Source organism: Miscanthus floridulus, chromosome 10 (assembly GCF_019320115.1).
Source record: "Miscanthus floridulus cultivar M001 chromosome 10, ASM1932011v1, whole genome shotgun sequence".
Taxonomy (NCBI): domain Eukaryota; kingdom Viridiplantae; phylum Streptophyta; class Magnoliopsida; order Poales; family Poaceae; genus Miscanthus; species Miscanthus floridulus.
Window position 1 is genome coordinate 28,617,426 of NC_089589.1, and position 112,844 is coordinate 28,730,269.

The 112,844-nt window shown below is 44.8% G+C and overlaps 2 protein-coding genes and 1 pseudogene across 4 annotated transcripts; all 3 read right to left on the reverse strand.

The window, feature by feature from the left end:
* Positions 1 to 41,953: 41,953 nt before the first annotated feature.
* LOC136486430 (transcription factor GTE12-like) lies at positions 41,954 to 50,255 on the reverse strand. The gene is made up of 10 exons (XM_066483316.1): positions 49,928 to 50,255; positions 45,669 to 46,467; positions 45,533 to 45,581; positions 45,327 to 45,430; positions 45,166 to 45,220; positions 45,038 to 45,097; positions 44,761 to 44,882; positions 44,572 to 44,638; positions 42,831 to 42,952; positions 41,954 to 42,751 (listed from the first exon to the last, which is right to left on the reverse strand). The coding sequence occupies exons 2-10, from the start codon at positions 46,350 to 46,352 to the stop codon at positions 42,278 to 42,280; spliced, it is 1,737 nt and encodes a 578-aa protein (XP_066339413.1). The 5' UTR covers positions 46,353 to 46,467; positions 49,928 to 50,255; the 3' UTR covers positions 41,954 to 42,277.
* A 2,623-nt stretch (positions 50,256 to 52,878) lies between these two features.
* On the reverse strand, positions 52,879 to 59,106 carry LOC136486431 (SWR1 complex bromodomain subunit bdf1-like). 3 transcript variants are annotated; one of them, XM_066483319.1, is made up of 4 exons: positions 58,852 to 59,104; positions 54,952 to 56,273; positions 54,809 to 54,857; positions 52,879 to 53,352 (listed from the first exon to the last, which is right to left on the reverse strand). In XM_066483319.1, the coding sequence occupies exons 2-4, from the start codon at positions 56,152 to 56,154 to the stop codon at positions 53,300 to 53,302; spliced, it is 1,305 nt and encodes a 434-aa protein (XP_066339416.1). In that variant the 5' UTR covers positions 56,155 to 56,273; positions 58,852 to 59,104; the 3' UTR covers positions 52,879 to 53,299. The 3 variants fall into 3 exon arrangements, with proteins under 3 accessions (XP_066339416.1, XP_066339415.1, XP_066339414.1); XM_066483318.1 differs by lacking the exon at positions 52,879 to 53,352 and adding an exon at positions 53,365 to 53,909 and having other exon boundaries at positions 54,952 to 56,228; positions 58,852 to 59,106; XM_066483317.1 differs by lacking the exon at positions 52,879 to 53,352 and adding an exon at positions 53,365 to 53,909 and having other exon boundaries at positions 58,852 to 59,105.
* Positions 59,107 to 68,215: 9,109 nt separating this feature from the next.
* LOC136488303 (methyl-CpG-binding domain-containing protein 2-like) lies at positions 68,216 to 94,028 on the reverse strand (annotated as a pseudogene).
* Between the last annotated feature and the right edge of the window lie 18,816 nt (positions 94,029 to 112,844).

The window sequence follows — 112,844 nt, forward strand, 5'->3', positions numbered from 1 at the left end:
AGACAAAACTGATATGAGGAGCATTGGTCTTCTTCTTCCATTCACGGGTACTAATCGGGAGCCGGTCCCGTACAAGGTAACCACAGTGGTGCACAAATTTCATTTTATTCGCCCCCCCCCCCCCCCCCGGTTCTCCTGTATCCACATTGAACTCCGAGATGATGAAGCGACCCTCCAATGGCTTTTTGGGACCTCGAACATTTTTACTCTTCGTTGTAGTTGTTGATGTCGATCTAGAGGGCTACAAAACATAAACATTATTTTTAATGTCATGAGCACACATAAGACATATGATAATATATATAGCTAATAATAAAAAATATATACTTGGCCAATATGTTGTTGCTCATTTTGTTCAAGAGCTAAGTACTGACTCCCGTCATCTGCATCCTCTTGCACGTTATTTTTAGCACCATCATCGCCGGCAACTTGAGTGCCAGTGTTGATCAAATTCATCATCAACTCCTCCTCATCTATATTTCTCGGGTCGGCCATCTAGCTTCAAAAAACAAAACCAATATATAGTACGTCAAATCTTTGCTTATTACATGCGTAAAATCTACGAACAATATGCATTATTAAATCTTGCCCCTCGGTCACGGACGCAATTCGCCACACTAGGACAAACTACGTCGGTACTAGGGCGAATTAGGGCTATACATAAACGGCCGAGGGCAAATTGCGTCGGTGACTAGGGCGAACCACGTCGGTGACATCAACAGCGCGGTTCGCCCTGGTGTGATTGTTTAGCATTAACGATAACGATAATACGAATGTTGATCAACTAGGCCACGAGAAAGGGCGGTGTGACAAGAGTGGCGGTGCTCCACTCCGCCGTATATATGTCTGTACACATGGGTGAACGAGGGCGGCGGTGCTCCGCCGTATACATAGAAACGCATGGACGAAATGCATATGAATACAAATGACGTATATATACGTGTCGGCGCGGTGGCCGGTGTGCTGACGACGATGACGTGAGGCGGGCCGGCGTGCTGACGACGACGACGACGTGAGGCGGGCTGGGGCGATGTCGGTGCATGATTGTCTGTAGCCATGCATGCAAGTCCAACCAAAACTACTAACATCATCACATGTGATATTTTTGATAAACTAAAAAATGCTTAGTTTACAAACTGGGTATCAAAATTGAGTTCCTATTTGACCATTATATATCCTACAACAAATCCTTCAAAAAAAAGACCCTACATGAATATATTTGGATAAAATTTCGTTAACAAACATTGATCTATGAAGATAGAAAAAATTCTTCTATTGAAACTGCATCTTGGAATAATGGCATATCATATAGTGATGAATATATGGCGGTTGATGGGCTGGATCATTTTCAGCTTTAGTGACAACGACAATGGTTGCCATCCTGAGGAGTTTGTAACGAAAGTTCATTAGCGAAAGTTCATTAGCGGATGGTTGCCATCCTGACATGCATGTATCTTCTCTATTTCTAGCCCCATAGGACAGACAACTTGTTTTGCTTCGTAGGTAGTGGCGGGCAATTCATTGTACTTCGGAAGCATCTTTTTTTGGATTTTTAGTAACTCTCCAAATCCCTTGTCAGATACACCATTCTTTGCCTTCCATTGCAGCAATTCTAGTGTGGTTCCCAACTTTTTCTGCCCTGCATCACAAGTTGGGTACAACAATTTCTTGTGATCTTCTAGCATCCGCTCGAACTTGATCTTCTCCTTTTCACTTTCACATTCTCTTTGTGCATCACGAATGACCTGACAAAGATCATCAGCCGGCTCATCTTCTGCGGCTACCTCTTCTTCAGCTTCTCCCATTGCAGTATCATTGAAGCACGCACCATCAGGAATAATATCATTGTCATCCCATTGTTCTTCTTCACCTTCTTCCATTACAACACCGGTTTCTCCGTGCTTTGTCCAACAAATATAGTTTGGCATGAAACCCGACTTGAACAAGTGTGAATGAAGAGTCCTTGAGCAAGGATATTCCACCGTATTCTTACATATGGCACATGGGCAGCACATGAAACCGTCGCGTTTGTTTGCCTCGGCCGCACGTAACAAAGAATGCACGCCGTCAATGAACTCTTGGGAGCGGCGATCAGCATTATACATCCAATGACGGCTCATCTGCATTACATGACATAAATATCATATTAAAACCTAGATCATAATTAATTATTTATACAACATGCGTGCCACCACAAAAGATACAAATTTATAAAAGCATCGCTACAATGTAGACAATCCCAACTACCACTAAAAGAACTAAAGCTAAAATACATTTCAGGAGCACAAGGATTTCGCGACCAATCTCAACTAAAACAGACAGATCCCCCGATTGTGCAACATCTTTGGGCTTCTTCGGCTGGATCACTGCCTCATTAGCCGCCGTATCTGCCTGTTGTGCAAGATATTTTTGCACGAGTTCAACATACTCTTCCTCCCAGTAGAAGCCTGAACATCGTCCACTGCCATCCCACTGAAATTAAAACAAAAAATTAGAACTTTAATCACAACCATCATGAAAATAGGTATAAACTAACCATAATCATTAAATACGATAAAATAACTCACATTGCGATCCGGACACTTGTAGAAGATACGATCCTTGTTGGGACCCTCCTTCTTCACTCGGTACTCCATCACAATCTTCGTCTCATCACGACACTTGCCGCATGGAATGAGAGGAAGGCCCGGCCTAAGTCGCTTTGGAAACCCATGAGAGGCCGAGGACCCGGAAGCAGTTGCCATCTACTCTCTATACTCATTTTTTAATACACTATAAATTTCTCCTTTTATAAACAAATAAAATTAACAAACTATAAAATTATCTAGCTTCTCCTTGACGTCCGTTACCGCTCGGCAGAGAACATGCTCGCCGAAATGAACACGGTCCACTAGTTCAACTAGTACGGATTTTCTATAATTTTCTAACTATTTTCTAAGTTTTTCATTTCATAAAAAGTTAAAATAAAAAGTATGGTGATTGACAGACTACTGCGACGATATCGGGACATGTGAATAAATAACCATCCGTACTAGTTGAACTTGCTTACGTGATCATCTCGACGAGCATTTCTCCACCGGACGGCACCGTACTTGGTCAAGGAAGAGCTCCGATTCTACGAGGAAGGGAACACGGTCTCCCACGACCGTTGTCACTCTCCCTCGTAGAATCAAAGCTCCTCCTTGATGTCCGTTACCGCTCGACAGAGAACATGCTTGCCGAGCTGAACACGGTCCGCAAGTTCAACTAGTACGGATTTTCTATAATTTTCTAACTATTTTCTAAGTTTTTATTTATATATACTACGTTTAGGTATGGTGATTGGCAGACTACTGCGACGATATCGGGACATGTGAATAAATAACCATCCGTACTAGTTGACCTTGCTTACGTGATCAGCTCGGCGAGCATTTCTCCACCGGACGGCACCGTACTTGGTCAAGGAAGAGCTCCGATTCTACGAGGAAGGGAACACGGTCTTCCACGACCGTTGTCGCTCTCCCTCGTAGAATCAAAGCTCCTTCTTGACGTCCGTTACCGCTCGGCAGAGAACATCCTCGCCGACCTGAACACGGTCCGCAAGTTCAACTAGTAAGGATTTGCTATAATTTTCTAACTATTTTCTAACTTTATATTTATATATACTTTAACCTTCTTTCATGTAAATATGCAAGCTTGAAGTGATTTTGAGCTCAAATTGCTTACAAATGAAAAAAAACCACAATAAAGAACCATAAATATATATAGTGAACAAAATGGCATAAGAAAATGGTAAAAAATGAGAGTATGAGATTGGTAACCTTTACAACTGAAGAATCGACGGAGGAATCGAAGAAATCGACGGAGGAATCGAAGAATGGATGGAGGAACAATGGAGGGAGGGAGGAAGCAAGAACACTACTGCAGTGAGCTTCAAAATGTGCTGAGCTCGGGCTCGGGGAGGAAGGAGGAGGCGGCCGATTTATAAAGGGAGAACATTTAGTCCCGGTTGATGGATCCAACCGGGACTAAAGGTAACTTTCCAACCCCGGGCGCAGCCACGGCCCGGGAGTAGACCTTTACTCCCGGTTGGAGCCACCAACCGGGAGTAAAAGTATACCTTTAGTCCCGGTTGGTGGCTCCAACCGGGACTAAAGGTCCCTGCCACCTCTGTCTGGCGCAGTAGCCGTTGGGCAGGGACCTTTAGTCCCGGTTGGATCCACCAACCAGGACTAAAGGTATCTCTAGTCCCGGGCGCAAAAAATCCCGGGACTAGAGCCCATTTTGGCCGAGGATCAAAGGTCTGTTCTCTACTAGTGCATCCTATTCGTTGGGCACACGGGTGGAGCGACGGGGGCCAAGAACAACTAGCCCATGTGACGGCCGCGACGGAATTGGTGAAGTTGGTGCAAGCGGAGGTAGGAGTTTGGCGAGCGAGGCCGCAAAGTTCTGATTTTCAAGCATGTGTGGGAGGGATGAGATAAAGTGCGGGGGTAAAATCGTATTTTGGCCAGAGGAATCAAAACTTTAGACCACTTTACGTCACATTTATGGTCTAAAGTTTAGGTCTAACTTTAGACCACTTGTTTGGGGACTTTAGATGAGTGGATCCAAACATGGCCTTAGCTACCAATTGCATAACTGGTTGTTATACTTAACCTGCTGGCTCCAAATAAACAACAGGGATAATGCTTAAAAGGTGGCACTAAGTGTCTATTTGGCACAGCTCATACGCTAGAGCCAAAGCTGGAGCATAAGCCTCAAAATGTAGGTCCTCTTCCGTACACAAAAAATTACTCTTGTTCCTCATAAATACGTCGAAAAACGGCTCCTCTTCTCCTCGGGCATTTGGTACAACTCCTCTGCTTTTTTGTTGTTGTTGAAGCTACCATTAGAGCTAGAGGCAAAATCGCACCAATACATGCCCTAAGTTTTTTTTTGGGGTGCTAGTGAAGTAAGAACTACTTATGACATAAGACAGCCATAATAAATATATAATGTACCATGTGCCTTGATTACACATACTGCCTTCCTCCTCAAATTGGAAGACGTTTTCTAGATGCAATTTTATAACTTAAAATGGAAGGAGTAGGTCGTTTATACTCACGTTGGTTTGTAACAATGAGGTGTATACATCATTCACAACATATGCTCAAACAATCCCAACATATATATAATAACAACAACAACAACAACAACGTGGACGGAATTAAAATTCCCTGCATGCAAGAAAAGTTGCTGAACCAGCGCAGCAGCGTCCACGGCCGGATCGCTTTTCATCTGTCAGATCAGGTCAGGTTTGCCAATCCTCCTCTATTGATCGAGAATTGCAATCAGCTCAGCTGTATGCATGCGCGTGGAGCGTAGCTAGGTCGTAGCTCGTTATAGCTAGCAAGCATAGCACTCATGCATGAAAATCTGAAAGCGATCGTCGCATGCATATATAGCACTGTAGTACTGTGTGTATGGACCAGCCAGGCCACATGCGTCGTCGACACTCGACAGCGCATGAAAAGCAGCTCCCTCGCTCTCATCAGCAAACATGCATGCATGCATGGCATGGTGTATATCTCGCTCGCTCGCTCGTCCATGCATGAGCAAAAGCTCATCAAGCTAGATTCCTCTGCTGCATTGTGTGCGGCGCTCTGAGAGACTGACTGCACTCCGATACCGAGTATCAGCTCGCACGTGTGCCTGCCTGAAGCCCTGAACACGAGTTGACGCGTGCCTATCCGTGCACCTAGCTATATATATATAATATGCACAACAAATAATGTGCATATAGGACCCTGGCCGGGGAAACAAGAAATAGTCCCTGCTGACCGGTAAGGTAAACCATTAGCAAGCAAGATTTTGAAATCTCGTGGAAATTTTAGTTTTCATTCAAACTAGAGTTTAAAGCGACGTGGGTCAGTTTTCAGCGTGTATTTTGGATAACTGAATGTTGATATATACACTACAGGAAACTGGCTCTTTGCCGACTACAATTTTCTTTGCCAACTGTTTTTTTTTTCGACACTCGGCAAAGTGGTCCCTTTGCCAACTGGAATTTCCTGCAGTCGGCAAAGCAGGATTTGCCGACTGCCTGGCTTTGCCGACTGCCAGGCAGTTGGCAAAGAATTGCAGCCGGCAAAGGCAGGCCATGGTTGACGCCATCCACACCGTCACCTTTGCCGACTGCCACTCCGTCAGCAGTCGGCAAAGGCGCAGGCTTTGCCAACTGCCATCCTCCCTGGCAGTCGGCAAAGAATTTTTATTTTTTTTGATTTTCGATCCCAGTTTTTTGTGTTGCCTTGATACAGTAAGTACATGATATATTCCAAGTTTGGGATCATTTTGATTTATTTTGCTATATTCCATTGATTTTTTCTGTTTCTTTGATTTTTTCCGGCAGCTCCAGATTTGAACTGTAGGTACATGAAATAATGGAATCCGGCGATTCAGAAAATGATATTCATGATGTTTGGAGCATGTTGAGGCCGTGTGCGGGGCCTCGCGTGAAATTTCGACCGTGTTGGTGTCGGAACACGCCGAGCCACGCGCGTGAAAAGTGTTTTTAAATTTTATAAAATCGAAACGGAGTCCGAAAATGACGAAACTTGACGACGTGTCTTGTCATCGCATGCGGAGGCTGTGGTAAAAATTTGAGAAAGTTTCGAGCAAGTGGCGACGTCGGGTGGCTAAAACCTTGTTATCACATGTGGAGATGTCCAGGTTTTAGCCACCCGACGTCGCCACTTGCTCGAAACTTTCTCAAATTTTTACCACAGCCTCCGCATGCGATGACAAGACACGTCGTCAAGTTTCGTCATTTTCGGACTCCGTTTCGATTTTATAAAATTTAAAAACACTTTTCACGCGCGTGGCTCGGCGTGTTCCGACACCAACACGGTCGAAATTTCACGCGAGGCCCCGCACACGGCCTCAACATGCTCCAAACATCATGAATATCATTTTCTGAATCGCCGGATTCCATTATTTCATGTACCTGCAGTTCAAATCTGGAGCTGCCGGAAAAAATCAAAGAAACAGAAAAAATCAATGGAATATAGCAAAATAAATCAAAATGACCCCAAACTTGGAATATATCATGTACTTACTGTAGCAAGGCAACACAAAAAAACTGGGATCGAAAATCGAAAAAAAAATTAATTCTTTGCCGACTGCCATCAGTGGCAGTTGGCAAAGAGCCTTTGCCGACTGCCAGGGAGGATGGCAGTCGGCAAAGAATTTCTGAGAAAAAAATCAAAAATAACCTTTGCCGACTGCCAGGGAGCAGAGCAGTCGGCAAAGTATTTTTAAAAAAAATTAAAAAAAAAATTTTTGAAAAAAAAAATAATAGACCTTTGCCGACTGCGTCACATGCTGGCAGTCAGCAAAGGGAAAAAAATAAAAAAAAAAAGAAAAACGTCGCCTTATCCGCTCAGCCCGCCCTCCCCCCTCCCCAAAATCCCGCCCGCTTGCCCCAAATAACCCGCTCGCCCGCCGCCGCCACCCCCAGGCCGCCCCCGCTGGTCGAAAACGCCGTCGCCCGGCCGGCCGCGTGTGCATCCCCCCCCCCCCCCCCCGCGCCCATCCCCCGCCCCCGCTCCCCTCCCCTCCCTTTCTCCCCGCGCCGGGGCGGGATCCCCTCCTCCTCTCCCGGCGGCCGCGCGCCCCTCCACGGCGGCGCGCGGGCCCCCCGGCGGCGCGGCGCCCTCCCCCGCGCGGCGCGGCCTCCCCGGCAGCGCCCCCACCCGCCTGGTCACTCCCCGGGGCGCGGCATTCCCCGGCGGACGCCCCCCCTCCCCCCACGCTCCCCCCCCCGAGCTGGGCCACCCACGCGCGCGTCCCCCCCCCACCCGCGATGCCCCCCCCGCGCTGGGCCCCTCCCGGCGCCGGCCGCCCTGCCTAGGCCCCTCACCGGTGCTGCCCCGCCCCGATCCGGCCCCGGCCAGGCGCGCCGCCGCGTGCAGCTCCGGCGTCGGCCCCGCAGCTGCCGCGGCCTCGCCCCGACCCGCCCCGGCGCCGTCGCTGCCCCGCCCCGATCGGGCGTGCCCCGCTCCGTCCGCCGTCCACCGTCCGCGCGCCGTCCGCCGTCCGCGCGCCGTTCGCCGTCCGCTGGCCCTGCGTCGCCGTCCTCGCTGCGCCGTCCTCGCCTCGCCTCGCCGTCCTCGCGCACGCCTCTGCTCCACGCGCCGGTGACGCCGTCCGTGACGACGAGGTAGTAGTACTACTAGTAGTAGTAGTTTACTTTGTTAATACCTGCTTATATTCTTCTGCATGGATTGGAAATACATTTGTGGTTGTCGGCCATCGTGCCTGACATGTATATGTGTTTGTCGGCCATCATGCCGTCTTTTCTTGCAGGTTTGGTAACCTTCCCATACAGGGGAGGTGCTGCCGAAATTTTTCGTTCTCACTAATTGTTTTTCTTTTTCAGGAGGGCTCCCATTGGAGGCTAGCCGGAGGAGCACGACTCGGCACTGCCCCGCTAGCCTTTCTTCACCGGCACCTGCGGTATGACCCCTCTTTCCGCCACATGTAGTCGTAGGTCGCGTTACCCAGTTAGGCGTCTCCCGTCCGAAACGGATACGGTTGGAAGTATGCGTTCTTCGGAAAAATTGTAGAAATAAAGCCAAGATTGAGGCTTCCGTGGGAGAGGCCTCCGTTCTAGAGGAGGTGTCGACCTTCACACAGGCATACTATACTGAGAAGCTTCCCAGCATGCACAATCCAACCCCTCGTTACAACGCTGACGAGAACTCATCGATACTCAGCCTTTTCCAAGGGGATCTCGGGAGTGGAAGCGCAGGTACCAACAAGCAGTTGAACCATCAGGAGTGGCAGACTATCATGTTCACATTGTTGATCAACCTTGATGAAGTGATTCCTTATCAGAAGTAAGTTCTCAATGAGCTTGTTACCTACGCCGTCACTATCCTCCATCTATCATGGTCTGACCCTCTAGTTTCTTCCTTCTTTCAGGGAATTTATTAGTCAATACTGGAGAGGCAATAGGGCTCCTATCGAGCAAGAAGAAGACAATCTTCTTAGACACAGTGTGCCCGATTTCATCTCCTGGTTCTGTACAAAGGTACCAACCAACTAACCTCTTTCCGACTTTGTGATTCCACTTTGCTCCCCGGAGCGAGTTATGTAACGATCTCCTACCCTTGCAGGCCCGAACGGATGCAGAAATGAGCGATGAATTGAAACAGGTGGGCCGTGGCTTCTCCCGTAGGGTGAAGTCATTCACCGTTTATGATGTGAATGGCTATCGCTTTCGCACGAGAAGCTACGAGGAGAGTCGACCCAACCTAAAAACCATGTGCTGCAGAGTTCGTACGCCCGGCACGGATGGGAGTGCAGGAGGCGGTCTGCAAAGATCGTCTCAAGGACCTGTACCATGAGGCACGCATACAGGCCATCCGCGACTTCCACGCCAACGTGCTTGGAGAGAACATCAAGAAGCCCCAAATCCGCCAGAGAATGAACTCGAGGGAGGCCGACCTCACCCAAGCGCAATACGAGCAGGTAATTAAGTATGACAACATTCGTTCAGATTCCTTCAGTGAAACATTACACTAATCTTCTCGCATGTCAAATACTTGATGTCATGCAGGTGTGTCCGTCGTGGTGCGACAACCACAGGGAATGCTGGACGGAGATTGTGCGCATGTGGCGCATGGATGAGGCGTACGCGAGGCGCGTCGACCGTCAGGGCCGCCGCGCGCAGATGCGAGGGGTGTCACACCACCAAGGGAATCAGCCCCTCCCCCAGTTCGCGACAAGATGGGTATGCGTCCATTCATGTCTTAATCCTTGCGCTCAATTGTCAATACTTGTAACCATGTTTGTGTTTTCAATGCAGACGCAGACGCACGGTGGGCAGGAAATCAACGAGTACACCACGTACCTCCTCTCTCACAAGGGCAAGGCGACAGATCCGAACAACGTCTACAACCCGGCACGACGAGCTAGGTACTTGTCGATGCTGTTATCATGTATCCACCGTATCGTCGAAGTTGTTGTCATGTATTTCTTTTCTTCGTTATGGACCTAGACTTGTTATGTTGAACTTCGTGTGATGGACGTCGACTTGTGGTGTTCGACATGTTGGACTTCATGTGATGGTTGTAATGCACTTGTGTGGTTGTTATTGTGACATATATGTGAGATATATGTGATGTTGTGCGTTATTGTGATATATGTGGTGATGTTAGCGACAAATGTGATGAAATTGTGATATAAATGGTGCTACCGATGCTTCTGGTGAAATTGGATTATAATTTGTGATTTTGTAGGGTTTTGATGCGAGAAAACAGAAAACAAAAGCAAAAAAAAATTCCAGCTTTGCCAACTGTTTACAGTCGGCAAAGCTAGGCAAAAAAAACCCAGGACAGAGTCTTTGCCGACTGCAATGGGAGGCAGTCGGCAAAGAGGTCAAATCTTTGCCGACTGCAACTCTGAAAGCAGTCGGCAAAGAACATTTCAAAAAAAATATTTTCTTTCTTTGCCGACTGCCGAGCTGGCGGCCAGTCGGCAAACAATTTTTGAAAAAAAAATTCTTTGCCGACTGCCGAGGAACCAGCAGTCGGCAAAGCCTGCCGTCAGGGCTGACGGCGCCACGTGGCTATGCCGACTGCTGGCGTGACAGTTGGCAAAGGATTTGCCGACTGTGTGCCACGTGGCAGTCGGCAAATCCGCCTTTGCCGACCCAGGCTTTGCCGACTACTCTTTGCCGACTGCCACGTGGCTTTGCGGTCGGCAAAGCCTTTGCCGACTGGGTTTATGCCTTTGCCGACCGGGGCAAGCAGTCGGCAAAGAGGCGTTTTCCTGTAGTGATAGTGTTATTATATCGATCGAGATTTAAGTAATTAAGGGGATAAGAGACAAAATTGATGTACAAGTTATTAGCTCTTGATCCATGGCCACATATTCCTTCAGGTCACAACAAAAGAATGACATCTACCTTCAAAATTTTCCCATCTCTGCTTACTCAAACCAAAGTTGCTACAAATATGAGTGGTCGTACCTCTTCAGGTACTTAGGAATCCGAATGAACCACCGTGAACTACACAATGCGGAGTGGAGTATGATTGAAGGAAGATTAATTTAAATGGAAACTAAGTACTCACTAGCTAGTACAAACACTTACCCTATGGTGCCAAACTAGGCTGCTAAACTTGGCTCTGAATAATTAACCTACCTACGTTCGTGATATCCTTTTCGGAAATCTAGAAGGGTGTCCTCAAAATACTGGTTCTTTTATCGATCAAGGTTCGTCTGTCAAGACAATAGTGATAAACAAAATATCACCTTGCCAAGTGGGACAACATGTATTGCCACAAATTAGATCAAGGAGGCCCAGGGATAATAGACCTTTGCAAAAAAAACATATGTTTTCTGAGCAAATGATTAAATACAGAACCTGACAGACCCTGCTTAGAAATAAATATCTGAGTTCAAAATGTCAGATACAAGTACAATTAAACTTGGGAACTCTCGGTTTTGGAAAGATCTTCTAAAGGTTGGGAACAATTTTCTAGGATGTGGATCACCTTCAAAATAAGAGATGGTTCATAAACCAGATTCGTAAGATACATGGGTAGGTTCCACAGTTCCACGCCCTTAAAAGACAAATTTCCTAGCATCTATAATAATATACTACTCACTCTGTCATGAAATATAAGGGATCAAAGTATGTACAGGTGAAACTATCACAAGTTTGGCCAAGCTTATAGAAAAAAAAACAATAATACTTATGACATCAACTTAACATTATATTAGATACATTACAAATTTTTGTCGAATAATTTGTGTCTTTCATGTGGTAGATATTGACACTCTTCTCTATAAAGTTGGCCAAATTTGGTCAAAGTATCATTTCACACAATATTAGTTGTGGAATAAATGATGGTTTGGCATAACCTAGTAACTAAAATAGCCAACATTCATCTTTCTAATGAGAGGGATATTTTCATTGTGACCTACACAATAATGGTTAATCCTCAATACAATCGATGTACTAGTATCTAATAAATAATACTCCTTTTATTAATAAATTTATCTGGAAGATGAAAATTCCTCTTAAGATGAAGATTTTTTCTTTGGTAACTTTAGTGAGGTATAATTTTAAAAAAAGAATAATTCAGCCCAAAGTAATTGGACTAGTAGCCAGAAGTGTTGTCTATGTGATTGTTATGAAACAATTAAACACCTCCTTTTTTAGTGCTAACATGTCAAGACTATTTGGAACATGTTCATATAGCTATTGAGTTAACCACACACCTAGATCCACGCCTCACATGTTTTGGGAGCTAGCTAATGGGCATCGAGATGGAGGATTGTGAACTGGGGCTGCAGCTCTACGTTAGGCAACTCCGTGTACACGTAACAATCTTATTTTTGAGAAAAAAACAATAATATGTTTCCTTTATACAAATATGGTTTGCTGGCTGCAATTTTATACGGTATTGCAGTGTGAGAATGCAAGGGAGATGATTTGCTTGGCGAACAAAGCATTGAAGGTTGTCGCTTTGGTCATATATATAATCTCCAAGAACGGATGACGAAGCAATATAATATGGTTTGCTTATGATTTTTCATTCATTTGTTTCTGCATTTTCCCTATTGTCCATTATTATTATTTGAGCTAATAAAACCTGTAAGACTTGGTTATGTACAGTGGCAGTGGTCGAAACTATTATATTTTTCTGAAAAAAAAAAGGAATGGCATTTTTGGATAATAACGAATGGGGTTCCCTAAGCATAAATTTGACTACCTATTTCCTCTATACTACCTTGACTGACCGCATCAAAGTTGTATGATTAATTGATTACGAAACTATATATACCTTTAATTTTGAAACAAGCTTGATTTCCGATTCCATTTTTATAATTGTTATGAAAAAAAATCTTCTAGTAGCACCCACAAAGTGATGATCGATGGATAAGCTGGTTGACTGCACGCAATCCAAAATGTCGCTCTTCATTGTGTTATTTTATATATATATATATATATATATATATATATATATATATATATATATATATATATATATATATATATATATAGAGAGAGAGAGAGAGAGAGAGAGAGAGAGAGAGAGAGAGAGACACACACACACACACACACACACACAGGGGGGCATATGCATGCATATGTAAATCTCCTACTGACATGCTTCCACTTTCTTTACACAAAGTCCATCCAAAGATTCCAAGCCATTGTTGGGCGCTTTAGATCTTCTTCCACTTAAAGCGTTGATGGTAGCTAGCGCTAGCTAGCTGGAAGAGAACGAACGAAGGCCTTGCATTTGCATGCTCGGTGAGCTTTGAAACCCAAAGGCATGCAGGCAGGGGGCACGAACGAATCTCTCCAGCCTGCCGTCTGCTGACCGCCGGCCGGCCGGTTGCGCCGCTAGCTGCGCAGTAGTCCTTTGGGGCCTGTTTGATATGGAGCCACTGGGTGGCTCGGCCAGCTGGCCTGGCTGTGGCCAGCCAAAGCCTGGCTCCCATGGTGCACCCCCTCTTGTCTGATTGCCATGTTCCTAGTGAGCCAGGTCAGGTTGGGATTGTGTTTGATTTGGTGTACACATAGATAGAATGACCTTAACTCCACCTATGTTGTCTCAACATAGCAGGTCCCAAACCCTGGTAAAGGAGGAGGGTTGTGATAGGCGTGGCGAGCCAACGTTAAACCTAGCCATTCTAATGGAGATGAAACCCGAAAGAAAACCGTTGGGGCGTAACCCTCTTAGCGACGCGCCATATCGGAACCCGGGTATGGTGTTAAATGAGCAAGGGCTGGGTCGTCACCCCCGTGACGCGTCGTGTCGCGATCTGGGTACGGTGTCAAGTGAGCAACGATCGGGTCGTCGCATCCTTAGTGGCGCGCTACATCGGCGCCCAGGTGTAGTAAAAAATGAGCAAGGGTCTTCACATCTAAGTCGATGGGTGCGAAGGGTAAGAAGCTAGTCGAACCAACTAGGATCCGTTTAGGTAGTTAGAATGTAGGGTCGCTTATAGGTAAGTTAAAAGAATTAGTTGACATCGCGACTAGGAGGCGTGTAAATATATTATGCGTTCAAGAGACTAAATAGAAGGGTCAGAAGGCGAAGGAGGTGGACAATACAGGTTTCAAGCTTTGGTACACAGGGACAGTCGCAAATAGAAATGGAGTAGGAGTTTTGATTGATAAGAGCCTCAAGAATAGTGTGGTGGGAGTGAGAAGGCAAGGAGATAGGATTATCTTAGTCAAGCTTGTCATTGATGAATGGTCTTGAACGTAATTAGTGCGTATGCCCCCCAAGTAGGCCTCGACGAGAGTGCTAAGGGACAGTTCTGGAAAGACTTAGATGGCCTGATTAGAGCTGTACCTAGTAGTGAGAAGCTTTTTATAGGAGGAGATCTTAATGGGCATGTAGGTACTACAAGCATAGGTTTCGAGGCAGTTCATGGAGATTTTGGGTATGGTAGTAGGAATCAAGAGGGGGAGAAAGTTCTAGACTTCGTGGTAGCTTTTGACCTAATGATAGCCAACACTTTCTTTAGAAAGAGAGAATCTCATCTAGTGACCTTCAGTAGCGGACAACACTCTAGCCAGATTGACTTTGTCGTCGCAAGAAGAAAGGACAAACGAGCATGCTTGGGTTGCAAGGTGATACCAGGAGAGTGTGTTGTTTCTCAACATAAGCTTTTGGTGGCAGACTTTCATTTTTAGGTGCGTGCCCGTAGGGATAAACAAGCTAAGATTAAAAGAACAAAGTGGTGGAAACTAAAAGGGGAGACGTCAGAGGTATTCAGAGAAAGGGTTGTCAAAGAGGGCTCTTGAAAGGAAGAAGAGGACATAAACAATATATGGGAGAAGATGGCAACCAACATTCGGAAGGTGGCCTCAGAGGTATGTGGAGTAACCAAAGGAAGTGGAGGCGAGGCTAAAGATACTTGGTGGTGGAACGAGGAAGTCCAAAGGGCTATTAAGGAGAAGAAAGAATGCTATAGACGCTTGTACCATGACAAGAGTGTGGACAACATAGAGAAGTACAAGGTGGCAAAGAAGACCGCAAAGCGAGCTGTAAGTGTGGCAAAGGGTATAGCGTACGAGGATCTTTACCAACATTTGAGTACAAAGGAAGGAGAGAACGACATTTATAGGATGGCTAGGGTTCGTGAGAGAAAGACAAGGGACTTCAACCAAGTTAAGTGTATTATGGATGAAAGGGAGCATCTCTTGGTGAAGGAGGATGAGATCCGACATCGATGGCAAGAGTATTTTGACAAATTATTCAATGGTGAGAATACGGACACAACCTTTCAGTTGGATGACTGTTTTGATGACATCAATAGGCGCTTTGTGCGGAGAATCTAAGAATATGAGGTCGGAGAGGCGTTGAAAAGGATAAAAGGAGGTAAGACAATGGGACCGGATGGTATCCCAATCGAGGTGTGGAGATGCCTTGTGGACATAGCTATAGTATGGCTAACCAAGCTGTTTAACCATATTTTTTTATCGAACAAGATGCCTGATGAGTGGAGTAGAAGTATATTGGTATCAATCTACAAGAATAAAGGGGATATTCAAAGTTGTACTAATTACCGGAGAATTAAGTTGATGAGCCATACTATGAAGCTATGGGAGAGAGTTATCGAGCATCGCTTGAGAGCAATAACGCAGGTCTCTATGAACCAATTTGGTTTCATGCCCGGAAGGTCAACCATGGAAGCCATTTTCTTAATAAGACAAGTTATGGAGCGGTATAGGGAGAAGAAGAAGGACCTACACATGGTTTTTATTGACTTGGAGAAGGCTTAAGATAAAATATCAAGGAATGTTATGTGGTGGGCTTTGGACAAACATAAAGTCCCAACGAAGTACGTCGGGCTCATGAAGGACATGTACAACAATGTTGTGACAAGTGTTCGAACAAGTGATGGAGACATGGATGACTTTCCGATTAGGATAGAACTACATCAAGGGTCAGCTTTGAGCCCTTATATGTTTGCCTTAGTGATGGATGAGGTAACAAGGGACATACAAGGGGACATCCCTTGGTGTATGCTTTTCGCGGACGATATAGTGCTAGTTGATGAAAGTCGGACAGGAGCGAATCAGAAACTGGAGTTATGGCAGGAGACTTTGGAGTCCAAAGATTTTAGACTCAGTAGAACTAAAACTGAGTATATGAGATGTGACTTTGGCACTACTACTCAGGAGGAGGAAGATATTAGTTTGGAAGGTCAAGTAGTGCCTAGGAATGATACCTTTCAATATTTAGGATCAATGCTACAGAGAGACGGTGATATTGATGAAGATGTTAGCCATAGAATAAAAGAAGGGTGGACTTTCGATATTTAGGATCAATGCTACAGAGAGACAGAGATATTGATGAAGATGTCAGCCATAGAATAAAAGCAGGGTGAATGAAGTGGCGTCAAGCATCTGGTGTCTTATGTGACAAAAGGGTACCACATAAGCTAAAAGGCAAGTTTTATAGGACGGCGATTAGACCTGCTATGTTGTATGGTGCAGAATGTTGGCCTACGAAAAGACGACATGTTCAACAGATAAGTGTCGTGAAATGAGTATGTTGCATTGGATTTGCGGTCATACAAGAAGGGATCGAGTTCGGAATGATGATATACGTGATAGATTAGGGGTAGCACCAATTGAAGAAAAGCTTGTCCAACACCGGTTGAGATGGTTTGGACATGTCCAACGGAGACCTCCAGAGGCACCAGTGCGTAGTGAAATCCTAAGCCAGGATAGTAATGTGAAGAGAGGCATAGGAAGACCGAAGTTGACTTGGGTAGAGACAATAAAAGGAGACTTGAAAGGATAGAATATACCCAAAGACTTAGCCTTAGATAGGAGTGCTTTGGAAAACAACTATTCACGTGCCTGAATCTTGATTGCTTCTGCTGGGTTTCAACTCTAGCCTATCCAAACTTGTTTGGGACTTGGGCCTGTTTGGTTCGCCTAGTAGCTACTAAATTTAGTAGCTTTTAGTCACTTTAGTAACTTTTTAACCAAACGCTATGACTAAAAGCTACTAAAAAGGACTTTAGTCCTCTCTAATAACTCTGGAGTTACTAAAAGTGATTAAACTGTTTAGTAGCTACTAAAGTTTAGTAGCTTGAACCAAACACCCCCCTTAAAGACTTTGTTATTGTTGTTGTTGTATGGATAGAATGACCTTCCATCTGGATATGGTGAAGTTACCCCTTTTGGTCATTCTATCGAACACTTGTAAGGCGGCGAAGCCACGACGTCGACGAAGCTGACCATCCACAACTCCGAATGGGCCGGGAGGTGACAGGATGCAGCGCGTGAAGGACGGAGCGAGACTGGCCCGGGAGTTTCCCGGGTGCAGGAGAGAGAGAGTGTGTGTTTTGTATCCGGGATGGCGGCGTGTGTGGGGAGATGACAGGATGCAGCGCGTGAAGGACGGAGGGAGACTTAGAAATGAACCCTTTGGGTGTTTCCCGGGTGCAGGAGAGGGAGTGTGTTTTGCATCCAGCGAGCCGGGCCGGCAGCTGCACCAAGTGAATGAAACATGGGCTGTTGCAGCTGGAGGGCGCAGGTCACCCCCTTGGCCCTGTATCAAACAGGCCCTTGGCCTCTCAGTACTGGTGCATGCTCGCAAAGTCTCGGGGCACATGTATTGCTTTTGTTGACCCTCGCCTCGCCATCGACCGACCAACCTTGTCATGCTTTTATTTGCACTGCTCTCGCTCCGACGTACAGCTACAGCAGCTCTTCCAGGAGGATCTTCTCCATGGGCTAATCTTGTGGACGGCCGTGTGACGATGACACCATCTGTCATTTTCACATATTTCGTGTTTTGTCGGTTATTAGTCTTCTTTTTCTAAAACACGCATCAATAGATGGCCAAGTGAACAACACATCACTAGCAATACTAGGCACAACACTAACAGGCACTATACGCTATTTATGTCGTCCCGACTTCTTGACCTAGGCACGGCTATACGGCCTCCTAGCACAAAGTTATAAATCGCATTGAGATCTATAACTTTGGTATAGATAGACCATTATCAATGCCCAATGTCATTAAAAAAAATACAAGAAAAATGAGCTTTAAAATGTGAGAAGTTAAAATGAATATTTGGGCCTCCAAACTATCTCATATTAAGAATATGTCAATTACAAAGTTGTAGATCACATTTAGAGCTATAACTTTGGTGTAGACCATGTCAATTAAACAAGGTTGTTAGAAAATTTTAAAAAAATCTTGAATTTTCAAAATCTGAGATCTTAAAAAATGAATTTGATCCTCTCAACGACCTCAGACAAAAAAAAACTTATCAACAATAAAGTTGTAGACCGATTGAGAACTACAACTTTACACTATGCCAACATTCTAGGTCGTTTGAAAAAATTAAAAAAATAAATTTCAAAATCTAATAATCTAAAACGACTATTTAAGCCTCTAAAATATCTCAAATAAAAAAGTTGTGCATCTCATCTAGCTCTATAGTTTTGATATAAAGTTTGCCCAACTTCATACAAAAAAAATTATGATTTTTTAGATAATAGAAAGAGAGATTGTATGACATGTGGGTCCACCATCACGTCAGCAAAACCACACAAGAAACCATTCTGAAATGGTCAGGGGGGGGGGTATTTTATTTGGTTTTTTTGGAAACTGAGGGAGGAAGTTGTCTAGTATTTAAGTTAGGGAGTGATTTTTAAATTCATCAGTGACAACTTCAGGGGTAAATAATCGGATATTATTACTCTATTGTTATATTATATGACGCTCGTGGAATGCATGCTTGTATAGGGTCCAGTTTAGTTCCCTCCCAAAATGCTAAATTTTTTAAGATTTTTCGTCACATCGAATTTTTAGACGCATGTATGAAGTATTAAATATAAATAAAAAATAAAACTAATTACACAGTTTAGACGAAATTCACGAGACGAATCTTTTAAGCCTAATTAGACTATGATTAGACACTAATTACCGAATAACAACGAAAACTGCTGCAGTGTCATTTTGCCAAAAATTTCAGTATCTAAACAGGCCCTAGTTATATGGATGGAGGAGCTGGATACACTGTTGTGTACAACAACTAGCTCGTGTGGGTGAGTCAGTAGACGCAGGAACTAGCTGAGGACAAAGACGTCACTGTTGGCGTCAGTAGACAGGAGCTTGGCAGCTGAGGACATACCAGCAGTGTGCGTTGGGGGAAGAGATCAGCTCATCAGGTATAGTGGTAGTCGTACCGGGGTTAAATTAAATACCTCGCTCGCACGGCAAGTAAACAGCACGTCGCTCTCGATACGTATGTATGTGATGTGCATGCAGGTGTGACGATGACTGGGATTAACGCCCTGTTTAGTTCCCTCCCAAAACGCCAAATTTTTCAAGATTTCCCGTCACATAGAATACGAAAACACATGCATGAAGCATTAAATATAAATAAAAAATAAAACTAATTACACAATTTAGACGAAATCCACGAGACGAATCTTTTAAGTCTAATTAGATTATGATTGAACACTAATTATCAAATAACAACGAAAACGCTACAGTGTCGTTTTGCCAAATTTTTCGCAATCTAAACTGGGCCTAAGATGTGCCACAGGTACGTAGTAGCTGTTGGATCTCCGTACGTAACCAAATACACTCTCTCCATCTAAAAAGGGTCGCATGCGTGTATAGTAAAATTCCCATCTCTCTCTCTCTCTCTCTCACACACGTACGTATATATACATAGGTAGGTAGGTGCAGGCAGTGATCCAGAGGGTCAGTAAATAAAGAGTGTAGTAAAATATTTCATGTGGATGCATGCCTGCATGGCTCTATTATTTCTTCCTTGCAGTTGCAGGCTTGCAGCAGTATCGTGCTTCTGCATGCTGTGATCGTCGCGTCGACGAGTCCACCACATGCATGCATGCAGATGCAGTTCACCAATAATGCTGGATCGATCGGATGCCACCAGTGACCAGCCCGGCCATGCGAGTAAATGCGGAGCACCTGGGCCTGGAGCGCCCGCAGGCCGCAGCGCAGCGCAGCGTGTGCACGGCCACTGTGATTCGCGCCGATGCGATGCAATGCATGCAACTGGCGACTGGCGAGATCTTCAAGTGGTCACGTGTGCTGTGCCCGCGCGCGGCTCTCAGTCAGTCGTAGCAGCAGCTTGCAACAAGCTAGCTACAGCTACCCAAACATACTCTATGATAATCAACAAGGTAGTAACCCGTAAACAGTAAACTATAAGATGCTTTTTCTCTACTACTGTACAAAAATATATTTTAAATGGACGATTTCTTTAAAATAGATTTTTGCATCATCTAATCACATATCTTATTATTTCTATCGATCGTTTACCTATCACATATCTAATCCCAAGAAAGTTGGGGTGACGTATAATTTGGAACGGATGTGTTAGATTTGGTGTTCTTAGGTATGTTCATCAGATCGGGATGTATTGCATAGGAATAGAGCATTCGGATTTCACAGAAAGATTGAGAGATGGGTGATAGGTGGCAAACCGTCAAATGCCGTAGTTGTTGAAGCTCCGGCCAGGGTTTCGTTGACGGACGCCATCTGCGCGCCGGCAGCGACGGTCGGTGGAGAGGGAGTCGGCGCTGTGGCGTCCTCGGCGGCGGCGTGAGTGTCGGGTGGCGTTGCCGGCGTCGGTGGCACTTCCCGTCGCTGGCAGCGCCCCTACTTTCGATCGGGTCTAGGGTTTAGGATGTCGGTGAGGTGACTGGCGGCGCGGTGAACCTCGTGTCGCGAGCCCCGGCCCCCACCTTCCTTTATAGCGCTGTGCGACGGGGGCCCACCAACCATGTAGGGTTGGGCGCCCCCGATCAGGGCGCGAGGACAAGGCCCAGTTAGGCCGTTGGGCCTAACTGGTGGGAGATCAATACTAACATTCTCCCCCTTGATCTCTCATCTATTCTTCGTTCTTTAATTTCATACTCAAAACTTTCAATTCATATTTTTCTTGCTTCCATCCTATTTCATCACAGATTAGTGCATAGAACTGTCCCATCGTCACAGCAATTAGTGCCGTTAGACTAACAGCCACAATACAATTCTCCGTTTTGAAATGTAAACTTTCTTTGGGCCCTTCGTATGTTCGGGTATCATAGGCTTTCTCTTAAACCCATGCCGGCTACGTGTTCTCTGAACACGTTGGGTGGTAAGCCCTTTGTGAGCGGATCCACGAGCATTTTCTCTGTACTTATATGCTCAAGATTTATTACATGATCCCGAACTTTATCTTTCACAACATAGTACTTTATGTCAATGTGTTTGGCAGCACCACTTGACCTATTGTTGTGAGCGTACTGTACTGCTGGATTGTTATCACAATACAATCGCAGTGGTTCATTTATATCATCAATCACTTTCAATCCGGGTATGAATTTCTTCAGCCAGTTCACCTGCCCCGTTGCCTCATAGCATGCTACAAACTCGGCATACATTGTCGAGGATGTAGTTACGGTTTGTTTGGAGCTTTTCCACGATATAGCCCCTCCTGCGAGAGTAAATACATATCCTGACGTGGATTTTCTTTCGTCTCCCGCATAATCAGAATCTGAATACCCCTCTATCTGCAGGGAATCAGATCTTCTATACGTAAGCATGAGGCCTTTCGTACCCTGCAAATAACGCAGGACTTTCTTCACTAATTTCCAATGTTCAATTCCTGGATTCTTTTGATATCTGCCAAGTAATCCGGTAACAAAAGCTAAGTCAAGGCGTGTACACACTTGAGCATATTGTAAACTTCCAACAGCTGAAGCATATGGTACCGCTTTCATTCGGTTAATTTCATATTGGTTCTTGGGACACTGATGTTCCCCAAATCTATTGCCCTTGACCATAGGAGCAGGTGAAGGACTGCACGCATGCATACTAAATTTCTTCAGGACCTTTTCTATGTATGCCTTTTGCGATAATCCTAGAACCCCTTTTCTCCTATCTCGGTGAATCTCTATTCCCAAAACGAACGAGGCCTCACCGAGATCTTTCATATCAAAGTTCGAGGATAAGAATTTCTTCGTTTCCATTAGTAGATTGATATCACTGCTAGCAAGCAAGATATCATCCACATACAAAATTAGGAATATGTACTTTCCATTCCTGAACTTTGCATAAACGCAATTGTCCTCAACATTTTCTTCAAAACCAAAACCTTTTATCGTTCTATCAAACTTCAAATACCACTGTCTTGAAGCTTGTTTCAATCCGTAGATTGATTTCTTCAGGCGGCATCCCATATTTTCCTTTCCTTTTACAACAAAACCTTTCGGTTGTGCCATATAAACATTTTCTTCCAAATCCCCATTTAGGAAAGCCATCTTTACATCCATTTGATGTAACTCCAAGTCATAGTAGGCTACAAGTGCCATTATAATTCTGAAGGAATCTTTACATGAGACTGGAGAAAACATCTCATTGTAATCAATCCCTTCTCTTTGCGTGAAGCCTTTCACCACGAGTCGCGCTTTAAATCTTTCTATATTCCCTTGGGAGTCATATTTCGTTTTATAGACCCATTTACAGCCTACTGTTTTGGCTCCTTTAGGAATATTTTCTAAGTCCCAAACTTTATTGGTACTCATTGATTTCAATTCATCTTCCATGGCCTTAAGCCACTTTGATGAGTGGTCGCTTCTCATGGCTTCTTCAAATGAGGTGGGATCGTCCCCCATCTGACATTCTTCAGTTTCATAAACTTCATAGTCATCAGTAATAGCTGATCTTTTTATTCTTTGAGACCTTCTAGGTGCCTCTGGCACTTGTTCCACATTGGGTTGTTGTTGTTCTTCCTCATGTGCAACATTTGGTTCTATAGTTTCCTCAAGGACAGGTTCCTCATGTTCATTCATTGTCGCCACGGGAGAACTTGCAACAGGTGTTGGCACTACAGTGTCCTGCACTGTCGGTGCAACAGCAGCAGGTAGCATGAAGAATGGTTCTTCAACCATCAGAGTGGGTACATGTACCCGCTTCTCTTGTAGGCTGATTTCTCATGCTACCACGCTCCCCCTGATCATGTTATCCTCCAAGAACACAGCGTGTCTTATTTCTACAATCTTCATATGTCTATCAGGACAATAGAAGCGATATCTTTTCGATCTTTCTGGATAGCCAATAAAATGGCAGCTGACTGTCTTGGAGTCTAACTTTCCTATGTTCGGGTTAAACACTTTTGCCTCAGCTGGACAGCCCCACACACGCAAATGGTTAAGTGAGGGTTCCCTTCCTGTCCATAATTCATACGGTGTTTTAGGCACCGATTTACTTGGTACTCGATTAAGTATGTGAATGGCGGTTTTCAGTGCCTCCATCCATAAACTAATCGGTAATGTGGAGTAACTCATCATGCTTCTTACCATATCCATTAAGGTACTGTTGATACCATTTTTTGCACGCGTCAAAATGATCGAAGTGGACTAATCGGCAGGAGGAAAGTTACTGTATACGCTGACAACCGATGAGAGTCAGCTTGTAAAGATGGTTGCCGATGACTGGTGGTGGTCGATGGAAAGGTTGATTTAGACTCGAGCGTTGCCGATAAGGTTGGAGGTGTTATTGTCGATGCCGATGAAGGAAAGCTTGAAGACTACTGCCGATGAAACAGGAAGTATGCCGATGGAAAGGAGGTCGGTGAGATCTCCATCGTAATTGAGGCAGACAGGGAAATTGATAGGAGTTGATTTCCTTTTCTGTATTTATTAGAGTATGATTCATGTAAGAGTCACGTATTTCCTTAGGTATGGATTTGGTGTCCTAGTTATGTTTGGTTATGTCTCTTTAGATCAGGGTATAAATATAGATTGAAGGGCAATGTAAAAGATATATCAATCAATATCAAAACCAATTTTTACTCCTATTTGCATCTAATTACTTTTCGGTGACTTCATCAATTTGCATATTTTCCTTTTTATGAGTTCTCATTGATTCGGCGAGTTGCATCACAGTGCAACCTTCGGCGATTCTCGAGTTCTGCGTGAGTACCTCTTGGCCGTGACTTCCGAGCGTATCGCTATTGTCAGGACCAAAGTGCTCGTATCTTCATCCTTGTCGATTAACAGGTCAAATCGACTAGCACGCTTTGGATATCGATTCGGGTATTAGCCCTTTGTGTTTGCAGATCCACTTTTGTATCAACACATCTTTTGGCACGCCTGGTGGGACCAATCAATCCGATCAATATGTTCAATTCCGAGATCAATTCAGAGAACATTATCACGGTATCAGAAGAAGATCTTAAGAAAGAGCAGAGGTAGGCTATGGAAAAAGCTGTAGAAGAATACAGGCAGCTTTGTCTGAAATCGTTTAGCCTGAACAAGAGTGGACAAGTCATCCAGAAGCAAGATTTACCGTTGCCTCGACAGGTTACCTTTGACTCCAATCCTGGTAAACTTCAAGAGATGGTTAATTCTGCAGTAAATCATGCTTTGATTAATCATTCCAATGTACTGTCCAATACTGTTCATAATGCTGTGGTTCGAACTCTCAAAGAAGGATAAGCGTCACCGCATTACGTTGGGCCTGCCTATCACCAACCAGAGCCGGCATCTGTTAATACTCCATCGGCTCCCTCGGCCGTTGTGGGTACAGAAGTTACTTCTCCTCCAGTATCGATAGGCTTACCTAATATTCAATCTACACCGATACGATCAGATCCGGTAGGACGAGTTCAGCTTAATACAGATCTAGCGGCATCAGCTATGTCAGGTCCTGTGTCTCAGAATAGCCAGATTCCTGCTAATTGGTGGGGATATGGTATGCCTCTGGAGTCATCTGCTTTCAATCTTGGGTTACCTCAAGTATTTGACGCAGTAGGAAAAGCTCCTATACCATCGACTGTTTCGCCGATGGCCCAAGTGCCTCAATATGCCACAGCAACTACTGTGCAACCAACTCCAGGAGGTTTCCAGATGCCTTTGGTTCAAACACCCAGTTCAAATCCATCGGCAAGCTTACTGCCGATGCAGCAGAAAGCCCCTGTTATGAGTTAAACTGGGGTTCAGTTCATGCCTCAAGCTGGTTATAATTATCCAACAATGTCAGCAAATTACCAGCCATCGGTAAGTTTTGTACCGATGAGTTCTAGTAATGGTTGGTCAGGACAGTTACCTGTTCAACATATAGTTCAGCAAAATCAACAGGTTGCAGGGATTCAACAAGGTCATATGCAAGCTGGTTTCCAGAATCAAGCATCGGCAGCACAGCCGATGAATCATTTCCAACAGGTTAATGGACCACAAGTAACGGCAAATATGCCAATTGCTGGAGATTGTGGGCCACAAAGATATGTGGAGGGATATCAGCAGGCACCTCCTGTAGAAATTCAGCCAGTTCGTCATCAGGAGGCTGATGCTTTTTGGGCCGATAGGATAGCAGAAATTATGAAGGATCAGTTTGGGATAAAGCCCAAGGTCAATACTTATTCTTATCGGACTCCATATCCCCCTGCATATGATTTAATTCCTCTCCCAAATCGGTACAAGATACCAGATTTCACTAAATTCTCCGGGCAAGATGACACATCAACAATGGAACACGTCAATCGCTTCATTATTCAATGTGGAGAGGCAGCTAGTAGAGATGAATTGAGAGTTCGATTATTTTCATCATCTTTGTCTAGATTGGCATTTACGTGGTTCATTTCATTACCACCAAATTCTATTATTACCTGGGCTGATCTAGAAAAATAATTTCATAAGTATTTCTTTGCTGGAATCCATGAAAAGAAGCTTACCGATTTAGTAAAATTGAGACAGCGCAATGATGAATCGGTAGAAAGCTTTGTGCAAAGGCTACGAGATGTAAAAAATAAGTGCTACAGTCTGGTGCTGGATGATCGGCAGCTTGCCGATCTGGCTTTCCAAGGGTTATTGCCACATCTTAAAGACAGATATGCTTCTTAGGAGTTTGAAAGCCTCAGTCATCTTGTGCAAAGGATCTCTGATCAAGATACTAGGGTTTTTGAACCTAAAAAGAATTGGAGTAAAAAGGTATCATTTGTTGAAGAAGTAGGAGATTTTGATTCTGATGAAGAACCAGTTATCGGCTTAGCTGAGTGGGTTAAGAATAAAAAGGCGATATCTTGTCCCTTTGGTCAAAAAGAGCCAGAAAAGTTTACCTTTGATATCACCAAGGCCGATAAAATATTTGATCTTCTACTTCAAGTGGGCCAAATTAAGCTGTCACCTAATCATGTGATCCCATCGGCAGAAGAGTTGAAGAAGATCTTGTACTGCAAATGGCACAATGCAACTTCACACAGTACAAATGAGTGCAAGGTGTTCAGGCAACAGTTACAATCAGCTATTGAATCTGGGAGAATTAAGTTTGGTACTTCCAAGGCCCAGAAGCCGATGAAAATTGATCAACACCCTTTTCCAGCAAATATGTTGGAGGCCAAAGGGAAGACTAAGGTATTGACATCAGAGGCTGCTGAGAAAAATGTATCAGTAGATCCCCAACATCGGATAACTACCGATGATGCAAAAAGTAAGGGCTTGCTGGGGGAAAGCAGTAGTTCCAAAAATCCTCATCGACCTGGCGTTGTGATTACTCATCGAAGGCAGCAGGAGAGTTGGCGTCAGCGAAATGACCGATATCAACAACAGCAAGAAGAGAGACGTCGGGAAGAATGGCATCGGCATAAAGATCATTGGAGGTGCCCGTTTTTCATCCATTGCTGGGAAGAAGGTATTAAATTGTCAACTGTTGAAAATTGTCCTGAGTGCAATGGTTATTACGGGGTTAATCGGTTAGAAAGGAGGTTTCAACCTGGTAATCAGGGTTTATCTATCAATGAGCCGATCAGAGGCAGAGCATCAGTGCATGATCGGCTGGGGGCAGACTAAGTGTACATGAGAGGCTTAGTAAACGCGCTGGATATTTTCCAAGGAATCAAGAGGAGCTTGAGGAGATGGCAAACGCAAGAGTTCCCGATGAGGAAATATTCTACAGGGACCCTAATATACGCCGTGTAGAATCAACTAGGACCTGTTATCAGCCGGTTTGGAAAACCAAGTTTCCTCGATGGTGCCCGGAGGGTCTGACAAAGACATAGAGAAGGAGGATGCAACGTGAGCATCAGGAGGATTTATACTGAGAGGAAAATTCCTCCAATGAGAGGTCTGGTCATCAGCAGTGGCAGGTAAAACACAAAAATAAGGGTCCATCGGTAGATGTTAATATGGTATTCATGTTGCCGATGGAGTTTTTGGCACTATCTGATAATGAGGAAGAAGTTGTTCTCTCTGATCAAATAGCTCAGTTGACACTAGATCCAATGATGGTTGTCTTTGAGAAACCTACCAATGACGAGAGACAACATCTTAAAGCTTTGTTTGTGAAAGGCAGAGTTGATGGGCAGCCTATATCTAAGATACTCATTGACGGAGGGGCTGCGATTAATATTATGCCTTATGTGATGTATCGAAAACTTGGCAAGGGAGATCAAGACTTGACCAAAACCGATATGATGCTAAAGGATTTTGAAGGCAATGTGTCACCGGCTAAAGGGGCAGTCTGCGTTGAATTGACCATTGGCAGCAAAACCTTGCCGACGACGTTCTTTGTTATTAATGGCAAGGGTGCATATAATCTGCTTCTTGGGAGGGATTGGATTCATGCTAATTGTTGTGTTCCTTCTACAATGCATTAATGCCTCGTACAGTGGATTGGGGATAAGATTGAGGTTGTTCCTGGTGATTCCTCTTATATCATCGCATCGGTAGAATCAGATACTTATGAGCGAACCAGATGCATATCAGGAGAAGTTTGGGAAAGAGAGTTCCTTAGAGTTGCTGACTATGAAATTCCACCGATCCAAGCAGTCGGTTCTGAAGAAGAATTTTAATGGATAAGTTTGCCGATGATGAAAAATTAGGTCAAGGGTTCACATCGGCGGATGATTTAGTAGAAGTAGATATTGGTGATGGCGATAGGCCAAGACCTACTTTTATTAGTGCTAAGTTAGATTTCAAGTGTAAGCAGCAAATGACTGATTTGTTAAAATAGTATAAAGATTATTTTGCTTGGGATTATACTGAGATGCCTGGATTAGACCGATCGATAGTTGAACATCGGTTACCTATCAAATTTGGATTTCGGCCACATCAGCAGCCAGCGCGCCGATGCAATCCTAATATACTTCCTGACATTAAGGCCAAAATAACTAAATTAATTGAGGCAAAGTTTATTCGACAGTGTCGATATGTAGAGTGGATCTCTAATGTGGTTCCTGTTTATAAGAAAAATGGAAAACTTCGTGTTTGTATTGATTTCAGGAATCTCAACAAAGCCACACTGATGGATGGCTATCCAATGCCGATTGCTGATTTGTTGATTGATGCTGCAGCCGGACATCAAATTATCAGCTTCATGGATGGTAATGCAGGTTACAATCAAATATTCATGGCTGAAGAAGATATTCCTAAGACTGCTTTTAGATGTCCAGGTCATGTAGGGCTGTTTGAGTGGATAGTCATGACGTTTGGTTTGAAAAATGCCGGTGCTACTTATCAAAGGGCTATGAACTTTATTTTTCATGAATACATCGGTACATTAGTGGAGATCTACATTGATGACGTAGTGATTAAGTTTGGAGATATCACAAAACATCTAGCCGATCTACGAAAGATATTGGAGTGCACAAGGAAGCATGGGTTGAAGATGAATCCTAATAAATGTGCATTTGGTGTATCGGCAGGACAATTCTTGAGTTTTATGGTGCATCAGTGGGGCATCGAAATCAGTAGGAGGTCTATTGATGCAATTAACAAGGTGGCTGCTTCTGCCAATAAAATTGAATTACAATCTTTAATTGGTAAGATTAATTTCATCAGAAGATTCATATCTAATCTATCAGGTAAGATCAAGGCTTTCAGTCCATTACTTAAATTGAAAGCCGATCAGGAATTTGTATGGGGAGCTGAGCAGCAGTTAGCCCTGGATGAAATTAAGAAATATTTAACAAATCCTCCGGTGCTAGTTCCACCTCAACACGGGAAACCTTTCAGGTTGTATTTGTCAACTGATGATACTGTTATCGGTTCAGCTCTTATTCAAGAATTTGAAGGAAAAGAACGTGTTATTTATTATTTGAGCAGAAGATTAGTGGATGCTGAAACAAGGTATTCGTCCATCGAAAAAATTATGTCTGTGCTTATACTTTTTTTGTGTCAAATTAAGACAGTATTTGTTATCTGCCGAATGTACGGTCATATGCAAAGACGACGTAGTCAAGTATATGCTATCGATGCCGATATTAAGTGGTAGAATCGGCAAGTGGATTTTAGCATTATCAGAATTTGAACTACGTTACGAATCGACTAAGGCAGTTAAAGGGCAGGTTATGGCTGATTTTGTCACTCAGCATTGTAATGCAGTGGACTCTCTGGAGGTTGCTCCTTGGACACTTTTCTTCGATGGGTCCACATGTGGTGAAGGAGCAGGTATCGGCATTGTGTTGATTTCACCTCAAGGAAGGAAGTATGAGTTTTCATCGCTGATTGTTGCTACATCGACGAACAATCAGGCTGAATACTAAGCCTTGATAAAAGGGTTAGAATTGCTGAAGGAAATACGTGCCGATGCTGTTGAAATCTTTGGTGATTCTATGCTAGTTATAAATCAATTGGCTGGGATTTATGAATGCCGAAGTGAAGTTTTAATTTTGTATTATGAAAGATGTTTGCAATTGTTGAAAGGGTTTAGAGATTTTCGTCTTGAACACATTCCTCGATTGCATAATGAGGAGGCTAATCGACTAGCTCAGCATGCCTTAGGGTATCAGCCTATTCAGGAAGTGCTAACATCGGCAGTCGATACCGATGATTGGAGAAAGGAGATTGTTGATTATTTAAAGGATCCATGTAAAAAGGTTGAAAGGCGTATAAGGTTCCAAGCTACCAAGAGTGTGTGGAGCGCATCAATCGGCTTTCAAGATGAAGTGGATGATCAGAAGGAATGGATACTATTGGCCGACTATTCTTGAAGATTGTTTTAAATATTTTAAAGGATGTTAGGGGTGTCAAAAGTTTGGTAATATTCAAAGAGCGCCTGCGTCGGCTATGAACCCTATAATTAAACCTTGGCCGTTTCGGGGATGGACTATTGATCTCATTGGTCAGATTTATCTACCATCAAGCAAAGGACATAAATTTATTCTGGTTGCTACCGATTATTTCACAAAATGGGTTGAGGCAATTCCTTTAAAAAAGGTGACATCGGCTAACATGATCGATTTTGTGAAAGAGCATATTGTTTACCGATTTGGTATTCCTCAAACTATCACTACCGATCAGGGTACTATGTTTACATCGGGAGAATTTGATGAGTTTGCTGTGGGTATGGGAATTAAAGTTTTAAATTCTTCTCCATATTATGCTCAAGGTAATGGTCAGGCTGAGGCTTCTAACAAAGGGATCATCAAACTCATTAAGCGGAAAATTAAAGAAAATCCTAGGAGGTGGCATACAGTATTAGATGAAGCTTTGTGGTCATATCGGATGTCATGTCATGGTGCAACCAAAGTAACGCCTTATCAGTTAGTATATGGATATGACGCAGTATTGCCTTGAGAAATTAAAATTGGCTCTAGACGAATACGTTCTCAAAATCAGCTGACAGCCGATGATTATGATACTTTTATGAAGGATGAGTTGGAAGATGTGACGGGTCATCAGTTAAGGGCTTTAGTTAGCATTGAAGAGAATAAGAAAAGAGTAGCCAGATGGTATGACAAGAAGGTAAAGGTAAAAGAGTTTGCCGATGGAGATCTGGTCTGGAAATTGATTTTACCGATTGGGACTAAAAGTTCAAAGTTTGGAAAGTGGTCTCCTAATTGGGAAGGTCTATATCGGATAAATCGGTCTGTTCCTGGTAACGCATATATTCTAGAAACCCTCGAAGGGGTCGTGTTTCCCAGAGCGTTAAATGGAAAATATTTAAAGAAATATTACCCTAGTATCTGGATGGATGCATAAAAGTATAAGTGCCGATAACAGTCCTATCGGCTAGAATTATATAAGGATGTCAATGTCTCGTAATGTGCCGATGCAATAGACAAGATTTACAAATTTAACAAGGATTGGATAGCTAATATCGCACACAGGCGAATTTGGTCGGCTTCCTTCATTTCTTTGATGTCTTCATCGGCAGCACCTTCCACAGGCTTGAGTTTTTTCTTCATGGCCAAGGCTTTGCGAGCCTGGGTGTCTCTTTCTTGCTGAAGGGCCTTGATGGCATTGGGTAGCTGGCTCTCTTCTTGTTGAGCATGAGTTAAGGCTGCCTTGACTTCTTTTAATTCAGCCAATAGAGCCATCTTCTTTGCCGATAAATCTAAGATTTTCTGCTTAAGTTCAGCGCCCGAAGTCTACAAGTTACCGATGCCCTTGTGCTTCTCATCGGCAATTTGTTTTAGTTGTAGCATCTCCTCTTTGAGTTGAGCCTGAGCTGCTCTATCGGCAATACGTTGAGCAGCCCGTTGATATTGCAGTTGGCGGCTTTCTAAATGGGCTGCTGGGAAGAGTACTTCTTCAACGTCAGCAGGGACCTGGCCACGGATTGTTTTGAAAATTGCCTTTGTAGGGTCCGAGTCATCTACCAGTTGGGTGGTATCCTGCTGTAACAAGCTCAGGAGAGCTTCCAACTTGGACTTAGTTTCTGCCGATATTGTTCCCAGTGCAAGGGAAGAACTTGTTTCCTCTCCATCATCGTCAGAGACGTCAATGGCAAAGGAGAATAGGCTGTTTGGGGAGTCTTGTTCCTGAGGAAAAGAAAAAGAGGTCAGTTAAGGATAAGTATGAGTATTGTAAATCAGCTAGGATAATCGGTTTACCTGTTTCAAGGCAATTTCCTGTGCTTGACTGGAGGAAGCAACCTGGAGTATGCCATGTGGGGGATCGGCTGAGCTTGCCGATGGGATATCCTCTGCAACCTCATCGGTGGTTGGCTCTTGGGGTATGATGACCGATGACATTGGGGTAGATGTGGGGGTCGGCATGGACTTCTATCGTTTTGGCTGTGCCTTGACATCTGTCAAGGCTTTGCGCTTTGCTTGGGTATCGGCAACGATTGGCTGGGGGGCATCGGCACTTGTTGGTTGTGAAGCTTGGACATCTAGTATGCTTGCCGATGTACCCATTTGTTGCTGCAAAACAGGTGTAAGGTATGATATTTAACAGATGAAATGTGAAATCAAGGGGATACCTCTGAAGGTTTGTCAGAAGAAGTGGTTCTTGATATCGGAGGAATTGCCGATGACGATCCAGCAGCGGCTCTTACCCCCTGATGATTAATGTTAATACAGTTTGTGATCGGCATAAGTAGAAATAAACAAGGTTGTTACCTTGAATGCCTTGACCAAGGTTGTAGCAGCAGCCGATGGAGTGGCCCTAGATGTAGCCAATTTGGACTTGGAGGTGATGGTCTTGGTACGGATCTTCTGGTGAGTCAAAGCGGCTAAGGTGGGGGTGTTGTAGCCGATCGATGATATCGGGGAAACAGGCCGAAGATCAAAGGGTTTCACACTTTTGCTCATAGTTGGTGCTGGGTTGTTAACCTATCACGAGAAAGTTAGTTACCGATATATGAAAGGAAAAAGCGGAAGGGAGCTAAAAGGAACTTACTGCGTCATCAGGAATGGCGTATTCAGGGTCGATCATGTGCCGATATGTGTGAGCCGATGTTGCAAACAGTTGTTCCCTCCACTCTCGCCACCATTGCTTATATGATTCGGTGATGAAAGATACTGGCGTCTAGACGGATATATCGACATTTGTAGTATCGGCATCGGGGGAGAGTTGCACTACCCTGTACCAATCTGTTCCGCAGGTGATTGTTTCTCTAGGTTTGATCACATCGGCAAAACAAAGTTTGATTGGCAGTTGCCCAAAAGCCAATTGACAGGATACTACCGATGGGTTGTAAAACTCATATGTGATATTGGTGTTTTTCCCGCTACCGAATGTGTTCACTGGAATTGCCCTGGGAGTAATGATAGCCATCATGAGCTCATTATCTTGATTCAGAGTGTCATCGGCAAAGTTGAAAAGAAGGGGGAATCTGTTTTCTTCGTCAATATAAGGCACCCAGGCCCTATGATCATGAGAGAGACCATTGTAGAAGCTTTGAAAGAATCTGCCGATCTGGTCTTCATTGGCTTCTGTTCCAGGGAGGACAATTATAGCTTCACCAAAATTGAGAGATGAGCGTGTTGCCGATTCCTCATCCCCAAGCACATGGTCTTTAGCAATTTTTCGTGGGAATTGTTGAGCAAAGAAGTCCCATTGCAACCGTTTGTGCATATGGGTATTCAGCCACATGTTGATGAACCACCATGGGCCTCCTAAGTTGCTGATGGGTTCGCCAAGCAGAAGTTTCTGAGACACTTGATGAAGAAGATGATAAGTGGAGCTCAGAAGGTATCGGCCGAGAGGGAATCTTACACCATTGGCCAGGAGTTCAGCAGCAGGGAGGAAAGCGTTGGTTGGTCCTACTAATCGACCACAGAAGATAATTTTTTCTAACCACATATTCAAGAATGTGGCATGTTTCCTCTGATTAACTGTTCTAGTCTTCTGGCATTCTTGGATGTATCCTGTCCAACCGCCGATGTTGCGGGTATTCACCCTATATTCAGATTTTCTGCCATAGATAGAGCCTTCATCGGCAGTTGAAATATCCAAACCAATGAGCATGTATACATCGGCAAGTGTGGGAGTAGCTGGGCCATGCCCAAACATAAAAGTATTTATTGTGTCTGACCAGAAGTAAGCAGCTGCAATCATCATTGATTCATTCTTCTGCATATCGGCAATAGATAGCCTAATGCATTGGTCTAGCTTCCGTTCTGCCCAGTATACTTGCATCGATTTATTAACCCTCAAGTACCAATCTTTCCACCCTTTGGTGGTTTTGGGCCAAGATCGGAATGTGTCTTTCCATAAATTCAGAGAGAAATTTTGGGCTCTAAAGGGGATTCTGTTAACCTCTGCATTAATCAGATCAATTGGATCTGGGTTGCCCATTGGTCCTAGGCATTGGACATGCGGCTGATCGGTTGGAATAACTAATTTGTTGCGCAGTTCCTAAGTTTAAAGGATCCGGAGAACAAAAGAAAAGAAAAATCACCAACTATATGAACTTGCAAAAACTAGGGGAATCGAGGTAAAAGGTAATGGAAGTGGAACAAACCGCAGGGACATCGAAGTTGATTGCCATTATCTTGAGGAAGATGGGAGCACGAGCCGAAGATTTGAGGTTAACGCTGGAGAAGAGTTCTTGTTGGCTGAGGTCACGCAGTTGTTCGTCGGAGTCGCCGCCGGAAAGAGAAGATGTCAAAGATTGGAGTCTGAGGGTAGAAGACGAGCGTTCTGGAGGAATCTATTTATAAGCCGCTTGGAGTAGGGGTATTCTGGACTTATCTCTATACCGCGCGCATGTAGGTCGAGGTGGTTCAGATGGATATGGTAACTGTTCGCACGATAATCAGGGGATTGTACAGGATCTTGCCGATGGATTATTGTTTCGGTATCTTAACCATAATCAAGGCAAGAGTGGTTAGCGATTGTGCGATATTTACTGAGGTGCGTGAATCAGGATTAGATTTGATAACAGACCAAGTTTTGGCTTGGAGGATGAGTTACGGTAATCGGGCGAAGGCAAACGTTATCTGGAGTAAATTTCGGAGCATTAATGGTTTTATACTCCGAAATTGGGGGGCATGTGTTGACACTGTTTTTTGCACGCGTCAAAATGACTAAAGTGGACTAATCGGCAGGAGGAAAGTTACTGTATACGCTGACAACCGATGCGAGTCAGCTTGTAAAGATGGTTGCCGATGACTGGTGGTGGTCGATGGAAAGGTTGATTTAGACTCGGGCGTTGCCGATGAGGTTGGAGGTGTTATTGTCGATGCCGATGAAGGAAAGCTTGAAGACTACTGCCGATGAAACAGGAAGTATGCCGATGGAAAGGAGGTCGGTGAGATCTCCATCGTAATTGAGGCAGACAGGGAAATAGATAGGAGTTGATTTCCTTTTCTGTATTTATTAGAGTATGATTCATGGAAGAGTCACGTATTTCCTTAGGTATGGATTTGGTGTCCTAGTTATGTTTGGTTATGTCTCTTTAGATCAGGGTATAAATATAGATTGAAGGGCAATGTAAAAGATATATCAATCAATATCAAAACCAATTTTTACTCCTATTTGCATCTAATTACTTTTCGGCGACTTCGTCAATTTGCACATTTTTCTTTTTACGAGTTCTCATTGATTCGGCGAGTTGCATCATAGTGCAACCTTCGGCGATTCTCGAGTTCCGCGTGAGTACCTCTTGGCCATAACTTCCAGGCGTATCGCTGTTGTCAGGACCAAAGTGCTCGTATCTTCATCCTTGTCGATTAACAGGTCAAATCGACTGGCACGCTTTGGATATCGATTCGGGTATTAGCCCTTTGTGTTTGCAGATCCACTTTTGCATCAACAGGTACGGTTACATCTTTCAGCCACTCCATTCTGCTGAGGCTCCCCCGGTGTAGAGTACTGAGCAACTATGCCATTTTCCTGTAGGAATCTTGCAAAAAGGTCCAGGAATTTGGCCATATGGGGTATGTCGCCCATAGTACTCTCCACCTCGGCCTGATCGTAATATCTTGATTTTCTTGTTGTGCTGATTTTCAACTTCAGCTTTAAATATTTTGAATTTATCCAATGCTTCCGATCTTTCTTTAATTGGATAAATATTGCCATAACGAGAGTGATCATCTGTGAATGTTATAAACGAGTCATAACCATCCACACTTTTCACAGGAAAAGGACCACATATGTCTGTGTGGATTATTTCTAAAATTCCTGTGCTTCGTTTGACATCATTCTTAATTTTCTTGACATACTTTCCTTTAATGCAATCAATACATTGTTCTAAATCTGAAAATTCTAAGTGCGGAAGAATTGATTCCTTAACCAATCGTTCCATTCTCCCCCTCGAAATATGGCCCAAGCGACAATGCCATAATTTCGAAGAGACAGTATCAATTCTCTTCCTCTTCTTAGTTACATCCGCAGATGGGGAATCATTCACATTCTCATCACATACATTGTTCGCATTCTCAGCAAGAGATAATAAATAAAGCTTGTCTTGTCGGAAGGCAAGACCAACACATTTATTATTAACCAGTATATTACACTTGCCATCACCAAAATGGCAATCAATTCTATCATCATCAAGTTTCGAAACACTTATCAAATTTCTACGCAAAGAGGGAACATAAAGTACTTCTTTAAGTCTAAGTACAAAACCATTATTCAATTCTAAAGAAAAATCTCCAATGGCTTCAACATTGGCTTGTAGTCCATTTGCAACTTTAATCGTTCTTTCTCCTCTTTGCAAGGTTCTCGTCCCACTTAACCCCTGTAAAGAATTTGCAATATGAGTAGTTGCTCCTGAATCAACCCACCAAGTGGATTTATCATAACATAAATACAGAGATTCATCTACAAATGTAATAAATTCATCACCTTTCTTTAGCAGAGATTTTAGGAAGTTTGGACAATCCCTCTTGTAGTGTCCCTTCTTGAAGCAGTGCTTGCACTGATCTTTTTCTGCTCCACCATACTGCTGATTCTCAGAATCCTGGGGTTTCTTTCCCTGTGAACTGGAGAAAGAGGACTTATCCCACTTAGGTTTCCCTTGTGGTTTAGAATTCTTGCCATTAAAGTTCTTTCTTTTGTTGTCCTTCACAAAATAAGCAGATTCACTTTGTGAGGACTTTATCCTCTCCTCTTCTTGAGCACACATTGAGATGAGTCTTTCTATGCCCCATCTTTCAGACTGCATATTGTAGTTCACAATGAATGTGTCATATTCTTTTGGCAAAGAAGCAAAAATCAAATGAATTAGGAAATTCTCCTCCTTCAAATTCATTTCTTTTAGCTTAGATGCCGTAGTGTTCATCTTCAAAATGTGCTCTCTTATGCTACCACCAGTGAATTTCTCATTCACAAGCTTCTTAATCAGTGAACTTGCTGTAGCCTTGGTAGACCCAGTAAACTGACTCTTGATTTTCTCAAGATATTCTTTGGCAGTAGCACATTCAGGGATTGAGCCCCTTATCTGATCTTCTATGGTGGCTTTGGCTACCAACAGGCACTTGCGGTTGGAGAGAGTCCATTGCCTATGTTCAAGGTCATATTTCATTCTTATTTTAGCATGATCACGCTTCCGAGAAGCGAAATCAGCGTCAGATTCATTGTCACCTCTCACCGGGTCCTCTGGCTCAGTAGGACACGGTGAGGTGATGGCAAAATCGACCTCTCCCAATGCAAGTTCCAATTCATACTTCTCCCGCCACACACGGTGATTGGTTCCGTTGAGTGTCGGGATGTTGGCAATGTTCACAATGCATTTGCCTCCTAAAATCATACCAGAGTAAGTAAGAAACATTTATACATAAAATTCCATGCTTTAACTCAACGTTGGTCAAATTAAAACTTATAATTCATCCATGCAAAACATTTTACATCACCGTTGGGCAGAAGTAAAATTAATACACGATTTCTCATGGATCAAAAGTTATAATATTGTTATTAACAACGTTGGTCAGAAAATAACAATATCATAATTGCATCAAAATTATCAGAAATTCATTTCTCTTAAATTAAATTATCATGCACAGCGGAAACATTAATGATCTTTTCATGTTATTATTTTCTAGAAGCACTAAAAAATTCATTGTTTTCTGGGCAAAATATCGTTGGATAAAATTTGCACAGAAAATTATGTCAAAATCATTCAAATTCATCAAAATATGCATTTAAAATTGTTTCTGGAAAATAATAAGAAAAAATTTTCTTGTTCTTCTTTTCATTTTTAGCCCAGCGCGGCCCAAGACACGCTGAACCGGCTTGGCCCGGCTTGCCTCGCGCGCACAGGCCGCACCTAGGCCGCAACCTGGGCCTGGGCCGGCAAAGCGCCGCGCGCGCTCGCTCCCGCCTGGGCCGGCTCGTTGGCCCAGCGAATCGCGGCCGTCCGTCTCGATCCGATGGCCGAGCGGCCGTTTCACGCGGATCAAAACATCACCGCGGCCGACGCCCTGGAAACCCTAGGCATTCGGCTCTTCCCCTCTCTCTCTCTCCTCGCTGTTTTTCTCTTCTCAGCCGCAGCGGAGACGGCCGCCGCCAAGCAGCCGCGAGCGAGGAAGAGCAGAGCGGGTTTGGCGCCATCGCTGGCCCCCTCGCCGGCGCGCATGCTCCCCAACGGGTGAGCACGCCGCCGTCGAGCGGCCTAGCCGCGGCGCTTTCTTGGCCGAGCCCGGCGAGCCGTTTCTTGGCCGAGCCCGCGCCCTCGGCTCAGTTTCTCCTCCAGCGCCGGCGAAAGAGCCGGTGCGCTTCTTCTTCTTCTTCTTCCGCGCCGGTGGAGGTTTATCCCCGACGAACCCTAACCCTAATTTTTTTCCCCTTTCTCCTTTTTTTTGAGTTTGTTCTTTTCGGTTTTATCCGAATGGGGAAAACTAGGGTTAGGTTTAGAGTTTTGTTCTTGCCGATTCGTTTTCCTTTTCGTTCATCCGAATGGAAAAATGGGATTAGGGTTAGGGTTTGACCCTTCTTCTTTCTTCTTCCCCTTTTCCCCTCTTTCGGATTAGAGTTCTAGGGTTCTTGAATCCAACCCTCCCTTTTCCCCTTCTTCAATCCCTTGTTCAGTTTTGATTTTGGGAATTAGGGTTAGGTCTTAGGGTTCGGTTTTCGACTTTCTTTCCTGATCCGCATCTGATTTCTTGACGAACCGTGGCTCCGGTACCATTGTTAGATTTGGTGTTCTTAGGTATGTTCATCAGATCAGGATGTATTGCATAGGAATAGAGCATTCGGATTTCACAGAGAGATTGAGAGATGGGTGATAGGTGGCAAACCGTCAAATGCCGTAGTTGTTGAAGCTCCGGCCGGGGTTTCGTTGACGGACGCCATCTGCGCGCCGGCAGCGACGGTCGATGGAGAGGGAGTCGGCGCTGTGGCGTCCTCGGCGGCGGCGTGAGTGTCGGGTGGCGTTGCCGGCGTCGGTGGCACTTTCCGTCGCTGGCAGCGCCCCTACTTTCGATCGGGTCTAGGGTTTAGGATGTCGGTGGGGTGACTGGCGGCGCGGTGAACCTCGTGTCGCGAGCCCCGGCCCCCACCTTCCTTTATAGCGCTGTGCGACGGGGGCCCACCAACCATGTAGGGTTGGGCGCCCCCGATCAGGGCGCGAGGACAAGGCCCAGTTAGGCCGTTGGGCCTAACTGGTGGGAGATCAATACTAACAGGATGGAGTAGATGACATACAAAGACCAGCTCGATGACCTCGAAATGAATTTTTAAAGTCTGGGGACCTGAATAACACCTTGAGAAAAGTTCTGCCCATACTCAGTCTGGAATATTATTCTTCGAAACTTAGAACATCTGTCCTATAAAAAATGAAACATTTTATCTCTGACCTACAACATCACTTTGCTTAATAAAAAAAATTTATCTTGATGAGAAAGTTGTTCTTTAATAAAATTTTGTCTAAATATATCTATGTGAAGTCTTGTTTTTAAGTATTTATGGTCAGAAATACAACAGTGAAATCGGAATCTACTTTGGGCTGTAACTTTTTTAAACTTGATATAAATGTTTACATAAGCAGATCTTACTTTTCCCCAACCAGCACTACCGAATGTGCGGTTTGGCCCATGGGCACGTATAAGGAATCAAATGTTGGGGAATTCTTTTCTAACAGATACTTGAAAGAAAAAATTCGATACCACGGCTCCTACTACTCCCCTTGTTGGATTCTTATGGAAAGCTCAGTTTTGTACTGGATCGGAGCATCTTAAGAGTAAACCCGTTTGGACTGATTTATCAGACTGGGATATTCTTGATTGTTTTAGTCAAATATGTAGAAATCTTTTTCATTATCATAGTGGATCATCGAAAACACAGACTTTGTATCGACTAAAATGTATACTTCGACTTTCATAACTTCCATATGCTAGAACTTTAGCTCGGAAGCATAAAAGTATGATACAACTTTTATGCACGATTGGGTTTGGTATTTTTAGAAGAAAATTTTACGAAAGAAGAGCAACTAACGTCGTGGAAGCAGGTACTAATCGCATCGTCCTCACTGCCAACCGATCGGTGCATATCATGCCCCCACATAGATTAAAAACGGGATAAAAATGTGAATTCGAATGAAAACGAGATCTGCAAAAACAGGTGAGAAACAACTCTCCCCCTTCTGTAAATACGAGGATAATACAAGCGGATAATAAAATTAAAAAGAAAAAGAAAAAATATGGACCGCACCGTCCTTATTGCCGACCGTGGAGGGATCGATGGCATGACGCACCACGGCCACAGATATGGCGAAGCAGTCAGCCCAATACAAACTTTTTAGGGTCGCGACTCGCGATGGTTCGTGGCGTCGCGCAATTTCAGCGCCTATCCGATCAGGCAATAGGTGTTTGATTTATGGAATGAGATAGTTCATCGTCACCTCACTTCTTACCTTTTTTTTTTTTTTGGTTATTACTTTTTTTGTTTAGTTTGTAAAATAAGATGAGTTGATAAATCGCCACCTCATTCTAGGCTTATAATTAGTGCTAATATCACAAATAAATTCATTCAACTGAATTCTAAGAACGGTAGTGCTAGCGTCTGTACGTCCAGAAAGACGCCCGCGTCTGCACCCCGTTCCCTACCGCGGCGCACGCAGCTCCCTCTGCCCCGCGCCCATCCCGCTCCGGAGGTGGCGTCCGTCCGCATGGAGCTCCTGTACTTGCGCCCGACGCACCCAACGCCTCGTGCCCATCCCGCTAAGGTCGAGCTCGAACTACCACGGCGAGATGGAGTAAAGGGAGGGGTGGTAGAGGAGAGGGCGAGGCGCGAGGCGTGAGGTAGGAGGCGAAGCCCTACGACAGGCCTCTCTTCGCTAGCCACCGTCGCCGTACAACATCTGATCTACTTTTGAAACATCCACATGAAACATATGCAACATACGTTTGAAGACAGGTGAAACACTGGAAACATGCGTGTATAGCCATTGCAACATGTGCAAAACCAGATCAACTTTTGAAACATCCAGATGAAAACATTCGAAACAAACGTCTGAAACACATGAAACAATTGAAACATAGGCTTGCAACATGCATATGTTGCCGTAGCAATATATGCAACATCCCAGATCGACTTTTGCAATATTCAGATGAAACACTTAAAACACGACGTCGCCGGCGACCATGACCTACCTGGTGGGGGACTGCAGTACCCGGCAAGCTTTGGAGAACGAGGATCGCAATTGCTACCACGTGTCCAAGGACCACCATCGTCGAGACGTGGAGCCGGTGGCGGTGCCCACTACCAGGGACCAGGAGGGGGTATGGGGACTGAGCAGCAGTGGCTCGATGACGAGATGGAGCGCCACCACATGCGCATAAAGGACTGACAGGAGAAGTTGCCGCGAGCAGCAAGGTGCCACTGGGCCCGAGCCTTAAGCGGGCGACGGTGCCAGGGCGGGAAAGAAATGAATCTGATGAGGAAGAGGGTGGCACGAATTTGGACGGACAGTGGATTTTTTTTTTTTTTTTTTTTTTTTGGTTGAGAGAGCTCTAGGGCGGATGAGTGGAAGGGACAAGCGCAGGGGATTTTTTATTTAAGAGAGAGAGAGCGCGGCAGAGCGGCCGAGTTGAGTCAGGACAGGACAGTCGACCATGGAAGTATTATCGTTCTATAAGAAATGATCTCTTGAAGCAATTTCATCTAGAATAGAGTAAACCAAACACTCAGTATTTCAGATATATCATAGCTATACCTACATTTACTTGTGCGACAGGCATCATTTTATTGAAGTTTTAGAATGAAGACAGTAACAAGGTACTACGGTGCGCTGACCACATCTGAGAACAATGCTATAGCTTGTGTGCTGCAACCGGCTCCACCATAAGCTCCTACAATATATACTAGCACTAACTTACCCCTTTTTTTCTCATCTTTTTATACAGGTCATCCAGCCGACGAGCTCACACTAAATAGGTACCTAACAAATCCAACATACAGCCGAGTTATCATACTCTTGCCCGACTGACAAGACCACGAAAATTAAAATCCGCTGCGGAGCCAAAACCACTACTCAGTTCGGTTGAGACATGTTCACATGGTTCTACGACGCAACCAGAGGAAACTAATGTTTCATCACTCTGCTTATGAGGTCGACATCCCAGCAAGGATGTTTGTCTCACGGCCTCAATAAATTATGTGGATGATGACAGAGACGTGTGGCTATCGTCAGCAGCTGATCTCTCCTTCCTCGGTGTCAACATCCATCAAAGGTGATACGCTGTCCACCATCTCATGTTCTGTCTCTTCTTCGGAATCTTTCTTTGTGTCAATGACTGTGGATGGTAGGCTGTCCTCCATTTCATGCCCTTCCGCTCCCTGGGAGTCATTCTTCGTGCCAATGACCGTCACGGGTGATATGCTGTCCTGCATTTCATGCCCTATGTCTTCCTGGGAATCTTTCCTCATGTCAACGTCCATCGAGGGTGATGCGCTGTCCTCCATTTCCAGTTCCACCTCATCCTCGAAATCGTTCTTCATGAACAGGCCAAGCCTCTCCAGCGGGCTCCCTAACCCCGGTGGCAAGTCCCCATCGATGAAATCCACGATTAATTTGCCAGGTGTATTGGACTGCCACGTTTCGCTGAAGTTCTCCAGATCCTTTAGGAAGTCACTGTTGTCAATATCAACAGTCTTCTTCATCTGCACAAGAGGAGATTTATCCCTTGCATACCATCAAGCATATAAACTTGCAGGTCAGAAAACCACAAGCAGGTAGTACCATGCGTAGTGCCAGCCGTGCTGCTTCCCTTTCCCGCTCTCTCTTCATCCTCATTTCTTCATCAAACTTCCGTTGTGCAGCTGCTTCAGCAGCCTTCACCTGGGCCTCAATCCTTGCTTTCTCTGTATTACAATGAAAAAAAAATGAAGCCGTAACTATGTTAGCATCCACAGGAATGGCATAGCTCATGTCAAGATGATACAAAAAGTACAGCTTCCAAATATGCCACAATATAGCTTCTTGACTGTACTGATTCTATTCTTAGTCCCCCAAAACAGAACTCTGTGTAGTTACTGTCTCACTATTCCTCGACCTCAAGATGCCTATTATTCTAGCAAATATATGTACAAAGATCATGTTTAAAGAGCACATAAAAGTAAATATGAAATTTCATCAGCACAAATTGGTTGGAAGATGTGATTTTCAAGTAAGTCATTTCTCTTAACTCCAAAAAAGAATGGTCAAGAGCTAAGAAGTGAAAAAAAATAATCAAGTTGGGGCTGTTTGGATGGACCCTGGGAAAGCTGCCTGGCCCAGGCAGCAATCCCAGGCGTCCATTTTTTGCATGGGACTAAATTTCAGCACAGTTTATAACATGCCTTCAGTAGCAGGTTCCCAACTTTAACCCCCACCAAAGACATTTAGTCCCATGCAAGTTAAGTAGACAAAATGAAAACAAACAAGGACAAAAAAAGGCAGTATGAGGTATATAGAAATTTAGTAGTGATAGTAAAAGGCATGTCATGTTTTGAGCACGTGGATCACTGATCTCCACGCACTCCTAGCTGAAGTTCCCAAATCACAACTGTAACCGGTCTACTAAAAACTAGCTCATACACAGTGTCCTGTGACTGACTTTGAGTTGACTGCAGGGCAGATATCAGTTATTGGTTACAGCACTGTTAGCCTACACGGCCGTTTAGCCTGTTTACATGCCATGTAAACGCTACACAATGGCTTGTCGTGTCCGTTTATCCCGTTTAATCTGTTTAAATTGTCGTTTAGCCTGAATAAATAGCTATTCGATAGGTAACCGTTTAGTCCGTTTAAACGTTTAGGCTAACACTACTTACAGATTAAGCCTATTGTGCCAGCTCAGCACTATCCAGGACAAAAAAACAACAGGCAAAAAGATCTTTTTTACACAGCTTTTCATCCTGTGCGTAATTGAGTGTCTTTCTTTTGCATCTAATGGCCAAGTGTGTCGATTCAAAACCTCAATCTACAGAATCTAAACACCCAGGCCAAAATAGCATGGCTTGCGTTAGGCTCTTCACCACAAGTACAAATCAATGTGACAGTTGCGCTAAACACCGAACATTGCTGACACTTGGTCTTTCTTTTGCATCTAATGGCCTAGTGTCCATTCAAAACCTGAATCTACAGAATCTAAATACCCAGGCCAAAATATCATGCCTTGTGTTAGGCTCTTCACCACTAAGTACAAATCAATGTGACAGTTGCGCTTAACACCAGACACTGCTGATACTTCACCAGGGACATTTTTGGAAAGTTAGGATTTCTCAAAGCTAAGAGTTAAGGAAGTGTCCAAGTATTTTTAGTTAAAAAATTATTTCACAAATACAAAACTAACCCCTCAGAAGGGACCAGTCTTGGTAAGAGATCTATGTCAGTCTCAGTGACAGATGTACACATATAAGATATTTGTTCTACTCACAGGAATTCTAGAGGTACTATAAAGTAAAAACAGATCCAGATCGCAATTATACGATACTCTTACCTTCTTGCTGCCTTTTTTCCAGCCTCTCCTTTTCCAATTGCAATTTTACAGGGTCTATATTCTTCCCCTGGGGCATCAAAACAGTATATCAGCAAGAGCTGCATCAGTGCACAGAGATAAACTTGTCCTCTGCAAAGCCATAACCAAATAGAAGACCACAAAGTTCAGAACATATTTTTGGAATATTACATGATCCAGAAGTGCCTTCTGTTGAGCCTTCACAATAGTCCCAGCAAAACGACTCCTGAGCATTGCTGCACGAAGAGCTTTGCTTGGTGATAAAGGTTCATCATGAAGGTAACTTTCCTCACCTGGAATTCACATGAGCATGCAGTACATTAGCCAAGAATTATATGGACAAAATCAAGTACCCTAAGCTCCTAAATGTTAAGTTTTCATTGTTTCGAATAACAGGAATTAAAAAAGTAAGCAGATGAATTAAGTATGGAAGAACACGCGAAATAACCTTGCGCAGAGGAAGCAAGAGGCGAAGTAGAAGTGTCATTGCAAGACCACGATTCATTTCCTAGGATTTCAAGTATATTAGCAAAACAGAAACCCTGGAATAACATTGTGCAGAAATGCTCAACATACCAATTGAACCAGAGCTGCCCTCAGTTTCTCGTATCCTTGAAATTTTAGCATTTTCCTGAAGGTAGAAGATATAGCTTTAGATGGAGAGTTACAGATTTGTTTATACTTTGAACAGACAATAATGAGTCAAAAAGAATGAGAAGGAAATTCATGCCCATAACCTTCGTGAAAGGAAGAGCACAATTCAAAGATGCCTCTTTGTTGCCAGTAGGAACAGAGTGATTTAAGGACCCCTCTTTGCTACCAGCTGCTTGAACAGGTATATCTGAATGAAAAGGAAAGCATTAATAATCACAACAATGATTTTTTTAATTGACCTTAGGATAAAAGCTTGTCATGTAATGCAAAGAAGTTATGCCATTGACACCTTTGGAAGAGGTACGCTCAGAGCTGCGCACGGAAAATTTAATTTTTACCTGTACAAACACCAGATAGTAGTACTTTTAAAATCACATTACCACCAGAGAAACAAATCAAGTGAATAAGAGCATATGTGGTCTTACTTTGGAGGATAATGCATCTGTCAGTGTCTTCTTTGCAATCAAATTTGAACCAGTTACTGGCCCTCTCGCAACCAAAGGTTTTGAATTTGAGCATGCAACTGGCTCTCTAGCAACTGTAGACTTTGAATCCATGATAGCTCGAACTTTTATGACCTTCGTTGTCTGCTGCTCTTGCGTAGGGTTTCGGCCCCTAAATTTCCTTTGTACTGATTCCCATTCTGAGTCGAATATTACATTCAATTCTTTAGCGACCTTATGTACATCATTTTCTGGAGGATTGTACTTCATAGCATTTGAAAATGTTAGCCTCACATCTGCTGCAAACTCCTCGATGCTTGCATATTGCTTTTTTGTGAGTTTATTCTTTACAGTACCCAAATCCATTGGGTTGCGGATAACATTGAAGTAATCGGGAATCCTATATAGCACTGGATCAACAGGTTCTTTGAAAAGCCAGCCACCTTTGTGATCAATGAGCTTCCTTACGATATTTCCACACAACCTAATCATCCTGCTACTTTTCATACTTGCAGCCTTGACCTTATAATGGTGCTGGCATGTAGAAATTGATGGCACCCCAAACTGTCGAGATAATTTGCTTCCCTCAACATCAGAATCTGTATCAGAGTCTCCCGATTCACTGCTTATATAAACTCTCCTCTTCTTACAGGCTTGTGCCATCATTGTATTTGGCTAGAGAATTTGATTTCTGGTCTGACAGCGGAGCAATAACTCAAGACTTGGTAAATGGTGAAGCCCTGTCCAAGATGCACAGAGCACAGGTTTTCCTCAGCCAAGCCTGTAGGTGGAGCATTCATTTAGAAGCAAGTTACTCAACATGCCCAAAGGAAAAAACAAAGTGGGACCATAGCCCCACACTGGATATCCAAGAGTTACAGCAACGGATTCAAATGAGCTATTTATTTAAATCCGTTCAACCAATTCAGGGGGAAATGGGAATTGCTGACATGTTAAAAGAACTGCGCGATCACTAAATTAATGTTTAGATACTCATATGAATGAGGAAACTCAGATCCAGAATGAAAAGAGTAAAATGTAGGTTTTCCGGAAATGCTGGATGAATGAACTACACAAATCACCCAAACTAAAAAAAAAAACACATGATGTATTCTGGTAACCCGAACTATCTGACCCAAATTTCCAAATACCCAAACTTCCAAATATTCGGGCTGGGTAGTTCAGGTGCCCCCCCCCCCCCCCCCCCCCGAGAAAACACAACCGAAAGTTCAGGTATACCTGATGTACCTGAATTTAACAAAAGCAGCAAAATAGACAAAATTTCAGTGGCGTTTTAAAAGCAGTAAACAGTTTTTACCAGCATTTAACAACAACAAAGCCTTTAAGTCCCAAACAAGTTGGGGTAGGCTAGAGTTGAAACCCATCAGAAGCAATCAAGGTTCAGGCACGTGAACAGCATTTAACAGAGAAAAATATATAATCAATCACATAGCTAGCAAATACCAAAGTATCAAACAGCATATGTCTTCAACAACTACACAAATGTTGTTCAAACAGATAAACATATACTCTCATACACATCACAGATCACACAATTCGGGTATTATGGGTAATTCCGGTACCGGGGATCAATACCCGAACTGCCCAAACTAAATTCGGGTAATATAGTTACTACCAAAATTGTAATCAGATATTTCAGGTATGGGTAGTTTGGCTCTGGGTCCAGGTAGTTCGGGTTCGGGAATCAGGTTTTGTACCCACCCCTATGTGCTAATGGCAATTGGCAGAGCTCTAACCAAGTAACCAAACTTTGTTTTTCTTGAAGGAACGAAAACATCATGTGACATGTTGCTCTCAGGCAGGTCGAACTCTAATTTTAGAAATAACCTATCCCAATTCTATTGGTTTAGCAGCTCGTCCCAAACTAATCTTTCTCAGGTAAGCGAGGATTACAAATATTACTATCAATATGTGTTCAATTGGTGTTACCAAGCCAAAAGAGGTTACCTCACATGAACCTTGTGAAAGGTGTCAAAAATAGAAAAAACTATTGATCGTCACTCGCCCATAGGCCATAACATTTGGGGGAAAATGAATTTGCCACTTAGGAAATATTATATTTGATTTTGCCAGTGGAAATTTGCTCCTTTACTTTCTGCACTGAATTGTTAAGTGCTATTTTGTTTATGCGACACTTTCGCCATTTGGGCTTAATATTATCAGTTATACCCATAAATGGAAAAATTTCAGCTTATATACAATGAGTCCAAAGGATGTAAACAGAAATGATAGGTAATCCTTTCTACACTTGCAGAGGATGTACTAGCATGATAAAGAAATGAAAAAAAAAACAGTTGAGAAACGGTAGCTGCAAATTTATTGGAACCAACATTTGAGATTTCTCGATGCTAAATCTGATTCTCCAAAATAGTAACGGTTATCATCTCCAACTGTAAAATAATGATATTTCCATTTCCACTAATTAATATTGCATGTTGCCATAACAGTATTGCATGTTTCCATTTCTACTAATTATCAAAATCAGCTAACGTTTCATTTGAGCCTACCCCACAATAACGGTAGCCATGCAGGAAACAGAAACAACTATGAACCAGACCAAGTACCCAGACGAAAACAATCTATCTCAAAGAAGTAACCATCAAAGCAGCGCTGTAACGCATGCCAACATACCACTGATAAAAGCCTAAAGCACTATGGGAAAATGTGATCTGAACACAAAATTGGGAAGTCCAAGCAGATGCCCTGGCCGTCCTGCGATTTATTAAGCGTTGAAGATCTATAATATCCGGACCTGTATTGTACGATCCATATGTCAAAAAAATTTAAGGCTGTGGAGGAGGCCGCCATGGGCCTGCATGGGCTGTGCCATTGTACAGGGAGTCACCCCCACATCTACCCAAACTATTTTCCAACCGCCTCGTCATTGCCATTCCAGCCCAACACTTGACCGCAGGTAGAACTCTAATTTTAGAAATAATCTATCCCAATTCTATTGGTTTAGCAGCTCCCAAACTTATCTTTCTCAGGTAAGCAAGGATTACATAGATTACTATCAATATGTGTTCAATTGACGTTATCAAGCCAAAAAAGGTTACCTCACATGAACCTCACGAAAGGTGTCAAAAATAGAAAAAAAAAACTATTGATCACCACTTGCCAATAACATTTGGGAAAAAATGAATTTGGCACTTAGGAAATGTTATATTTGATTTTACCAGTGGAAATTTGCTCCTTTAGTTTCTGCACTGAATTGTTAAGTGCTATTTTGTTTATGTGACTCTTTTGCCATTTGGTCTTAGTATTATCAATCATACCCATAAATGGAAGCTTTTCAGCTTATATACAATGAGTCCAAAGGATGTAAACAGAAATGATAGGTAATCCATTCTCCACTTGCAGAGGATGTACTAGCATAATAAAGAAATGACAAAACAGAATAGCAAAACCAGTTGAAGAAACAGAAGCTGCAAATTTCATTGGAATCAACGAATCAACATTTCAGATTTCTCGATGCTAAATCTGATTCTCCCAAATAGTAATGGTATCATCTCCAACTGTTAAAATAATGATATTTCCATTCCCACTAATTAATATTGCACGCTGCCATAACGGTACTGCATGTTTCCGTTTCCGCTAATTATCAAAATCAGCTAACGTTTCATTTGAGCCAACCCACCCCACAATAACCGTAACCATGCAGGAAACAGAAACACCTATGAACCATAACAAGTACCCAGACGGAAACAATCTATCTCAAACAACAAAAAATCAAAGCAGCACTGTAACACATGCCAACATACCACTGATGAAAGCCTAAAGCACTATGGAGGAACCACAGGATAAGGCACGCAAGCACGCAACCCATTAAGCAAACCCTAGAATCCCAAACTAGCCCTAGAGACAAACAACAATTCTAGGGAGGTCGAGGTCCCATAAACATTGCTTTGGAATTCGGTTTGGTGAGAAATTAGGTCCGGTCCTCTCGTATTGGCCATGAAACGAGATCAATTTCCCCGCAGATCCGAAAAGAACGGGTCCATTTCCCTGATGGCAGAAACGAACCATAACCTATCTCGCAGAGCCCAGAACAAGGCACGCCAATTCCCTAATCATTCCACGCGAATCGATGGGGAAAGAACGCATTCTCACGCTTGGAAACCCGGAAACCCTAGCTAGGATGAGGACGTGATTGATAGAAATGAAATCCTAGGCCGCCAGCTCGAAGGAAAAAGAGAGACGAGGAAGAGGAGCACACCAACCTGTGGGGGCACGCTTGGCGCTCGCCGGCGCGGACGAGAGCGGGTTGGTGCGCCGGACCTGGCTCCCTCCCCTCCCAGATCCTCCTCCGCCTCCTCGCGGTGAGGGCGGAACGGATAGGGGTGGACGCGCGCGCCTCGCCCACGGCGCGGACGGAGGGAGCCGGGAAGGGAGGGGGCGCGTGCTCGCTGGCGACGCTTGCGCGGCTCCTCCCTCTTCTTCGCCGGCGGGAGGGGATTAGGGTTGCGGGCACGGGCACGGGCTCGGCCTTTCGGCGGCGGGAGGCGAAACGACGCGGCCAGGTGAGGTGGGTCGGACTCGGACTCGGACTCGGGGAATGGGTGGGGGGACGACAAAGGTGGCGTGGCGGTGGCCAGGTGAGGTGGGTCGGACTCGGACTCGGACACGTGCGAGTCAAAGCGGTGGGCTCGAATGGTGGCAATGACATGAGGCGGTTGGAAAAAAACGCTTGGGCTAGATTTTTTTTTTTGAGGAAGAAAAGCTTGGGCTAGATGCGGGGGGGCTCCCTGTACAATGGCAACAAAGCCCATGCAGGCCCATAACGGCCTCTTGCACCGCCTTATAATTTTTTGACGGTATGGATTCGATATCTAAAACAGTATTTGTTATTTGGATAATTTTTTTTTATATAAATACAGATCCAGATACCTTAGCTAGATAGCGGATTCAGACCTATATACTATATGTCCAGTGTACGATATATTTGACCAATATTCTCAATAAATACAAATATCTACCTAATCTACATATAGTGTTTGCTTATTATTTTTTGTTACATACATGCTAGTGTTCCTTTTCTTCTAGTGAATTTTGTGTGGTCTCTTGGTGAGAATAAGTTACTCTTGGGTATGCTACCTAACTCAATCAGAATTGGTAAAAGCATCTCTCGATTTCATTTGGATTGCAACTTATTATCTCTATTGTGCCTACTCTCCATAATATAGCTTGAATTCCCTTGTTTACCCTTAATTGACCAAAAGTGTAGATGTTCTTTCCTTCCACATACATATGTATGTATGTACTATCATAAGAGAGAATTTAGTTTATGTTAAGAGGTTTTGCAATTAGCGACCAACATGCCTCCCAAATCCAAAAAGGGTCACTAGTTGTAAAATTCTATCTTGTGCAATTTAATGCTATCACTTGTCTTTATAAGCATTCCGTAGATAGCATTATGATGTATAAGAATATATTCCAATTGGCATCAAGTTGTGAAGATCGTTTGAATTGATGGATATAAGATGGTCCAATATTGGTTTGCTTGCATGGACAAAGGCTTGAAAAATTACTATGCACTAATATTGATCAAGTTGGAAGAATGAAGAAGAAAATTATCGACAGTAATGGTATTGCGAAAGAAATAGAAGCCAAGATGCATAAGTAAAAAAGAAGACATGGTCATATATAAATGGAATGGTCTCGTTATGATGGCAAGGTCGTATATGATGAAATACCATAGAGTCAAATGAAGATGAGCCAAATCCTGTGATTGTGGTGAATAGTATTTGGAATATGACTTGGATATCGATGATGTTGATATAGGACTTCAAATGAATGCGTAATGTTGGTTCAAGATATGATATGATTTGATATGGTGAAGATAACAAGAAAAGGTATTCCGAGAGTCTAAGTAAAGGTGAAGGGCAAGCGACGGTTTGGCGTCCGAGGTATCATGGCTAAGATAAATAAGAGAGCACTTGAATTGATTCGACGTACTAATCAAGCTATGAGAAGTCATATTGTGTGGAGGATCACATTTTTGTTGTATCATAGGTGGAAGTGACTTGAAGCCTTTAATAGAACTTACATGTGCTGAAATGGTTCAAGTCGCATGCTAAATGTTGATTTTCTCAAAGAATTGAGGCAAAGATGATTGTAACCCATATGAGGATATATTGTGAAGAAATGACATAAACATCGAAGATTCAAGTGGTTAAATTGACATATCCTTTTGATCTATAGTATAGAATTGCATGAAAGTTCCACATGATGCTATTGTGTTGTGTAATTTTGTTTGTTGTTAAATTTCAGAAATGCCTAAGATAATATTGTACAAAGTAAAGAACACAAGTGTAGAGGGGGCACAGTCCAAAGGTAACAAGTGCAGCAGCAGTACAATTTGAGTCTCCTGCAAGCAACTGCTTCTAATGGCTATGCTCTAGTATGGGTGTCTAATAGTCTGCCTCGCGTAGTCGCGTGTTGCAGCATGATTTTATCAGTTGTGCGTGTGGGGTGTGGACTATTTAGGTGCATTTGGATTAAGCTAGTGGACGCCTGCCAAATGTCTTCACAGTCAACAACCAAACTTTGGCTTGCCTTCCATGATTCCATTGACCTCCAGCCAAACGCGTCCTCTATTATCGTTATCTGTGTGTGTTTATTCCTTTATTGACTCATTGTCATTAATTATCTCTATGTGTGTGGTTATTAACAGTGTTTCTGTAAATAAATGCATCATGATGCATGTATATTGTCTCTAGTCGATACCCGACAGTCTGCTATTTTTCACGAAGTTCTGTTCTAGGCGACAGGAAGGTTTTTGCAACTGAGATAAACATGCCAATTATATCACTCAGAAAAACATGCGGCGGTCATATATAAGGATCGCCAAAAGCTGGCGTCTAGCGAGAAACGAGAAGGAAATAACACTACATGGCGGCTGTCTACGCAGACGCGGCGCGCCACAATGTAAGTTAATCGTCAAGCAAACGCAAACGCAGGCAAAGGCAAAGGCTAGGCGCGGCAAAGCTGTGGCACGCTCTGAACAGGTGGCAAACACTTAGGGTATGCAGTTCAGGTGGTACTGTGCTACTAAACATTCCGTAGCACTTCAATATCCATAGAAAATTCATCTAAAAACACTGATCGATAAATCATGCAAGCATCTACTACAATGAAACTTTTGAAGTTAAAAAAAACAAGTACAAATAAAAGAAACTGATCAGGACGCAAATACTTGCTGCTGCAGCTATTCATGTCTCTCTCTCTCTTACCATGGACAAACCGAAGAGCAACAAAATAACAAAAGTTTAACAATCCATAGTATGTGCTTAACCAGAGCTAACCAAGCAACCTGCTGTACTGACCTCCCAGGGTTTAGACAAAAGCACCCAAAACCACCAAACCCCAGCACAGCCAAGGGATACAACACCCATGACCAAGTCTAATATTTCTCACCACCATGGCTAAGATGACTACGACTTATTACATGCCCAGACCGGCTATTACAGCTCACAGGCTATTTCCAAACTACACACCTTTCAGACGCACTCACTGCAGGATGCTTGACTTGATCGCGAGGCTGTTGTCTCCTTCCTTCTGACCTTGCTAATGAAAATGCAGGGCCACCGACTTCAGGACCTCTGCATGTGCTCCACCTGGGAAGAAACCTCATCCTTCTGGATTCCTGCCCAATATATTAAGAAGGAGCAAATCAAACATATGATCTCCGTGGGAGATTTAACTCTCTTTCCTTCAAACATATGATCAGCATGCAAACACTTGCTGCTACAGCTATTCATATATTTCTTTTTTACCATGGACGAACTGAATTCCATTACCCAAGAGCAACAAAATTACAAAAGTTAAACAATCCATAGTATGTTCTTAACCAGAGCTAACCAAGCTGCCAGTTGTACTCAACTCCCAGTCCCAGGGTTTAGACAAAAAGCAACTAAAACCACCAAACCCCAGCACAGCCGAGGTATAGAACACCAATGACCAAGTCTAATATTTCTTGCCGTCATGGCTAAGATGACTACGACTTAGCCCTGTGCGGCTGTTACAGCACACAGGCCGTTTCCAAACTGCACGCCTTACACACTCACTGCAGGCTGCTTGACTTGATCGCAAGGCTGTTGTCTCCATCTTCTTTCTGACCTTGCTGATGAAAATGCAGGGCCACCGACTTTAGGACCTCGGTGCCATGCTCCACCTTAGAAGAAACCTCATCCTTCTGGAATCCTGCCCAACACATTAACAAGGAGCAAAACAAACATATGATCTCCGTGGGGTCACTTTCCTTCAAAACTGATGGAGTTTCTTGTCTTCCAGATAATCCAAAAAGCTATAGCCAAACCAACACCGTACACTTGTTTGACATTTGGTAGGCTCCACTTAATCCACAACCAAAATTGGACGAAAGAAGAGGGTCTAACAGCCACTCCAAATATGAAGGCAAGAATACTCCACACATATTTACTGGCAGGGCATTCAAAAAAGAGATGAGATACTCTCTCTCTCTCTCTCTCTCTCTCTCTCTCTCTCTCTCACACACACACACACACACACAACAAGTATCCCCCCTCCTCTTTCTTTTTATGAGATTGTCTTTAGTCAGAATAGAATTTTGTAAAGTCAAGGCAGCTTGGCCTTCCATATTTGTAGAGGCAGCTATTCATGTCTGATACACAACACTCAACTATTCATATGTTGATTTCTTTTTCTGTTTCTCCCCACATAAATTTTGGTTCAATCTCACTTTTTTGCAAGTGGTAGATGCTTACATGATCAGTTGCTCGTATCCTTATATTTTAGCATTCTCCTAAAGGTAGAAGGTATAGCTTTAGGTGGTTCATATGCCCAAAGCCTTAGTGAACAGACACTAACGAGTCAAAAATAACGAGAAGGGTACCAGGAACTAATGGGTCATGCCCAAAGCCTTAGTGAAAGGAAGATAATGATTTAAATATGCCTCCCTGTCGCCAGCAGGGACAAAGTGATTTAAGAACCCCTATTTGCTAGGTATACCTGAATACCAAAAGGAAAATGACAAAGCATTAATAATCACAGTAACAAGTCTTAATTGGCCCCAGGAATAAAAGCTTGTTGCGTGTAATGCAAAGAAGATATGCCATTGACACCTTTGGAAGAAATCTGCTCATCGCTGCCCACAAAAGATATGATTTTTACCTGTACAAGCAACATATAGCAGTACTTAAAATCATATAACCACCAATTAAAGCAAACCATAATCATAAGTGAATAAGAGCATATGTGATCTCACTTTAAAGGATAACGCATCTGTCAGTGGCTTCTTTGCAATCAAATTTGAGCAAGCAACTGGCCTTCTAATAACCGAAGGTTTTGAATTTGAGCACCCAATTGTAGACTTTGAATCCATTAGAGCTTGAACTTCTGTGAATATTGTCTTCTGCTCTTGAACCAGGCTTGGGCCTCTAAATTTCCTTTTCATTGATTCCCATAATAAATCAAATACTCGATTCAGTTCTTTAGCAACAGTATGGACATCATTGCCTGGAGGATTATACTTCATAGCATTTGAAAATGTTAGCCTCACATCTGCTGCAAACTCCTCAATGCTTACATATTTCTTTTTTGTGAGTTTATTCTTAACAGTACCCAAATCCATTGGGTTGCGGATAACATCAAAGTAGTCAGGAATCCCATATAGCACTGGATCAACAGGATCTTTGAAAAGCCAGCCACCTTTGTAATCGATGAGCTTCCTTACGATACTTCCACACAGCCTTATCTTCCTAGTATTCAAACTTTCAGCCTTGAGTTCATAAGACGATTGGTGCTCACATGTAGGAATTGGTGTCACACCATCCTTTTTAGAGAGTCTGCTTTCCTCAACCTCAAAGTCTGTACTCGAGTTTCCCAATTCACTACTTACACAAACTCCTCTCCTCTTCTTACAGGCTTTTGTGAATATTGTCTTCTGCTCTTGAAACGGGCTTGGGCCTCTAAATTTCTTTTTCACTGATTCCCATTTTGAATCAAATATTCCATTCAGTTGTTTAGCGATAGCATGGACATCATTGCCTGGAGGATTATACTTCATGGCATTTGAAAATGTTAGCCTCACATCTGCCGCAAACTCATCAGTGCTTACATATTGCCTGTTAGTGAGTTTCTTCTTAACAGTACCTAAATCCATTGGGTTGTGAATAACATCAAGGTAATCAGGAATCCCGTATAGCACTGGATCAACAGGATGATTGAAAATCCAACCACCATTATGATCCATGAGCTCTCTTAAGATTTTTGTGCACCACCTTATCTTCCTAGTATTCATACTTTCAGCCTTCAGTTCATAAGACGATTGGTGCTCACATGTAAGAATTGATGTCAGACCATCCTTTTCAGAGAGTCTGCTTTCCTCAACCTCAAAGATTGTACTCAAGTCTCCCAATTCACTGCTTACCCAAACTCTCCTCCTCTTCTTACAGGCTTTTGTCATCATTGTGTTTGGTTAGAGAGCTTGATCTCTTGTCTGACAGAGGAGCACTAATTCAAGACCTGCCAAATGGTGAAGCACTGCCAAGCCAAGAGAAAAAGAGCACAGCTTTTCCTTGGTCAAGCCTGTAGGTAGTGCATTCATTTAGAAGGAAGCTACAAAGCTGTTCAACATGCCCAAAGAAAAAAAAATAGTAGGCACATAGTCCCACACCGGAAATCTAACAGGGCTACCACAATTGATTTAAATGAGTTACTTGTTTAACTTTAACCAATTTGAGGAAATAATGAGAATTGCTGGCATATTAAAAGAACTGCATGACAACAACACTAAACTGCATGATCACTAATTTAATGTTTAGAAATTCAAATGAATGAGGAAACTCAAATGCAGAAGAAAAGAGCAAATGCAGATCTTCTGGAAATGGACGAATGACCTACACAATCCACCCAAACCAGTGGCGGAGACAGAAACTTTTAGGAGCCTGGGCGATTCTCATTATGCACAAATGTTTATCTAAAAAGATATAAATATTTCTCTACAATACAAAGAAAAATTTTCCTTTGCGCTTTGCCAACGAGCCTGGGTGGCCGCCCGGGGTCGCCGGGCGGTGGCTCTGCCAGTGACCCAAACTAATAACAAACATAAAGCATTGCCTTCCTAACATACACTGTATGGTGCAGGATATTGCAATAGTAATTCAGGAAATTACTCATTTTAATAGCATAATTGTATGCCCAAACGAACTTCTAAAGTGTGATATGAATCCATATCATCCAAGCAGTAATCACAACTCATATAGAGTTTATCAAAGAGCAACTCTGCATTCCACTCCATGTCAATTTCTAGACCTTCTGGCTTCTGCCCCCTAGATTAAATTAAATTCACTGCATATAGGGGCCAGGGTTTTACACGCACCATGAAAACATACTCAAATACAATGCTGAAGGCTAAAGAATAAAATGTAAGGAATGTCCATAGCACATAGACAACTAAATCATAATACATGGTTATAAAAAAAAACTAAATCATAATACATAGTGGAATTTTAAAAAAAATGACATATGTTCCTAATTTAGGAGCCAGGAGATCATTCCAGTGTCACATAACCACCATGACAACCTTATGACTTTCCAAGGGATCAGTAAAATTTAGTGTCCCTATAGGTACTTAATCAGTTATTCTTAATTATTCAAAATAAGTACCGTGAGAACTTCCAGCTAGTTTGAATAATTATCAATGCACTTCTGCGCACTCGTGCACACAGCAATACTCCCATACAAGTATACATTTTAGAGTCAAATGCACTAGAGGTCCATTAACTTCTGAGGGAGTGTCCTCTAGGTCTATCAACTACCAAATTGCATTTGGGTCCCTAAACTTTTTAAATGGTTCGCCGGACCCCTTCTTTGGCCCTTAGATCCAACGTGGCATGTACAGTCAGCAGCTAGCGTGGCATGCAGAATGCAATTAGCCCCTTCCCTTGGTTCCCTCTCTCCCATCCAGGGGCGGCGGGCGGTTGGAGGAAGAAGAAAAGGATTAGATGAGAGAGAGAGAGGGAACAAAGGGAAGGGGCTAATTGCATTTTATGTCTTACCATCCATGGCAATACAAGTATACAACAATTATTGACCGTTTCATCTTTGAGCCTATGTTCAATACTTCATTTTGTATATCATGCAAGGCTGCCAGTATTTAATACACAGATGTTTATACCTCCAATTAACTGGATTTAACGGCTAGTAGCCAACCAATACACATCACAAAATCTGAAGAACTAAAACTTGTCATGCATAAGGCCATATTTGAGTGATAGCAGTGTCATTCGCTAATGGTCAATGACAGAGATTCTAACCAAGTAACCAAACATTGTTTTTCTCGAATCAATAAAAATATCATGCGACATGGTGCTCTTTCAAAAAACAGAAGAAACTATTGATCACCACTTGCTAACATTTGGGGTGGCAAAATTGAATTTGCCACTTAGGAAACTATTTGGACATTGCTCCTTTAGTCACTGGAAATTTGCTCTTTCTGCCACTGATTTGTTATGTGCTATTTTGTTTCTGCGACTCTTTGGACATTTTGGTTTAATATTATCCCTTGTACCATAAACGGAAATTTACCAACTTATACATACAATGGTCCAAAGGATGTCAACAGAAATGGCATATAACTAGGTGGTTCCTTTGCCACTTGCAGAGGGTGTACTAGCAGATTGATGCGGCAATGACAAAAAGAAGAATAGCACAAATAGCCAAAGAAACAGATGTTTCATTGGAATCAACATTTGAGATTTCTGACTGGCATGTCCAGTCTCGTTAGCAGTAAATGGATTATCTCCATCTGTTAAAATAATTATATGTCCATTTCCACTACTCATTAGTCATTACTATTGCAAGCTGACATTAATATAATTATCACAATCACCTAGCATTTCATCTGAGCCCTTTATCTAAAAAAACATTTCATTTGAGCCAGCCCCACCATAACTGTAACCTTGCACGAAACAGAAGCTTAGTGGGTGTTAGGATGATTGGGAAATGGTAATCAAGTTCAACTTTCTATTGATCCCAAAATTCAAAGAAAATAACATCACACCAAATAAAGCCTCTTATATTATAAATGCACGATAAATTCCCCAATGGTCCCACGCGAATCTACGAAGAAAGAACCAATTCTCTAGGAGAGGAGAACACCAACCTGGGGGGCGCTCGGCGCTCACCGGCGCGGATGAGAGCGGGGGACGCCGGACCAAGCCAAGGCTCCCTCCCCTCCCAGATGCTCCGCCACCGGGGAGGGCGTTTCGAGGTGGACGCTCCCCACCTCGTCCACCGCGTGAAGGGAGCCGGGAATGGATTGGAGGTGGGTGCTCGGCTCCGACGCCGCGGCTCCCCGCTCCCTCCTCGTCGCCTGCGAGAGGCGGCGAGTGAAAGGGGTTTAGGGTTGTGGGCAAGGGGCTCGGCTTTTCGGTGGCGGGGGCCGGAACGAACGCGGCCTGCTCGGTTGGACCGTTGGAGAAGAATGTGATGGCCTATTGGGCTGGCCCGATGGGTGAGCTCGTGAGGGTCAAGCGGTGGGCTGCCTCGAATAGGAATCACGGGGCAGCTGAGGAAAAAGAGACTAGGCTATCCCCTCAAAAAAAAAAGGAGAGACTAGGCTAGTTGCAATTGCACAGCCCACATAGGCCCATACCGGCCCCCTCAGTCGCCAGGGACGAGGCCCACATAATTATGCAGCCAGCATCGTCAGCATTTTCTTTTGGATTTTGGAAAAGGAAACTTTTTTGGTTCATCGATCTATTTTTTTTTAGAACGGACACTCTTCAAAAGCTACAACTGGGGTTTGTTTATAGACCTATGCTACGAGTACGTTTTTTTTAGAATCATATGCTACTAGTACTTGGCAATATGAATCTATAATGAATCATTTATCCATCTCAGGTCGCATTATCGTGCATCATTTTTTCCAAATTATTTCCCCACCAACTAAATTCCTGTGTATAATGAATCGTCCGTTTCTAACCCTGGCCTTAGCGCCCTCGACTATTGATATTCATCACTTGGACCACACCACCCTCTCCATCATGATTATATATTTATTATCGGGCTTGATAGCGCTCGGACGGATGGGGCGTCCGAACGCCCGCGCCTACAGACCATTTTTCACGTCGTTTCGCGTGTCCATGCGGGACCCGCGTTGCCCCAAACGTTACCAGCATCGGGAAGAAGGGGAGGGGGCGGTGGATGTCCAGCCGGCGTCGAGAGAAGGAGGAGACACAGAGGCGAGGTAGTAGAAAGTGAGGAGAGAGATGTAACATCTGATCCACTTTTGAAACATTGAGATGCAACATTTACAACATACGTTTGAAGGCAAGTGAAACACTTGAAACATGAATTTGAAACACTTTACGTGGGGCCCTCGCCGCACCAAACATCACCCGCATCGAGAAGAAGGGGAGGGGGCGGTGGATGACCAGCCGGCGCCGGGAGGAGGAGGAGACACCGAGGCGAGGCAGGAGAAAGCGAGGAGGGAGATGCAACACCTAATCTATTTTAAAACATCCAGATACAGATGAAACACTTGAAAAAACACCTGAAAAACAATTAAAACCATTGTAAAACATACGCAACATCCAGATAAAACACTTGCAACATATGTCTAAAACATATGCAACATCCAAATAAACACACTTGCATTGCAACATACGTCTGGAAAAATAAATGAAACATTGGGAATAGAAGCTTGCAACATACGTGTACAACCATTGCAACATATACAACATTCTGATCTACTTTTGCAACATCCACATAAACACTTGCAACATACCTCTGAAACATCTGAAACACTTGAGACATATGCTTGCAACATGTGGTTTCAGCGCAACATCTCCTTCCTGCTTGGGAGAATAGAGGCTCATCGGGTATGGAATTCACCGGTGTAGAGCTCGCCGATGGCGCAGGAGAAGGCCGCGGCAGGCTACCTGTCGCGAGCTGCGCGCGGGCGAGTTCCGCCCCAGCCACGTCGAGCTGGGCAGGCGGAGCACGAGATGTGTGCAGGCGGGCTCCGCCCAGGCTGCGGTGAGCTGCATGTGGGTGAGCTCCACCGCAGCTGTGTTGAGCTAGGTAGCCTCCACCCTGGGCGAGACGAGTGCGGGCGGAGGCTAGCCCGGCCGCCCGTCGCAAGCTACGCGGGTGGAGCGGTGCGCGGCCAAGCTCCGCTGTGATTTTTTAGAAACTACGATGATGAGCGGATAGGAGGGGTTATTTAGGCTGGCATCACGGCCCCACCAACGAAAGCGTCCGGGCGGACGGACTCTGGGTTCCAAGAATACATCTCTCTCCTCACTTTTTGCTACCTCGCCTCGGTGTCTCCTCCTCCTGGCGCCGACTGGACATCCGCCGCCCCTCCCCATCTTCCCGATGCTGGTGACGTTTGGAGCGGTGCGGGTCCCGCATGGACGCGCGAAACGACGTGAAAAACTGTCTGCATGCGCGGGCGTTCGGACGCCCCATCCGTCCGAGCGCTATCAAGCCTGATAATAAATATATAATCATGATGGAGAGGGTGGTGTGGTCCAAGTGATGAATATCAATAGTCGAGGGCCCTAGGGCCTAGGGTTAGAAACAGACGATTCATTATATTTCAAGTTTATAATACCCACCAACACAGACATTTCCTTTTGCAATGGATGTGGCGACGTAAGTGGTTAGCGGTGAGTGGTGTTGAAAACATACTTGAGATGATGATAAGTAGTAAACTAGTGATACAAACATCTTTAGTAGCAAAAGGGGAGATGTCGGTGGGGTTAGGCATGAGGAAGGGGACATGGCAAAGGAAGACAACATGTGAGGTGGTGAGGCAAAGAAGACATGTGAGGGGTGCATGCAGGGGCAGAACGAGGACTTTTGATTAAGGGAGGCTGAACAATACGATGACACCTCATAAATATGATAAATATATATATCGTGTATGTCTATACCTTTTCCAGTGCTTTTATATATGTATTTAGTATTCATAACAAAAAATACACAATATTATCATGAAAATGGGTGAAATAGTAATTTTTGTGGCTGTGCAATTGAAATATTCATAGGTATTAAAAAATTACTGTGTTTGGGGGCACAGCCCCTGCTGGCCTCTGGTTTCGCCATTGGGTGCATGACCAATTATTTCAACCATTTCCTAGTGCACCTCGTACAAGCATAGGGAAACTTTTACCAGCCTGTTCGCTTGGTCATATTTGGCTTATAAGTCATGGCTTATCAGCCAACGAACAATATTTTTCTCTCACACAAAACCAGCCAACAATACTTTCAACCATGGTTTATAAGCCAAACAAGCCCAAACGAACAGGACGTGGGCTTGTTTGGCTTATAAGCCATGGCTGAAAGTACTGTTTGGCTGGTTTTGTATGAGAGAAAAATACTGTTCGTTGGCTGATAAGCCATGGCTTATAAGCCAAATACGACCAAGCGATACTTATTGCTCCATAAGCAATAGTGATCCAAAACTTCATGCCCCGGTTCCAAACCTCTGGAAGTCCACTTTTAGGCTTCTGGGGCATTAATTATTGTGTAGGAAATACCAACAAGACCATAATCCAATTTAAACACAGACAAAGTCAGTTGTCTTCACTAAAAATAGGGTTTTCAAATGAAGGAGCAAATTTTGCATGCAGAAGCAAAACTTACATAAGTAATGTAGGTTTGCCATGTCCTATAGAAAGAAAAAGATTTGCCCTCCCTAACAAAAAATAGACATAATTAAGCTAGTGTGCCCACAATGAAGCTAGGATATGGGCCTCCCAATTGATTGGTTATAAAACTTGTATGCCTCCATTTGCATTGTTGTTGTTGTTGTTGTTGTTGTTGGTTGATCTCTTACTAGAGGGATGTATTTACTTCTCTTGTATAATCAACAAAACAAAATTCCACATCGAATTCAATCAGTGCTCCGTACTTATAATTTCTTATCCTCATCCAAATCGATCCTACCATTATCCATTTGATATACTTATCCAAGAATTTCAAGGAAACTACATATCCATCAATGCACTTATATTATCCATTCATTCTTCTAACATATCCATCTCCACCCATCCATGAAACAATAGCATATAATCATCCATTTATTCATCAAAGATAACCATGCGTGAATCCATCCATTTATTCATCTATCTATAGAAGAAGTCTATTTAATGCCATCCAATTATTACCTGAGTTTGTTTTTGACCATGCAACTCTAAAACCAAGAATCGTAGACCGCCGAACTATCAATAGCAGACAATTTTGTCCACCAAGATGGTTTTAGAGGTGATTTTATATTTTCTGGAAAAGTGTTTTTTATTCTATGAAACTTCATAACTAATTCATTTTAAGTCATAAAATGCAGAAATAGTACCATTTTTTTTTCTAAAAATATGATGTGTGTACTAGTGCTAGATGTGGATCTATTTTGGTCTTATGTGCACTTGTTCCTATTGTTTTGTTACTTGTAGTCATGCTTGTTATAATGTTTAATCATCATGTTGTACTATAATGAAACCAGAAACCAACCAAGATAATCCATACTCAAAATATAGTACCAAGTACTCCCTCCGTCCTAAATAACTGTCGTTTTCGCTTCCCGAGAAACTACTTTGACTAAATATATATATATATATAATAATAATAACAATAATATTTATGGTATAAAATTAATGTCATTAGATACAAATGTTGCACGCATTTTCTACAAATCTAGTCAAACTTACGGCATCGAAACAAAAAATGACAGTTATTTAGGGACGATGGAGTATGTTGGAGTCAAATTATAAAGAAATTATTTGTGGATGCCTAGCATTGCAATACTAGTTGGAATGCTGGAGAATGGAGCATAATAGGTTGGTCTCCTCTTTCTAATCTTCAATTTAGTTGTAATTTGCTATGGATTCTCTTGGTGAATCTCGTTATAATATAGTGAAAAATGATGATTTAAATGTGCAATGAACACGCTTATAAACAATAAAACACACAGATTAGAAAAAATAACTCCAAATAGGGCACCGATAGATACATTGCACTTTAGAAAAAAATGGGTATTTGGTTCATATTTTTGTTTAATTTTAAAATGAATTAGTTATATTTTTTAGAAAAGAAACTAGTTATTGTTTTAGAAAATAAAAATGACCGCGTAACTAGAGGACACATTTGTTTGATATGATGGTTCTATGGTCAAAGGTTCTTGATTTAGTTGCATTTGCATGGCCTAAAACTAACTCAGTCAATAGTCAATAATTGGATGCCCAAAAATGAACTTCTCACTTATCCATGCATCCTAGCATTCCTAGGGTGAGAGAAGGAAACAACCAACCTCGTTCAGAAGGTATGGTGACACCATCCGTGCTCAGGGGAGGATAGGAAGTGACGTTGGCCCGTGCATGCTCGGAAAGGAGGAGGACGAGGTAGGAAGAGTTACTGGTGTCCATTCTTGTGGATGAGGTCGATAGTGGCAGCGTTGTGGGCGAGGCTGACCACAATTACGCACATTGTTGGCGAGGATGGCTTTCGCAACATTTGTTGATCGACGGGAGTGGACTGGTTTAGTTGTTTATATGCCGTCCATATTTAAGGGCTCATTTGGACTGGTTTAGTTGTTTATATGCCGTCCATATTTAAGGGCTCATTTTTTCGACTAAACAATACAACTCAGACACTTACGATCCAACTCTACTAAAATAGCCAAAGAAGCATAGTCAGTGAAGAAAAATGGCTTCACTGGTTCCTAATTCATTTGTGAACAGTGCAACAATGCAAGAGTTAGAGCAGCCAAAGCTGCTTATGAGCCCTCCCAAACGGCTCTTAGCGTTTTGAAATGAAGAAGCAGGTGGATATGCTATAGGAAAAATAAAAAGTAATGGTGTTTTAATCCCATCGTCTTTCGTTCAGTTATTAGAAGCATTAAATTCATTTACCTAACTAGAATTGTTAGCAAAAACAAATCCTTCTATTCTTCGCCGTGGAGTTACAAAGGCAGTTTTAGAGAAGTTTGATGTCCCTCCATGAGCTCCACCTCGTCATTAGCAGGCGAGGGGGCAGATTTGGAGGGCGCTAGGCGAAGAGGCCATCTGAGGAGGGGGTGGCGGGAGGCTTGGGGGTGGACGCCGGTGCCGGTGGAGGGGGAGGTGGGGGCTCTCTCTCACCAGGTGAAAGGTCTCTAGTTTGGTTTTGGTAATTGAGTGACAACCTAGGTGGACTAATAAGTGTTTAATGTGAGATACAAAGATAATTAGTCCACAAGTACAATTGTGTGAGCAACACATGCCATAGAGGTGGAAATGGCTTGAAAATGTTGCAAGGCTCGCACATGTGATGAAGGAGCTCATTGCATATGAGACATAACATGGAGTCATGTGACTAGGTGAAGAAGATCAAGACAAGACTTGGCTTGATGGACTGGTTGCAAGCGTGAAGGGCAAGTTGGAGGGTTTGAAGCGATGGACCGTGTGGCGGTGAAGTTTGAGCAAGACTTGGTGCCAATGGACGAAGGCAACTGTGAAGAGCAAGTGAGGTCAAGATCTATGAACCAATAAGATCACGTGATGATGTGAAGTGGATCTTATCATTTGATGATTGAGGTTGGTGCATGTGTTGCATCGACATTGGAGGAGATGGAATGGAATGCACAAGGCAAAGATATAACCTATAGGGAATTTCATTTTCACCAGTTAAAGGTTGTGTAGAGAAGAGCATGACCGGGTTTAGGATAGATGGCTGTACTATCAAGGGGAGCAAACTTATTTGCATATCGATCATCTAGTGCTACTTGAGCGATCTAACTTTGCATACGTGTTAAGATTGAGTGGCGTGGTAAGAGCAAGTGAAAATCCTTTGAAAATACTTTGGAAAATGCTAACACATGTGCACATATATTGGGACACAATGGTGTTAGCACATGGAAGCAAGGGTGTTGAAGTTAGGCTTGAAAAAGATGAAAACGAGCTCAGGACCCTACAGTTCATGGTCCTGAGGATGGTCCTAAGGCTGAGTCCAGAGCTCAGGACTCTGTCTAGAGCTAGGGTCCGAACCATGTCCTCTGAGTCCGGAGCTCGGTTCGGAGCTTAGGACTCTGGCTCAGGACTTGGTCCAGAGCTAGGGTCTGGACCATGTCCTCTGGATCCGGTTGAGCATTTTACACTAGTTTGGAGGGCTCAGGACCATGTGATGGTCTGGACCAAAGCTCAGGACTCAGTTTAGAGCACTTTGGTATTCTTGGGAGCTCTCTGGAGTGCTCCGGACCCTAACGAGCATTGGTCCGGACCCTCAGTCTGGAGCTCGGTCCGGAGGTGGCTGAGTGAGTGCGAAGTAGCCGTTGGAAACCAACGGTCGACTTCAAATGGTCAGGGGCACATGGTGAGGATCCATGCTAATGCCTACTGTTCATGGTCCGGACCTTGGGTCCGGAGCCTGAGTCCGGAACCCCTGTGGCTATGTTTTGAGCAACGGCTCTATTTGGCCTTTGGGGTATAAATAGAGGTGGGGCTCGGCCATGGCTGAGGTTGAGCACCTTGGGGGACTTAGTGTCCATGCTTGAGAGTGCTTGGGAGCCCTCTAACTCGCTTGTGCTTGCTAGATTGCAAATCGATAGCTAGTGAGTGATTCTAGTGCATTGCATTAAGAGATTGCAAGAGTAGCACTAGGTGATTGAGTTGCAAGCCGGTGATGCTTGTTACTCTTGGAGGTTGCCACCTCCTAGACGGCTTGGTGGTGGTCTCCATCGAAGCATGCAAGGATGATTGTGCGGTGCTACGGAGAAGTGATTGTGAGGGGTATTGTGCTCGTCCCGTGGGAGCCGCGAAGAGCAACTCTAGTAGAGCGTGTCATTGAGTCACCCTCACTTACGGGTAGGTTCTTGTGGCGCCCAATGTGTGGGCTTGGCGTGGTGCCAATTAGCTCGTGAACCATCAAGTGAACGGTCGACACAATGGAGACTAGCTTGATGGCAACCAAGTGAACCTCGGGATAAAAATCATCGTGTCATCATCTTTCCATTGGTTTGCATTTCCTTTTACACAAGCTTGTATTTACTTTTCGTATATTGTGTTTATGTAGTTGCTCTTGTAATTAGTTAGCTTGCGTAGCTTGCTAATTATCTTCTTGCTTGTGTAGCACACAAGTAGCTCCCTTGCATGACTAATTGGCTTACGTAGCCTTGTTAGCCACATTGCTTAGTTTGTGTAGCTAAGTAATTTTAAACTCTCTAATTTGGCTTATGTAGCCTTGTTATTGAGCATTGCTAGTGAGCTTAGGAGCTTTGTGCTTTTGCTTACTAGTTTGTGTAGGAGCTGTACGGTTGCTTGAGTACTAGTTGTATAGGTTTGTGTGACCTTACTTCTATAATTGGTTAGGTGAGCTCCAGCTAGGCCGGCACCTTTATTGCCTAATTAGGATCTTTATAAGGTGCTTGTGAACTTAGATAGAGGGTAGTAGTCTTGACTAGACCGATAGTTTTAATTCCGTATTTGTTTTGGTTAGCCGGTGCGATTATATTTTAGAAAGAATTTTTCACTCTTTTTTAGTCCGTCATCTCGACCCTACACTAGGGCCCTCAGCCATCGACTCTGTTTTCTCTCCCTGCTTCGTCCATTTTGTTTTGTTTGCACAGAGATGGCAGAATAAGTGGTCATGGTGGAGGCCCCTCGTAATGACTTCATCACAGATGAACGTCTAGAGAGGCACATTCGTGTCAGGAGTTTCACCTATGATGAGGTGTGTGCGGCGACACATGGCTTCGAAGTAGACCGTTTCCTAGGACAGGGTTTGCGAAGAAAGTTAAAAAAGAAACAAAGACAAATGTGCAATATCTAAAACAAGCAATATATATAGAGTAATAGACGTATCATGCTGTCTGAGTTTCTAGCACTGCAGCTAATGTTGCGCACTTCATATGTTGCTAGGTTTTTGTAAACCAATAGGGTCAGTATAAGCTTGCATGGACGAAAGATGCTATCCTATATTCCTATCCTCTTGTTATTTTTGTTTTGTTCAGTCTGTGAACCATTGATGTCAACATGTGTGTGCGCGTGACACGTCCATGGATGTGTGTATGTGCGTGTGTGTGAGAGACACATGTCAATGGACACGGTAACTTGCAATCATCCACAACAACACGTAAAGTTAAACTGTAACCACGGCGACAATAGATGGCCAATAATTAATTCCAAACCTTAAACCTTATCACTTCGACGACACGTTCTGTCGGTTGTCGTCCCAAAATTTCAGAGTTTCATCTGACCATGACTAGCAATCTGGCACCCAGCAGCAGCAGCTACGGTACTAACACATACACAACACATACACGTCGTCGTAGCGGCGTTGAAGTAGCAGCCGATCTAAAGCAACACAAGTCGACCTGATCCTGACGGACCCAAACCAACAAACCAATAAAACAGCACGAGAACACGACAGCTACCTAGCTATGGGGACCAAGTTCTGCAATCCTTGCAGGAGCATCATCTATAGTTTTGTATCATTCTAACACCAACCACCCAAAAGATTATCCTAGGCTCGCCGAATGCAGGTTTGGGCTAGGCTGCTGGTGCAGGCGGCGGGCTCTCAGGCTCCGGCGGTTCAGACGATGACTACACCACTTGATTCTGATCTCCATTGTGGAGGACCAGCTGCATGTTGTGTTCTCCGGGTTGTCATCCGCCGGTGGAGGTGCCCAGGAGATGGGTTGCACTGAACCAAGAAACAAAACATGGGATCAGATGAGAATAACGAGCATGCTTCAATTGATGTCGAAATACTAGCCCATGTTAGAAGCCATATGTTAGGAGGACAAAATGTATATACGGTTGAAGCTGAGGACATAAATGTCCCAGGCACAACCATAATGAACAACCAATTGCATATATCATATGGATGCAGTTGCAACACAAATGTGCAGAATGTATATGGCATATCAACCAATTGCCGAGTAACTTCGCACCAAAATTCTGGTGCCTACTAGAAAATACAAACATCTAGATAGCTACTACTACCCACTTGGAAGATGTCAATCTAACCATGCAGCAATAGGCACATCCCAAACATGCTGGGAGTTGCTATATCTCAGGTGTCTGAATTTTCAGGCAACAATCTTAGACAAGCAACTAGTAGAATTAAAAGGACCACTCACATGATATAATTCACATTTTTTCTACTCAAACAATGACAAAATTAGATGTTGCCTGAAGAACAACAACAAAATCAAGCACCTGAAATATAGGAGAAGTGAAAAGGAAAAAAAACAAAACATTAAATGTAGGATGTTCAATTTATGTAATATACATTACCTTCTTCCGGTGGGAGAAGCTTAGCCGACCCTGTTGGTGTAACACCACTTTGACTTGTCTGGAACGCTTCCTAACATAGTCCTTTTGTAGTAGTGCAGGTGACTCGAATGAAAAGTGAGATAACTTCACACCTTGTGCAGCATATTCTCAACGCTCTTTAAGGTACCTATCCAAGCATGGAGTTCGAAGAATTAGAGAAAAATTTCGATCAGGCACAAGGTAACAACACAAAATACTAAAATGGAAAAGTTAAAAATAACTATATCACTTAGCCAACAATTTTGGGAATAAGTTTTTTAGTCAACAATTTTTGGGAATAACTTTAGTTTATTAGATATTCATTAATTGCAGTTATTCACAACTACATGCATGTAAAACTGACTTGAGCAACAATATGCTTCAAGTGAAGAGATTGAAGCAAGAGTTGACCAAAGGAACTTGACATACTTCTCCACTTCATTCCTTGATCTTAGTTGTGTTCTAGTAGGGGACAAATAGTACCTGAAAGCATGAATAATACAATGTTAATATGGGCACTACCATATTTATCCAAGATGCCAGTGCTAGAACACCATGCAGCATGATATTAATATCAATATGGGTGGTCGACTACAGTAAAAACACTAGATGCAGGTATAAATATATTGAAGGAGAACTGTTTTGCATGATATTAAACTACAACACCAATTTTCCCAATTCTTTAAACAATTAGAACTTAGATTTTCTGTCACACCCAATTTTAAGGATAAAATTGAATGCACAAAACTCGTGTGTGCCCAGGAAACAATCACACACACAAGCTGACAAATTACATATAGTATCATCACGGTGTCTCATACATCAGAGTTATAATAAAACTTAGTCTTATACATCACAGCGAAAAAGTAAAAGGATAATACAACTCTCGTGGGCGTCATCACAGGGAAGGTCAACTGGTTGACCACAAGCCTAATAATCCTCCGGGAAATCCTCATACCCGTTGTTATCTGTTACCCATCCAGGATTTTTATCCAAGTAAAGAAAATAAACAAGTGTAAGTACATTCCGTACTTAGCAAGCTAACATGGGGTTATGAAGCTCAAAAAGGTTAGACTCTGGTTTACTGCAGTTAGCATTTTTAATAGGTCAAGCTTTTATTCTCAAGTATTATCAAGTTATGCTTAAGCTCCCATTTAATTCCCATAAGAACATATATCGGGGTCAAGTGTATCATATATCATCATTGAACAACTTTAAATGATCATCAACAAGTAACCAGTTATTCTGTGAGTTTTCCGGGCCGCTCGTAACCGTGAGCACGGCTGTTATAACAGTTTGTTACCCTCTGCAGAGGTGGTGCACATTCACCGCGAGTCGTGATCCCCATATGCCCGGGTTAATTACTCCCATGTCACTACCAAGGTGAGCGGGCAGGGTACACTATGAAGCCATTTCATAGGTTTCCCTAACAAGTTAGGGCCGCTAGGTTTCCTTGGCAGGCAGATGTAGGGACCCCCCTTTCCTATGGCACAAATCCATCGCGGCTATACTCATAGGAACAGAGGCAACCCTATACCCAAAGTGGCAAGCCCCATTTGCGCCAAAAGGTAACCTCTAACCAGCTAGGAAAGGTCCTATTACTGAGCTAAAGTCAGAGCCATATGACTCTCCCGGTTGCACTGTCAGTCCCAGCTTTTGCCGACAGATAAGTCCTTATGGAGGGCCGGGAGCAACATGAACAAAGGTCATTTGCACTTTCGCCCTATGGAACAGTTGTTATAAATCATGTTACTCACTTTGTTCCATAGTATCATTCATCGACATGTATATCAAGTTCAGTTAGAGCACTAGCAATCTACCCATATGCATTTAACCCATAGGAGACAAGGAACAGGATAAACAATCACTAGGATGTCCTTACGGGTATCAAAATTAGACACATGCAAATGAGTAATTGATTAAAGTGAAATAGGACATCAAGGAAGGCCCATGTTATACTTGCCTTGGTTCACAAACTCGTGCTGGTCCTGCTAGTCGTCGAAGAGTTCTTGGTCTCCCACGTTTTCCTCACCGTCTGAACACGATCAACACAGCAACATACACATTCCAAAAGCATTCATGCAAAGCAAACATTCCTATCATTAGAACAGTATACCAACAGTATTGAAATCAAGATAAAATGTTTGTAAAACTAATCTACGTCTCGCTACGATCACGTCAACGCGAAGTTCACGAAAAACGGAGCTAAAATGCGAAAGTTATGATTTAAACGGGTTTTCCTATAGCCATATATTTAATTAAATCTAATCATGAAATTAAAAAGTTCTAAACTTGACTAACAGTAGCTCCAACATGTAGCTTATGAAATTACGAAGCTAACGCGATTTGAATGGATCAATTCGGAGCTAAAACGACAATTTTATAAGCAAAACAGTTCAAATGGCATTTATGTAATTACTGAAAACGTATTTTTGACTTAAGCCGTGGAGTTTACGCTTTCCAAACGGGATTGCGCATTCGGGAAATACGCTTTGGGCTGCGGGTTAGGACTTAGAAAAGTCCAGGGACTCTTTAGCAAAATTACCCGCGAAGGGGTAACTTCTAATCCTGGCCGTTGATCTCGCGATGGGCGGCTAGGATCGGCCTGGGGAGGGACGGCCGGCCAGAACAGTGTCTTCGGCGGCTAGGCGCCATTGCCGGCGATGTGGAGGTCACGGTCACGCGCGGTTAGGGTCTAGGGTTCACCAAATGGACCTCCAAGGGCACCGGTGAGCGCGGGGGAAGAAGGGGGGTCGCAGCCATGCCGTTTCGGCGGCCGGGAACGGCGGCTAGCACGGTGGCCGCCATGGTCGGCGACCATGGCTCGCGGCCAAGGCTCGAGAAGCCAAAAAAACGAGAAATAAACTGCTCGGGGAGATAGAGGGGAGAACGGCGAGTCTCACCGCGGTGAAAACCGGAGCGGAGGTGGCTCGGTGATGGAGGTTCGCGCGGAGGTCCCGAGCTCGACGATGGCGGATCTCCGACGACCTTCGGGGCGGCGGTTGCGGCCTTCCTCGGTGCTTGGCAAGCGCGAAAACAAGAGCGGGGGGGGGGGGGGGGGGCAGCCGGGTGCGCGCGGGGGGTCAGGCTGCTATTTGAAGCGGCCGAGGCACCAGGGAGGGGCGCTCCCACGACGCCGGTCATGGGCGACGGTTGCGGCCAGGCCGGGCGGTTCTGAGGCGCGCGGGGGTGAAGACGGCGCTGACAAGCGGGCCCGGGCATCAGCGGCAGGGCACGGGGGGGGGGGGGGGGGGGCGTGGGCGGTTGGCTGGCGTGGTTGCTGGGCCGAGCGGCTGCTGGGCCGAGCGGCCGAGGCGCGCGGCTGGGCCGGCGATTGGCGGGCCGAGGGGGGAAAAGGGGAGGGGGAGCTGGGCCGGCGGTTGCCAGGGAAATAGCTTGCGGGCCGAAAACAAGGAAAGAGGGGAAGATGATCATTTTTCCTTTTTATTTTCCAAACAATTTTTCCCAAAAGCATTTTCAAATAATTTTTGAATTCATTTGAACTCTAATTCAAGAACAATCATCCCATGAATAAATATTGCAGCAGCATGTATGCATCAAAAGTTTCAAATCTTATAATTGATTTTTAATTCCCCAAAAATTATTAATTTCCTATTATTGAATGCGCACTTAATAACATAATTAAATCAAATTTACTTATTTTAAAAGAATGAAAAATTTTGGGTGTTACAATTCTACCCCCCTTAAGATGAATCTCGTCCTCGAGATTCGGGTGATTGCTTACTCAAACAGTTGGGGATAAGTCTTTCTCAGATCCTCTTCTCTTTCTCAAGTAGCCTCATCCTCTATATAACGATTCCACTGCACCTTGCACATCTTTACTGTTTGGCTTCTCGTAACTCTTTCTGCAGTTTCCAAGATCTTTATCGGATACTCTTCATAAGTAAGATCTTCCTTGACAGCAAGTTCTTCCAAAGGAATTTGTTCTTCTGGTACCCTCAGACACTTTTTCAATTGGGAAACATGGAACACGTCGTGCACACCGGACAAGCTCTCCGACAGTTCCAACTGATAAGCTACTTCTCCACGTCTCTCTAGGATCTTAAAAGGTCCTATATACCTTAGTGCTAACTTTCCCTTCATATTGAATCTTCTCACACTTCTCATTGGTGACACTTTCAAGTACACATAATCACCAATCTCGAAAGTCGGCTCTCTTCTGCGGGTATCAGCGTAACTCTTCTGTCGGGACTGAGCTACTCTCAAATTGTCTCTAATCATTCTCACTTGTTCTTCCGTGTCTCTAAGGACATCGGGTCCAAACACTTGAGTTTCTCCAGTCTGATTCCAGAACAAAGGCGTTCTACACTTACGTCCATACAACGCCTCGAAAGGTGCCATCTTGAGGCTCTTTTGATAACTGTTGTTGTATGAGAACTCTGCGTAAGGCAGACTCTTATCCCAACTATCACCATACTGAAGTGCACAAGCTCTCAACATATCTTCCAAAATCTGGTTGATCCTTTCAGTCTGTCCATCGGTTTGCGGGTGGTACGCAGAACTGAAATTCAACTTTGTCCCCAAGGATCTATGCACTTTATGCCAGAATTGCGATGTAAATTGGGTGCCTCTATCCGACACAATTTTCTTGGGAACACCATGTAAGCACACTATTCTTTCCATGTACAACTCTGCTAATCTTGCACCATTATAAGTAGTCTTGACTGGTAAAAAGTGAGCAACTTTGGTGAGTCGATCCACTATTACCCATATTGAATCATAACCTCTTTGAGTGCGGGGTAATCCTACAATAAAATCCATACCAACTTCTTCCCATTTCCATTCAGGAATCTTCATTGGTTGTAGTAACCCTGCAGGTCTTTGATGCTCAGCTTTCACTCTTTGACAAATGTCACACAAAGCCACATATTCTACCACATCTCTCTTCAAACCATACCACCAATACTTTTCTTTGAGATCCAAGTACATCTTGGTACTTCTGGGATGTATAGAATAAGCAGACTCATGGGCCTCTTGCAGAATTGCATCTCGGATAGCTTTCACTTCTGGTACACATATCCTTTTCCTGAACCAAAGAGTTCCATTCTCATCCATTCTGAATCCGGGTGCCTTTCCAAGCACTACATTCTCTGCTATCTCTATAAGTTTTTCATCCCCCAATTGACCTTTGCGTATCTCCTGCTCTAATGTAGGCTCTATCACCAATTCCATTGCATTAGTGACCAGGCTCAAGTTGAGATACTCCATTTTAGCACACAACTCTGCTGACATAGATGTTATCTGAATTCCATTGGCATAGCTCTTTCTGCTAAGTGCATCAGCTACGACGTTTGCCTTTCCCGGGTGATAATGCACTTCCAAATCATAGTCTTTGATCAATTCCAACCAACGACGTTGTCTTAGATTCAGATCTGATTGGGTGAAGATATACTTCAAACTCTTATGATCAGTATAGATATCACTCTTATGTCCAATCAGATAATGTCTCTAGATCTTTAAAGCATGAACCACAGCTGCCAATTCCACGTCATGAGTAGGATAATTCAACTCATGCTTCCTCAATTGTCTAGATGCATATGTGTGGGGGTATTAACCCCTATACCCTTACGGCTAGGCTTGGGCTGGCCCGGATCGATGGGTTCGGTCCACCCAAAAGACGACGTGCGGCCCAGTTAACCTGATCGGAGTCCCGCACAAGGAATCAGGACGGATTTGGCGACCAAGCAGGATCCTAGTCGGTTAGAATAGGAATCCTTATCCGGCCACATATGGCAATTGTAACTGACTAGGATTAGTTTCCAGATCTGTAACCTTGCCCCCCGGACTATATAAGGCGGGCAGGGGACCCCTCTAAAAAACATCTCTTATTGACATACAGCAATACAAATCAGACGCAGGACGTAGGTATTACGCCTTCTTGGCGGCCAAACCTGGATAAAACCTCGTGTCTGTCTTGCGTCACCGTCTTGTTTGGGGCTTGCGCATCTGTCTGCCGATAATCTACTACCTTGGGCATACCCCTAGGTAGACTGCCGACCATATTTCGTCGACAGTGGCGCGCCAGGTAGGGGGTGTGCGTACTGCTCTCCAAGCAAACAAGATGGTCATCATCTCCGGCTCCATGGCTACGCCCAACGGCCTCACGTTCACCGTCGGCCAGATCACCTGGACCACCGGCTCCGACGACTCCATCGCCATGACCATGGAGGAGGCGTGGATTCAACCTGCACCGACGACTACTTCACCTGCATCGGCTACGGCTCCGACCACGGTGAACACGGCTCCGACCACGGTGAACACGGCTCCGACCACGGTGAACACGGCTCCGACCACGACGAATACGGCTCCGACCACGGTGAACACGGCTCCGACCATGACGAATACGGCTCCGACCATGATGGATCTGGCTCCGACCACGGTACATCTGGCTCTGGCCACACCTACAGCCACACCGACAACCCGTCATCTGCTTCCCCGCTACAGAGGAAAGCAGATCAACAACACCGACCTGCTCGACTCCATCGATCGGGTCGGCATCAAACTCGCTGAAACCCTAGCTCTGGTAAGTACGATTCAAAGCCAACCTAATGAGCAGGTAACAGCTCCCCACAACAGATCTATCCGACCAGCTCGGACCAGTCGTCCTGCGCGACTTGGAACAGATCTCGTGGTCGTATCTACTCCTGAGGGGCGCTTCGCTCGTCGCCAGCCAGCCTTCGCGACGAGTCTCCGACTCTACGAGTACGAAGTCCCGACAGAGAACCACCAGGTCCAGCCCTACGGCCTGCAAAACACTGCCTCCAGCTACGCGTACAATCTACGACGCCGTTCGGATCTATGTCCTATACACCGATCTCGACCGAAGCCATGCAACATCGTCAACATGGTCCGGATTGAAGATTATCAAGAAGGATCCGTCCACACAGTCCGAGAGGGCGACTCCAGCTCCTCATCCGGCATCGCATCCAACGCATCTGTCCACACCGAGCTTCAGCGTCACGAAGATGAAGGCGTCAAATACGATCTGGATCTACCAGACCACGCCCCGGGTTTCCCCCAATTTCCGTCTTTCCCGCCAAGACGAGGGGATTTAATCCATGTTGTCAGCAATGACGAGCCGCCAGCAGTTGGTGAAACAGAACAAGAAAAGACTGCACACGAAGCACGCAATATTGACCGGTTTAATCGCCGACAAATCGAAGCTGAAGCAGACCAGGAGGCACGACGCATAAGGGTCCAACCACATGACCTCAACAATGCTTTCGACAGGGTGGGGGACAAACAAGTCTTCAAGACCCCAAGCGCCAACGTAGCCATCGCCATGGCGACAATGCAGCGGCTGCCCAACACTCCCGAGACCCAAGCAGTCCGTGATGACATACAGGCTTATCTGACGGCTGCTATGGCTCAGACCACAGAGATGAATCAAGCCTGGGCTCCATCCGTTTCAGTTGAATCAAGCCACAGCCGCCAATACTCAAGTCGCTCACAGCCACTCAACCAACGTGGCTCACACAACAATGACCCGTCGGACAACCGTCAAGGCGGAAACGGTGGTCATGATGGTGGTCGGGATGAAAACCGCCGCCAGGAGGATAACCGCCACGACGTTCGAGGTGACAACCGCTGAGATAACCGCGACAATCGCCGTGATAACCACGGTCGCAGGGCTAATCCAGATGGCAATCGAGATCGCTGCGATGGCAATAACGATCTCCGCCATTACCTCGGTGGACGTGATCTGCGTGCTCGCATCAACTAGAGAGCCAACGATCATGCATCCCATGAAAGCTATCGCCATATGGAGTATGACACCGCCCACGGCCCGCCGGGTCTGAAGCAGTTCACTCCACACCTTCGCCAAGTCATATGGCCCAAGAATTTCAAGCTTGAGAAACTTCAGAAGTACGACGGCAAGGAAAACCCCGAATTATGGGTCATGCTCTACGAAACTGCGTGCCAATCAGCCATGGCTGACGAGCACATCATGTCTAACTACTTCCCAGTTGCTGTTGGTCATGCAGGTCACCAATGGCTGGTTAGCTTGCCGACGAACTATTTTGACTCTTGGCAGGAGCTCAAGCAGGCTTTCATCGACAATTTCATCGCTACTTGTGAACAACCCGGCAACAAGTACGATCTGCAACGGATCCGAGATCGGAAAGACGAACCATTGCGCGAGTACGTTCGGCGTTTCTCGGAGATGCGCATCAAGGTCCCATCAATCTCCGACAACGAAGCAATCGAGGCTTTCGTCACTGGCCTCCGCTTCCACGACGCCCTAAGAGACAAGCTCCTCTGGAAGAGACCAGAATCAGTCACAACGCTCTTGGCCACCGCTAAGAAATATGCGGACGCTGACGACGCTAAAAAGATAATCATTGAAGAAGCAGCAAGGGTTCCACGCTCCGACCACCCTCCACACCGCGATGATTACCGCAGCAATCGTGGTCGGAACGACAATTTTGACCACCGCAACCAGCGCAACGACTCCTGCGACCACCGTGACCAACGTAATCAGCGGCGCAACCGCCGTGACGATTATAGGAGCAAGCGTGCTCGGGAAGACGACGGCGAGGTCAATACTGTGAAAAAGGGCGGCGGACGTCGTAACTACGAGGACGACTACGCCAAAGCATTGAAGGGGCCCTGCCAGCTCCATCCTAAGTCGAACCACACCATGGAGAATTGCCGCGTCCTCAAGACTATCTACACGCATCAATAGGCTCCGGATACGTCCGACAAGCCTAACGACGCGGGGGAATAGCGCAACGAGGACAACGACGACGACGATGCAGACCCTCGTCATAAATACGTCAAGCTGACTGATTGCGTGCACACCATCATCGGCGGCAAGGTGTCCATTGAGACCAAACGAGAACGCAAGCTGCTCGCCCACGCTTGCTTGAACGTGGCAAACACCGACAACCTTCTCACCGATCCGTGGCTTCCTCCGTGGTCTCACCATGAAATCTACTTTAGCAGGAAGGACCAATGGGCCGCCATACCTGAGCCAGGGTGTTTTCCCCTGGTCCTCGATCCTTGTATCAACAAGGTTCAGTTCGACAGGGTACTGATCAACGGCGGCAGCTCCATTGATATACTATTCAAGAACAGCCTGCCTGCCCTGAAAATATCCAAGGCGGACCTGAAGCCGTACGAGGCACAGTTCTGGGGCGTTCTCCCCGGACAGAGCTCTACACCTCTCGGGCAGATCACGCTACCTGTGCAATTCGGGACCTTGGACCACTTCCGCACTGACTACGTCAACTTCGTGGTCGCCGACTTCGACGGCACCTACCATGCTATTCTTGGTCGACCGTCGCTCACCAAGTTCATGGCCATACCTCATTACAGGTATCTGGTGCTCAAGATGCCTACTGAGAAAGGAGTTTTAACCCTCAGGGGCAACGTATACGCAGCTTATACCTGCGAGGACGACAGCTTCAAAATAACAGAGGCCCACGACCTCTCTATTCGCATGGCCGAGACCATGCTCGACGCTAAGAAGACCTCGGCCGACCACCTGGAGATCCTAGAGCTCGAGGCTCCACGCAAGAACATCAGGTCCAAGGAGCACAAGATGATCCAGCTGGTCGATGGCGATCCCAGCAAAACGGCCCTCATCGGGGCCAACCTGGATCCCAAATAGGAAGATGCGCTCATCAGGTTCTTGAGGAGCAACGTGGATGTGTTTGCATGGAAACCTTCCGACATGCCCGGTGTACCTCGAAACTTGATTGAGCACTCCTTAAATGTCAACAGCAAGGCCAAACCAATCAAGCAGAAGCTACGACGGTTCGGTCGCGACAAAATGGAGGCGATTAGGGTAGAAGTTACACGGCTTTTGGTAGCCGGATTTATCAAAGAAGTGTATCATCCGAAATGGTTAGCCAACCCGGTTCTTGTACGCAAAAAGAATAATGAATGGAGAATGTGCGTTGATTACACTGATCTCAACAAACACTGCCCTAAGGACCCCTTTGGCTTACCTCGCATAGACGAGGTCGTAGATTCAACCGCCGGTTGTGAGCTGCTCTCCTTTCTCGATTGCTACTCTGGTTATCACCAGATCGCTCTCAAGAAGGATGACCAGATCAAGACATCTTTCATCACGCCTTTCGGCGCCTACTACTACACGACTATGTCGTTCGGGCTCAAAAACGCTGGAGCTACCTACCAACGCGCTATACAGGCCTGCCTCAATGACGAGATAAAAGACGGCCTCGTCGAGGCTTATGTTGACGATGTAGTTGTCAAAACCAAGGAAGTACGTACCCTTGTTGACAATTTGGAACGCACCTTTGCAGCCCTCAATACGTTCCAATGGAAATTAAACCCAAAGAAGTGTATCTTTGGCGTTCCTTCTGGCATACTGCTCGGCAACGTCGTCAGTTACGACGGCATACGCCCTAATCCGGAGAAAGTCAAAGCTGTCTTAGACATGAAGCCCCCAAAAAAGGTGAAAGATGTCCAGAAGCTTACCGGATGCATGGCCGCTCTAAGCCATTTCATATCAAGATTAGGAGAAAAAGGGCTACCATTCTTCAAACTGCTCAAAGCATCCGAGAAGTTTGAGTGGTCGGAGGAAGCAGACGCTGCTTTCACGCAGCTAAAAGAATACCTCACATCACCCCCGGTACTTACTGCTCCCAGAGAAGACGAAACTCTCCTACTTTACATTGCGGCAACCGATCGGGTGGTTTCCACTACAATGGTGGTCGAGCGCGACGAGTCGGGCCACGCCTACAAGGTACAGCGGCCAATTTATTTCATTAGTGAGGTACTCAACGAATCCAAGACTAGGTACCCACAGATTCAGAAACTGCTCTACGCCATACTGATAACATCCCAAAAGTTGAGACATTACTTCGATGGATATCATGTGGTGGTCATGACCGAGTATCCTTTGGGGGACATCATTCGCAATAAGGATGCGAACGGATGCATTGCCAAATGGGCAATGGAGCTATGCCCCTTTTCCTTGGAATTTACAAGCCATACTACAATCAAGTCTCAGGCACTCGTCGATTTCATCGTCGAGTGGACAGACTTAAGCACGCCTGCCTCTCCGAGATCCGACGAATATTGGACGATGTACTTTGACGGTTCTCTCAACATTGACGGTGCGGGAGCAGGAGTTCTTTTCGTATCACCATCCAAGGAGCAGCTCCGGTACGTCATCAGGATTTATTTCCCAGCATCTAATAACGCCACCGAATATGAAGCATGCCTGCATGGTCTACGCATTGCGGTTGAGCTTGGTGTTAAACGTCTCTATGTCTACGGAGACTCGGCTCTGGTCATCAACCAACTCAACAAGGACTGGGACACGACCAGCGAAAAGATGGACGCATACTGCAAATCGATAAGAAAGCTGGAAGGTAGGTTCTATGGCATCGAGTACATACACATGGTTCGGGACAAGAACCAGGCAGCGGATGCGTTGTCAAAGTTAGGATCATCCCGAGCCAAAATCCCACATGGCGTATTCGTCCAAGACCTGCTCACGCCTTCCATTGAAGACGAAGATTCTACGGTCGACAAAACTCCAGACCAGCAATTAGTGGCAACGGTTCCGACACCGAGCACAACCAAGCCGCTTCCGACCACTCATGAGCCGGACTGGAGAACACCTTTCATCAAGTACTTAACAAATGGTAGCGGTTATACTGATCGAATAGAAAACGAGCGCCTGATGCGTCGCAGTAAGCAGTATCTGCTCGTCGATGGCAAGTTATGGCGCAAAAATGCTAAGGAGGAAATCTTGATGAAGTGTATAACCCAGGAGGAAGGCGAGCATCTCCTGGACCAAATCCACTCTGGCTCCTGCGGCAACCACGCGGCCTCAAGAACACTGGTCGGTAAGGCTTCCCGAGCAGGGTTCTATTGGCTGTCAGCAGTAGCCGACGCAGAGAAGCTAGTCCGCCGCTGTGAGGGTTGTCAGTTCTTCGCCAAGAGAATCCATGTACCAGCACATGAGATCCAGACGATTCCAGCCTCTTGGCCCTTTGCATGCTGGGGACTGGACATGATCGGGCCTTTCAAACCGGCTCCTGGGAAATTTACATGCGTCTTCGTGCTAATTGACAAATTTTCTAAGTGGATAGAATACATGCCTCTAGTACAGGCATCCTCAGAGAAGGCTGTTACGTTCCTCGACCAGGTCATCCACCGTTTCGGCGTACCCAACAGCATCATTACTGATCTGGGTACTCAGTTCACCGGGAACGCTTTTTGGGACTTCTGCGATGAAAGGAGCATAGTAGTAAAATACGTCTCGGTGGCGCACCCTAGAGCTAATGGACAAGTCGAGCGGGCAAATGGCATGATCTTGGACACATTGAAGAAGAGGATGTACAGAGAAAACGACAAAGCTCCCGGAAGATGGCTTAAGGAGTTACCAGCCTGGTCTGGGGCCTCCAAACTCAGCCCAGTCGTAACACCGGCGTCTCACCATACTTTATGGTTTATGGTGCTGAGGCAGTCCTCCCACCGGATATAGCTTTCCGATCAGCACGAGTAGAGAACTTTGACAAAGGCAAGGTCAATGAAGTACGGGAGCTAGAAGTGAACAGCGCAGAAGAGAAAATGCTCGATTCTTGTGTACGCACGGCCAAATACCTTGCTGTTTTGCGCAGGTACTACAACAAGAACGTTAAAGAGCATTTCTTCATGGTCGGGGATTTAGTTCTGAAGTGGAAGACGAACCAAGCTGGTGTCCACAAACTCGCAACCCCATGGGAGGGACCCTTCATGATCAAGGAAGTCACACGTCCAACGTCTTACAGGTTAGCTCACCTAGACGGCACGGACGTACCAAACTAGTGGCACATCGACAAGCTTAGACATTTCTATGCTTAACTACTGAGATATGTACTCTACTTGTATTTTCGATTTACTTCAATAAAGCAATTATGATTTCTCCGACCACTCTAATGTGTCACTCCGAATTTTATGGTTATTCTAACTTAGCCAGTACAAGCCGACCACCACTCCTTCTACGGTTTTCGGAGCAGGCCCTGTCTCCGATTTCTCCCAACACGTGCACGGGATCTGCTCTCTACGTTACGGGTGATCGGCAGGTCCCCCCCGGTTTGACTTGTCCGCGTCCACGTGTGCACAGGTCACAGTACCTCACACTCCGACAACATCCAAACTAGGGCCGCACAAACTCTTCGGGATGATGTGTCGAGCAAAACGGTACAACTAAACAGAACGTTAACACGTTCTCACTTAGTTACACCAACAAAAAGATTCAAGCTTAAATACGTTTTGTACGAAGCTAACAAGCTTATAATGATATATAGTTACGTTATTACAAGCTCGCCTGAAGAGGCTTAAGTTTACAATAACACAACTATGTCCTCCTTCTACAGCTCTAAGCCTATTACATTGGCTGGTCGGGGCGCATGGCATTTACTGCTCGCCGCCTCTGATACCCTACTCGAGTCTCGGGGACTCTTGCGCTAGTCGAGCTGAAGGGGATGGCCCCGCCGGTGCCTGGCTGGTCGAGACCGCAGGCTTCGTTGGTTGGCTTGCAGCTGATGGCATTTCCAGCTGGCTTGTTGATGGCATACCCTGTACAGGTGCCGTCCCACCTCCGCACGGTTAATATCGCCAATTATCTTTGACGACAAGTCCAGCTGGGCCGTCCGAAGCTCTTCTGCCTTGTCTGGGTCTACCTCCTTCGGGTACCTAGCCTCTAGGCGCTTGAGATCGATCAGGGGGTAGTGGGCATGCACCATGCTTAGCACATGGGCACCCGTGTACTCACCCGCCTCCTTCACGAACTCTTGGAACCATCCCCACGCTTGTCTGCATCTCTCGACCAGTCCGAGCTAGGGCGTCCTTAGCTCTTCCTCTGTGAGCGCCGGGTCAATAAGGTCGAGGACGGGCACAATGCCAGTTGCCATTTCTTGGCACCGCTTGTTCCACGTGTCCCGCTCCTCGGTGGCTTTGAGGCATCGTGCTTTCCAGTCGTCATGCTCCTTGATCATGGCCTCTAGGTGCCTCTTGGCATTGACTTTCAAAACTGAACGTAGTACAAGACATCAAATGTGATGACACGACAAGGCAAGGTGGGCGACAGAATGAGAAAGGTGATCTGGAATACTTACTTTTCAGGTCATCCTTCATTTTGGTGGTGTGGTCTTGGAGTTCAGACTGGCTGCGTGCTAGTTTCTCGTTGTCCTCCTTCAGGCGACCACATTCTGCGGTCACACAGCTATTTTCCCCTTGGAGGCGGGTCACTTCAGCTTCTAAACCTGCATTACAGCTGTTACTGCCAAGAACACAATAACACAAGTCCCGCACTTGCTATGATAAGGTGAAAACTTACTTGTTTTCTCCCGCTCTTTGTTATTGAGCTGGCCGACCAGGTTTTGATTCTGTGCTTCTCGCTCTGTCCTCTCCTGGTCGACGGCTTCAAGTTGGCGCCGCAAGCGTTCCACTTCGGCCGCTAGTTCTTTATTGGTCACCATGATTCCTTCAATCTGGTCGAAGCACCTTTTTCGGTATTTCGCGGTTTTCATCAAGTCCTGCATACAGACAAGCTAAGTCAGAACTAGCCGACTACATAACAGGGTCAAGGATTCAAGCCAAACATACCTGGACCTCTGTCACCAGACGCTTGGCCGCCCGTTCGACTCTTAGGGTCTCTTCGACCTCTGGGATTTCTTCGTGCATAACCCATTCGTCGTTCCGATAGCGCGACACATATACATGTTGTCGCCTATCTTGGGGATGGCCCAGGACCTCTTCTACTTCTTCCTCTTCAGCCTCCTGTTCGGGAGGCGGCGCTGGTCTGGAGTCTGCAGACTCCATGACCACCAGGGCTTTTCCACGAGCCGTCGCATCGGCAAGAACGCTCTGGGCCACTTCTGGCTGCTACTCCTCGGCTAGATCCGGCTCCCTTGGCGCCATGGTATCCGCCTCAGCAGGGTTCGTGCTTGGAGCACTTGTACTCTGCTCGGCTGTCTTCTCGACCAGCCGCTCGGGGACTGGCGTCTGGTCATCCACCTGCTGAGGTCTAGGCAGAGTTCCTACTACAGGCTCCTCCACGGCTGACTGCTGGGCAGCTTGTCCCACCGTTGCTGGCGAAGTTGTGCCGCACCCGGCTAGCTGGTCAGGGCTCTCGGTGGATGCCGATCTAATGCATCAGAGACAACTTCAGAAGATAGTAGTATCCAATGCAAATTGCAAGCTTACATAAAAAATATAGATACTTACAGCTTTGATTTGCGGAATGATGTGGCGAAGGAACGTCTCCTCGATCGCCCCTGCTCCGCGTGCTCGGCAGTTTCCACTGGGACTCTTTCCACCTCCGAAACAGGCGTCGGGGTATGATGCTCGACGTTTCCCTCGTTTATCCTCTGTGTTGCAGTGGTTGGTGATGTGACCACTGCTGGCACAGAGGAGCCACCCTGCTCCGTTGACTCCATTTGCCTTCTCCTCTTTCGAGGGACAAGCCGAAAGATGTCCGCATCCTCTGCTTCATCGTCCGACAGGGGGAAGATGGCTTGGCGTCGTTTGCTGGCAGTCAGATGCTTGCCAGCGGCTCTAGTCGATGCGTCATCCACAGTCTCGAGTACCGCCCAGTGGACGTCGTCGGTCCTGGCGCTGGTCTGGGCGACTGGGCCGGCAGCTTGCGGCCATTCTACACCGGGGGAGGCGACACGAACACTGCTGCCCGATCACGACCATTACACTGAGACACAAAACGGGGACAACAGTTACTTTTCTTGTTACAACATAACTCTACAGTTAAAAGGAGGCATCATTTACCTTTGGGGGAGGCCGAGCCAGCTTGAAGGCGTGCTCGATGTCGTTAAGCTTGATGTAATTGGGATCGGCTAGGTTGAAGAGCTCCCCAATCCTGGTCTTGATTTCCATCTTGTCGAGCGGCTCCTTCCTGGTCCTTGTCGGATCGGCGCTCCCCTGGTACTCGAAGCCTGGATGAACCCTCTTCTGGCAGGGCTGGATTCTTCAGCTGATGAAGTTGCCGACCACACTTGGGCCATCAAGCCTTCCCCATGGGATCATCCCGAGCAGTTCGGCGATCTGCTCCAAGTTCTCGGGCTTCTCCGACCAGCTATTCTTCTTCTCTGGAATCAGCCCCACGTCGCACAGGGTGATGGTGTTCGGCTCTTCACGGATGTAGAACCACTTCTTGTACCACTCGTCCAGTGAGGTGTTCCAGGGGCAGTGCAAGTATTGAGCTTTCATTCCGTCGCGTAGATTCAGGTAGACGCCTCCGGCTATCTTCGAGCCACCGCTCCCTTTCTTCCGAAGACAGAACAGGTGGCAAAAGAGGTTGAAATGGGGCTGGAAGCCACCATAAGCCTCGCAGAGATGGATGAAGGTAGAGACAAGAAGAATCGAGTTGGGATGCAGATTGCAAATCCCAATCTCGTAATACAAGCAGAGACCCTGAAGGAAAGGGTGCACTGGAATCCCAAAACCCCGTTTGAAGAAGTCTTCGAAAACCACAATCTCACTGGTTGTGGATCGGGGAAGCTTTCTCCTTCCGGCGCGCGCCATCCAGCGAGTGCCTTGTTATGGAGCACTCCCATGGCGACGAGGTCTTCGATGGTCTGCTCGTTGCTCCGCGACTTCCACCACTCCTTCGCCATGACTCTGTCTTTCTTCTGGGCATCTCTCTTCACAATTAGTCTGTCCTTTCTAAGGGGGTGGATGCGGTGGCGAGGGGGTTGGCGACGATTATCGGAGGAATAGGGTTAGGCAAGAGGAAGACGAAGGTTGCGGCGGCGAATGACAATGGGGAACGGTGTCAGTAACTTGCTAGATCTACATTATAAATAACAAAGAGTTCCGTCGTTTCGCCTGCCCGAGATTCTTGGGAGACGTGCGCATGCGCAGCGGACGGTTGTTCACACCACCTCGAGATCTACGCCAATAAACGTGCCCCTTCGTTTACAGTGTACGCGCCTCTTCGATGATAAAGTGAGAGGGCCCACACTGACGCACCTCCATACAGGTGCCAAGCGACAGTTTGCCAGAAAGAGTAAGAGGGCAGAACGCCGTGCTATACCTGTTTGCTTTTTTGACCAGACGTGTCAGATTGGGCTTGGCAGAGTAAGGCGACAAATAAATACACCAAATAATAGTACAAGCGGTGCACGCGATCGTGGATTGCCCAGACCACTACTGTGCTCGGGGATTGCCCAGACCACTACTGTGTTCGGGGACTGCCCAGACCACTACTGTGCTCGGGGACTGCTCCGACCACGGTGACTTTTTACGGCCACTGCTGTGTTCGGGGACTCTCCTGACCACTACTCGGAGTTTGCTCTCCTCGACTACATGTGATTTGTACTCACATATAGTTGAGAGACATTTCTTTAGACCTTGCTACAAGGCTCATACTTCGCCTTCCAGCAAGCTCGGGGACTACGTCGGTACGATGCACCTGCCGGTGCATCTTGTTTTGCCTGTACGGCAATTGGATTCTTAACTTCAGCAGAATTTCTTTTTAGACCCTGGCACCACGTGCCTACGTCACCTACTACCAGGCTCGGGGACTAAGTGGGCACACTTCACCTTGCGGTGAATGTGTTTGTTTAATCGACCCCTGTGCTTTGAATGATTGTAAGGATTATTAATGTGCTCGGGGACTATCCCGACCACTGCTTGAATAATGTTTCACCTTGGCTACATGTGGTTGGTACTCACATACAGTTATGAGACATTTCTTTAGACCTTGCTACAAGGCTCATACTTCACCTTCCAGCAAGCTCGGGGACTACGTCGGTACGATGCACCTGCCGGTGCATCTTGTTTTGCTTGTATGTCAATTGGATTCTTAACTTCAGCGGAATTTCTTTTTAGACCCTGGCACCACGTGCCTACGTCACCTACTACCAGGCTCGGGGACTAAGTGGGCACACTTCACCTTGCGGTGAATGTGTTTGTTTTTTCGACCCCTACGTTTCTAATGTTCAAGGACGCTATGCTTCAAGACCACTTACATTTCTTTTCAAAAATACAAGTGGGCACACTTCTCAGGACAGAAAACTTTTTCTTTTTTCTTAAGAGCACCATACATTCTTCGGACAACTTACTTCTCTGGTGATGATGGTGGTCAGAAGCGTCAAGGACTCAAACCTCACTTGTCGGAGAAGGTTAAAATGGCGTGTCACAGTATAATACATGATGCTCGGGGACTAGCTGTGGGGGTATTAACCCCTATACCCTTACGGCTAGGCTTGGGCTGGCCCGGATCGATGGGTTCGGTCCACCCGAAAGACAACGTACGGCCCAGTTAACCTGATCGGAGTCCCGCACAAGGAATCAGGACAGATTTGGCGACCAAGCAGGATCCTAGTCGGTTAGAATAGGAATCCTTATCCGGCCACATATGGCAATTGTAACTGACTAGGATTAGTTTCCAGATCTGTAACCTTACCCCCCGGACTATATAAGGCGGGCAGGGGACCCCTCTAAAAACATCTCTTATTGATATACAGCAATACAAATCAGACGCAGGACGTAGGTATTATGCCTTCTTGGCGGCCGAACCTGGATAAAACCTCGTGTCTGTCTTGCGTCACCGTCTTGTTTGGGGCTTGCGCATCTGTCTGCCGATAATCTACTACCTTGGGCATACCCCTAGGTAGACTGCCAACCATATTTCGTCGACAATATGCCACCACTCTTTCTTCTTGCATGAGCACACATCTGAGACCCAAACGGGATGCATCACAATATATAGAGAAGTTCTTGCTTAAATCGGGCAAGATTAATACTGGAGCTATAGTCAATCTCTTGTTTAACTCTTCAAAGTTTGCCTGGCATTTATCCGACCATACATACTTAGCATTCTTTTCCAACAGAACTGTCATGAGCTTGGCTAGCTTGGAAAAGCCTTCAATGAACCTTCGGTAGTAACCAGCTAATCCCAAAAAGCTACGAATCTCACTTACCGTTGTTGGTGGTTTCTAATTCAGTACATCTTGCACTTTGCCTAGATCCACTGCTATTCCACCATTGGAGATAACATGACCTAGAAAAGAGACTTCCTTTAACCAAAACTCACACTTGCTCCGCTTAGCGTACAACTTATGTTCTCTAAGCTTTTGTAAGACCATCCATATGTGTTCCGCATGTTCTTCTTCAGTCTTGGAGAATATTAGTATGTCATCTATGAATACTACCACAAATTTATCCAGAAACTCCATGAACACCTTATTCATCAGATACATGAAGTATGCAGGTGCATTGGTCAATCCAAAAGACATAACGGTGTACTCATATAATCCATACCGTGTAGTGAAGGCTATCTTGGGTATGTCCGAGTTCTGAATCTTAAGCTGATGATAACCAGATCGGAGATCAATCTTGGAGAACACATGAGCTCCTCTCAACTGATCAAACAAATCATCAATCCTAGGCAAAGGGTATTTATTCTTGATGGTAACCTCATTAAGTGAGCGGTAATCCACACACATCCGTTGACTACCATCCTTCTTATCCACAAAGATCACAGGTGCCCCCCATGGGGAAGAACTGGGGCGTATGAAACCTTTTTCTTACAACTCTATTAGTTGTTTCTTAAGCTCTTCTAATTCATTAACTCCCATTCTATATGGACGTTTAGCTATTGGTGCAGTTCCAGGTAATAATTCAATAATGAATTCAATGTCTCGGTCAGGTGGCATACCTGGCAAGTCATCAGGGAAGACATCCGGGAACTCCTCCATGACACGATCTTGTTCATTGACTTCACCTTCTAGCTGATTCAATGTGGCTGTAGGCTGAGCTTGCACTACCACTTCTACACAGATCCTATCTCCATTGAGTGATGTCACAACCACAGATTTCTCCTGACACTGAATCACTGCCCGGTGTTGTTTCATCCAATCCATTCCCAGAATAAGATCGATTCCCGCTGTTCTCAACATAATAGGCTTCACCTTGAAATCTACCCCCCTTAAGGAAATGCTAGTTGAGGGGCTCCAATAAGAAGCGGGCATACTACCTCCCGGGGAATTCACTAGTATGGGATATTTCATGGCACACAAAGGTATGCTATGCATTCTAACAAAAGCTTGGGAGATAAAAGAATGCGAAGCACCAGAATCAAAAAGTACGGTAGCAGAAATAGAGTTGACGCTGAACGTACCCAACATGACCTCAGGCATCTCCTGAGCTGCATCAGATGACACATAGTTCACCTTCGCTGTGAGAGGTGGTCGGGCGTTGAACTTCTGATTGTTGGTCTGGTTCTGAGGTGCTTGTTGGTTCTGCTTCTTAGGACACTGATGAGCATAGTGACCTACTTCTCCACATCGGTAACAGGCATTGGGATTGTTGGGTGCACCACTCTTCACAGGAGCATTGTTGGGCACTCCCTGGCGTGTTGTAGGATTGCTGGTCTGTTGCGGGGGACGCTGATTTCCAAACTGTTGCTGATACTGAGGGCGTTGCTGGAACTGGTTCCGCTGAGGATACTGACCACGGTTTCCCTGGTGAGTTGGTCCTTGATTCCTCTGCTGGAAACCTTGCTGGGGATAAGCACGTGGGCGAGTGTTGCTTCCAGAAGCTTGCCCTTGGAGCCTTCTCTTCTTAGCTTCCATCTCCTTGCGCTTATCATCAATCACGATTGCGCGATTCACCAAAGACTGGAAGTTAGGATAAGTATTAGACATCAGCTGGAGCTGCAGTCTATCATAGAGTCCCTTGAGGAAATGGCGTTGCTTATCCTTGTCATCCGCTACATCATTAGGAGCGTAGCGTGATAGTTGTGCGAACTTGTCCCGATACTCCGCCACAGTCATTGATCCTTGCTTGAGAGATCTGAATTCTTCCTGCTTCAGTTCCACTAGTCCATCAGGAATATGGTATGACCGGAAACTGTCCTTAAATTCCTGCCAAGTGATAGCAGGAGCATTGTTGGGACGTCCAAACTGGAATGATTTCCACCAATCCTGAGCAGCTCCTTGGAGTTGCCCGGAAGCGTACAACACCTTTTCAAGGTTGTTGCATTGTGCTATGTTCAGTTGTTTCTCCACAGCACGCAACCAATCATCGGCCTCCATAGGGTCTGAGGCATGGGTGAACATCGGTGGACGACCTTTCATAAACTCTCCACGCTTATCTCTAACTTGGACAGGCGGTGGCCCTCTTGCAGGTTCATTGTCCAAGCGCTGCATCATAGCCTGCATCAGCTGCGCTTGCATTCCCAATATCTGTTCCATTGTCACAGGTGGCGGTGGTGGATTTATAAGAGCATCACGCCCACGACCACGGCCTCTGCCTCTTCCTCCTCTTGCGGCCATCTGTTTTCCAACAAATGTGCAAAATTTAGAGATTTTTTTTCAATTATAGAGAGCTTACAAAAGATAAGAAACAATGCTGAGACTTTTCTGGACAAGATTCAAATTCAGCAGTTCAGTAAAACTGTTATAACTCGAGTTTCAAAGATCCAATAGAGGTGAACCAAGATTCGTTAGAAAGCTTAGGACATCAGCTACAACTTTCATTTAGACCACTTTTACAGATTCGAACTCACACATAGGCAAAAGTAGAGCTAAACCGAAACTGTTCTGAGTTCCAGACAGCGTAGGAACATCAACTTGTGACAGCTAGATCTCCCAAACCTGAACAGCTATTGACGTGATTCCAAAGACACTTGAAAGATACAGAGGTCTAGTTATCTCCACAAAAATTTCAGAATTTTTATCATCCCAGATTTCGAGATACCAGATAAAGAACACAGGCTGCTCCAGAAATCAGCACAGCAGAGATAAGATAAAACGAAACATCTGCATTAAGATTTCATTCTAAATTTAAAGTTCCCATCTAAGGAAGTTGTGGACATGCCCATAAACTTCCAGCAATCAAGCAAAATACCAAATCAACCAAGTTCACAAATCAAACATCTAATCAACCCAGTTCACAAGACCAACAAGACTAATTAAGAACACGAATCTATCGACGTGGTAATCTAGATCAAGGCACCTAACACCTATGGAGCGGTGTCAATCATGGTGAAGGAACGGCGCTTCTTCTTGTAGATGGAAGGCTATCCAAGTTGTGCTCGAAGTTCATCCACTTGTTTCTAAAGACGTCTCTGCGCCCTCTGAGATGCACGCAGTTCTCCTTTGACTTCATCATCCACTCCCTGCATAGCATGGACATGCTGCACCATTGCCTCCAGAGTTGGGTCATTCTCTGGTGGAGCCAAAACCTACCAAACACCCTCATGATCATTTCGAGGAAGGAACCTGAAGCGATCCTCCCTCATGGACTCAAAGCGACGACCATGGTAGTGGATGTAGGCATTCTGTGCTGCATCCTCCATGCCATCCAAAGCATGGGCTCTCCTGGCAGGGGCACAGTGGACAGTCTCCACCTCATGTCCATTAATGATATCGTTCCATGCGGTGACCACCAGCTCTACCTTCTAGAAGGTAGCCTCCAATGGGTGCTTGTACTCGGCGTAGTGGTAGCTGATGGAGGCGTGCAAGTCGGGGAAGTAGTCGTCCAGCACGTGGGTGAGGAGAGTGTGGTAGTAGGCTGTCTCAGGAGCTGGCTTGAAGTAGTACTTGCACTTCCAGCCAATCTCCTCGTCCTCCACGGGGACAGCTGGGGAGGGTGCAGGTGTAGGGGAAGTAGTCGTCGACTCCTCAGGTGTAGCTACCACAGGGTAGACGGGCACGGCGACTGGTGTAGGAGCAGGTGTAGGCGTCGGTGTAGCCATCTCCTCGTCGTCAGGGATGATCACAATCTCCCTCTCCGCCGGTGGGGCACGCGGGGTGAACATGGCACGATAGCCGGCGGTGCTGAGTCGAGCAGTCTTCGGATTATGAGACATCTATAGATTTAAAGTGAGATGAAATTAGAATCAACAATTTTAAATAATAGATTAAGGTATGAAAAGCATAAATATTTTAATAAAATAACAAGAATAAGTCAGTAAGCAAAAAACCAGAGGAGCAAAGATGCTAAAACGACCATTTTCTAACTAGGCTTGCGTCCTACAGTCAACACGGCTCTGATACCAATTTGTTACACCCAATTTTAAGGATAAAATTGAATACACAAAACTCGTGTGTGCCCAGGAAACAATCACACACACAAGCTGACAAATTACATATAGTATCATCACGGTGTCTCATACATCAGAGTTATAATAAAACTTAGTCTTATACATCACAGCGGAAAAGTAAAAGGATAATACAACTCTCGTGGGCGTCATCACAGGGAAGGTCAACTGGTTGACCACAAGCCTAATAATCCTCCGCGAAGGGGTAACTTCTAATCCTGGCCGTTGATCTCGCGATGGGCGGCTAGGATCGGCCTAGGGAGGGACGGCCGGCCGGAACAGTGTCTCCGGCGGCCAGGCGCCATTGCCGGCGACATGGAGGTCACGGTCGCGCGCGGTTAGGGTCTAGGGTTCACCAAATGGACCTCCAAGGGCACCGGTGAGCGCGGGGGAAGAAGGGGGGTCGCAGCCATGCCGTTTCGGCGGCCGGGAACGGCGGCTAGCGCGGTGGCCGCCATGGACGGCGACCATGGCTCGCGGAGCTCGCGGCCAAGGCTCGAGAAGCCAAAAAAACGAGAAATAAACTGCTCGGGGAGATAGAGGGGAGAACGGCGAGTCTCACCGCGGTGAAAACCGGAGCGGAGGCGGCTCGGTGATGGAGGTTCGCGCGGAGGTCCCGAGCTCGACGATGGCGGATCTCCGGCGACCTTCGGGGCGGCGGTTGCGGCCTTCCTCGGTGCTTGGCAAGCGCGAAAACGAGAGCGGGGGGGGGGGGGGGGGGGGGGGGGCGGCGGGGTGCGCGCGGGGGGTCGGGCTGCTATTTGAAGCGGCCGAGGCACCAGGGAGGGGCGCTCCCACGACGCCGTTCGTGGGCGACTGTTGCGGCCAGGCCGGGCGGTTCCAAGGCGCGCGGGGGTGAAGACGGCGCCGACAAGCGGGCCCGGGCGTCAGCGGCAGGGCACGGGGGGGGGGGGGCGTGGGCGGTTGCCTGGCGCGGCTGCTGGGCCGAGCGGCCGAGGCGCGCGGCTGGGCCGGCGATTGGCGGGCCGAGGGGGGAAAAGGGGAGGGGGGAGCTGGGCCGGCGGTTGCCAGGGAAATAGCTCGCGGGCCGAAAACAAGGAAAGAGGGGAAGATGATCATTTTTCCTTTTTATTTTCCAAACAATTTTTCCCAAAAGCATTTTCAAATAATTTTTGAATTCATTTGAACTCTAATTCAAGAACAATCATCCCATGAATAAATATTGCAGTAGCATGTATGCATCAAAAGTTTCAAATCTTATAATTGATTTTTAATTCCCCAAAAATTATTAATTTCCTATTATTGAATGCACACTTAATAACATAATTAAATCAAATTTACTTATTTTAAAAGAATGAAATATTTTGGGTGTTATATTTTCTTTCTTTATTTGCTCGTTGCCATGGACTAGGAACTTAGATCATAGGTTAGACGTCAGCCAGAGGAAATACAACAGATAGCACACAAGTATGCGTACAAGCTCATAAGATTGGACATATGTAACAACTACAATGCCATTTGCTAAGAGATAAGTGGTGGTCAAACTAGGAAGGATTTAAGGTTCGGCGAGAAAAATGTTACTCACACATTAGAAAATTTGGTGCTTCCTTCAGTTCTTATCTTAATCAACCTTTCCCATCCTTAGCTGTCCTGAGGTACATCTGATGGGTCATCGCATGTCACATCAGGCTTCCACTCACGGGCTTTTTTCACAGACAAAAAGATCCTGTAGAGCTTGCTCTCGAATTTCTTCGTACTTCTCTTTTGTTGAAATAAGTCTCCATTTCTGACATTTAGCACATTGAGCAGCAAAGGCTCCAATTTGGTTTCCCAATGCACGCTTTCGTGGCTTTGATGGTTTTGCTGGTACAATTGGGAGATGGCTTGCACTCGTTCATCTTGTCCCCTATCACTTTTGTCATTCTTATAGATGACTACTTGCTGTGATGCATCATCACATTGGTCACCCTCTTTATCAGATAATGTTTTCTGTCGCTTCACAGATGGTGGAGATATTTCTGGTTTGGACTCCATATTTTTTAAGGACCTGTTGAAAGGATTGTAAATAAAATTTAAGTTAGAAGGTAAAAGATAGCTTCATATCATAACATAATGATACATAAGCATAATATCTTCAGTACAAACGTAGCTCCATATTTCGTGTGTGTGTGTGTGTGGTACATAGTTGTGTGGTGTGTGTGTCCTGTTCCAGTACCCAAAATCTAGGGAATTGTAACCATTGCACGAGTCAATTTTGAGCCTCTTAGAAGTGTGATACTATAGCCTACATGGACTAAAGCATTTGGATTTGGAATTTGGAGGAAGCATCCAAAGAAAACAGAATTTACATAAACCTTTTTCCCGTCTTAATTGAGCGGCAAAGCTCCTGCCTTTTATTTAAAAAAAACAGAACTTACAGAAGGAATACTTTCAAACTGGGATTTTTGTGACAAGCCTACAATTCTAAAAGATCCCTAAGGTAAACAGATTTAATGTAAGTGGAAAAGTGATCAAATACTTTTAAAAAAAAGAAGAAGTAGCTAGATACACAATAGAGCAACTGAAAACTACAGAAGGGAAACAATACAATAAGGGAAAATGGTGTTCTTGCACCTTACACAGATGTGTAATTGTGATTTTGCCCTTAACTGTTCACAAGTCAACGCGATTTTGCTCCTGGTCAACGCGAATTTGCCCCTGTTTTTACCGTTGACCAGGGGCAATATCGCGTTGACTTGTGAACAGTTAAGGGCAAAATCACAAAGTTAGAAAAACAAGAGCAAAATCACAATTGCACATCAAAGTAAGGGCAAGAACACAAAAGCCCACACAAGATTGCCTAAAAAAACATTCATTGTAAATCTGGGATTTGATGTACCTAGAATACTGGAAACCAAGTTCTCAAATGTCAAAACTATAGTATACACTCAAAAAGCCAACAGCAGAACAACCATTCCAAGTTGACAACAGAATTCTACAGAGCATTTTATAGAAGACCATTGCTAATAAATTCTCTATGGTACGTTAAAAAAGCATCTGCATAAACACATGGATTAACCAATATTTTTCGCATCATTTTCATTTTGGCTGTATAAGATTAGTTACTATACTGTATAATAAATCTCCATCTTGTACAACTAACTGAGGTGGTGCAACATCCTACAATCAGAAAGATAGATATCAGGATTCATTAGCCATAGAAGCCAACACCTCCTTAGTACTGACAGCGCCCAACCAATCAGGTTCAACAAAGTCCTTTTCTCCAAACAAGGTATTTCTCAAACCAAAATGGAAAGTTGTACATCAAGTTCAGTTTGGTGTAGCACAAATTCCAAGCATTTAACAACTGAACTAAGTGGCACTAACTCAATTACAAAGATTCCTCAGCTTGACTCCAGGATATCATTTGCAATAAAAATATTTACGAACATAGTTCCTCATTGGTACGCTTAGGGAATTACCAATTGGACCCTGGTATCGCATAACTTCCTAACATGTAACTTTTGAACTAAGTAGAGCTAATGCAGAAAATACCAAAACCCCTAGGCTAGATACAATCTATCATTAGCAGTAGCGAAACACAGCATTAAGTTGACAAACCTAAGTCAGCATTCCAATAATAGCATTAAGCAGGGGCAGACACAGCGGTGGGGTGGGGTGGGGGTGGGGTGGGGGGGGGGGGGGGGGGCTCATATCGCAGCAGTGGAACCCCTGTGGAGCCCCCATGAATTTTTAGGCAAAGTTCTATAGTGTAGGGGGGCTGAGACTTAAATCGAACAACAGTGTTGTTCAGCCCTCCTGAAATATTTTCTGGGTCCGCCGCTGGCATTAAGGTAATAAGAAATGTTATGAAGCTAACATTTCTTGCTTCTTGCAAGCCTGTGAACCGCTTTCTTCAGACTTGAACTTGTCTGAACTTAATGTGTTTCAGTCTTTCAGACACATAAGACATTCTGTCCAGTAGCTTGTTCAAAATGGCAGGGCGAACTGTTAATGTTTTGACCACAGACTTTATGGAGCTTTCTTTCTATAATAAAAGGTGACCCCGGAGAGTTTCCCCTCGTCCAAAAAAAATCAGCATTCCCCTAGCATAACACATGACTCTGGAATCCAAACAGTACAAGGCTAGTCCAACCAACAACAGAAATCGTGATTCTCCAACCGTATGTGTTCTCAGGCTTGCAAGACGTGAAGCGTATGTGTTGTTTATCCCTAATATCCTAAACCAAAATCTAGAATGTCACCAAAATCCAAGGATTTAGGCATGTAAACATGCCAAGCACAAATCTGTGACCTTCTTGTTAGCAACAAGAGAAGCAACTCTCTGATACCTACGCTTGGAATGCCAAAACTACACAATCGCCAAATTGCACGTCCATACACAATCACCAATCGCACATCCATAGCACAGACTCTATCTAACATTCGATATCAAGGCTAGCACGAAATACGAAACTCGACCAGCAGGAAATCACCGGAATTATGGAAAAAGTCTACTTAACCCCCCACCTTTCATACTTGGTCTACTTCATCCCTCAACTATGAAACCGTCTGTTTTACCCCATGAACTTTCTAAAACCGTCTATTTTACCCCCTGGGCGGTTTTTGGCAGCGGTTTTGCTACAGTAACATCAGGTTGCTACAGTTACGGTGTGTTACCACAGTGCCGCTGGCTTTGAATTTTCTTTTTTTTTATTTATTTTCAGTGAATTTTTGAAAAATCATAGAAAAATCATAAAATAAAAAATCTAATTTTGTTGGACTCCACATGAGTAGATCTACATAGTGAATATATAATACGGTATGCTTTAGTACAAAATTTTTACTGTAGCCTTAGATTAATTGGAAAATCTAATTTTGTCTGTAATTAATTGGAATAATTCATAGTTGCAGCTTCTATGGTCCAATTGTGGTGAAATTTTTATGGTACGCTAATTATTGTATGCTTGAACTATAGTAAAAATTTCGTACTCATTGGACTATGTATAACTTAGTTATAGATAAATTCTAATTAATTACAGACAAAATTGGATTTTCCAATTAATCTAAAGCTACAAAAAAAAATTTGTACTAAAGCATACCGTATTATATATTCACTGTGTAGATCTACTCATGTGGAGTCCAATAAAATTGGATTTTTCATTTTATGATTTTTCTATGATTTACTATGATTTTTTAAAAATTCACCGAAAATAAATAAAAAAAAGGAAATTCAAAACCGCCGGCACTGTGGCAACACATTGTACTGTAGCAACATGATGTTACTGTAGCAAAACCGCTGCCAAAAACCACCCAGGGGGTAAAATAGACGGTTTTAGAAAGTTCAGGGGGTAAAACAGGCGGTTTCATAGTGGGGGGTGAAGTAGACGAAGTATGAAAGGTGGAGGGTTAAGTAGACTTTTTCCCCGGAATTCTACCCAAACGAACAAGTTTATTCAGTTCTTCTGTGAGCACCGCACGCGAAATGAAATCAGGACACCAACGATCGCAAAACAGAAGACAAGGAGGATAGAGCGTATACTTGTAGAGCTCCCAGTAGCGGCTACGGGGTGGCCAGATGGGCTGGTCGTCGTCCTCGGGAGGCTCCGGCGGCGGAAGAGGAGACCGGACGGCGAAATGCGGGCGAGACGGGGGTTCGTGGCGGCGTGCCTAGCAGGCGGCGTCGAGCGCCGCCGGAAGAGCTCAGCTCGGCGGGGGTCGCGTCGAGCCGTGGCGCCAGGCTGCACGCTGGCGGACGCCGCTGCGCCCGCCTCGGCTATCTCGGTGCGCGCGCGCCGGGCGTTAACAAGAGGGAAAAGCCGACAGGCCTTCTCTCTCTGTGTCCTACACTTGCAACTGTCTGCAGCGCTGACTGGTTGGTGACTGAGAAATTTTGGATAATTTGGTGAATTTCGACTGAATTTATAGAGGGGAGATGGTGTTGGTTTTAGACCTAGCACGACTCAGAAGGTTCTGGAATCTGGCCACCTACCCTAAAAAATATTCGTAATTTCCTTTTGTTGAATCCAAATTCCAAATGGCCCATTTATCAATGTTTTATTTGTAGACTAGTGCATGTGTTTATATTTTGTCAAAAAAGTAGTTTGGGAAAAATGACATGGGAAGTGTGCACTAGTACAGAAACGAGCTTTACTCCCGGTTGGAAAACCCCTTCAGTCCCGGTTTTCCAACCGGGAGCACGAATGCGGGACTAAAGGGCCTCTCCTTTAGTCCTGGTTTCTCACTCGGGACTAAAGGTCCACCTTTAGTTCCAGTTGGTAATACCAACCGGGACTAAATGTTTTCTTTTTTTGTTTCTATTTTCAATTGATGATTCGTTTTGGTTTTCGAATACGTTTTCGAATACGCATTCTACGCTGCTAATAATATACGTATTCTACACGCTTATAATGTTCGAACATTTTGTACAAACTAAAGTATGAAACTAACGTATATATTACATGCATATACATATGTTGTACGTTATTTTATGTACATATAATATGTATATATATTACAAATAAAGCTTGCATTGTATATTCTATCATATCCTTGGGATAACAAATTCACTCCATCTGGTTTGGCTTTCATGTTTCGTTCACATCATTGTAGAACTCGCCGGCGGGGTTTAAGACTTGGTCATTAAGAAATCCTGCTATGGTCTCTTGAATTGCTTTCAGTTGGTCACGTCGTATGACTTTTTCCTTCAACCATAGAGTCTTCAATAAAAGTTAAAGGAAAAGTATTAATATATATATATATATATATATATATATATATATATATATGTTGGTCACGTGATTACTTATATATATGAGCAATAAAAGAAATTGTGAATATATGAATATATTTATATAACGTACTTTGAGGATCCCTTCAGGAGTTCTTTTTGCGTACGTCATGATGAACTCGCAAACATAGTATCCGCAGTAGTTGTTCCCCTATTCTTGCCTCAGAATCCACTTTTACGAGAAAAAAGATCCGGTGAATTAAAAGCATGCATGATGTTAATTGAATTATATATATATATACTTTGTGTGCGATTACATCCAGTGGCGCTTTGCAATGTTTCATGTGGTGGTCCTCAATGAAACTTTTCCAAACACTACGCCCAATAAAATAAAAAATTAATTTGGCCATAAAAGTAGGTGCATAGTTTAGTTCCCATATCTCCTCTATGCGGCCATAATATGTTTGCTTATTTCCATTAGGGTCGGTGGCATCTATGCGGACACCACTGTTTTGGTTGGTGCTCCTTTTATCTTGGGCTACTGTGTAAAATGAATTCACATTTATCCCATACCCTTTGTATGTGAGGATATGCCACGATGGCTGCCTAGCCACAAATACAGTTGCTCATCAATACTCTCATCACCCTGATATTCTTTTCGCAACCAGTCGCTGAAAGTTTTCATGTGCTGACACGTAATCCAAGCTTCAGACTTCCCTGGAAACTCGGATCAGAGCAACTATTTATGTGTCTCGATATACGGATCCACCAATGAGGAGTTTTGCAGAACTGTGTAGTGTGCTTTATTAAAATAATTGTCCCGCGTACCAATATATATTTTTTTCCCTAGTGTCCCCTTTCCACTTAGTCTCCCCTCGTGTCGCGATTCAGGAACACCAATCGAGTCAAGGTCGGGAATAAAGTCAACATAAAACTCAATGACCTCCTCTGTTCCATAGCCCTTGGCGATGCTTCCTTCTGGTCGAGCACGGTTGTGAACATATTTCTTTAGGACTCCCATGAATCTCTCAAAGGAGAACATGTTGTGTAGGAACACATGACCGAGAATGATAATCTCCTTGACCAGGTGAACTAGGAGGTGTGTCATGATATTAAAGAAGGAAGGAGGGAACACCAACTCAAAGCTGACAAGACATTGAACCACATCATTCTGTAGTTTAGCTAGATCCATTGGATCTATTGCCTTCTGAGAAATTGTATTGAGAAATGCACATAGCTTCACGGTGGCTAGACGTACATTTGGAGGTATAATTCCTCTTAATGCAACTAGAAGCAATTGCGTCATGAGCACGTGACAGTCATGGGACTTTAAGTTTAGGAATTTCTTCTCTGACACATTTATTATACCCTTTATATTCGAGGAGAATCCAGATGGTACCTTGATGCTTGCTAGGCATTCAAACATGCTTTCCTTCTCTTCTTTGCTAAGAGTGTAGCTGGCAGGACTTAAGTAATGGCGTCCATCATCTGTCTTCTCTGGATGCAGGTTGACTCGTTCTTTCAAACACCGTAGGTCCTGTCGTGCTTCAAGTGTGTCCTTAGGCTTCCCATACACACCCATGAAGTCTAGCAGGTTCACACAAAGATTCTTCATCAGGTGCATCACGTCGATCGCGTTACAGACCTCTAGGACTTGCCAATAGGGTAGCTCCCAAAATATAGACTTGTTCTTCCACATGGGTGCATGACCGTCGGCGTCGTTCGGAACAGGTTCATTGCCATGTGCCTTTCCAAATACTACTTTCACATCCTTGACCATATTGAGTACATCCTCACCAGTTCGGTTGCCCGGCTTGGTTCGGTGGTCTGCCTTACCTTTAAAATGCTTGCCTTTCTTTCTTAGGGGGATTCGTAGGAAGAAATCGATGATGGCCAAGGTACACGACCTTTCGACATTTTTTCAAGAATATACCTTTAATGTCATCAAAACAATGCGTGCATGCATTATATCCCTTGTTTGATTGTCCTGAAAGATTATTTAGAGCAGGCCAATCATTGAGTGTTACGAACAACAATGCTCGTAGGTCAAAGTGCTCCTGTCTATGCTCATCCCACACACGTACACCTAGTCTGTTCCACAAAAGTAGAAGTTCTTCAACTAGTGGCTTTAGGTACACATCGATGTCGTTGCCAGGTTGCCTTGGGCCTTGGATGAGCGATGGCATCATAATAAACTTACGCTTCATGCATAACCAGGGAGGAAGGATGTAGATACATAGAGTAACAGGCCAAGTGCTATGACTACTGCTCTGCTCTCCGAAAGGATTCATACTATCCGTACTTAAAGTAAACCTTAAGTTTCTTGCATCATTTGCAAACTCTAGGAATTCTCTATCGATTGCTCTCCACTAGGACCCATCAGCAGGGTGTCTCAACATATTGTCTACCTTATGGTCTTCTTTGTGCCATCGCAACAACTTTGCATGGTCTTTGTTTCTGAACAGACATTTCAAGCGTGGTATTATAGGAGCATACCACATAATCTTGGCAGGGATTTTCTTCGTGGGACGTTCGCCCTCAACATCACTAGGGTCATCTCGCCTGATCTTATACCGCGATGCATGACATACCGGGCATGCATCTAACTTCTCGTACTCCTCGCCATGGTAGAGGATGCAGTCATTAGGACATGCATGTATCTTCTGGATTTCTAATCCCAAAGGGCAGACTACCTGTTTTGCTTCATACGTAGTGACGGGCAATTCGTTATCCTTCGGAAGCATCTTCTTTTAGATTTTCAGTAACTCCCCAAATCCCTTGTCAGATACACCATTCTTTGCCTTCCATTGCAGCAATTCTAGTGTGGTACCCAACTTTTTCTGTCCCGCATCACAAGTTGGGTATAGCAATTTCTTGTGATCCTCTAGCATGCGCTCGAACTTGATCTTCTCCTTTTCACTTTCGCATTCTCTTTGTGCGTCACGAATGGCCTGACCAAGATCATCAGCGGGCTCATCTTCTACCCCTACCTCTTCTTCAGCTTCCCCCATTGTAGTATCATTGAAGGCACCATATTCAGCAATTATGTCATCATCGTCCCATTGTTCTTCATCACCTTCTTCCATTACAACCCCAGTTTCTCCATGCTTCGTCCAACAAATATAGTTTGGCATGAAACCCGGCTCCAACAAGTGTGAATGAAGACTCCTTGAGCTAGCATATTCCTTCAAATTCTTACATATGGCACATGGGCAGCATATGAAACTATCGCGTTTGTTTGCCTCGGCCACACGTAAGAAAGAATGCACGCCCTCAATGAACTCTTGGGAGCAGCGATCAGCATTGTACATCCAATGTCGGCTCATCTGCATTACATGACATACATACCATATTAAAACCTAAAACATAATTAGTTAATTATACGACATGCATGCCATCACAAAAGGTATTAATTTATGAAAGTGTCACTACAATGTAGACAATCTCAACTACCACTAAAAAAACTAAAGCTAAAATGCACTTCAGCAGCATAAGGATTTCGCAACCAATCCCAACTAAAACAGACAGATCATGCGTTTGTTCAACATCTATGGGCTTCTTCCACAGGATCACTGCCTCATCAGCCGCCGTAGCCGCCTGTGCAAGAGAGTTTTGCACATGTTCAACATACTCTTGCTCCCAGTACCAGCCTGAACATCCAGTGCCATCTTACTGAAATTAAAACAAAAAATTAGAACTTTAATCACAATCATCATAAAAATAAGTATAAATTAATCATAATCATCAAATGCGACAAAATAACTCACATTGCTATCCGGACACTTGTAGAAGATACGGTCCTTGTTGGGACACTCCTTCCTCACCTGGTACTCCATTACAATCTTCTCCTCACACTTGCCACATGCAATGAGAGGGAGGTCTAGCCTCAGTCGCTTTGGAACCCGATGAGAGGCCGAGGACCCAGAAACAGTTGCCATCTACTCTCTATACTCATTTTGAATATAATATAAATTTCTCATTTTATAAACAAATAAAATTAAAAAAACTCTAAAATTCTCTATATCTCTAAACCATGAAGTGTGCTATGCATGCTAGAAATGAAAGCTGAATACTAGTTTTGAATAACTACTTTAACCTTCCTTCATCCAAATATGCAAACTTTAAAGTGATTTTGAGCTTCAATGGCTTACAAATAAAAAAATTCCACCATAAAAAACTATATATATCTAGTCCACAAAATGAGATATGCTACTGATGAAACATGAGAGTATAAAGTTGGTAACCTTTACAATCGAAGAATCGATGGAGGAATCGAAGAAAATCTTGTGATTACCGACGATGAGGAAGAAGAGAGGCCGGCGATGAAGGAAGAACACTGAGGTCGAAGTGGCTCGGGCTCGCGAAGGAAGAAGGGGTATATAGGAGTGGACCTTTAGTCCCGGTTGGAGACAAAAAGCAGGACTAAAGGTCCCTTTCTAGTCCCGGATGGAGCCTCCAGCCGGGAGTAGACTTTTACTCCCGGTTGGAGGGACTAACCGGGAGTAAAAGTTAACCTTTAATCTCGGTTGGTAGCTCTAACCAGGACTAAAGGTCCCCTGCAGTAAAAGCCTACCACAGTAGCCGTTGGGCAGGGACCTTTAGTCCCAGTTGGAGCTACAAACCGGGACTAAAGGTCTCTCTAGTCCCGGGCGCGAAAAATACCGGGACTAAAGCCAAATTTCGAAGTGGATCAAAAGCCGTTTCTCTACTAGTGGTGACTGCAAAACTTTACCCTAGTCATCAAACAAGGGCGCGAACTAGGGCACCATGGCACGAAATATGGAAACCAAACTACTAGAGGTCATGAAATGTGGTGCTCACACATGTAGATCTGTTGGTTCTTAGTTTTAAACCTCCAAACAAATTAACGGTACGGCCAATAACGTTGGTAGCAATTAATAGAACAATAGCGGTCTTTGGTGCAAAAGAAAAGTGCAAATAACGTCTAAAACTAAAGACGTGCGCAGCAAGCATTTACATGGACCGTGTGCGCTTGTTTCTAATAACTCGCACACGGGCAGAGCAAGCATTTACATGGGCCACCAACTGCGTGCGTTTGTTTTTAACAAAGCCATAGATGAAGTATCAATAAATATCAAGAGGAATTTTCAACATATCTCGCAATTAATTTCCACGTCCATGACCATTATGGTTATTGAGAAATCTTACTATTGATTTTCACAAGCCGATGACAGCATTTTATTTTTTTTAAAGGAAAAATGACCCAACGGTAGCTTAGCCACCAACCGTCCAACACAGTCGTCGGCTCGCAGCCTAAAGAAGCAAACATTTATCTCGTTGCCTCACGCTATGGTTGATGAACTGGCGGCATGCACGAGAAGCATGTTCTGGCGACAGCATAGGTTTAAAAAAAACTTTGGTGACAGCATAGGACCTTTATGTCACCTAGAGGAGGGTGAATAGGCGTACCTAAAAATTCTTATACATAAACTTGAAGCAGCAGATTAGTACACTGTCGGAAGTTCTGACAGACACCCAGAAGTTCTGATAGTTGTTGGAACTTCTGACGCTTGTTGGAAATTCCGACAGTTGAAACTTCCGACAGCAGTTGGAACTTCCGACGCCTACGAAGAACTACAAAATCAGAGTTAAATCGACTTCAAATTTAGATCTACGAATTACCCCACTTTCTTTTGGATAGATGAAGTTGTCCAAGCACTCCCTTGACCTTGGAGCGTCACCAATTTGTAGATTGGGACCAAACCCTAAAATCACCAATAAACAAGAAAAGAGCAAAACAAATAGCAAGAACACAAGAGACAAGGTGTTTATCCCGTGGTTCAGCTCACCACCAAGGCTTGCCTATGTCCATGTTGTTGAGGAAGCCACAAAGGCTTTTCGGGTCTCTTTCAACCCTATCCTCATTCTCAAGTCAAGAGAGCAATCTCTTGAGATGAGGGGTTCTTACTAGATGTAGAGGGTGATAACAAACGTCCCGGAGCTGCCACAAGACTTGGAAGCTTCCGGGCGACACCTAGCCGGCTAGGAGCCTTGCTCTAAGGGTAACAAATACAAATCCAATCGGTTTGACGAAGAAATCAAGTGCTCAAGCTTGCTTCGATGTTTCTCTCACCACGAATCCTTTTCTCACTCAATCCCTTGCAAGATTTGAAGCTAGGAGCAAATGGGATAAAAGAGAGAGGCTTTTGGGAGCTAGGAGGCACTTCTCTGAAGTTTTGGGGCATGAGAGAGTGAGTGGGTAACGGTCACAAGAGAAGGGGTTGAGTATTTATACTCGAAGGCAAAAGTGACCGTTTAGATCTGCGTCGGAACTTCTAACACAGATCGCCGGAACTTCCGACATCTAGTTATTTGAAATGATGAGTAGAGGGCTGGTTAGAAAGTGTTGGAAGTCCTGACGCCTGTCGAAACTTCTGACAGTAGTTGGAACTTCCGACACTCGGAAGTTCTGACGCTTGTTGGAACTTCCGACAGTCGGAACTTTTGACAACAGTTGGAACTTCTGACAGTCAAAGGTCAGAAAACTAGTCCTAAGTGTTTGTGCGGTGCTAGAGTGTCTCTCAATTGATTTTAGTTAAATACTTGATCACTCTATCTTCCTCAGACAACCTAGATTTGCATCCCTCTTTATAGTACGGCATATCCTAAACTCAAGATCAAAAGAATATAGCCATTTTAACCACTTGAGTCTTCATATGCCACTTCTTCTCAATATCACTTCACAAGGGGTTGCAATCAACTTTGTCTCCTCTCTTTGAGCAAACACCTTGAGCATGTGATTTGAGCCATTTCAACACATGTGAGTTCAACCCATGGCTTCAAGTCACTTCCACTAATAATTTGATCCTCAACACAATATGACTCCTCATGGCTCAATTAGTACCTCGACTCAATGCAAGTACTCTCTTCTTCACCTTAGCCACGGTACCTCGGTCTCCAAGCCATTGCTTGTCCTTCACCTTCGCTTAGTCCCTCGAAGCCCTTTCCTTGCTATCTTCACCCTATCGAGCCATACTCAAGTCACATCATATTAAGCATCCATTGAAAAAAATATTTCTTCATTATTGTGATCTTTGCTTGAATATCTTCTTGATATGAATGTTGAGATCAATCAGGCTTCAGTTTACAACAATACATAACTTTGGCCTTCATTTGAACATTATGTGAAATACCATCAAGTTTGCTTTCTTGTTGAACCTTTGATACACTTAGCAAACTTGTTAGACCTTTAATTGTGTTGTCATTCCATTCACCAAAAAACCACAAAAGGGCTAGATGCACTTACAAAAACACCTCATCTAGCTATAAGAGTTGTGGGAGAAAAATGCATGAGGATTAGAAGTTTACCTAACCTCCCAAAAAAGAGAGAGGACAAGCTATAGGGCAATATATTAAAAGCGTCAACAACACATCTCGTTGAGAAAAAAAGGGAAAAACACCACTATAAATTCCCAACCACCAAGTACCACGCTAGTTACTAGAGAAAACATTTTATGACCAGAAATCAAAATAAAAGTCTATTATAGTGTGTCCCAAATTATTGCAAAAATCAAAACTTTCTGTGTGAGAATTATGAAAACAATTTCATAAAAAGGTTGTCAAAATGAAAATTATGCACAAATTTATAAGTAAATAGAAGAAGGGCCGGGAGAGATAAGAAACGGAAGGTCTTAAGTTAGAGGAATAGCCATTATTAGCCACCCAACGTAGCCGCGGCCAGAAGACGCAAACATTTATCTCGTTGCCTCGATCAAAACACCATGTGCTCAATAAGCATGTTCTGGCGATAACAATCAAAGTTGGCTATTAGCCAACAGCTGTACCCAGGAGCCAGGATATCTATCTACAGTTCATTTGAAAAAAAAGATCCTCTTAATAATTGAGTAGCCACATTAATTTGGCAATGCTATATACCGTGTTATATCTATTTTACCTAAGCTAAAGTACGTCGTAGAGGTGCTGGAGCAACCCATAGATGATGGTGAACTGTTAAGGCCAGACCCAACGCTCCAGCAGGGGTAGTGGTCTCATCAAGCCACAGAGTGAAGCTCTCGTGGAAGAGAGAAGCAAAAAAGTAGTGGCGTGTAGGACGCCGGTAGTTCCTGCAAGCCACTACAATATGTGCCATATCGGTCGTTTGGTACATGTTTAGGTAATAATTAGTTTGTGTTTCGTGCTCCATCCGAGAGAACTGAAAATTGGTAGGTGTGTGGTGTTGAATGAAGACCAATTAAAACTTGTTAGCCTTAATCCAAGAGGATTGAAGGGAATTGAGAGAGATTATGATTTTTCTTTTGGATAAAATCCATAAATCTGGAGAGGTTGGGCCTAAAGATCACGAGCCAACACTATCTAAAATCTGCCACCACATCTTCTAGCAAAGACATGCCTGGCTAGCGAGTGATCAACGTACTATTTCACGTGGCCATGCCTATGGAGCCTATTGGACATCTAGCAGCGACCAAACAAGACCAACTAAGGGCCTCTTTGGCACGGCTTATGCTGGCTTCGGCTTCATCTATTTTGCGCAAATCGAGGCACTGTAGCGTGAAGCCGTTTTGTAAGCCAGGGTTAAAATGAACTAGAAGCCGGGAAAAACCAGTTTTTCTGGTTTCATCGGCTTTGGCTTTACCGGTGAAGCCGTTTTGGATGAGCCGTGCCAAAGGGGGCTTAAATGAAGAATCAGCATTTGTCTGGCACCTTTGATTTCTAGAGTGTCTTTGCACCCGACACACTGGAGCTAAAGAAGAGTGCCTTATAGGCCCATGCTAAGGAGTAGCCTGGCCATCTCTAGACGAAAGATATCATTTTCAGCTGTTGTTAGGGCAACTTCAAGGAGACGATTCTAGAGCTATAGTTATTGCAATATCCCTACGTCCTCTTAGAGAGGGCTTAGACACACTATGAGGTTCCGCTGAATCGAGACATGTAGTGAGAATATGCTAGATACTACTTTGTAATAGCTATTGAAGACTCTAAATTGGACAATCACATCGTATAAATAGCACTGCCATGCAAAAGTCCTCCAAAACGCCTCTAATAAGGACACGACTATAGTCATCGTCACAACTTGTCCAGAACAGGGCCAGATTTTTCACATGGATATCCTGTAGTTGAGTAGGATGAGATGCAGTGACATTGCCTCTAAGAAGGATAAAAGCACCCAAAGACGTTGTCAACGTCGAGTTTGACATAGAAACTAGCATAGTTTTCGTCGGTGCACATCAACCCATAACAAAGCTCATAGAGTCGACGAAGCGTGTCGACGCCATCGGTACACACCGACATATAGCACCCAAAGCTTGAATACGCCGAAGGGTGTCCCATATTGCTGATTGCTAAGGCCGTGCCTGTTGCTGGACATGCCATGCGTGTGCGGGTCACGGGACTATGCCTGTGACAAGGACAACCATAGTATCGATACAGGTCCTATTAGGACGAGCACGTAGGAGAAGGTGCTGGTGACCACCCAAACAACGAAGCTAATCGCGCCACCATGGCCATGACCGACACACTGGGCCCGTTCGCTGATCTGAAACTTGACTGAAACTGACTGGTTTTGTGAGAGAAACACTGTAGTGACGGGTTGATGAACAGTGTTCACTGAGGAGGATCAGCCGGCTGGTCTGGTTTTACCAGACCAGCGAACGCGCCCACTGTAGTGAGGACTGAGACGGGAAGCACCCCCACCAAGCTGACCATCCACACTGTTTACCAATGTATCCAGATGAATCCCCACGTAGCGTGCGAAGCGTCTATGTGGATTTGGTCAAATATGTCATGGACTGCATATCATTACCGTTACATAGTTTACATTTCAGTTGGCATGTGGGCTGCATGGTTGTATCGGGCTGAGGCCCAAGAATTCGTGAACTAAGTACTCGCTGTGCGGGTGGTCGGGTGGTCAGCGAAAATAACAAACTAAATTCCCCAAATCCTATCTCCTCCTCCAGTGCTTTGTTGCTCGAGGCGGCGCTGCCGTGCTCACCAGCATGTGTGTACGGCGGCACTCCCTTCCCGGCGGCTAGGATCGCCACAAAATACTATACCGATTTGTCACTGAAGCAAGAGGAGAGAGATAGAATGGATAGAAAAGAAGGGTCTGTCTCTGTGGCAGGTTAGTCACCAGCATGGACCACAAGATGGACATCTAACGGATAAAGTTTCTCTGTTCTGTTGCTGTTTCTTTTTAGCCATAACAGGCGTGCGTATGAAACACTATTTTTAAAAAACAGGCCCATGGGCTTTTTTCCTTTAATAAAGGCTATAAAAGTTTGAATTTCACATGGGCTCACATCTGGATCGTGGGCTGTTGTTGTAGCCTTTAAAATTTTTAGCAGGCTAAAAAATGTAATACTGTACAACCTAAAAAATTGGACAACTGAATCTCTACAACTAAAATATTGATACGTGCGAAACAAATCATAGCTTGCCCACGCTCTCATCGTGCGAAACAAAACCTTCCGCTCGCTCGCTCGAATGACCGCGCCGCGCCACGCCGGCCATATTTTTTTACATTTTGGCCCTTTTTTTTAAAGTTTCTCACAAATAGACCCCTGACGGAAAGAATTCAGAAAATGGACCCTTAGCTCGACGCCATTGGTGCTGGCGCCGAGCTAACACGTCTCGGCGCCAGCGTCTCTGGTGCCGAGCTCCTGGGCACGGTAGATGACATGGCAGTGAGCTTGGCGCCAGTCACTCTGGCGCCGAGCTCGGCGCCGTAGATCTCCCTCTCTCGCCCTAGGATAGCCGAGCTCCGCGCCGCCGCCGCAGCCCGCGCCCTTCCTCCACCGGCCGCCCTCGGCTATGCCGCGCCCGCGCCCGCCTTGCCGCCCTCCACCGCCGGCCTCGCCCAGCCTTGCCGCCCTCCACCACCGCCCTCGGCCGTGGCCGCCGTGCCTCCCGCGCCCATCGAGCCGGACTCGCTGCGAGGAGCCTCGGGCATCCCGCGCTCGCCGCGCGCCACCGCTGTCGTCGGCCGCGCCACCGCCGAGCCCGCCACCTACCGCGGCTGGCCGTGCCACCGCCGGCCCGGATCGTCGGCCTGACCCAGGCCCTTCGTCCGCTGCGACTCCGTCGACGTCCACGGATCAGTCGTTGGAAAGGTAAAAATTATGAATATGCAATGTACCAACTTAGTTGTCATTTGTTATTTACTAGTTAATGTGATGACTCAGGTAGTTGATTTAGTTAGTGATATAGTGATCTAGTGAGATATATATGTCTCTGCTAGCGCAATGAGCTCACTGAGTCTGTTAGTGTCATCCTCATCCTCATCCCCCTCATCAGACAACACAATCGGTGATTGAACGGTGCAACCAACTTGCGATCTATGCTCATCTAACTTATTCTCCTCATACCTTGCACGAGCCAGCTCTACGGCATGTTCCTCGCTGCAACCAATCCCTTCATGTATAAAATGCAATAAGTTAGCAACGCGATTATATTACATTTAAAATCATGCAACGAAAAAAATACTTTGAAGCACTCACTACCACATAATGCAACAACATGCTCGTTCAAGACCTGCATCTATACTCTTGTCTCCTCCCTTGCCTCATTCCTTGCCCTCTCCTCCTCTAACGTCATCCGTCTCTCCAATCCCCATTTGTTAAGCCCAACATCGATCGGGTTACAAATACCGCGTTGTCTAGCAAACTCACGCATCTTTTCTTTGTGATGTTTAACGAATAGGTTGACGTAGTCAGGTCCATATCCCCTCTTCCGTGTAATTACTTGTCTCTTCTTCAGTTCATCCAAGAACTTAGCTTGACCATCATAACATTCCCACCTACATTTCCTAGTGCTCTGTTCAAATGGAAAATTCTATCGTGTATGTCTTAGCAAAAGAAACAAAATACGATTTCATGTTCACCACAAAAATAACCAACCTCATCGTACTCAACCATATGGCCGCAATAATGGCCTATTCCAAGCTCCGAAGGGACTAGGACATAGTTGGAGTTAACACCACATTCGCACATGACAGGAGGTGCTTTGTAAATTACCCTTTCTTTCTTCTTTTCCTTAACCTTTCGTGGTTCTTCCGGCCATTGGTTCTTAGGACCATACAGCCACTCCATGAAATGACACTTCACCATTGAAAACACCTAAATAAGGAGACATTAGTACATGAACACATATAGCTCAACATTTCAACACATACACACTTACTTCATGCTTGTTTGGACACACAAACTCCAACGTATTCTCAAGGTTTATCACAGCTCGATCTCCACAATCGCACAGAGGAGGTTCCTCGAGTCATCTAACTACGGCTAGGTACTTCTCCTTAGCCGTCATTGGCGGAGGGTTAGGGGGGTGGAACCCACCGCTTGAAGTGCTCACGTGGATGTCTCCCTCTAAACCAATCATCGAAAAGGAGGTACCTAGGATCAAACTTGTCTGCACCGTCGATCCACTGAAAGAAAAAGCACCTCTTATGGTCCTACACAATGAGATTCCAACATAATATTAGTAGCATACTTACACAAATAAAGAAAAAAGATAGTGGAAACAATTTCTTACATTAAAACGACTGCATGTGTAGAAGCAACGTGCCGCTGTGTCTGGATGTTTCGATTGAAAAACATGGGCCGGAAAACCACAGTCATAGTTAGGGACAGGGAGGTCAGGAGGGACGGGGGCATCTTTGCTAGACGCGTCGGGGTATAATTCTCGAGGACGACCCCGTTTTCGCCAAAACTCCTCCCGAAACATTTCTTGCATCTAACAAAACGGATATAATTTAACAAACATAAATCAAAACATCACAAATAAATGTCAATGAGAACCATAACTACAATACAACCAATTTTGTTCTAAGAACCCAAAGCAGTTAACATTAAACCATAAACCTAGGGGTTCCCATTTGATGCACAACAATGAACTCATAACATAACTACATGCGCCTAGGTTTGCTAGCTTTTCCACGCCTTGGCATCATCCTACAGTTGTATAATACATATATTGATGGATACAATGAAGCCCTAAGTGATGATGATTTTTACGTTAAAAAATCTGACTAATACATACCGAATCGATACGAAAAAATTAGGAGGGGAGCGAGGATACCTTGCTCTCGAAGATCTATGGATCAAATCAAAGTTTCCAAGGTCCAATATGCCGATTCGTGAGGTAGGGTGAAGTGGGGAGAGAAAAAACCCAAAAGGGAGGAGAAATAAGAGGAAGAACGCTCGGACAGGAAGGTTGGCTAGGGTTAAATGGCAGTGAGCTCGGCGCTAGAGTGACTAGCGCCGAGATCACTGCCATGTCATCCACCGTGCCCAGGAGCTCAGCGCCAGAGACGCTGGCGCCGAGACGTGTTAGCTCGGCGCCAGCACCAATGGCGCCGAGCTAAGGGTTCATTTTCTGAATTTTTTCCGTCAGGGGTCTATTTGTGAGAAACTTTCAAAAAAGAGAGCCAAAATGTAAAAAATTCAGCCGCGCCGCCCCCAATCACGCTCGGTCCGCAGCCGGCCCAACCCCCCCACGCAGCGCTGCCGCCCTGACCTACTCCCAATGCCGCCGCCTGCCACCCGATATCCACGCGCCACTGTCGCCAGCCCTCGCCCACACGCCGTCGTTGACAGCCCTCATGCTCGAGCCGACATCAACAGATCCCTCGCACCCGACCTCACGCGCCACCCGCTCATGCCCTTCTCCGTCTATTCCTCTCTGTCCTCCCTTCCGTACCGGACCGGAAGACGACTCCATCCCCTACGCCGCCGAGGACGACGCCCACACCGGTACCATCACGCTGCCACCACATACCGCCCCATCTACGAAGGCGTCCGGTCGCCGCCGCCGCACGGCCCCTACCTGTCTGAGGTCGACGCCGCCCGTGCTAGTCTCGTCACCCAGCCGCCACAGACCGCGCCGCCCCTATTGCTGATGCATCCGTGGTCAACGTAACCCCTGTCCCTGTGACGCCCTGTCCGTGGAGGCACCAGGCTGCTGCGTCTACCGCCAAGGGGGAGACTGCCTCCACCTGCAACCGCCGAGGTAGAGGTAACCCGCTTGCCTCCTTCCCTTCCGTACCAGTATGGATGAAGATGAAAAGTTAGTTTTGTCTATCGCATCTACAGTTTTTTCAATTGGCTGCAATTGAGCACACGGAGAAAGAGAACAAATAAGCATTAACTACAACTCAACGTAGT

Coding starts and splice junctions, on each gene's coding strand:
- LOC136486430 (XM_066483316.1), bottom strand. CDS start 46,352: ATGATGGCACAAGCCTGTAAGAAGAGGAGAGTTTATATAAGCAGTGAA. Junction 45,582..45,668: donor CAGATGCATTATCCTCCAAA/GTAAGACCACAT, acceptor GTGTTTGTACAG/GTAAAAATTAAATTTTCCGT. Junction 42,752..42,830: donor CACGGCTGGCACTACGCATG/GTACTACCTGCT, acceptor CCTCTTGTGCAG/ATGAAGAAGACTGTTGATAT.
- LOC136486431 (XM_066483318.1), bottom strand. CDS start 56,154: ATGATGACAAAAGCCTGTAAGAAGAGGAGGAGAGTTTGGGTAAGCAGT. Junction 54,858..54,951: donor CAGATGCGTTATCCTTTAAA/GTGAGATCACAT, acceptor TTGCTTGTACAG/GTAAAAATCATATCTTTTGT. Junction 53,910..54,808: donor TGAGCAGATTTCTTCCAAAG/GTGTCAATGGCA, acceptor TGTGTTGGGCAG/GATTCCAGAAGGATGAGGTT.